Source organism: Schistocerca serialis, chromosome 5, assembly GCF_023864345.2.
Source record: "Schistocerca serialis cubense isolate TAMUIC-IGC-003099 chromosome 5, iqSchSeri2.2, whole genome shotgun sequence".
In the NCBI taxonomy this organism is placed as follows: domain Eukaryota; kingdom Metazoa; phylum Arthropoda; class Insecta; order Orthoptera; family Acrididae; genus Schistocerca; species Schistocerca serialis.
Window position 1 is genome coordinate 217,418,557 of NC_064642.1, and position 121,896 is coordinate 217,540,452.

At 41.2% G+C, this 121,896-nt stretch overlaps 1 protein-coding gene across 1 annotated transcript; it reads right to left on the bottom strand.

Annotated features, from left to right (window-relative positions):
* Window positions 1-57,668: 57,668 nt before the first annotated feature.
* LOC126481595 (selenoprotein F) lies at window positions 57,669-103,832 on the bottom strand. Its single transcript, XM_050105458.1, has 5 exons — window positions 103,642-103,832; window positions 102,651-102,769; window positions 76,822-76,937; window positions 72,910-73,019; window positions 57,669-58,129 (listed from the first exon to the last, which is right to left on the bottom strand). The coding sequence occupies exons 1-5, from the start codon at window positions 103,687-103,689 to the stop codon at window positions 58,019-58,021; spliced, it is 504 nt and encodes a 167-aa protein (XP_049961415.1). The 5' UTR covers window positions 103,690-103,832; the 3' UTR covers window positions 57,669-58,018.
* Between the last annotated feature and the right edge of the window lie 18,064 nt (window positions 103,833-121,896).

Genomic DNA, 121,896 nt, shown 5'->3' on the forward strand with positions numbered 1-121,896 from the left:
AGCAATTTGGAGGCAATTGCGATCGGGCAATCGACCAAATGTACGCGGTGTGAGAGAACTGCACCGATGCCGTGTGAAGAGGCATCAACAGCCAAAACCACAGGCCAGGAGGGATCAAAATGAACCAAACATATATCACTGAGCAACACAGATCCAAGCTGGCAGAAAGCAGTGTCACAATCCGGAGACCACACAAAAGGCACATTCTTACGCCGGAGGCGTTAGGAAAGAAGCGAATATAATAAGTAATTTTTCCCAACACAGAGTGGAGCTCCTTCAAGTTCATAGGCGCCGGCAAGTCTCTGATCACACATAGATGCGTCGGTGAGGGATGGTTACCCTGTCCATTAATCACATGGCCTAAGTATTCTATCTCAGTCCGAAAAAACTTGCACTTGTTCTTGTTACATTTGAGACCAGCCTGTGAAAGGACACTAAACAAAGTTTTCAAGTTCTGCAAATGTTTTTCAGGGGTGTGACCTGACACTACAATATCGTCCAGATAATTAGAGCACCCTGGAACCGTAGCACACAATTGCTGCCAATACGACTGAAAAATAGCTGGCGCCGAAGCACAACCGAAAGGAAGTCGGCGAAACCTGAACAGTTCCAAGTGAGTGTTTATGACAAATTAGCGCTGTGATGAGTTATCAAGCGGAATCTGGAAGTACGCCTCTCTCAAATCAGTCATAGAAAAATACTTTCCTGCACCCAACTTATCAAATATCTCCTCAGGGTGCAGCAAACGAAAAGTAGCAACAACAGTCTGGGGATTCACTGTGGGCTTAAAATCTGCACAAATGCGTAGTCGACCATTATGTTTCTTAACACACTATCGGTGATGCCCAGGGTGAGGCAGACACAGGTTCTAGGACCCCAACGTCTTTCAAATGCATGAGTTCTGCAGCTACTGCATCACGTTGCGCATGCGGGACCTTGCGAGCGTTGGTGGTACACAGGTATAGCATTGTCTCTAACTACAACATGCGCAGTGAAATTAGAAGCTCAGCCCAAGCTGTAGGAGAAAAGTTCACTACACGATGCACAAAGGAAGTCAACACTGTCATTATGGTCACTAGCTGAGACGGACAGGACATTGTCTTGCACCGAGCGGCCAAAAAGTTCAAATGCATCTAGTCCGAAAATGTTTGTAGCATCACGCAATTGAACGACGTGGAAAGTCACTGTTCTGGTAGTGGCACCATACATGGCCTGGACACTACACACACCAAGCACCGAAATTTCTTGTCCTGTGAAAGCAGTCAGCTTGGAAAGCGAGCGGCGGTGAGCCAAGCAATGCATATGTCCTGTGATTCAATAAAGAAACCGAAGCACCAGTATCCAATTGCAAACGCACAGCACATCCAGCAGTATGGAGAGTCATAAACAGTTTGTGTGCACCACGCTCAATGCGATTGAGAGTGTCTGAGGAAGTGTGGCTAGGCACCTGACTCGTGGGAGACACATATGGCATAGAAGCCCGTTTAAAAACAGCATTAACGTCCATAGGTTGTGTAAAGTTAGTTCCATGGCAAGAGCCATTGTGGCGATGCCGCTGCGAAATATGCGAACCTGACATGTGTGTGGGGTGAGAGTTCCATTTAGAACACACAGCTTGAACATGACCTGTTTTGTTACAGAGAAAACACTGTTCCCGACGGGAATGGCACTTGTCCCACGGATGAGCAATAAAACACTTACGGCAAGATTTGAGTTTAGGCGCGGAAGCATGGTGAGCAAATTGTTTATGTGCCTGCAAAGCGGAGTGTGCAGGCCTGTTGTGAGAAGCACTAACTACGCACATGCCTGGCGTATCGAACGCGGAAGTTGCCCTGTCCAACGTGTCCTGGCGATCCAGCAAATCCAACAGTTCTTGCAAAATAGGATTCTTAAATTTGAGCATCTGTTCCTGGAGGTGATGATCTGTCACATTTTGCGCGATAGCATCTCTGACCATGACATCTGAAAATAAGTAGGAGGCTGAGTTGATAGGAGCTGAAGGAGTCCAGGTTGCAATAATATGCGGTACGGCACCCTGTTAGAGAGAAGGATTATTATTCAAGAAACACATAGTACAATGAAAATTACTTATCTTCAGTAGTTTGTATGGCTGCAGCTCGAAACATGGAATACCAAGAACTAATACAACATATTCTCAGGGACTAAGCCTGATGGGCCCTCCTCAGAGAATCACTGTAAACAAAAAGGCTGAGGGCCGATTATGAAAGTGCGTCTGCCTAGGTTGAAATCTAACTAAGAAGTGGACGAGGCACACTCCAGTTCCGTCGAGCTGTACAATCCGCTAGAGTGCGCTGTGCTCGGCAGACGATGGGCTGCCAAACTTGTGTTGGTGCGGCGTTGTAGTAGTACCTGTGGCAATGATGCTACAAGGCTTCTGTGTGTCACCAAACCCCTGCCCTGTGGGATTCCTGCCTAACTCCACTCTCCAGAAAATTGGGTGCTTGTTGACTTCTTGTGTTGCTCCTGGGTGGCACCTGGACAAACCTTTTGCATGCTGCATAAGCAATCAGTCTCTTCCAACTTATATATGTAACATAGATCATTACATGTCGATTACTCACAAATAAATTCCTTAAAGGAGAATCAGATACACGCTTCCACAATTTCACTTATTCCTAGTTGTACATTATATTATTAAATTGGTGCACAAGTGAAAGCTTTTACTTCCTACACATAACAACACTTACAGTAAAATGTGATGTGGGAATAACTGCGTGTGGCATCAGCATCCAATAATGGTTAGACCTAACAATGATCTCTACTAGCCCAAAATGGGTCAAAATGACCACAGTCTGACATTCCAATAGCCTACCCATCACGGTTGAAGTATTAGTGCCTTCACCATGAATTTAAAAAATGTAGCTCCTCTGACCATTAAGCATGTCAATTTAGCCTAACATGCACAAAATCAGCTACACATAACACTAGTTGGGATCCCAATTACACATAAGCCTTGGTCCCTCTGCAAAAAAGATAAAGTGCACATACACACACACACACACACACACACACACACACACACACACACACAAAAATTAATTCCAGATGTCATAATTAGCCTCGAAGAGTCGTCTACATTCAACTCCTACCTATTATCCTTCACTGCATATTTACTGACTAAAGTGGACGTATCATGTGCCTCCGGTTTACTGTGATGTGGCTACCTCATTGAAGTGACCATTTGCAAATAAGTTGACGATCTCCTCGACATGGTTTCCCACTTTTTTTTCTCCTTGAAGCTCACAGAGCTATCATAACCAAATGCTTCACATTTCTAATTCAATGAGATAAAATACAGTGATCAGACATTACACGCATAACCATGTTCATTTGTGCAGAACAGTAAACGATGCTCCTTCCATGGGAACCTAACTGTTGTATTTCTCCTCTTGGTCCAGGTATTTCTTTGTCCTTTGTTTAGTGGAGTCAGAACTAATTGTGTGCCCTCCACTCAGTGTGCGATAAACAACATGCATAGTGAGAGAGAGAGAGAGAGGGAGAGAGAGGGAGAGAGAGGGGGAGAGAGAGAGAGAGAGAGAGAGAGAGAGAGAGAGAGAGAGAGAGAGAGAGAGAGAGAATGCCTTGAGCCTGTACTGAGATGTGGGGCATTCACAGACCTTTTACACATCAGCAAAAACTGAATCGGACCACTCTTCTTTGGGGTACCAAGCCCTTTAGGCTCACCTCGAGTACACGTGCTCCACAGTGGAGACACATCAAAACACCCATGAGAGGAAAAAGAACAGAGGCACACAGTGCCTCAGTGGCATGACCAAACACATTGTTACAAAATGAAAAACCAATCACACTATCAGCGAGAAACGACATAGTCTTGTCCTTTCATCTCATCTAGATTAATACACACATCTCTTGTGCAAGCACAACCAAAGACACCCATGGAAATGTAAAGCACAACACCTCAATGGAGTGCCCAAACACAACAACACACAAGGAACACGACGCTATCTCTCAGTGGAGAGACAACCAAGTTGTGGAATCTAAACAGTTTGGAACCAGGAGTGTGGATCAGGGCAAGAAATTCCCTTATGTAACACTCAATGTGAGTAGAATCTAATGTTCCAGAATTATTTCTCCAGAAAAGTAACAACAATGCCGCCTGGCTTTGATTTCTGTAGCCTTGTGGCAACCTCAGACAGCAGCACAGCAATTGCAGATGACACAGACAATGGGCTGACATTTGTCCATGCACATCCCTGGGCAAAAGTACCATTGGGTCGAAGCACAGCAACAATGCAGTGCCGATAGGCATGTGGGAGACATCAGTGTGAGCTAGCCACTGTTACTCGTCAAACGTCTGCATCGTTATGCAATCTTGTCAGCTGCAGTCCACATGAGTTGAGCATGATGCACGCTCCCCACCATTGCGTACGCAAATTGGACAGCCACATTCGCTCACTATGTTTCTCACTCCTGCAAATTAAATGGCATTCGTGAGACGAGAGAACATTCACATGCTCCACTGGACACTTGTCCATTGTCTTCTTCAGCCACAAGTATGTACTGTACACTCGATCACTGAGGAGTGTGTACACTCTGGGATAAGTGGTCGAGCTGTTCATGATGACCACAACATCGTCTACGCGGATATTTCCATTGTAATTATTATAACTTTTCAGTATACATATATTTCCATAAATAAATGTGTTGTGCGTTACCTTTGCTTACAGCTTGGACTTAAAGCGTGGGTGTGGCAGTAAGCTCGCCCACAGTATGACAGGTTTTAAAGCAGCAGAGACCAACGCATTGCCCGTTTCAGTGGTGACCCCAACGTTATTGCCTGTAGGCAAAACACGTAGTGATGGACTCGATCAGCATGAGCAACCAGGAATCAAAGAGTGGACTCACTTTCGAATGTTTCTATGTTTGCCTGTAGTCTCGCACAGACAATATTTGGGCCTCAAACATTTATTCTTTCTGTGTGTGTTTTCTTTGCTTATATCTTGGTACTTTTAGTGTGTCCCTTATGTGTGAGAACTCCAATGGCGAGTATGGAGGATCTTCAAAGGAAACTAGAAGAGATGTTTGCACTTAATCAATTGCTGGAAAGCAAGCTGCAGGCACAGCCCATAGGCACAGACTCGGCCCACCCTGAGCCAGCCCATGAAAATTCTCATGCGCAAAACAGTACCACACTGGCCCCCTCTGCTAATTCTAGAGCAGAGACTAGTGGTGGACATGTGTTGGTTAGGCTGCCCCCGTTTTGGCCCCATGACCAATTTGTGTGGATTAGCCAAGTGGATGCAGTTTTTCTTTGTAACAATATCACATGTGACCTTGTGAAATTTGGACATGTGGTGAGCCAGCTGAACCATAATTATGCAGCTGAACTATGCGACATAATTACCATCCTGCCTATGCAAATCTTCTACAAGTGGCTTAAGAATGAGTTGATGCACAGATTCCATCATCCAAGGAGCAGTGAGTAAAGCAACTGCTGCGCCAACAAGAATGCAGTGACCGAAGGCCTCTGCAGTTCCTGCGCCGCCTGTGAAGCCTTGTGCAGTCTGACACTGTGATAGATTCACTGTTGTACACTATCTGGATGTACAGCCTTCTCACCCAGATGCAAGCAGTGATAGCCACACAGATCTAAAATGAGCTAGACGCTGTAGTGGATCGGGCAGACAGGGTGCACAGTGCACCGACCCTCAGCACTTGCAGAACTTGGCCACCCAGATGGCAGCAATCAGCACACAGCTCAGTCAGTTGACTCATTCATGGCAAGAGGACAGCAGGCACTGAAGCAGCAGCAGCAGCAGACCAGGTTACAGGTGGTGCGGCTCACGTGGCTGGCACCACAGCAACAGCTTATTTAACAGTACCCCGCTGACATTAGAGCAGACTCCAAGTGCCATCTGCTGGTGTAACGCCCGTTTCAGCAGCGAAGCGACGAAGTGCTCCACCCCTTGCTCACACCCAAACACCAGCTGTGACCGGATCTAGATGCACCTGGCTACATTGCTATATCAAAGCATCTGTTTGTGGCAGAAAGGAGTGAGGGCCTGATGTACATGGTAGACAATGGGTCGGATTTATCGATTTTTCACAGAAACATGTTAAAAGACCACAGGCAGGCCAAATCACAGTGCCTCACCACAGCAAAACATTCTGCCATAAAAACATAAAGAATATAGAATAACATCTCTCATACTTGTTAAAAAATAATCTTCTCATTCAGCAGCTGCCCTATATTTCTTTCTCAACTTGGTTAATAAAGTCGAAATGCCAGGATCCATATCTTCAGAAATCATGATGGAATGTCCACTCTTCCCTGTCAATGACTTTCCCTGATTTTCAATTATCACTTTAAAATCAGTGGACAGATGATCTTTAATCAACAGAAAAATCTTTTCTTGAAAACTAATTTTTGAAACCTGGTATACCAGATGACCCTAAAATACAAATACAACTTAATATTCCATTTATTTTATCCTTTTTCTATATAGTATATATTTCACAATGCTGTAGACATTGATTAATATCTTATTTTGACACACTGAAATGGAAATTAATCACTTGTAATGACATTTAACTAGATTATTATTAATCTTTTTTTTTTTTTTTTTTTTTTTTTTTTTTTTTTTTTTTTTTTTTTTTGCCTAGTACAGTGTATATACTGGAATAAACTACACAAAACATTGGTTTGATAATCTTTTGTGTTATTATAAAAACAGAATTGTAAAATAATTTGAAATAAACAATCTCAAATTAATATTTTATTATTTAGCCTTTTAATTATTATTATTATTATTTATTTCTATTCTCAGACGTTATGTCTGGTCAAAAATGGAAACTGACGCAGACCTTGATCAAGCGTGACTTCCTTTTAACTGTACGGTATATGTTACATTGCATTTAGGAACTTTCGGGTAATTGAACATGTATCAACAATTACAGATTTCTATAGTTGTATATATAAGTTTGGATGTAGCTGTATTGCGTTGAGGTACTGGTGGAAATTGTGGAGTATGACTCCTGTAGTTGATAGTATAATCGGTATAATGTCAACTTTATCCTGATGCCACATGTCCTTGACTTCCTCAGCGAGTTGGATGTATTTTTCAATTTTTTCTCCTGTTTTCTTCTGTATATTTGTTGTATTGGGTATGGATATTTCGATTAGTTGTGTTAATTTCTTCTTTTTATTGGTGAGTATGACGTCAGGTTTGTTATGTGGTGTTGTTTTATCTGTTATAATGGTTCTGTTCCATTATAATTTGTATTCATCATGCTCCAGTACATTTTGTGGTGCATACTTGTATGTGGGAACGGGTTGTTTTATTAGTTTATGTTGTACGGCAAGCTGTTGATGTATTATTTTTGCTACATTGTCATGTCTTCTGGGGTATTCTGTATTTGCTAGTATTGTACACCCGCTTGTGATGTGATCTACTGTTTCTATTTGTTTGCAAAGTCTGCATTTATCTGTTGTGGTATTGGGATCTTCAATAATATGCTTGCTGTAATATCTGGTGTTTATTGTTTGATCCTGTATTGCAATCATGAATCCTTCCATCTCACTGTATATATTGCCTTTTCTTAGCCATGTGTTGGACGCGTCTTGATCGATGTTTGGCTGTGTTAGATGATACGGGTGCTTGCCATGTAGTGTTTTTTTTTCCAATTTACTTTCTTCATATCTGTTGATGTTATGTGATCTAAAGGGTTGTAGAAGTGGTTATGAAATTGCAGTGGTGTAGCCGATCTATTTATATGAGTGATTGCTTTGTGTATTTTGCTAGTTTCTGCTCGTTCTATAAAGAATTTTCTTAAATTGTCTACCTGTCCATAATGTGGGTTTTTTTATGTCGATAAATCCCCTTCCTCCTTCCTTTCTGCTTAATGTGAATCTTTCAGTTGCTGAATATATGTGATGTATTCTATATTTGTGGCATTGTGATCGTGTAAGTGTATTGAGTGCTTCTAGGTCTGTGTTACTCCATTTCACTACTCCAAATGAGTAGGCCAATATTGGTATAGCATAAGTATTTATAGCTTTTGTCTTGTTTCTGGCTGTCAATTCTGTTTTCAGTATTTTTGTTAGTCTTTGTCTATATTTTTCTTTTAGTTCTTCTTTAATATTTGTATTATCTATTCCTATTTTTTGTCTGTATCCTAGATATTTATAGGCATCTGTTTTTTCCATCACTTCTATGCAGTTGCTGTGGTTATCCAATATGTAATCTTCTCGTTTAGTGTGTTTTCCCTGGACTATGCTTTTTTTCTTACATTTGTCTGTTCCAAAAGCCATATTTATATCATTGCTGAATACTTCTGTTATCTTTAGTAACTGGTTGAGTTGTTGATTTGTTGCTGCCAGTAGTTTTAGATCATCCATGTATAGCAAATGTGTGATTTTGTGTGGGTATGTTCCAGTAATATTGTATCCATAGTTTGTATTATTTAGCACGTTGGATAGTGGGTTCAGAGCAAGGCAGAACCAGAAAGGACTTAATGAGTCTCCTTGGTATATTCCAAGCTTAATCTGTATTGGCTGTTATGTGATATTTGAATTTGTTTGGATATTAAATGTGGTTTTCCAATTTTTTATTACTATGTTTAGGAACTGTATCAATTTAGGATCTACTTTGTATATTTCCAATATTTGTAGTAACCATGAGTGGGGTACACTATCAAAAGCTTTTTGGTAATCAATGTATGCGTAGTGTAGCGACCTTTGTTTAGTTTTAGCTTGATATGTCACCTCTGCATCTATTATCAATTATTATTATTATTATTATTACATAATTAATTAAAACAGTTAACAAAATAAATGAATACAATATGTAATAGTAAATTGTAATTTAGCTTATGTATATGAAATAATATAATTATTTTAGAAAGAGTAGTATTTTTAAATTTTTAATATATTTTTATATTCAGTAATTATATTTTAATTGTATAATAGCTTACTGACAATTTTATAGGAATAAAAAATGTATGAATGTATGTACATGTGTTTTATTCATATTTTGGTAAAATAGATAATAGAAGATACTTAATGATAGAATGAAAAAGAGAGCGCAGTGTGTAATCTAAAACTTATCTCTCTTTTTCTGTGCTTGTTTCACAATTTTTTTGCCTGTATTCTAGTAAGAAGTTATTGAACAAAAACCAAATGTTATTTAATAATTAAACAACAAAATAAGTATTCCTAATTATGTACACACCTCCTGGAACAGCCTCCATTTTAAAAAATTTCTGTCCGATATCACTGAACATTTCATCTGAATGACGCAGTACTTTTCCAGTCCAGCTAGTGGCTCACAGATGAATGCCATGTTGGACCTGAAATTCAATGTTCAGAAGAAGCAGTCACTTGTAAGACTGAGATTCAATTGTATCATCATTACTCTAGCCAATCTATTAAACAAAACTTCTTAACTCCAAATTTTTCTTTACTTATGGCTGCTTTCTCGGGATTCTGGCCCACTCCATATCAGTATGTTCAGTGTAGTCTCTGTGCATGAACTGTTGAACCATATCATGGTCATCTGATGCCATTCTGTGGTATTGTTGTCCTGGAGGGCTGGTTCAGTTATTCGATCCAGACCATTACCTGATTGGTGTGCTAATCAATGATAAACATGTTGTTGCACCATTAAAGTAAATTGTATGGACCAGTGTAAGGTGGTCATAGTGGAGACCTTACACTATCATCATAGAGCCAGACATGTGATGAGGTGCATATAACCTCGTAGATGATAACAGGCTTCTCTCTATGGAGTTACAGTGATTTTGGTCAAAGTTAAGCCATTACGTGTTGTTCTAGGTTGAAGATTGCCATCATCTCTTAACTCAGGCGCTGTACTGGTTTCACAGAAAGGAGCTCTGCTGGTAACCTTAGCTGTTAGCCGTAAAGCAGTTGGGCTGCTGAACAATCTAGGTCATCCTTAATCACAATTTGTAGACTCAAGAGAACCAATGGTAATGCATCTGCCTATTTCTCCCTGTTGCACATTTAGGCTGCTTTAAGGGTTCTATGAAATCTTTCAACCATCCTGTTGCTGGGCAGATGGTAGCTGGTGTTTCTTAAATGTGTGCAGCCAAACACATGTAAAAGTCTTGAAAAAGCATTGATTCAATCTTCCTTCTGTGGTCTGTCATTATAACTTATGGCACACAAACTTCACATTCCAGCCTGCAAATAAGGCCCAGCTATTGTTTCCGCTGTCATGTCAGCTACTGGAAAGGCTTTGGCCAACGTGTGAATCTGTTGACCACCTCAGTACATAGTTATTTTACTCAGAGCCTGGAAGTGACCTAGGAAGGCCAATATGAATACACATGAAGCAAGCTGTTGACATATCAAGGTTCCCAAAGTTACTAACACATGATGACCAATTTTACTTTGTTGGCACCTTCTGAAGCTTATGCCCAATGGTGGCAATCCCTTTCTATTCCTGACAACATGACTTTCTTCATACCAAGTTCGATAGCAACTCGCATGCCGGGATGCACCAAGTTGTAAAAACTGTCAAAGCCTACGTACCGATATTTCTGTGGTATTAACAGCTAAGTCTTGAGTTACACCATAAAGGAGTTCTGAGTTCTTGCACATACACGGTGACAGACTGAGGCTGTGTGTAGTGTCTTCCTGCAGCCATTTCAAATCACTGTTCATTTCTAGTTCCACTGCAAGTTGTTGCCAAGGAATGGCTTTTATGCTGGCACAGCACTGGAACCACATTCCTGCTGACACTCAAATGTGCATCGACACTGAACACTGTAAAATGTTTCCTTTCTGCAGTCTTTGAAATGTAGCATGGTAGCATAAAGTTCCCTGTCAGTGCACTCCACTTCTGCTGCACTATTGCGAGTAACTGCAAAAAGAATGTCAACAGCTGCCACTCCCTAATGATTAACTGTTACAGTGTAGCACCAACAGCTAACTAGTTAGCATCCCCCATTAACATGTTCTGCACATCATGCTTGGGTTAGCAAAACTATACGAGTCATATATTTCTTTATCTTCTTGAAAATGTTCAGTAATTGTGGTGTCCATTTGACTTTTCTTCAGCACAATGTATACTTCCTTTCAATAGGTCCATCAATGAACTCTGAAGTTCAGCCACGTTTGGCAAATCTCTACAGTAGTAATAGATCATTCTAAAGAATCTTCACAGTTCTTTGAAGATTTGCAACACCCACTCATTCCGAAGAAAGTGTAATGCTCACAGCAGACCCAAAAAATTCATATTGTTCTTGTGTAAGAGGCACTTCTCTGGGTTTATGACAATGTTAAAGTGCCTAAATAATTGAAACAGTAGTTGGAGGTGCATTTTATGTTGGTCTTGGAACTCTGAGAACATCAAAATATTGTCCATATATTGGAAGTGGAAATCTAAACTGTGGAGAACTTGGTGAATAAAGCTTTGCCATGTCTTTTAAACTGAACAGCATGAAGTCGGAGTACCAATTGCCGCTTTTTTTATTTTTTTTATTTATTTATTTTTGCATCCATTAGAGCTAATGGTGTTTGAGAAGATGTCTGTTTGCAGTCAGTGACACTAAAAATCTGTGCTAAGGCAATAGTATAGTTAAAGTCTGCCACATGAAGAACTGGATATTTAGCTAGCACTGTATGGGTGTTAAGTACTATGTAGTTACCGCATAGGTGCTTCTTTAATACTGTGTGGATTGGCAAAGCCCACTGGTTATTGGAGGGTGCTACTACATCTTCTTGTATTTGTCTCTCAGTGTTTGTCTTTGACACCACAAATTTTCCAGGAGTTTGTCTTCTTGGTTTAGCAGTGGCCAACAGGCACACTGAGGTCTGAATTTGGTGCATAGTGTCATGTTTGCATTATCAAGTGGATGTTGTCTCCAATCAGCTCTCTGAAAACTCTTGAATGATGTGCTCAAAAGGCGAGTTATTTCCAAGAGACACAGGAGCCTTCCCTTGTAGAGGTCTGCAGCCACCCAAAAATGGTGTAGGAAATCAACTCCTATAAGAGGCTTGATGACATCTGCCACAATGAAATCCCACTGAAACAACATGTTCACACCAAGGTCCAATTCAAGACATTTTTTGCTATAAGCCTGAATGCATGAATAGTTGGTGGCTATCAACAATTGCTTGTTAGGTGAGCGGCCTCCTCTGAAGCAAAATCATGAGAGCACACTACAGTCAGACTCCATGTCTACCAGAAATGTGGTTTCTCACAGTTTGTCAGTCACAAACACACACCTTGAAATTGTTCCTTATGATGTTACAGGTAAATTCTTGGTAGTCAGTGGAAGAGATAATTTGCTTCTGTATGCTGTGTAGTTAAGGTAGATTGCTGTGGATTTTCTAGCTGGATTGTGGAGTCTGAGCTGGGGTTATTCAAGCTATCAGCTCAGATAGTGTTCACTGTTTGTGGTGTCACCAATATAGGATTTTATGGTAGCCAGGAATGCGAGAGATATTAATAAGTGAAATCCACACTGATCCAGGAAACACTTTTATTTTCCACGTAAAAATACTCTTAACAATGAACATATTACACAGGCAAAGTGCTCAAAAAAGAAAATACTAAATAAAGAAAGGTCAAACAAAAGATCAAACTCGTGTGTTAAATTATCTGTCCTTGTCTCACAGATTATCACTGAATTACATATGGCAAGACGAACGGAACAGGAAGAAACTGATTCAAACAAGAGAATGAATCACAAGACTCCTTCGATAAAACACCACAGTCTTAGATTACAAGGAACATCTACATCTACAAGCCACTGTGAAGTACATGACAGAGTGTATGTTCCACTGTACCAGACTACCAGTTACCAGGGCTTTTCCCATTCCATTCATGTATGGAATGCCGCAAGAATGATTACTTCAACTCCTCTGTGCATATTTTAAACAGTTTTACCTTGTTTTCAGGATCCCTATGGGACTGACCAAAGCGGGTAGTAATACACTCATAGATTCATTGCTCAAAACTGGTTTTAAAGACTTACTAAATAGGCTTTCACAGGAACAGCTATGTTCATGCATCTGCCATTTCAGTTTTTTCAGCATCCTCCTGGCAATCTCCCATGGGTCAAACAAACCTGTGATAACTTGTAGTGCCTTTTTTTTTATATCCCAGTATCCCCCATCAGGGCCACACATTTTAGCAATATTCTGGGATGGGTTGCATGAGTGTTTTGAGTGCAATTTACTTTGCATTTCCTTAGTATTCTATCAATGCCTATGACTGAGATTATATGAATGTTTCCCCTTCAAATTGTTACACACAGGCAGTGCTTGATTTGTAAAGAAAAAGACGTTCTGGTACTGCGATATTTCAGGTGTTGTTTTCTAAATTTAGACTACTCAAAATATTTTTAACACCTTTCTTGGCATTTTAAAAGTATGAAAACAACATTATCTTATATTGCTTCAACAGCAGCAAAAGCTATATTGTACCATATCTCAAAATCTGCAGTTCAGATTTTTCCCCATCAGCGGTACCAGTACAGCATAGGGCTGTGTAACATCGCATATCAAGCACTGCGCCCAGGTATCTGTGCAAGTTGACAGATTCCAACTGTGACTCACTAACATTGTAGTTATAGATTACGACATTTTTTTTTCATTTTGTAAAATACGTAATTTTACATTTCTGAACACTTAAGCGAGTTGTCTATCTCTGCACCGTTTTGAAGCATTATAAAGATTTGGCTAAACATCTGCACAGTTTTTTTTCAGTATTTCACTACAGATAATGGCATCATCTGCAAAAATTTGATATTGCTATTGTCTGCAAGGTCATTAATATACAACACTTCCTTGAGGCATGCCTGAAGTTAACTCTACATCTGTTGATGACTCTCCATCTAGGAAACATGCTGTGTCCTCCCTGCAAGAGAAAACCCCAATTACAAATCGTACCTGATACCCCATATGAAGCCTTACCATTATATATTCTATCTGAAACCTTCCAGTGTCTCCAGGCTTCTTCCATGTATACAGCCTTTTTTCATTATTCTTAAACCAAGTGTTAGCTATGATTAAGTTGTGCTCTGTGCAAAATTCTATCAAGTGGCTTCCTCTTTCATTTCTTACCCCCAGTCCATATTCCCTACTACTTTTCCTTCTCTTGCTTTCCTACTATCGAATTCCAGTCTCCCATGACTGTTAAATTTTCATCTCCCTTAACTATCTGAAGAATTTCTTTTATTGCATCATAGATTTCTTCAATCTCTTCATCATCTGTGGAGATAGTTGGCATATAAACTTGTACTACTGTGGTAGGCATGGGCTTTGTGCCTATCTTGGCTGCAATAATGCGTTCACTATGCTGTTCATAGTAGCTTATCTATGTTCTTATTTTTTAAAGTAATTATTAAACCTACTCCTGCATTACCATTGTTTGATTTTGCATTTATAATCCTGTATGCACCTCACCAGAAGTCTTGTTCCTCCTGCCAACGAACTTCACTAATGCCCACTATATCTAACTTTAACCTATCCATTTCTGTTTTTAATTTTTCTAACCTGTCTGCCCAATTAAGGAATCTGACATTCCACACTCCGATCTGTAGGACACCAGTTTTGTTTCTCCTGATAACATCATCATCCTGAGTAGTCCCCACCCAGAGATCGGAATGGGGGACTATTTTACCTCCGGAATTTTTTATCCAAGAGGACGCCATCATCATTTAACTATACAGTAAAGCAACATGCCCTTGGGAAAAATTATGGCTGTAGTTTCCCCTTCCTCTTAGCAGTTCGCAGTACCAGCATAGTAAGGCCATTTTGATTGATGTTACACAACCAGGTCAGTCAGTCATCAAGACTGTTGCCCCTGCAACTACTGAAAAGGTTGCCGCCCCTACTCAGGAACCACCTGTTTATCTGGCCTCTCAACAGATAACCCTCCATTGTGGTTGCACCTATGGTGTGGCTATCTGTATTGCAGAGGAATGCAAGCCTCCCCACCAACAGCAAGGTTCCTGGTGACAGAGATTTAGGTCCGAGGTGACAGAGATTTAGGTCCGAGGTTCTGAACTGTAGGACATTTCCAGGGCCAGATACTGTAAATTAAAACTGAAGAAACTGCAAAAAGGTAGGAATTTAAGGAGATGGGGTGTGGATAAACTGAAATAACCAGAGGTTGTAGAGTGTTTCAGAGAAAGCATTAGGGAATGGTTGACAAGAACTGGGGAAAGAAATACAGTAGAAGAAGAATGGGTAGCTTTGAGAGATGAAATAGTGAAGGTAGCAGAGGTCTGAGTAGGTAAAAAGATGAGGGCTAGTAGAAATCCTTGGGTAACAGAAGAGATACTGAATTTAATTGATGAAAGGAGAAAATAGAAAAATGCACTAAATGAAGCAGGCGCAAATGAATGCAAACATCTCAAAAATGAGATTGACAGGAAGAGCAAAATAGATAAGCAGGGATGGCTAGAGGACAAATGGAAGTCTGTAGAAGCATACATCACTAGGGGGAAGATAGAAACTGCCTACAGGAATATTAAAGAGACCTTTGGAGAAATGATAACAACCTGTATGAATATCAAGAGATCAGGTGGAAAACCAATCCTAAGCAAAGAAAGAAAGCAGAAATGTGGAAGGAGTAAACAGAGGGTCTTCAAAATGGTTCAAATGGCTCTGAGCACCGTGGGACTTAAAATCTGAGGTCATCAGTCCCCTAGAAATTAGAAATACTTAACCTAAGGACATCACACACATCCATGCCCGAAGCAGGATTCGAATCTGCGACCGTAGCAGTCGCGCGGTTCCAGACTGAAGCGCCTAGAAACGCTCGGCCACAGTGGCCGGCCACAGGGAGTCTATACAAGGGCTATATACATGAGGGCAATATTACGGAAATGGAAGAGGACATAGATGAAGATGAAATGGGAGATACAATGCTGCATAAAGAATTGTACAAAGCACTGAAAAACCTAAGTTGAAACAAAGCCCTGGAAGCAGACAACATTCTGTTGGATGTACTGATAGCCTTGGGAGAGCCAGCCATAAGAAAACTCTTCCATCCGGTGAGTAAGATGAACGAGACAGGTGAACTACCTTCAGATTTCAACAAGAACATAATAATTCCAATCCAAAGGAAAGCAAGTGTTGACAGGTGTGAAAATTTCCAAACTATCAGTTTAATAAGTCACAGCTGCAAAATATGGACAAGAATTCTCTACTGACGAATGGAAAAACTGGTAGAAGCCGACTTCAGGGAAGATCAGTTTGGATTCTGTAGAAATGTTGGAACACGAGAGGTAATACTGACCGTACAACTTATCTTAGAAGATAGGTTATGGAAAGACAAACCTACATTTCTATCATTTGTAGACTTAGAAAAAGCTTTTGACAGTGTTGACTGGTATACTCTCTTTCAAAGTCTGAAGATGGCACGAGTAAAATACAGGGACCGAAAGGCTATTTACAATTTGTACAGAAACCAGATGGCAGTTGTAAAAGTCGAGGGGCATGCAAGGAAAGCAGTGGTTGACAAGGGAGTGAGACAGGGTTATATCCTATCCCAGATATTATTCAATCTGTATATTGAGCAAGTAGAAAAAGGAAACAAAAGAAAAATTTGGAGAAAGAATTAAAATCCATGGAGAAGAAATAAAAACTTTGAGGTTTCTGTCAGAGACAATAAAGAACCTGGAAGAGCAGCTGATCGGAATGGACATTGTCTTGAAAGGAGGATGAACATCAACAAAAGCAAAACAAGGATAATGGAATGTAGTCAAATTAAATGAGGTGATGCTGAGAGAATTAGATTAGGAAATGAGACACTGAAAGTAGTAAACGAGTTTTGCTATTAGGGGAGCAAAATAACTGGTGATGGTCAAAGTAGAGAGGATATAAAATGTAGAGTGGCTATGGCAAGGAAAGCATTTCTGAAGAAGAGAAATTTGTTAAGATAGAGTATAAATTCAGGTGTCATGAAGCCTTTTCTGAAATTATTTGTACGGAGTGTAGCCATGTATGGAAGTGAAACATGGATGATAAACAGTGTAGACAAGAAGAGAATAGAAACTTTTCAAATGTGGTGCTACAAAAGAGTGCTGAAGATTAGATGGGTAGATCACTTAACTAATGAAGAGGTACTGAATAGAGTCGGGGAGAAGAGGAATTTGTGGCACAACTTGACTAGAAGAAGGGATTGGTTGGTAGGACATGTTCTGAGGCATCAAGGGATCACCAATTTAGTAGTTCTGCGGCATCAAGGGATCACCAATTTAGTATTGGAAGGAAGCGTGGAGGGTAAAAATCATAGAGGGAGACCATGAGATGAATACACTAAGCAGATTCAGAAGGCTGTAGGTTGCAGTGGTTATTCAGAGATGAAGACGCTTGCACAGAATAGAGTAGCACGGAGAGCTGCATCAAACCAGTCTGTGGACTGAAGACCACAACAACATCAACCCCATATGATCATACTTTCAGTAATAAACTTTGTTGTAGATGCCTTTTGGAAGCTAAGGAACACTGCATCTACCTGACTGCCTTGATCCCTATAATTATATTACTTATAATAAGCATATTATGGTACTGCGCCAATTGCCTTTTGAAAGACAGGAAATACTGCACCTATCTGATGGCCTTGGCCCTTTGCTTTCACAATGTTATGTGAGAAAAGTGTGAATTTTCGGAATGCATGCCAGTTGGCATGGAGGAGGTCATTCTGCTAGAAATACCTCAATACATTTGAGCTCAGAATTTTTTCTAAGATTCTACGGCAAATGGATGTTATGGATATTGGATGATAGTTTTGTGGATCATTTATGTTTTTCTCCTTGTAGATGTGTGTGAACTATGCTTTCTTCCAACTACTGCACACAGTTTTTTATTCGAGGGATTTTAGGTATATTACTCTTAAAAGAGAGGGCAAACTTATCTCAAAATTGGGTATAGAATCTGATAGGCATTCCATATGGTGCAAGAGCTTTGTCTGATTTCAAATGTTTAAGCTCTCTCTCATCATTCCAGAGGATTTTCTGGTGCCCTTAGTTACACTGTTCTTTCAAACACATTCTCCAGCAGAATGTACTTTTCAGGAAGTGTCTTCTCAGTTTTTAGTTTGAAAATAGTCAGGAAATCATTGAATTTTTCATTTACATCCATTCATGACCATACTTTAATATTTTGGGCCATGTCTAGCTGGTGATCTGTATCGAAAATTTGTTCCTTTTTGATATTCACTGACTGAAAAAGAGAGAGAGAGAGAGAGAGAGAGAGAGAGAGAGAGAGAGAGAGAGAGAGAGAGTGTGTGTGTGGGGTGGGGGGGGTGGGGGGGGGGGGGGGGGGGGAGAAACGAATTAAACACTTCGTGGATTGAAAGGGCAAGGGAATATGTTATTGCAGTGGTTACAAAATCAAGTTAAATTTACACAGAACTTCACAATATTTTACACAGAATTTTGCAGTATGAGCTCAGTTGTCAGAATTCATTGCACTCACTGTGGCCCAAACACATCCACTGATTAGTGATAGGCGATTATGACTAAGACTCAATTAATTGGCTTTCACTGTTCATGTTTTTTAATTGTATCTCAATAATCAACTAATTTCAATATTTTATAATGTAATGGGAATTTAGCTATTAGAGTACTTGCACAGTTGTGTTTTAGACATGAATGCTTCATTTTCAAGTGATTCATCATGTCTTTTGTATTACCCATACAATTCAAGGTGTTGGAAAAACAGCTCACATTTATTTACATAAACTTGGAATTAGTATTTTATTCATCTCATAACATACATTTCACAGATCATCTAATTGTGTTGTACAGGAGACATCAATTTTTGGTTTAATATACACATGGGTATGTAATTTTCCAAAACTTACTTTAGTAGCAAAGTTTTATGTCAAACACAATAATATTATTAAATTGTTTTTCTCATAATCGACTCATGCTTAGTGTGTAAAATTTGCAGGCATTATTTTATACATACAATGTTATACACAATACTGTTCAAACGATCATCTCATCACACATAAATTCTTCAACTGAGTAGAAGCATTTTTTCACTTTAGTGAACCTAGTTCCACACTCAGTACATCTCTACCTTTGAGTTTGTTATAGAATTTCATTCCATGTACTTGCTTATCTATTGTTTTAAGGAATCTGTTGGAAGCACGAAATTTTGTCTGTTGTACGTAAGTTTCAAGTGGTTTTCTTCAGTTAGCTTAGGGTTACTGTGTAAAAAAAATGATAGTCACAAATATGTACAATGCAGGAATAGGTAATATTTTTCTATTCTTGAACAGCAGGCAACAGGATTTTCTTGGAGGGGTGGTACACATTTTTATAACGATTCTTTTTTGAACTAGCAGGATTCATGGCACATAGCTTCAGTTCTCCCCAAAAATTGAACCATATCTAATTACAGATTCAAAGTAACTGTTGTACACCATTTTCCTGCTGTTTATGTCTGTTACACCCAATAGATAGGCTGTTTAATTTAGTTGCTAAAGAATCTACAGGGGCTGCCAGCTTAATTTTTGTTCAAATTTAGTCCCAAGAATTTGGTGACTGAACTTCTTTCATAACTTGATTTTTATGTACAATGCTGATGTCACTGAATTTTGATTGTTTGGTTTTAAACTGAATAAACAGGGTCTTTGAAATATTAACTTTAAGACCATTTTGCTGAAATCATGTATCTAGGTTGTTTAGAGTGTTTATTAATGCATGTGGGATTTCCTACACATTTTCCTTTTCCATAAGTGCTGATGTATCATTGGCAGACGTGACTGGTTGGGCAGTCATATTGAGAGGTAAATCATTCATGTAAAAAGAGAAACAAAATTGGCCCCAAGACTGAGCATTGAGGGACTCCTAGCAAAATTATCTCCCACTGAGATGAATAATTTATGGTATTAGATGTTATAATCACCCTTTGCATCCTGTTTGTCAGATAAGACCTGAGCCACTGTAGAGCATTTTATCTGATGCTGTAACTGTCTAGTTTGTAAAGCTACATGGAGTGATTTATAGAATTGAACATATTTTTAAGGTAGCAGAAGATACCTGCCACTTCATTGCTTTTGTCCAGTGATGTTTTTCAATGAACTCATTAATTGCACTCTTGGTGCTCTTACCTTTTTGGAACCGATATTGATTTTTGAGAATAACATCACGTATCATAACATTTGCTACCTGCACTGCAGCTATTTTTTTCAGATCTGTTGGATAACACTGGGAGGATAAAGATAGGACAGTAACTTCCCATATCCTGCCTTGATCCTTTTTTTTGTATTGGTTTCACCTCAGCATACTTGACTGTGATTATTAAAGACAGAGGGTGTGCTACTTTTATCATACACATGTGTAGTTACTTTGGTGGATACTTGATCCCCCCTGCAGTGTTTTTTTTAAAGGACAAAATAGCTTTTTTTTTACATCTTTGATTAATACTTTAATAAATGTCACATGGGGGTCACTAAACTGGCCCAGGCCTAAGAAATGTGCACATTTTGATAAGTAATAACATCCACATTAGATTTTGCCATATTTATGACAAATTTATTACAGCATTGAGATATTTGAACAAGGTTCAAAATAGTGTTTCATTTTTGAAATTTCCTGGTGATTAATTATGGTATCTAATTTGGATTTAATAACAGACCATACTGCCTTTTCTTCTGACCTAAAATGAATTTATAATTTGACATTCTTTTGGCAGTTTTGACAACACTTTTAAATACAACTTTGTAATGTCTCACATAGTTAATGAAGTCAGAATTTTTATTGTAGTTCACCTCTATGCAGCTCTCGTTTTCTTGCACTAAATATTTTTAAGCCTGGAGTAGTCCAGTTTGGTTTACTTTTTGGTGGCAGGTTCTTGGTAGGAATGATTCACTGAATACTTCTAGAAGACTTCTACAAAATTTATCAGTGTGTTCAGTACTTGACACACTATCTGTGGCCATTTTACTACATTTATCTCATAGCGTAACAGGTTCAAGTAATTTATAAAAAAAGTTTATTTTCATGAAACCTTTCTTGACATTTGGCTTACTTATTCCTGGTAGCTGAATACACAACGCAAAATGATTGGAAATTCCTAAGTCTAAACAGAACTTGTTTTCACTGTCAAACACATAATTTGTTAAGATATTGTCTGCACAAGTAGCTGAAAGGGCATTTTTCCCTAGTGAATTCACAAAAATTTAGTTTAAAATGTGAGTTCTAAAGTATGTCAAACTGGTTTGAGCTATGGTCATGACTTATCACATTTACATAAAAATCAGCTGCTATAATGATATTTTTATTCCTTTCTTTTTTAAGTTTATCAACACTACACTACACTAGAGTTTGGACAGGGAAGTTTTAGTTGTAGCAGTTCTTGGAATTCTGTAAACTGATGTGACTATTCTGTTCATCTGTTTTAGTTGAACACAACAGCTTTCAAAAGAGTACTCCTCATTTAAGTAATCAAACTGCCTTTATTTCACATGTTAGGTAGGTATCCAGAAGTACACACCGCCCTCCATGGGATCTCTCTCTCTTTCTCTCTCTCGCAAAAGCTGCTTGATGCATTGAAATATTCAAGTTTATTTAAAAATTTTACAGAGTCACTGGTTAATCAATGCTCATTTAAGCAGACAGCTTTGATATTCTTGCTTTCTTTGAGGATGATTTGTAGTTTTTCTACTTCAGTACTACCTGCCTTCAAACCATTTATATTCCAATGCATTAATTAACTTTTGTCAATGGTTGTTACCTGTCTATGTAGAACTTCTCATAGATTTCTTATATCAGCATTTCCTCTGAACCAGTTTCTATTAATCTTGTCTTCTTTCAGATGGCATGGTGGTGAAATTCTTCTCTTGTTAAGAGGAGATGCTCCCATTAGTTCTGCTGTTGTGTATGTTGCATTTTCTGTTATTACCTATGTTTCTGATGACAATGATTCTGCGGCAGTTGTGGTTTTGCTTTTAGCTGGGATGATGTTGCTTTTTCTGTTGAGCTGCTGCTTCTGATGGTATTAGTTCTGGTTTCACTGCTACTTGTGATGGTTCTGCTGAAATAGCTGATGCTCGTGGGTCTACTGCTGCAGTTGGCGATGGCTGCTGTGCTATTGTTTATGGTTAGCATGCTACAGTTGGTTCTGCAATCATTTAGATAAATGGTGGACTGCACATCACATAGATATAAACTGGCCAAAAAATAGTCTCCTTTAGGAGATATCCCACTAATGTTGTGTAACGTCACCTCTAGTCTTGATAATGGTCTCAATTTGGCGAGGAAGATTGTCCCCAAGTTTCATCAGGTGGGCCATATCCAGCTGAAGCCAGTCATTTATGATTTGATCCTATGGAGATACAGAGTGACCTACAGGAAACAGATGTTTTTATATTGACAAATACACTGCTGTCGGTGGTGGAAGGGAAATAGTGCACAAGTCAATTCATTTCAGGCTGTTCCCCATGATAGTAGTAATGGAATGTAGTCTTTTTGTGTACAATACCTTTGTCCTAAACACCAAATCTGCCACTGCAACAGGGCGAATACTCTGTCGCCATTTTAATCACCTAGTGCCAAGTCACCATACGGTCCTATGATGGATTACAATTTTCAGAACAATAGCAAATATTCTTAGGAAGAAGCCACCATGTCCAGATAAAAAAGTGAGGACAACTGAAAACTTCCCATTGTGAGAGACAATCAGACATCTGAGGCAATTATACATGAATATACATGCTCTTTACAAATGAGCCACAAGTCAATGAGAAAAAAATTATAATTGATGCCATACCTCAGGAACCGTTATCTCAGTTCTTACAATGAACAGACACTGCCTGGATCACTAATATTTTTATTATATCTACAGATCTAAGCCGGGAAAAAAAAATGAGATAACAAAATGAATATTACACTTGCATAATTTTTTTCCTTTTGCCAAACCTAGATCTGAAAACGATGTGCTGGTCAGATCGAAACCAATAATCATGAATAAAAGAAATAGTGACGCAGACAGTATTTTTTATGTGAGAAAAAGGTAACATTTGGTTTTAAAATTAAATCTGTGTAAAATGCTTGTAGTTCAACAGATCAAAGATACATACATCCATTTCCCATGGATCACCCAGTACAAAATTGCAAGGATGTTGGTTACTATGTTTCACCAACTGTTCCAAACAGTACCCAATTATTATTATTATTATTATTATCTTCTTTACTTTTTTTTTCTCAGACTTAAGTCTGGTTAAAAATGGAACGTGACGCGGACCTCGGTCAAGCGTGACTTCCTTGTAACTGTATGGTATATGTTATATTGCATTTAGGAACTTTCGGGTAATTGAACATGTATCAATAATTACAGATTTTTGTAGTTGTATATATATGTTTGGATGTAGCTGTATTGCATTGATGTACTGGTGGATATTGTGAGGTATGACTCCTGTAGTTGATAGTATAATTGGGATAATGTCGACTTTATCCTGATGCCACATGTCCTTGACTTCCTCAGCCAGTTGGATGTATTTTTCAATTTTTTCTCCTGTTTTCTTCTGTATATTTGTTGTGTTGGGTATGGATATTTCAATTAGTTGTGTTAATTTCTTCTTTTTATTGGTGAGTATGATGTCAGGCTTGTTATGTGGTGGTGTTTTATCTGTTATAATCGTTCTGTTCCAGTATAATTTGTATTCATCATTCTCCAGTACATTTTGTGGTGTATACTTGTATGTGGGAACGTGTTGTATTATTAGTTTATGTTTTATGCCAAGTTGTTGATGTATTATTTTTGCTACATTGTCATGTCTTCTGGGGTATTCTGTATTTGCTAGTATTGTACATCCGCTTGTGATGTGATCTACTGTTTCTATTTGTTGTTTGCAAAGTCTGCATTTATCTGTTGTGGTATTGGGATCTTTAATAATATGCTTGCTGTAATATCTGGTGTTTATTGTTTGATCCTGTATTGCGATCATGAATCCTTCCGTCTCACTGTATATATTGCCGTTTCTTAGCCATGTGTTGGATGCGTCTTGATCTATGTGTGGCTGTGTTAGATGATACGGGTGCTTGCCGTGTAGTGTTTTCTTTTTCCAATTTACTTTCTTTGTATCTGTTGATGTTATGTGATCTAAAGGGTTGTAGAAGTGGTTATGAAATTGCAATGGTGTAGCTGATGTATTTATATGAGTGATTGCTTTGTGTATTTTGCTAGTTTCTGCTCGTTCTAGAAAGAATTTTCTTAAATTGTCTACCTGTCCATAATGTAGGTTTTTTATATCTATAAATCCCCTTCCACCTTCCTTTCTGCTTAATGTGAATCTTTCTGTTGCTGAATGTATGTGATGTATTCTATATTTGTGGCATTGTGATCGTGTAAGTGTATTGAGTGCTTCTAGGTCTGTGTCACTCCATTTCACTACTCCAAATGAGTAGGTCAATACTGGTATAGCATAAGTATTTATAGCTTTTGTCTTGTTTCTTGCTGTCAATTCTGTTTTCAGTATTTTTGTTAGTCTTTGTCTATATTTTTCTTTTAGTTCTTCTTTAATATTTGTATGATCTATTCCTATTTTTTGTCTGTATCCTAGGTATTTATAGGCATCTGTTTTTTCCATCGCTTCTATGCCATCGCTGTGGTTATCCAATATGTAATCTTCTTGTTTAGTGTGTTTGCCCTTGACTATGTTATTTTTCTTACATTTGTCTGTTCCAAAAGCCATATTTATATCATTGCTGAATACTTCTGTTATCTTTAGTAATTGGTTGAGTTGTTGATTTGTTGCTGCCAGTAGTTTTAGATCATCCATGTATAGCAAATGTGTGATTTTGTGTGGGTATGTTCCAGTAATATTGTATCCATAATTTGTATTATTTAGCATGTTGGATAGTGGGTTCAGAGCATGACAGAACCAGAAAGGACTTAATGAGTCTCCTTGGTATATTCCACGCTTAATCTGTATTGGCTGTGATGTGATGTTATCTGAATTTGTTTGGATATTAAGTGTGGTTTTCCAGTTTTTCATTACTGTGTTTAGAAACTGTATCAATTTAGGATCTACTTTGTATATTTCCAATATCTGTAGTAACCATGAGTGGGGTACACTATCAAAGGCTTTCTGGTAATCAATGTATGCGTAGTGTAGCGACCTTTGTTTAGTTTTAGCTTGATATGTCACCTCTGTATCAATTATCAGTTGCTCTTTACATCCTCGTGCTCCTTTGTTCTTCATTTATAATTTTGTTCTGTGTTGTATGTGTCATTAATTTCTGTGTGATGACTGAAGTTAATATTTTGTATATTGTTGGTAGGCATGTTATGGGGCGATATTTAGCTGGGTTTGCTGTGTCTGCTTGATCTTTAGGTTTCAGATAGGTTATTCCATGTGCAAGTGTATCAGGGAATGTGTATGGGTCTGCAATGTAACTGTTAAATAACTTAGTTAGATGTGAATGTGTTGAGGTGAACTTCTTTAACCAGAAATTTGCTATTTTATCATTTCCAGGGGCTTTCCAATTGTGTGTAGAATTAATTGCTCGGGTGACTTCATGTTGCAAAATTATCACTTCAGGCATTTGTGGTATCATCTTGTATGTGTCTGTTTCTGCTTGTATCCACCGTGCATGCCTGTTATGTTGTACCGGGTTTGACCATATGCTGCTCCAGAAGTGTTCCATGTCTGTTATGTTTGGTGGATTGTCTATTTTAATGTGTGTGTTATCCATTGTTTGGTAAAATCTCTTTTGGTTTGTGTTGAATGTTTGGTTTTGTTTCCTTCTATTTTCACTTTTTTTGTATCTTCTAAGTCGTTTGGCCAATGCTTGCAATTTCTGCTTTTTTCATCTAATTGCTCTATTGCTTCTTGTTGTGAGATTTTACCTAACCTTTTTCGTTTTTTGTCTGATATTTCATTTCTTATAAATTGTGTTAGCTGTCCGATGTCTTTTCTCAGTTTTTCTATTCTGATCTGTAACCTGTGTTGCCATGCTGGTTTTGTGGGTTTCTTCTGTGTGTTGGTTTGTTCTGATCTCTGCCTAGTGTGTATATTTAGTGTAGTGAGTGCTCCTATATAAACCAGTAGTTGTAACTCTTCCATAGTTGTGTTTTCATTTATTTTGTTGTGTATGATTGTGTAGATAGTTTTTATTGTTGTTTCGACTTGTGGGTTATTTGGCGGTCTATGCAAGAATGGTCTAATGTCTGTATTTGTGTCTTTGTATTCTATATATGTCAGCTGAAATTTCTCTTCTATATCTAACACGTGTGTCTCTTCGTGTTCTATTTGTGCTTGTTCTGGTGGCTGTCTTAAGATTTCGTTTTCCTCTGATTGTTTAATTGATGCGTGTTGGTCTTTGTTTGTTTGCTCTGGGATGTTTGAGTCCATTACTGTGTTTTCTTCTTCTTCTGATTGCACATTATTTTGTTCCAGTATTTGTTGTAGTTGTTGTTTGATGTTTTCTAATTCTGACTGGGGTATCCTGTTATTTTTGATTATTACACGGATCTGATCAGCTAGTCGTTGTTCTGTTAAAAATTTTAATTCCGGGTATCTGGTAATAAATGTTGTGTATACTTGTGATCTGTATCCAGTTGTGTTGGTTCCTAGGTTTGTTGCTTGGTAATAACAGAACATGAGGTGTCGATTAACTTCATCTGACCATCTCATCCTCTGTCTTTATTTTCCTTCTAGGGTGGTTGCAGGAAGCATATCCTGCAAAACACCTCTATTCGGATTTAAATCATTTTCCAGTTGGCTAGCAGTGTCGTTACCATTGTGGGCGGGCATAGGGTTCAAGCATCGTCCCCGACCATGACGGCGCTTGTCCGAGGCTTCTTTAGTTCTGTCCTGAACCAAGTAATCACACTAAAAGGGGAGTTAGCCCTATTAGTGGTCTGTTCTTTTCGTCGCCTTTTACGACTGGCAGAACATACCGGAGGCCTATTCTTTTCCCGGGCCTCCACGGGAATTATTATATTATTATTATAATTATTATTATTATTATTATTATTATTATTACTACTTCCTATATAAGGTGATTTAGCAGGCCATTCAAGCTGGAATAGGATGATTGAGTGTTAATTAACACATTAATGTAAACATGCAGCCATGGAAGAGTCCAAGCATACTTATCATGAAGATGTAGAAGAAACGGCAATACTTAGTCAAATAGGAAGGTTGAAATATACGTACCGATTTATTTTCAAGGTAACTTGAATAAGTGGGCACAAGTCATTGTATGAGAAACGAACCCAAAACATCAGAGGACCACAACCTTCCCTTCCACCTCATTTTATGACACACTAGACATTTCTTCTTCCACTGCGTCATCAGTGATAAGTAGTTTTTCGGGCGCACAACTTCAATGGTCATTAGCGCCCAGACTACGTTAGGAATGCACCGCGAGGCACAAGTTTAAAACAGCAACTAAAAGGGAAAACACGATAATAGATTGACAGGCATAGGATTAAAAAAACAGCATAATCAAATGTCCTTAGACAAGTTTGTCAAGTTGATCAAACGAAGAACGCAAGCAGCTGCTCCTGGGTCATCCGCTAAAATGGCATCGAGAGTACATGGCAGGCCAAGATCAAGACGCACTGTAGTAAAATCCGGACAGGACGTTAAAATGTGGCGGCCCATCAGCAATTGCCCACATGGGCAGAACGGCGCTGGCGCAGCCGTCAGCAGATGGCTATGGCTGAACCGGCAGTGTCCAATCCGTAACCGGGCCAAAACTACCTCCTCCCGCCGAGAAGGGCGTGAGGAGGACGTCCAAGCCGCGGAAGAGGTTTCAAGGCCCGAAGCTTGTTGTCCGTAAGTGCAGCCCAATCGGCATGCCACAGCGAAAAAATGCGCCGGCAAATGACCCTGCTACAATCTGATGAAGGGACACAACAAGAAGCTGTCCGAGGCTGGAGGACCGCAGCCTTTGCCGCGGCATCTGCAGCTTCGTTCCCAGGGATACCGACATGGTCAGGAACCCACATAAAGCTAACCGGAGAACCGTCGTCCACCAGCTGCTGAAGAGAGCGTTGGATCCGGTGCACAAAAGGGTGAACCGGATACGGATCACTGAGGCTCTGGATGGCGCTCACGGAATCGGAGCAGATGACATAAGCAGAATGTCGGTGGCAGCAGATATAAAGAACAGCCTGGTAGAGGGCAAAGAGCTCAGCTGTGAAGACCGAACAATGGCCATGGAGCCGGTATTTGAAACTTTGTGCCCCGACAATAAAAGAACACCCGACCCCGTCATTGGTCTTAGAGCCATCTGTATAAATGAAGGTCATATTAATGAACTTCGAACGAAGTTCGAAAAAACGGGAGTGGTATACCGAACCGGGGGTAACCTCTTTTGGGAGCGAGCTGAGGTCAAGGTGAATGCAAACCTGAGCCTGGAACCAAGGTGGCGTGTGGCTCTCGCCCACTCTAAAGGTTGCAGGGAGTGAAAAATCAAGGTGTTGAAGGAGGCGACGAAAGCGAACTCCACGGGGTAGCAGGGCAGAGACATACAACCCGTATTGACGATCGAGAGAGTCGTCAAAAAAGGAACGATAAGACGGGTGGTCGGGCATTGACAGTAGCCGACAGGCATACCGACAAAGCAGTACATCGTGCCGGTAGGTCAGTGGCAATTCACCGGCTTCAGCATGAAGACTCTCGACGGGACTAGTATAAAACACTCCGATCGCAAGACGTAAACCCCGATGTTGTATGGAGTTGAGGCGGCGTAAGATGGATGGCTGTGCAGAGGAGTATACGAAGCTCCCATAATCCAGCTTTGAGCGGACGATCGACCAATATAGGCGAAGTAGGACGTTTCGATCCGCTCCCCACGACATACCACTGAGAACACGGAGGAAATTTAGAGAACGGGTACAACGGGCAGCCACATAAGACACATGTGGAGACCAGCTAAGTTTCCTGTCAAATGTAAGACATAAAAATTTTGTTGTCTCCACGAATGGGGGAGCAACGGGACCAAGTCATAAGGACGGTGGGAGTAACTCTTTGTAGCGCCAGAAGTTAATACAGACCGTCTTCTCGGCAGAAAAACGGAAGCCATTGGCGACACTCCAGGAGTAAAGATGGTCAAGAGAACGCCGAAGACAGCGCTCCAGGAAACATGTACGCTGCGTGCTGCAATAGATGGTAAAATCGTCCATGAAAAGGGAGCCTGATACATCAGCTGGGAGGCAATCCATTATTGGATTGATCGCTATGGCGAAGATTTTTTTTTTTTTTCTTTTTTTTTTTTTTGTGGTTTTAGGGCGCACAACTTCAATGGTCATTAGCGCCCTGACTACTCTAAGAATGCACCGCGAGGCACAAGTTGACCACAACAACTAAAAGGGAAAACACGATAAAAGACAGACTGACAGGCATAGGATTAAAAAACAGCATCATCAAATGTCCTTAGCGAGGTTTGTCAAATTGATAAAACGAAGAACACGAGCAGCTGCTCGTGGGTCATCCGCTAAAATGGCATCGAAAGTATTTGGCAGGTTAAGATCGAGGCGCAGTGTGTTAAGATCTGGACAGGACATTAAAATGTGTCTAACCGTCAGCAAGTGCCCACATGGGCAGAACGGCGCTGGCGCAGCCGTCAGCAGATGGCGATGGCTGAACCGGCAGTGTCCAATTCTTAACCGGGCTAAAGCGACCTCCTCCCGCCGAGAAGGGCGTGAGGAGGACGTCCAAGCCACGGGAAGAGGTTTTAAGGCCCGAAGCTTGTTGTCGGTAAGTGCAGCCCAATCGGCATGCCACAGCGATAAGATGCGCCGACAAATGACCCTGCTAAAATCGGACGAAGGGACACAACAAGAAGCTGTCCGAGGCTGGAGGACCGCAGCCTTGGCCGCGGCATCTGCAGCTTCGTTCCCAGGGATACCGACATGGCCAGGAACCCACATAAAGCTAACTGGAGAACCGACGTCCACCAGCTGCTGAAGAGAGCGTTGGATCCGGTGTACAAAAGAGTGAACCGGGTACGGATCACTGAGGCTCTGGATGGCGCTCAGGGAAACTGAGCAGATGACATAAGCAGAATGTCGGTGGTGGCAGATGTAAAGAACAGCCTGGTAGAGGGCAAAGAGCTCAGCTGTGAAGACCGAACAATGGCCATGGAGCCGGTATTTGAAACTTTGTGCCCCGACAATAAAGGAACACCCGACCCCGTCATTGGTCTTCGAGCCATCTGTATAGATGAAGGTCCTATTGATGAACTTTGATCGAAGTTCAACAAAACGGGAGTGGTAGACTGAACTGGGGGTAACCTCTTTTGGGAGCGAGCTGAGGTCAAGGTGAACGCTGACCTGAGCCTGGAGCCAAGGTGGCGTGTGGCTCTCGCCCACTCGAAAGGTTGCAGGGAGTGAAAAATTAAGGTGGTGAAGGAGGCGACGAAAGCGAACTCCAGGGGGTAGCAGGGCAGAGACATACAACCCGTATTGACGGTCGAGAGACTCGTCAAAAAAGGAGCGATAAGACGGGTGGTCGGGCATTGACAGTAGCCGGCAGGCATACCGACAAAGCAGTATATCGCGCCGGTAGGTGAGTGGCAATTCGCCAGCGTCAGCGTGAAGACTCTCTACGGGACTAGTATAAAATGCTCCAATCGCAAGTCGTAGACCCCGATGTTGTATGGAGTTGAGGCGGCGTAAGATGGATGGCCGTGCAGAGGAGTATACGAAGCTCCCATAATCCAGCTTGGAGCGGACGATCGACCGATATAGACGAAGCAGGACGGTTCGATCTGCTCCCCACGACATACCACTGAGAACACGGAGGACATTTAAAGAACGGGTACAACGGGCAGCCAAATATGACACATGTGGAGACCAGCTAAGTTTCCTGTCAAATGTAAGACCTAAAAATTTTGTTGTCTCCACGATTGGGAGAGCAACGGGACCGAGTCGTAAGGACGGTGGGAGAAACTCTTTGTAGCGCCAGAAGTTAATACAGACCGTCTTCTCGGCAGAAAAACGGAAGCCATTGGTGACACTCCAGGAGTAAAGACAGTCAAGAGAACGCTGAAGACAGCGCTCCAGGACAAGTGTACACTGCGCACTGCAATAGATGGTAAAATTGTCCACGAAAAGGGAGCCTGATACATCAGCTGGGAGGCAATCCATTATTGGATTGATCGCGATGGCGAAGAGAGCGACGCTCAAAACTGAGCCCTGTGGCACCCCATTCTCCTGGCGAAAAGTGTCTGACAGGACAGAACCCACACGTACCCTGAACTGTCGATCCATTAAAAAGGAACGAATAAAAAGAGGGAGGCGACCGCGAAGGCCCCATGTATGCATGGTGCGGAGAATGCCCGCCCTCCAACAGGTGTCGTAAGCCTTCTCCAAATCAAAGAACACAGCCGCAGTCGGGCGTTTCCGCAAGAAGTTATTCATAATGAAGGTCGACAAGGTAACCAGATGGTCAACAGCAGAGCAGCGCCTACGAAATCCACATTGTACAATGGTAAGTAGGCGTCGAGATTCGAGCATCCAAACCAAACGAGAGTTAACCATTCGCTCCATCACCTTACAGACACAGCTGGTAAGCGAGATGGGTCGATAACTGGAAAGCAAGTGTTTGTTCTTCCCCGGCTTAGGAATTGGTACAACAATAGACTCGCGCCAGCATGCGGGAACTTGTCCCTCAATCCAGATGCGATTATAAGGATGAAGAAGGAAACCTTTACCCACAGGAGAAAGGTTCTTCAGCATCCGAATATGAATAGAAACAGGCCCTGGAGCGGAGGACCGTGACCGGGCAAGTGCATTTTCGAGTTCCCGCATGGTGAAAGGGGCATTATAACTTTCACGATTCGAGGAGTGGAAGTTAGGTGGCCTAGCCTCCTCTGCCTGTTTTCAGGGGAGGAAGCCAGGGTGGTAATGAGCGGAGCTCGAAACCTCTACGAAAAAGCGGCCGAAGGCATTGGAGACATCCTCAGGGGCCACAAGGACGTCATTCGCGACCGTCAAGTCAGAAACTGGTGAGTGGACCTTAGTGCCAGATAGCCGGCGCAGGCTACCCCAGACAACAGAAGGAGGAATAAAACTGTTGAAGGTGCTTGTGAAAGCAGCCCAGCTGGCATTCTTGCTTTCTTTAATAATACGACAGCACTGCGCACGTAATCGTTTATAAGTGATACAATTCGCCACTGTAGGGCGGCGTTTAAAGGTGCGTAAAGCACGTCGACGAGCATGTAAAGCGTCTCTACATGCTGCGGTCCACCAGGGGACCGGCACGAGACGTGGAGAAGAAGTAGTGTGAGGGATGGAATATTCAGCAGCAGTGAGAATGACTTCCGTGAGGTGTGCGAACTGACTATCGCAGCTTGTGAAGGTTTGATCCTGAAAGGTCGCCCTGGAAGAGAAGAGCCCCCAGTCTGCTTTGGAGATGTTCCAACTAGTTGAGCACAGGAGAGGGAATATGATGCAGGAGATGGATGACACACGGGAAGTGGTCGCTCGAATATGTATCAGAAAGTGCATACCACTCAAACCGGCGTGCAAGTAGGGTAGTACATATAGAGAGGTCTAAATGGGAATAGGTGTGAGATGTGTCCGAAAGAAAAGTAGGGGCACCAGTATTGAGGCAGACAACATTGAGCTGGTTGAAAAGGTCTGCTAACAGGGAGCCCCTCGGGCAGGATGCTGGAGAGCCCCGAAGGGGATGGTGGGCATTGAAGTCTCCAGTTAACAAAAGTGGTTCAGGTAGCTGAGCAATAATTTGCATCATGTCTGCCCTGGTAACGGCAGACGACGATGGAGTGTAAACGGTACAAATGGAAAATGTAAAAGTGGGGAGAGTAATTCGGACGGCAACTGCCTGCAGGCCGGTGTGCAATGTGATGGGATCGTAGTAAATATCATCCCAGACCAGCAACATAACCCCTCCATGAGCCGGAATACCTAACACAGGGGGTAGGTCAAAATGCACAGAGGTGTAGTGTGCCAAGGCAATGTGATCGCATGGGCGTAGCTTCGTTTCCTGGAGGGCTACGATGAGCGGACGATGCAAGCGGAGCAGCAACTTCAAGTTCTCTCAGTTGGAGCAAAAGCTGCGAATATTCCAATGAATAAGTGCCATCATGAGAAGAAAAGGAAGATGAAAGAAGGGGTCACCTCAAAGGCCGCTGAGGGCCTGGCTTCGAGCGACCACTGCCGCCGCTATCAGTAGGCGGACAGTCATCGTCCATTGGTTCTATAGGTTCATCGGCCATCTCGTTAAGATGGCCGGGAGGAGGAGCTTCCTCCGCCGGTGGACGGCTACCAGCGGTGCGGCCAGGCGAAACAGATGACGGCCTGGGGCGGCAACTGCTGGGTGGCGCAGGAGAAGAAATGCGCCGTGGCGGAGAAGGAGAACTGTGCTTCCTATGAGCCTTCTTGGAAGGTCGTTTAGTGGAAGTACTGGTCGACGGCTGGGAGTTCGAGGTACGTAGGAAGTCTGCACGGGACGGTTCCTTCTTGAAGGCCCGTGCAGCTGACTTCTGGGTCTTCGTCTTGGCAGAAGCTGATGAAGGTGCTTGTGTCTGAGGGGTGACGGGAGGAAGAGGAGACGTCGACCGCGCGATCTTAGCACTGCCGAACGGACGACCGTGGTGCTGAAGGTCAGATCGCATGTGTGCGTCGCCACCTCTCTGATAGTCCGAGGAGAGGCGAGGACAGTACTGTATTTTCCCGCTGGGAGCAGCGTGGGCTTCCTACTAGCAAATAGCTTGCGAGCAGCCGAGGTGGACACTTTCTCTTTGACCCGAATTTCTTGGATACAGCGTTCTTCTTTGTAGATGGGACGGTCGCGGGAGGACGTTGCATGGTCACCCTTACAGTTCACACAACAAGGAGACGGAGGTGGACAGTCACCCTCATGGGCATCCCTGCCACAAGTGACAATTTAGCCGCATTGGAGCAAGACTGGCGAGTGTGATTAAAACGCTGATACTGGTAGCAGCACGTAGGTGTCGGGACATAGGGGCGAACAGAAATAACCTCGTAGCCCGCTTTGATATGCGATGGCAGCTGAACACTATCAAAGGTCAAGAAAAGTGTCCGGGTTGGTACAAGGTCATTGTTGACCTTTTTCATGACCCTATGGACAGCCGTCACACCCTGCTCAGCGAGGAAAGACTGAATCTTCTCGTCAGTCAATCCGTCGAGTGATCGAGTATATACCACACCACGAGACGCATTCAAAGTGCGGTGAGACTCCACCCGGACAGGGAACATGTACAGGAGTGTGGCCCAAAGCAGTTTTTGTGCCTGAAAGGCGCTCTCAGTTTCTAGTAACAAGGTACCATTACGCATCCTGGTACACGACTTGACAGATCCGGCTATGGCATCTACGCCCTTCTGGATAACGAAAGGGTTGACAGAGGAAAAATCCTTGCCGTCCTCAGATCGAGAAACTATGAGGAACTGTGGGGCAGGCGGTAGTACTTTTGTCACTGGTGGCTGGTCAAGTTTCCATTTATGGGCAGAAGTCGAGAGAGAAGAAGAAGAGAAATCCATTGCGGAGGAATCCCCCATGATTGCCAGCTTCTCCGATGGCGCGCTCCTTCCTTGGGGGGACCCTCTGAGGGGGCACTGCCGCCTTAGGTGAATGTTTACACCTCAGGTCACACCTCCCGAGAAACAGATGGAGGGACCAATCGGCATGGTCAGAAGGTATCAGCTCAGGCAATCACCTCTCCCTGGGCCTGGCCTTTACCAGGGGGTATGTGCATGCCTTACTTGTCTACCCAGGGCGGGGAATTATGCGTTACCCTGTCACTGGCTACGCGTGCGAACGCGTGGGTCGGGTCGGCCTTCAGGCGCGCACAGGGAGGAAGGAAGAAGAGGAAAAAGAAGGGAGAGAGAGGACAGACTGTCTCAAACGCCAAGGCGGAGACCAGAGAAGGCAAGGAGAAGCGGGCATGGGAAAGATTAAGGAAGACAGTGAGATGGAGAAGAACAAAGTAAGGAACTAACCAAAGGAGAGAAGAAACGAGAAGAAGTGAAAAACCAAAATGACCACAAATATAGGCCGTGGAACCGTCCGTCTCCGGACGCAGGCGCTAACTACCCCCTTGAGGGGGAGGGACTCCTTTTAGTCGCCTCTTACGACAGGCAGGAATACCTCGGGCCTATTCTAATCCCTGGACCCGCAGGAGGAGTGCATACAAGGTAATATGCACTATAAGGTAGAGAGAATAGTTGTTCATGGATGCAGAAATTACCTTCAGGTGGAATTGAGGTCTCACCTTCTGCCACTGCCTGAAGTGCAGTTCTTTACTTTCTATTACCATTTATTTTGCTGAATGTATTTGTGGCACTCAGAAAACTGAGCATTACAGCAAGGAACACTACTGGTGGCCCATTTCAATTTGTACTAAATTATGGCACTTGAGAGAACACTTGAGATGTTGAAATATTGGAATGCATCATTGGGACTTCAGGATTGTGACCTGTTGCAAAAGGACTTTCTTGTCACCAGCAAATGGATACTGATAAATGGAATGCTGGTGAAAGCAAAGAAGAGTCAACTAGTAACATTCACCAATAGCAGGAATACTTATCACAGGGTTCAAGGATAACAACACAGCAGGACAACAGTGCTCAATGCCTTGGGTATGCACATAGGTGAGATAGTACACAAAGCACTTGTGTGTCTTCACTTGCTAATGAAGGTACTGAAGGATGGAAGAGAGGGAACAGGTGTACTTCTTCCTAATAAGAACAGATGCTAGTTGCCCCCACAGAGAGATGTGCCAAAGCAGTTAAGAGTGTAACAGAAGGCAGTGAAATATGTAATGGAAAACTACATGTAAACGAGTAGTGTCAGAAATTATAAGGAAACTGGTCACAGAGGGGGCATATAAGGGAAGGAACAACTCATTATAAAGTATTATTAAAATCTGGAACAACAATGGGGTTGGGATCAGTGGATTAAAAGACAAGACTATTTTATCAGGGGATATCCTCACACATTTCCAAGAAAGCATCACCTGAACTAATTACCTTCTTCACAAATGTCAAAATGACTAAGACTATAGAAATTAAATTAATTTTTTTATTTAGTGAAAGTAATAAAATTAGTTATGCAGTATTATTGTGAGGTGTAAAATAATACAAAGGATACCCTTAAGTTATGCTATGGATATCTTGGCAATAACCATATTAACTAACACAAAATCAATCAAAAATTTTGGAGCCAAATGTTACACACATACTATAGCCACCATCTACTGCATTTTCTGGAGTGTCACATAGGCAAGTGAGCAAAACTGCCTCATCTGAACATCCATCATGAGGGACTTACACAAACACAGATGGCTACTCAGCTGACATCACAGCTGTTCTCAGCTGCTTCCTGCAACTCAGCAGCAAAATCTCATGCCTCAGGTACACAGGCTTTTGTCTGGTCTTAACGACAAAATACATAAGTCTACTGGCATTTTGTGTCATCAAATGAACGAGGTGGAACTGGGTGCCATTCTGGTTATGAAACCCAGAATTCTTTTACATTTACAATAGTAAGGAGATATGTTCCAGATTTTATTTTCAAAATAACAGTAATCCAAAATTATTCCACAGTTTGCTGCTGGCTTTAAGGATGTAAACAATCTTGGCTGCTTTGTGATTTATCTTATATTATTGTACAATTTACTGTGTGTGTCACAGAGGTATGTGTGATCTTGAGGGCAGTTGAACAGGAGAGAGGTATTCCAACCAGTAATGTCAGTTCCCTCAATGCACTTCACACCACAGCACACACTGGTTCACCTACAAAGACCATGAAAGGAGTTACATGAAATTTAGCATAATACACTCCTGGAAATGGAAAAAAGAACACATTGACACCGGTGTGTCAGACCCACCATACTTGCTCCGGACACTGCGAGAGGGCTGTACAAGCAATGATCACACGCACGGCACAGCGGACACACCAGGAACCGCGGTGTTGGCCGTCGAATGGCGCTAGCTGCGCAGCATTTGTGCACCGCCGCCGTCAGTGTCAGCCAGTTTGCCGTGGCATACGGAGCTCCATCGCAGTCTTTAACACTGGTAGCACGCCGCGACAGCGTGGACGTGAACCGTATGTGCAGTTGACGGACTTTGAGCGAGGGGGTATAGTGGGCATGCGGGAGGCCGGGTGGACGTACCGCCGAATTGCTCAACACGTGGGGCGTGAGATCTCCACAGTACATCGATGTTGTCGCCAATGGTCGGCGGAAGGTGCACGTGCCCGTCGACCTGGGACCGGACCGCAGCGACGCACGGATGCACGCCAAGACCGTAGGATCCTACGCAGTGCCGTAGGGGACCGCACCGCCACTTCCCAGCAAATTAGGGACACTGTTGCTCCTGGGGTATCGGCGAGGACCATTCGCAACTGTCTCCATGAAGCTGGGCTACGGTCCCGCACACCGGTAGGCCGTCTTCCGCTCACGCCCCAACATCGTGCAGCCCGCCTCCAGTGGTGTCGCGACAGGCGTGAATGGAGGGACGAATGGAGATGTGTCGTCTTCAGCGATGAGAGTCGCTTCTGCCTTGGTGTCAATGATGGTCGTATGCGTGTTTGGCGCCGTGCAGATGAGCGCCACAATCAGGACTGCATACGACCGAGGCACACAGGGCCAACACCCGGCATCATGGTGTGGGGAGCGATCTCCTACACTGGCCGTACACCACTGGTGATCGTCGAGAGGACACTGAATAGTGCACGGTACATCCAAACCGTCATCGAACCCATCGTTCTACCATTCCTAGACCGGCAAGGGAACTTGCTGTTCCAACAGGACAATGCACGTCCGCATGTATCCCGTGCCACCCAACGTGCTCTAGAAGGTGTAAGTCAACTACCCTGGCCAGCAAGATCTCCGGACCTGTCCCCCATTGAGCATGTTTGGGACTGGATGAAGCGTCGTCTCACGCGGTCTGCACGTCCAGCACGAACGCTGGTCCAACTGAGGCGCCAGGTGGAAATGGCATGGCAAGCCGTTCCACAGGACTACATCCAGCATCTCTACGATCGTCTCCATGGGAGAATAGCAGCCTGCATTGCTGCGAAAGGTGGATATACACTGTACTAGTGCCGACATTGTGCATGCTCTGTTGCCTGTGTCTATGTGCCTGTGGTTCTGTCAGTGTGATCATGTGATGTATCTGACCCCAGGAATGTGTCAATAAAGTTTCCCCTTCCTGGGACAATGAATTCACGGTGTTCTTATTTCAATTTCCAGGAGTGTACATTAGGCAGGTCAAAATGAGCGAGTGAGCAGTTTTTTAAATCACACAATGTGCTGTCCCCTGTATGCCCTGCTGTCCTTGTTGAGGCAAAGGCTAATATGCCAGGAAGCTAAGGACTAGAAGCTCTGGTCAGTGACACAGCTTCTTCCAGGCAACAAAGAGCAGCTAGTTTGTCTCCAGGTTGAGTACTGTTCTCTGCTGCATAAGCAGCCTAAGGCAAAAGATGCCTTAGTGTAAGACTATCTGTCCACCACACTTTGAAGACTACATAGTTTTCTAATGAGAGGCAACATAAAGTAACAAATATTCCATAAGTTCATATCCATTCATTTACACATTGTTCAAAAGAAAGACTTAGCTTGATCATCAAGTTGCTTTAACCAACCAATCCTTCCCTTTTCAACCATCTTTAGACATCTTTTTTCCTTCTACAGAATTTTCAGTAAGCCATTAATTTTATTGTTTTTTCTACTATGTTGGTGACAGAAACTTTGTAAGAAGATCCTGCCACAATGAGAAACACCATTGTTTTAGTGATGTCCACCCCCAAATCCTATATCATGACCATGACACTTTCTCCCCTATTTCTAGATAATATAAAACATGATGCCCTTCTTTGAACTTTTTTGATGTTCTCCATTAATCCTATCTGGTAAGGATCCCACACCGTGCAGCAGTACTCTTACCTCTAGTTCCTCTTTCCCACAACATTCGAATTTAAGTTGTTTGTAATCGTACTTCCTAGGTGTTTAGTTGAATTTACAGCCTTTACATTTGACTGATTTACCACACAACTGAGGTTCAACGAAATCATTTTAGCACTCAAGGGCATGACCTCAGACTTTTCATTATTTAGGGTCAATTGCCAATTGGCACCCCTTACAGATATTTTTTCTAAATCATTTTACAATTTGTTTTGATCTTCTGATGATTTTACTAGATGATAAACAACAGCATCATCTGCAAACAACTTAAGATGGCTGCTCAGACTGCCTCCTAAATCGTTTATGTGTGTAAGGAATAACAGAGGGCCTAAAACACCATCTGTTTTACTTGATGCCTTTCCATCAGTTACTACGAAATGTGGGCTCTGACAAGAAATCGTGAATCCAGTCACATAACTGAGACAATATTCCGTAAGCACGCAATTTGATTACAAGCTGCCTGTGAGGTACAGTGTGCAAATCTAGAAATATGGCATCAATTTGAAATCCCTTGTCGATAGCCCTCAACACTTCTTGCTAGTGTAGAGCTACTTGTGTTTCACAAGAACGATGTTTTCTAAATCAGTGTCGACCATGTGCCAATAGACCATTTTCTTCGAGGTAATTCATAATATTCAAACACAATATATGTTCCAAAATACGCTGCATATCGAAGTTAATGGCGCGGACCTGCAATTTTGTGGATTACTCCTATTGCCTTTCTTGAATATTGGTATGACGTGTGCAACTTTGCGGTCTTTGGTGGGTCAAGAGCAAATTTCTGCACTTCCTTGCATCCGGTTAAACACAACTACTCAAAACAACAAGTAATGCAATGAAAGGCAGAGCTTGGACAATATTAGCTGACAAAACAAAGACATGTCACAGTACATGTCCCACCAGAAAGTTTTGAAATATTCTTTGCACCCAGCTCTACAAAGCACTAGCTGCCAATTAGATTTAGTCCTCTTCCAGACACCTTGTCACAAGTTATGCTGGATGGTCATAGCCACTGTGCTCCAAACTGCAATGTCTCCACAGAATTTTATTAGGTGTTGTCTGCAACAACACATTCTACAACTTGGCAGTGCTGCCACATATAGGTAGAAGTCACTTCCTCTACACTTCATTATCACTTACCCTTTCTGCGAGAGCTACCTTACAATGTGCAACTGACAGCAGGGGAAGAGCACCCATCTAACAGCTCGCTTTTGCAGATGAACACTGCAGGAAAATACATTAAGAATTCTCAAGTTTTGTGGCATTCAAAGAAGAAAATGTTGCATCAATCCCCAACGCCACTGACAATATTTTGGTTGACTACAATGTTTCATCAAAAACTGTGCAAGATGCATTCTGTACTGGTAGGCTAAAAGAAATGCATCAAATCGACTTAAAGTATACTCTACTGGCATTTTCTACTGCTAGAAAAAGAAAGAAAATAAATCTTGTTTTTGACTATGCAAGTAAAACTATTCAAGTGACTTCCCAAAGCTTGTGAAAGCTCTGTGAAGACAAAAGCAAATTGTACAAACCACCACTGTACTGTCAGTGACTTGGGTACAATCAAGTCAATTGGGATTTGTCTTTTGTGTCCTTCCTCTCTTTGGACTATTCCTGGCTTGACATACCAAGGATTGTCAGTGACAAGCACTAGATACTTTGTGAATATACAATCCTCACAACTGTGTTAGTGTTGCAGGTACAGCAATCACTTTACATTGTTACAGAACACACTGGTCAGGCTGTATCATCAATGGGTCAGAAACTTATTTCTTGTGGCCATACTCATATAAGAAGGTACATTACATGCAGAACATGGTCACAGCCAGATGACTGGCTCTTTTGCACTGCTGCAGATACATGCCCCATTGTACCGAGCTCACCATATATGTTGCTCACGATATACTGGCATTGAGCAGTTTCTCAATGACTAGCAGGCACTTGGAAATCAGGTTTTTGTTTCTCTTGTACACTGTAAAATGGCTGCTCCAGGAAAAGGGGGAGGGGCTTGTCTCAGCAGCCAATGTGTCATGAGCTGATTACACACTTCCATTCCCAGCATCCTCTGCTGTCTGATCTGTAGGTAGTGCTTTGACAACAGCAATTGAGCATACTGATGAAGGACTTCTTTGGTTTTTCCAAGCGAAACTATTTGCTGTAAATTAAATATGTTTGTTGAGAGTTCCATTTTACAGATGTTACTATCTGTCAGTTCACTTACTGTTTATGAAGTGAGTATTTCAGTTGTGTCCACATGGGCATGCTGGGCAGTAACATGATAGAAAATGATTTTGTTTCTTTTTCAATTTTTATTTCATAAGAGGTCTTATGGAGTCTTTACAGCCAGGTTTGACTCTGCAGGTTGTCAAACATCTTGTCTGAGGAAACAAATGCTCCTTGGGCTAATGTAATTTACATTCCGCCCCCTGATTCAGCAGTTTCATGGATGATGATTCAGGTGATGAGGAAAGATGGGGTTACAGGGACCAAACTATGAAGTCATTGGTCCCTTAATCCTTGGTATGTCAAGCCAGGAATAGTCCAAAGAGAGGAAGGACACAAAAGACAAATCCCAATTGACTTGATTGTACCCAAGTCTGAGAACCAAGAAAACCAAGAGATAGAATCAAGTGGAAGTGAGAGAGGTTTAAAAGGGTGAAGGTGGGAGAAAGTATCTGGAGGTTCCCTGGGTACATTATGCGATCGGAGACACACCTTCTGCATCCGACCAGTGCCTTCATGCTCTTTCTTTACCATAAGAAAACTACCTACATGGACAAGATACAACTTCAGGAAAGAGAACAATGGCAACAAGTCTGTGAACCCTCAACAGATGTAAAAGACTAACAAGTTTTTAAAAGGTAGGAAGGGCAGGAGCCAGGCCTGACCACGAAGCAATGGCAGCCTTTGCTCGGTCAGAGCAAGTGAAAGGCCTCCCTCATGCATCCGATGAGGCTAATGTGCCCTGTGCAACAGAGAGGGCTATAACCCACTTTAACAAGTAAAACGTAAAATCAAATCACTTTCGCATAGTCCTCCAGCACCACAGGTGCTGTTTCAGCAAGTTTAAGGTTTCAACTTTAAAGTTGACCAAATTAGGGCAGTCAAGTAGGATATGGGCCACCATGAAGCAGGCACCACACCAACAATAGGTTGGACCCTTGTGTCAGAGGATGTGGCAATGCAAAGCTGATAGAGGACATGGATTCCCGGTGAGAAGCACAAAGGGAAGACTGCTACATGGTTGTGGTCTCCTTTATGGTTCACAGTTTATTTGGAGAAACCAGAGCACACCAATACACATTGCAAGCCTCAAACAATTGTCAGCATAGAGTCAACCAAAGATCCAGTTCTGGTACCCCCATCTCCAAAGTCAATATCCTGGTAGCCAACTTGGCTAATCAGTCAGCTTGTTCATTCCCTTGGATCCCAAAGTAACTAGGGGTCCATACAAAGACAACTGACTGTCCAGCATGATGGGGGTCATTCAGGCGATCTTGGATAGTCACAAGCAATGGGTGTAGAGGGTGGCACTGGCCGACAGCCTGAAAACTACTCAAGGAGTCACTGCTGATTAAGCACTTACTAGTGCAAGAACGAAGGTGGCTAAGGGCTCAGGCAATGGCCACAAATTCTGCAGTGAATATACTGCATCCATTTGGCAGGGAGAGTAGTTCACTGTATCTTGCATATATGTAGGCAACACCAATTCATCAGTTGACAATAGAGTCAACACTGTACACCACGTCTGAGACTAGAAATGCATCAAGGACGACCAGGAACAGACAGAGAAAAAAATGTAAGGTCTATTCACTCTCAGTCGAAAGGCAAGGTCGAGGCAGATCTGAGGACGAGACACACACCATGGGGGTGCACGCGATGTCTCCCTGACAATAGATGACATTGGGGAAAAGAGATTTCAGTGTGGAGACTCCACATGCAAACTGCGAACATGATTCCAGCTGTTAGCCTCTGTTGTGGGAGGTAGATCTCCCTACTAAAAAAAACTGACATCATAGTTCAGATGTTCATGGGAGCAGCAAAAGTGTAGCATGGTTGAGCAGCAATTGTTGTCACATGGTCTACATGGGAGGGACATCCACATCTGCGAGTAGTCTGTTCACAGACTGGTCCGAAAGGCACCTGTTGCAAGTCAGATCCCATAATGGTGTATAGAGCCCAGCATCAGTATTGCTGAAGGTGATGCTGAGCCATATGCCAGGCTCCCATAGTCAAGATGTGACATGGTCAGAGCTTTGCAGCACTGCAAAAATGTAGAGCGGTCTACACCCCAGGTTGCGTTACTGAGACAGCATAGTGTGTTAAGCTGTGACCAGCATGTTTGCTTAAGTTGGCGAAGATTGGGACCAAACCCACAAAATGATAAGTCTCCACCACACTGAGCATTTCATCCTCAAGGCAGAGTTCTGGTTAGGGATGGACAATATGACAGCAACAGATGTATACGACATGTATAGGTGGCAGATAACTGGAAGCCATGGGTGAGAGCCCAGGACTGCACCTGTCGTGTAACACCCTGAAGTCGGAGTTCAACAACAACCACAGTTGAGAAATAGTAGATGGAAAATTCGTCCGCATACAGAGAGGGCGAAACCGTAAACCCCACAGCTGAAGCTAGACCATTGACAGTCACTAGAAAAAGGGGCACATTCAATACAGAGCCGTAACGGCCCTCATTCTCTTGTACATGATGAGTACTGTGGGATGCACCCATCTGAACCTGTAAAGCATGGTGAGACAAGAAGTTCTGGACAAAAACTGAGAGTTAGTTCCAGGGACCCTACTCAAGGAGGGTAGCAAGGACGTGATGATTCCTTGTTGTGTCTTAAGCCCTAAGCAAGTCAAAGAAAACAGCAATAAGATGTTGATGCCGGGCAAAAGCTGACCGAATCGCAGACTACAGGCAGACCAAATTTTCAGCAGCAGAACAGCCTCGGCGAGACTCTTCTTGGACGGAGCCAAAAGACGCCAATGTACCAACACAGCTGTCAGCTCACTGTACATTCAAGCAATTTGCAAAAAACTTTAATAAGGCTAATTGGGCAATAGCTGTCCATCTTAAGGTGGTATTTATTGGTTTCAGTACTGAGACAACCATGCTTTCTCGCCTCTGAGATGGGAACTAACCCTTGCTCCAGATGCGGTTGAAAATGGCAAGGATGTGATGTTGACAATCAACTGATAAGTGTTTGAGCATTTGGCAGTGGATGCTGTCTGGCCCTGGAGCTGTGTCAGGGCAAAGGGCTAGCGCACTGAGGAATTCCCACTCACTGAATGGTGCATTGTAAGGTTCCAGGTGACGTGGAGTAAATAGTAAAGGGAGTCGCTCTGCCCACTGTTTGAGGACATGAAATGCAGACTGATAATTCTCACATGCAGAGGCTCAAGCTTAATGAAATCAAAATATTTGGCAAGAGTGTCTGGATTAGTGCAGACGTCTCCATTCACAGACCTACCAGGTACACCCAAAGGGTACTAGTATCCTCAGAGGTGTCAAACCTGCGAAGGTGCGGCACATGGTTAAATGGTAGCATCAAATCACTCCCAGCATTCTCATTTCTGTTGTTTTATGAGGTGGTTGACCTGGGCAAAGAGTCATTTAAAGGTAATGATGTGGTCCACTGTAGGATGTTGCTTATGGCATTAGCTTTCCTGTGGTCTCTAATGGCTATAGTGATTTTGGGGGTCCACCAAAGTACTATCTTCCAGTTGGGGAGGGGGGGGGGGGGGGTATTCAAGGACAACAAGATCACGGAGTCAATGTCAATTGCTGAAAGAATGGCTGCAGATGTGCCCTGGACAACTGCATCGATACCTCCATGTGGTGGGGTGCGAAGGACAACAGCAGCCCAATCAGCTTTGGAAAGGCAAGAGACAAATGAGGAAGGGTTGAAATAATTGGAAAATGATCCCTGTGACACAGGTTATTATGGACTCTCCTATGGAGGTACGGGAGAAGATATGGTGTGCAAATGGCAAGGTCAATCGCCAAATAAGACCTACATGCCACACTAAAAGTGTTTGGGAACATTAGTATTCAAGAGGCAAAGATCAAGCTCGTGAGCAAGTTTTTGACAGCTTTACTGCAACCAGTAGTCGTTGTTGCACTCCACAAAGTGTTGCGGGCATTGAAGTCAGTATTAGGAAGAGTGGAGGGAGCTGAGGAAATGGTCATTGGGAGGGAGATACATCTTACAGATGGTAACTTCCAGAGATGTCTTCACATGAACAGCTACAGCCTTCAAAGCTGTGTTGAGTGGCATGTGTTTGCTGTAGAAAGAACCCAGAATGTAGATGCAAACACTACCAAATGCTCTTTCATAGACTGTGTGATTCTTAAGACAGTTCCAATAGCCTGGTGGGTAGGCGTACACACTGCTGGGAAAGAAATGTCCTGGAGGGCAATGCTAAAAAGGGAAGCACACAAGAGATGTCATAGCACAGCCATGTGGCAGAAAAAAACCACTGCAATTCCACTGGAGGATCACACTGTCTTGGATACAGAGGCATGTGGGATCTGATGGCGTAAGAGTCTTCCTCTTTTTGGAGGCCTAGGACTACTACTACTACTACTACTACTACTACTACTACCACCACCACCACCTATCCTCCTTGTCCTTAAATGATTTAGACTTAAGTGAGGACTTGTCTGCTCCAGATTCTGGGGCAGAGGAAGAGAATATAGCCGTATAACATGCAACCTGTGGCTCCTTCAGTGACCGGCTGGCATCCAATTGCAGATCAGCAGAGTCGTAGAAAGGGAATGTCCTGAAAGACCCCATCTTCGTAAGGGATACCGGAGGAGGGCATTGATTTCTTCTGGTGGGGTTGGGGGCTGACATCCCAATCAGACAGGGAGTCGACACTCCCAAAGGGGATGTGGGGAAGCATGAGGAGTAGGACCCTCCACCACCAAGGGAGTGGGTGTTATCGTGCGGCCCTGAGGGCGAAACATAAAAGACCTGGAGGGCAGTGGAACCGTCACTAAAGACAATATTGTTGTAACAGTAGCATACGTCGTCGTCATATATGTAGGATGAAAGCTATCATGTTTCTTCTTGGCCTCTTGATATGTGAGGTGGTCAAGGGATTTGTAGTCCCGGATTTTCTTTCCTTGTTTGACAATGGTGCAGTCTGGCGAACACGGGGAATGGTGCTCACCACAGTTGACAGATGGGGAGAAGGGCAAAAGGAACATTCATGTGTAACTGATGGCCATAATCCCTACAAATGGGGCAATGTGAACGTATGACCAAATTGCACAAATTTGTAGCACGCATAGGAGGAGGAATATACGGCTTGACATCACAGTGATACATCACCACCTTGAAATTATGAGGCAATAAGTCACCTTCAGAGGTCAAAATGAAGGCTCCAGTATCAACTGTCTTGTCTTTCAGTCACCACTGGACACAACAGATAAAATGCACACCTCGTCACTTCAAATTGTCATCAGTCTGTAAAAAGAGATCTTGGTGGAAAAAGCAACCTTGTACCATATTCAGACTTTTATGGAGCATTATAGTGACAGGAGTATCACCCACCTTGTCGCAAGTGAGCATCACCCCCCCCCCCCCCCTCAATTATTGCAGTTTATAATACACACATTTGAAACAAGAAATGGTAATGGTCTTCACTTTGATTGACTTATCTGTACATAATGGAACATGAGCTAGGACTACCTCAGCTTGAATTTAGCATAGAATTTGTACAAGTTTACCTAAAGAGAAACGTATGAATCCTGTAAAAGGAGCAGGGAGGCCTTCTACCAGTCCTATAGGCACTTACAAATCACATGTTCCGAGTGATACCAAGATTCAATGATATAAAACACTACATCAAGAAAACTGAGAAAAAGATAAGGTGTGTAGGTTTATACTGCAAATAGAAGTCTTCAGCAGTTTACACAAAATATGGGAAATGTGATGTAGAATTGTGTGTAGAATGTTTTGAAGTATACCCTCTCAAAGTCAAATTACTGCAAATTAACTTCTGCCTGTTTGTTATAAAGGGGTTATTAAAAAGATTTTGTCCAGATTTTCCTTATTTACATTGAAATCTGCTCAACAACAACACCTGTAATTGAATTACAATGTCACAGAAAAAAAATTAAAATATGCAGATAAGTGTCAAGTATGTCCACATGGAAACATTTTACAGACCCACAAGACAGAGAAAAGTCAAATAATAGTTTGTATGCGTTACTGAGATGTAGAAAATGTCAGGAAACTAAAAATAAAGTAAAATATCCAATTCCAAAAAATTCAGGAAATTAAGGGATAAAGGACATCATATATAAGTTCTGTAATTGATAATACAGAACTGTTGCTTTTAAGTATCAAAATAATTATTAGTCATTTACATTTTATTGTAAAGAGCAACAGGACTGAATTGCTCATTAAGATGACATTCTGCTATACGTTTGTTAATATCTTCTTAGCATATTCGTGAGGTTCCCACCATTGTCTCAGATGTGTATGAAACACTTGTGCTTCATATTTGGAGCAGAGTATACTATGAAAATTGGATTTTTCCGAATTAGAAACATGGTGGGGTGCTAAATGCAGTATCATGAGACTGTGCTGAAGTTCTCAGGCGGGAACTCTCCTTGCAACATATCCTTCATTCCTGTAACACACTCTTCGCTATTCCTGTCCTCCACATGTCTCTATGTCCCTACCTACTCTCACTCCTGCCTCACGGGCATGGGTGCCTTCTATAAAACAACCCCCCCCCCATCCCCTCCTTGCACACCTGCATAGTCCTTTCCCTTGTCTGCTTCTCTTTCCCCAGCACACCAACCCTATTCTACTCCTGGCAGCTCACACCTTTCCCCACCATGTCCCTGTTCATTCAACTCTTCCATGGGTAGCACTAAACACCTTCCCCAATTGTGATCCGCTATGCCTTACCTCCCTCCCTAACCCATGTGCGCTCAGGTTTTGCTTGTCTGAATGTGTGCACCTGCTACTCAAGAGCCTACTATGTGTGGTGAGTAGCAATCTTATTTCATACTGTTGTCTAAAAGAAGTTTTCATATTGGCATTATGTCATAAAACAAAAACCGATTTCATCACTTTAATGAATGCTTTATTTGTTTTGATGTGTTCAGATAACCTGCTGTCAAGTTGGCAAAGAAGTCCACAACAATACACAAGTTTTTACAATGCTTTTCACTGCACTTACAGGCGTTCTGTCACAATCAGGTTAACTGATTATCTCGTGCTTTTATCTGTGTGGCCTATATAGCAAGAGAAGGTGTCTGACATTTGATACAACTGTGTACCAGATTTTCTGCAGAGAAAGTCACTAACAAGTGTGCAAACTTACCTTTAAGTTTTTATTTTCAAGCAACTTCACTGTAATATAAAATAAGCTATGTTAAGAAGTCAAAACAATGTACATTATTTAAACTTCCCGGCAGATCAAAACTTTGAGCTGGACCAGGTCTTGAACCTGGGACCTTTGTCTTTGTAGGCTTCTGCTTTATCGACTGAACTACCCAAGCACATCTCAACACCTGTTCTCACGGCAACACTTCCCTCATTACCTAATCTTCTACCTTCCAAACTTCACAGAAGTTCTCCAGCAAAACCCGCACATTAGCACTCTTGGAAGAAAGGACATGAAATACTGGTGAGAGGAAAGCTGTGACAATAGGTTCTGAATCGTGCTTGGGTACCACAGTTGGTAGAGCATTTACCTGCCAAAGGCAAACATCCTGGTCTCACGCAGGTTTGATCTGCCAGGTTTCATATCGGTGCACATTCCACTGCAGAGTGGGGGGAAAAAAACAAACACTACATGGGTAAGTGGAGTGGAATTACAATGCGAATGCCAGTTTTGATTTATTTTCCACAAAATTTTATGAAGGTTGTTCAATAAGTACCTGTTACAAAGACAAATCTCATTAGGAACACAAGTTGGCATTACCATCATGTGTCGCAATCTATAAGATGATGCTAGGACATAATTAACAGTGATTCATATGTAAGTTTGGATTTGGCAGCCCCTGTAGTACTATCAGTGAGCATGCTGTCCTTGTGTAGAAAGGGGAAGGTGCACGATTTATCTGAATTTGACAAGGGCAGATTGTGATGGCCTGGAGGCTCAGCAAGAGCATTTTTGAAACTGCACAACTTGTCAGATGTTTGAGGAGAGCTGTGGTGACTGTGTTCAACTGTGGCAAAACCATGTCCGGGCATCATGGGGATGGGTGGCCACCCCTCATTACAGATGTTGGACATCATAGGCTGGGCAGACTGGTAAAAGTGAACAGGTGATGAACTCTAGGGAAACTAACAACATCAGACTTTAATGCTGGGCAGAATGCAAGTGTGTGTGAACACACAGAGCACAGAACACTCCTAGCGATGGGCCTCCACAGTGGATGACCCCTGCATGTGCCAACGTTAACACCAAGACATCGTCATCTATGACTGAAATGGCCACATGACCAATGGCACTTGTTGGCACAGTCACAGAGTGTTGCATGGTCTGATGAATCCCAAAACCACCTTCATCAAGCCAATGGGAGGGCATGAATCCATCACCTTCCAGGGGGGCAGCTCCTTGACACCTGTATTGTGAGATGGAGACAAGGTGATGGCAGCTCCTTTATGCTCTGGGGAGTATTCACGTGGGCGTCAATGGGTCCAGTGGAGCTTCTGCAAGGCACCATGATGGCCAAGGAGTATCGTACACTGGTTGCAGACCACATATACCCCTTCATGACAATCACGTTTCCTGATGGCAGCGATATTTTTCAACAATATAACGCACCATGTCGCAAGGCCAGGAGTGTGATGGAGTGGTCCGAGAAACACATTGGCAAGTTCCAATTAATGTGCTACCCCCTCTCCCATGCCCCCTCCCAACTCGGCAGAGCTGAACCCGATCAAACACATCTGCGATGTGATTGAATGTGGTGTCAGCTTGTCGACCCCCTCCTTGGAATTTACGGGAATTACATGGCTTGGGTGTGCAGATGTGGTGCCAACTCCCTCCAGCGACCTACAAAGGCCACATTTCTTCCACGCCATGATGCGCTGCCACTATCATCTGTGCCAAAGATGGACATACCATATATTAGGTAGATGGCAACAGTGTTCTGGCTGATCAATGTATGATTTCTGCAGAGATGGGAAAGCCACTCTCATTCCATGACTCAGTTTTTGCTATTGGATAGGAAAACATAAGCTCAGATAAAAGCAATACTGGATGCTGTTTATGATTACTCTTCACTATCTATGACAAAAATTACATACTGATTCTAAAAATTTTGAAGTGACCAGCATCTGTTTTCTTTACAAGGACTACCCAAGCAGATGTGCTTACCAAAGAAATAAGTCAAAAAGGCCACAACATGATTCTCGCTAATTTTCAAACAAAGTACTACAAGCCATAGGTGAGTTACTGGAAATGAGAATTGATAAGTAGGTGATGAAAATACTTACGATGCAATGGATATCATGACTTGGAACTGGACAACAAGCAAGTGCTGTACTCACATTTGAAGCTGAGCTTGGAGCACTTTAAGCAAGATATAAATGATTTATTTTTTTTTGTCGTGCTGTCATTGTTAGTGAGACCAGTTTTCATAAATACACCCAGAAACCAAGCAACAATCCAAACAATGGAATGCTTCTGGTGAATCTACTTCAAAGAATGTAAAGACGGGTGCTGGAAAAATTATGGTACCCCATTTTGCCAAGAGCAAATGTCATTTCATGACAGCAATACACTGTCACATTCATTTAGAGTTATTGCTGCAGAATTGCAAAAATTACATTACATATTGTTGGCGTACTCCTTTGTTCACCCAACTGAATCCTGACTTGTCAGCAACAATGTGATTGTCAAGTGTCATGGTCCTTTGCTCAGATCCTGCTGGAGGATCGTCGGGAGTCATGCCGGTGATCTCAGCTGTGGCAGATGAATAATGCCGCCACCATAATAAAAGCACATTACAGTTAGAAACAGTTTTTATTAGATTTGATAACTAGTGTGGGAACGATTATTGTTGCATAATTGATGAAATAATTTGTTTTCGTTAAGTTTTGGGAGCTTTCAGCCATTTTTAAAGTAGAAAAATGTTGAATGATACAATTGTGAAAGCCATGGCAAGAAACCTTTCTTTATTAGGCACCCATACAGTTGACTGAGCAAATGGAACCTAAATACCATAGAGTGATTGGGTGACACGTAAAAATTTGCAAACGTGGCCTTCTAGTCAGACAAAGTGATGAGAGTGTTCAATTTTAGAGCCCTTGAAACTGCCTCTTGATCAAATCTACCACAAATGTTGCTATAAAGCTGGAGGGCATTTCTTCTCATTTCATGAACCTGGTGTTCATATAAGACCTTTATTTGGTAAATGGAACACATGTTGATCAGTTAGACAGTAGATTTGTAAGCCACCTGTGATTCTGTAGTAAGAAACCTCTCAGTGAAGTACCAAACTTAGTTGAATGGCTGTTTGGTTTTTTTTTAATATATATATATATATATAAACTCCCTAATTACTCATATTACCAGGGGATTCTTACAAGGCTATCATTACACCATATTGCTTGTTTGTAGAAACTGTGGTGGATAGTATCGATCTCATTTATGAAATGGTCTATACACAGTGTTTTGAAGTTTTATAGACGTATCCTTTCTACCAGCCTAATTTGCAAGGAAGGGAGGTTACAGTAATGTCATACTGTTGGTCTATGTCCTTACAGATGAAATACATGTTCAGACTAGACAAAAATTAAGAAAAAAATGGGCTATGGGCTTTCCAGGAAATATCTCAGCATTAGCTGGGAGTGAGATAGGAAGGTGAGAAAATCTAACTTGGGATGGCCAAGCAGGAATCTGAATCTCACTTCTTATGCTGACACGCTTAGCCTCTCAAGTCACTGTACCATACTGCTGTCTCAGACTGTCACTGTACTTGTCCTGCAGTCACCTTTATGAAAATAAAGGACACTGGAAGATTAAGGTTTCACGTCCCTTCAAAAAGAAAACTGTTAAGATGTGAAGCTGAAGCTCATATCATGGAAGGAATTCCAGTGTCCTATTCAACGGTGATGTCCAGAATTCACCTTAAGCAATTTACGAAAACTACAGAAAACCTGAATCTGTGGCTAGGCATGTAGCTGAACAGCTGCCCTCCCAAATGAGGAACCAATACACCTCAACCCCTGTGCCACCACTTCACTGTGTTTACAAAACTGATGTTTGACTCACTGAACCAAATCCAATTCACTAGTCTGCTAAGTATTTCACATATCAGATGCTCATCATTTCAGTTAAGGAGGTTTTAAGACAGTGTCAGAGAGAAGTTTCAAGAAGAGCGTGTACCTTATGTTTTGAAGTGAAAATAATTTTTTTGAAAATTTTAGTAATGTTATGCAATAGGGTATCAAGCGACCAGAAATTTATGCCTTAGTTGCTTTAGTGTCATAAACCAAGGCAGAGACAGGCAGGCAGTCCTGGCAACAAGCAAGAATCCTGTCCTTGTTGGAGAGGTAGCAAAGTTTCAGACAACATGTTACTTTAAGTAACTTAAAAGTACTTATAATGTTAAAATTAATACTGACAAAGAGGTGAAATGTAGAGACCAATTTAAAATTGTAAATATGACTTGTGAATTTTTTTTCTGAACCGACGGAAGTTACATATAAAGGGCAGTCAAATAGAAATTACACAGACTATATAACATGCATGGTGCAGATGTTGGTAACACAGGTAGGTATTTCTATAGAAGTGCCCTCTATTGGGAATCAGGAATGAACAGCACTAACATTCACTGGTGTGCTGTTTTTCTATCAGACGTGCTCAATATGAAGTCAGCAAGTCATGTATGCATGACTTCACTATGGAGGCTGGGAAAGACAAACAGCGAGGTATAATGCAGTTTATGACTGAGAAAGGAGTGTCAGGAGATTAAACTCATCCCCGAATGGTTGCTATGTGTGGCAAACATAGTATGTCGTGTGTGTGTGTGTGTGTGTGTGTGTGTGTGTGTGTGTGTGTGTTTTTCAAGAAGGTCAGGTGTCAGTCAGGAGAGACTGATCACCTCATTACCCTTTCATCTTTCATCTACATCTATATATACATTATTACTCTGCTATTCACAAGAAAGTGCCTGGAAGAGCATTCAATGAACCACCTTCCAGCTGTCTCTTTACCGTTCTACTCTCGAACGGCGCACAGGAGAAACGAGCACTTAAATTTTTCTGTACGAGCCCTGATTTCTCTTATTTTATCGTGATGATCATTTCTCCCCATGTAGATGGGTGCCAACAGAATGTTTCTGCAATCAGAAGAGAAAACTGGTAATTGAAATTTCATGACAATATCCTGTAATAAATAAAATTGCCTTTGTTTTAATGATTGCCACTCCAATTGATGTAACATATTTGTGGCACTATCTCCCCTATTTTGCAATAATACCAAACGAGCTGCCCTTCTTTGAACTTTTTCGATGTCACTCGTCAGTCCAACCTGATGCGGATCCCACACCGCACAGCAATACTTCAGGATAGGGCGGACAAGTGTGGTGTAAGCAGTCTCTTTCGTAGACGTTTTGCACCTTCTAAGTGTTCCTCCAATGAATCACAGTCTTTGGTTTGCTTGCTCTACCACAACATTATCTATTTGATCATTCCAAATTAGGTTATTTGTAATTGTAATCCCTAAGTATTTAGATGAATTTACAGCCTTCAGATTTGTGTGACTTATTGCGTAAGCAAAATTTAGCAGATTTCTTTTAGTACTCATGTGAATAACTTCACACTTTTCTTTATTCAGGGTCAACTGCCACTTTTCACACCATACAGATATGTTGCCTAAATAATTTTGCAATTTGGTTTGGTCATCTGACGACTTTACAAGACAGTAAATGGCAGCATCATCTGAAAACAATCTAAGAAGGCTACTCAGACTGTTTCCATGCCATTGCTGCAGTGGATGCTGTCATTAGAAATGACCAATGGCGGACAGTGGAAGACATTCGGCTCACATTGGACATCAGTCACATGGTGGAACATGTTCATCCAGAATAACATGTTTCACTTCTTCTTCGCAAGTAGATGAAAGATGTTCATGTAAAAATATTAAGTAGTTAGTATTTACAGAATTTCCCACCTTGCACGCACTTGGCTGACATACATACAAATCTGGAGAAAGACATGCAAGCACAGAACATTCCCAAGATGGCGCTGCAACTGAGTGTCTCCACCTGCTGCAGAGGGGTCACTTATGCTTTGGTGACATGGCTTGGTGGTATAAGAGACAACAATGGATGCACATGGACTCACCCCCACCAAAAAATCCAAAGCCAGGTATGACAGCTCTGAGAAAGTCAACAGGATCTTTTTCTTTGACAGCAAAGGGCTACTGTTCATTGAGTTTCGGCAACACGGTGCCACAATTGACACACAGCAGTACATGGACACTTTATAACACTTGAAGCATGCCATCAATTGCAAATGCCCAGTAGTGCTGCAGGATAATGCCTGCACACATGTAGCCCAAGTTCTTTTGCTGGGAAGCCCTTACACATCCTCCATACAATCCCTATCTCTCACCATGCGATTTCCATATTTTTGGAGCCTCTAAAAAAAGGCATTCTTGGCCATCGATTTGCTTCAGATGAAGAGGTGCATGTCTGGGTACATTCATGCTTCCACAGGCAACTGCAAACATTTTTCCATGAAGGCACTGACCATCTTGTCTCACAGTGGAACAAATGTATTAACAGTTATGGTGATTACTTTTGAAATAAACAGTTTACTTATTTTCCATCTGTCTCACCTACATTTGACTGCCCCTCATATGTTAAAGAGACAGCAGGCTGCAATAAGTAACCAATGGGACTGTCCCTTGGTGGGGAAGACTTAAAGGATGCGATGTTTCAATCATTGCTAATGACAGAACTGCTGGGGAGGCACAACGGACTGTTGACAGTGATAATGGACTGTTACAGGGCAAGCAACCAGGGGCGGCTGTATAGGCTTCGGAGGGCTGCCACCGTGCGCAGCCTTCTCCGGCAATGTGGTCCAGCAGGCAATCATCAGCCACTACCAATAGCAAAATGTCAGCTGTCAGTTTGGGAGACTGGCCAGGAACACGAGAGGATACTAGCTCATGGTATACAGGCTGTACAGGTCACAGCAATATGCAATATACTGTATCAAATTCCTGTCATTGGGAAAAGGGTAGTTTCCAGTCATTGCGAAAAGTGTAGTAACTCCAGAGACTTGCCGAGACATCAGCTCTTAGTTGCCAATAACAATGTAATGCATTGGTTCAGAACTGTTTAATTAATTAATGGGAAATATAGTGCTCAGAAATGGTTTCTTGAACTGATGACGTCTTTCATCAAAGCCTTAAATATCCTAACTAAGAACTTGAATGCTTTCCTGTGGAGTTCTCCTTGGAACACAAGGTAGGAGGAGGTAGGACAAAGCTTGAGGCTGCACCGTCAAGCCTAAAAAAGTAAGTGGACATTAACATTACCTATAACTGTAACCACATCCTTTCCCCGAGACGATTCTGTTTCTGACATGGCTTGTTCCTGGAGATGTCATTATGCAAATTAGGCTTTTTCTCAGTATTAGCAGTAGTGTAAGGGCCAGTAAAAGGTAGACTCTTGCTAGATAAGTTGGGCTTGACTTCTGTGGAGGCTAAATTGGTTTTCTGACATTGCTATTCTATCAACTGCATTCTGTGTTTGTGTTATGCACGAGAAGTGAGAGTTTTATATGAAAGAATTTACATGTCAAAGTTAGCAGAAACATGGGCACAGTGTTTTGACGCAATGAAAAAGGCAAGCGACTGGCGGGTATGAGCTGTGGGGTAGTGATTCCTGGCCCCCCCCTACCTTTTTTTTTTTTTTTCCTGGCAGGTTACAGCGGGCAAGCGAGATCTGTGCCGGTGTTTTCATTTGCAGAGATGGCTGCTGAGAGTCGCAATACAATAAATGAAAGCACTAGGATACGAACATAAACAGAGGTTTAAATGTCTCGAAAAACTTGGGAGTAAAACACCAAATTAATATGGATGATAGGATTCTTGTCAGCACATCACTGAGGACTTAGTAGGAGACAAAAAAAAAAACTACTAAGTTTCAGTGGATAAAGTAGTAGAACCCCAGCTTAACTAACAGAATGACAAAGACCTACAAGGTGTACAACTTTGCTTCCGCCGTTTGCCGATAGGTGGCGGCAACAGTAAGTAGCGGTCAAAAGAAACAGATCGCAGATGTCGGGGAGATAGCTTGGACCTCGGTCAACATAACCTCATTCAAACATTAGTCGATTTGTGTATGCATCATAAAGTTTTCTTGATTAAAAATTTCAGTTTACGAGCCTAATTCTCATCATTTGCAGGAGTTGTTACAGTTTTGTTTCAATATGAAGAAAACAGCAGGTGATTCTCCTCAAATGCTCATAAGTACGTGTGGTAAGGACGCTATTAGTGAAAGAACGTGTCTTAAGTGTTTTCAACGCTTTAAGAACAGTGATTTTAACGGTGTAGACCGACATATTGGTGGAAGAGAGAATGTTTTCAAAGATGCAAAATTGGAGACATTGCTGAGTGAATACTCGCGTCAAACTCAAGAAGATTTGGCACGATTAGTGGGAGTGACACAGCAAGCCATTTCAAAATGTCTCAAGGCTATGGGCATGATTCAGAAAGAAGGAACTCCAGTCCCGTGTGAGCTGAAACCAAGAGACATGAAACGGCATTTGTGAACAGTTGCTTCAGATGCGAAAATGGAAGGGATTTCTGCACCGCATTGTGACCGGGGATGAAAAATCGGTTCATTACAATAACCGTAAACGCAAAAAATCACGGGGATATCCCGGGCATGCTTCCACGTCGACAGCCAAATCGAATATTCACGGCTCCACAATAATGCTCTGCATTTGGTGGGACCGGCTGGGAGTCGTGTACTATGAGATGTTAAAACCAAGTGAAACACTCACAGGTGCTCGTTACTTAACACAATTAATGCATTTGAGCAGAGCATTAAAAGAAAAACGGCCGCAATACAGCGATAAGCACAATAAAGTGATTTAGCAGCACGACAATGCTTGACCCCACGTTGAAAAAGAGGTCAAAACGTACTTGGAAACGTTCAAATGGGAAGTCCTACTCCACCCACTGTATTCTCCAGACATTGCTCCCTCTGACTACCACCTGCTTAGATCAATGGCCCGCGGCCTGGCTGACCAACACTTCTGATCTCATGAAGAAGTCACAAATTGGATTGATTTGTGGATCGCTTCAAAAGATGAACAATTTTTTTTGAGGCAGAATTCATAAACGGCCCGAAAGTTGGGAGAAAGTAGTGGCCAGTGATGGAAAATACTTTTAATGATACATGTGTAACCAATTTGTTTCATTAAAGCCTCAAAAACTGGGGGAAAAAATGGTGGAAGCAAAATTGTACACCTTGTATACAACAAAAGGAAGCTGGGGGATCCATTGCAAGCACTGAATGAGTTGGTACAACACTTTAGCCTCAAAACAGCAAACTGGTGACCAACGGCAGGAAGGCTTCAGCTGGAAGTCTTCTGGATGCATTTTTTAAGAAACTGATTCAAATTATACAGGAAACCAAATTATTCTCAAAGGCATTTGAAAACTAAGGGGTAATGCTGGTAGAGGTAGCAAAACACTTTTCATTCATAAAGATCAAATGAAGAAATGACAAACCTTTCATTTTACCATTTTACTTTCTAATACAAAACCAAAATCATCACTACACATTCACTCCCACTTTAATTTTCTGTTAATTGTGATGACAATTTATTACACTTTGTAACAACTGAACACAAATATGACATTTGTTATGTAAATCACAGCCTCTATAAAACAAAAATTACTTATCTTTTTATTTAACATGTAAATACTTGTCTATGTGTCTTTTGTAGCTCACAAGTTTTACAGGTCCATTTCAGATTGAAAATCACAGGCCACAGCCAGACTTCCAAAGCTGATTATACACAGAATTATCTACTTACTACCTGTGTCCTATCTTACAAGCTCTTACTCTGGCACTTGTACAGTAACATAAAACTTTTGCACGTAAAAAACAGAACAGCAAGACGCATCAAACCATATTACTTTCCAAGTAGTCTCTAATTTCATCTTCTACAGATTCCAAATGCGTCTTCAAAAATTCTTCCACAGAATCGGTATTCCATTTATCAATTGCCAGTACCTGTAAAAAATTTGTAATACAATTGTGTGTTTGTAAGTTCTGTACAGTGATAAGATAACATAGAAAGAACATGAAAAATATTAAAACTTTGACTTCACTATTTCAACATCTAGGAACATGTGAGATAATACTGGCCGTATGACTTGTCTTAAGAGATAGTCAAAACTTACATTTGTAGATTTGGTACATGCTTTTAACAACACTGACTCAAATGCTTGCTTTAAAATTCTGATGGCTGCAGAGATAAAATACTCCGAGCTAAATGCTATTCACAATTTTGTACAAAAGGCAGACTTCAGTTGTAAGAGTCAATGGATAAGAAAGAGAATCAGTAGTCGAGGAGGCAGAGAGAGTTGTAGCCTCTTGATGTTATTCAATCTGCACACTATGCAAGAAGTAAAGAAAATGAAGGAAATACTCAGAAAAATGCATGAAAGCTCAGAGAGAAGAAATAAAAACTGAGGTTTGCAAAAAATATTAAAATTCTGTCAGAGGCAGCAAGGTACTTGGAATAGCCACTGAATGGAATGGATCATGCCTTGGAAGGAACTTGCAAGATTAACACCAACAAATATAAAACAAAGCTAATTGAATGTAGTTGAATTAATTGAAGTGGTGCACATAGAGTTAGATTCAGAAATGAGACAATAAAAGCAGTAGATACGTTTTGTTATTTGGACAGCAAATTAACCAATGATGGCCAAAGTCGGGAGGATAAAAAATGCAAAATGGCAATAGCAAGAAAACATTCTACAGGTATCTGTATGGAATTCAGCCTTGTGAAGAAGTGAAACATTGATGATAAGAAGTTTAAAATACATGGAAATTCATTATCACTCATTTTCAAAAACAACGTAATGCATTGGAAATCGAAATGGTGGATAATAATATCGAAAATGCATTGTTTCAAAAGTAATCAATAATTTTTAATAAGGTCCTTGCACTGGGATTGGTTAATCCAGTACTTGTGGAAATTTGTTAAACATATTTGTTTAAAAAATTTTAGTTTTCAAAAATTTTACAGTCATGCGACAACACATTAGACCTGAGATACAGGGAAGATGGGCAGTGTCTCCCAGACGACCGAGAGTAAATGTTCACACATAGTAAGACATTTATTACTGACTACTGGACAATAATCATAGTGAGCCATCTGGCTCTTTTCTGTGTGGTGTTGTCATTGTGTGTGTTTGTTGAGTGTGTTTGTACACACTTACACACAAATTAACACACAGAGTTGCAAACATCCTAACGAGACAGGGTTTCCAAATAGCATATAAGACTGGGCAAACCCTCCAATCACACATAAGCCAACTAGCTACCAAGAGGGATAAATTCCAATGATCATACATAAACTTTAACGTCAAAGTTGTGATGCAGTATATATATAGGCATGACATGCAGAAATTTTAAAACATGATACAAAGAACATATCAGCTGTTGGAAGTACGAAACAAACCATTCCACATTTGCAGAACATTTAATACACCATAACCACCATCCTAAAACATGGAACAAGAAATGAAAATAATGAGAATAAGCAACCATGACAAACATATTACACAAATGCAAGAGAACTTCCACATTCAGAAAGCCATTGCTGAAAAGAAATGTGTGATAAATGAACAAACACACATCAGTACAGGCTCCCTACTACACTTAATAAAAGAAATGATAAGATAAAAAAAACCTGCCCCGCCCGCAAGCGCGCGCCAGCGCGCCCCTTACAAGACTGTGACAAACAATTACCCCAGCTTTCATCTTGGTCAGCCCAGCAGATGCTTTAATATAAAAAATTGTGAACACAAGGATGCTTTTAGACTAAAAAGTTTAAGTAAATCTGCAATCGCCATTCATATGGCTCAACATTGATACACTGTTTCTAACATTAAAGGTATTTTATACCACCAACAAAGGCAATAAAATAAAACTCCTAGAAGAATTTGAAATTTGCAAACACACAATTTCCTCCACTGTGGTCTAAATGAGTAACTTGAGCTATCGAAAAAAAAATTTCTATCCGAGCTCCTTGGGCTGTTCATTAAATTAGACAGAGACTTCCAACAGATAGAAGTCTGAAAAAGAATATCCCTGATGGAACAGACAACACACCTTCACTACCTAGCATCATAACTACAATACAAGAGGAAGAGCACAGACCAAAACCACCACACTTAAGTAGGCACTCGTAGTACCTCAATAACAAATATTTTTAATTGTTTACATTTCCTAAAACATGTCATAACTATAACCTGCATATTTTTATATTTGAAATAACCTGTTTTTGACATCAGTATAATATTTAGCAACAGTGTAACATCCTCCCACCCTTCACCTTTTTAATTTTATTCCTTCAATTAACTTACAAACTGTGATTTGTGTCTGTGTGTGTCTATGTAGTTAAGTTTTAGTATGCAGTCTGACGGCTTTGTAATGTTTCATTAAGTTTCCACTGGCACCAGTTATTAAAAAAACTGAAAACAATTTGTCCTATAGTTCTTGAATAATAAGTTAATTCTTAGAGCAAAAGCATATTTCTATTAGTCACATGTTGCACTTTTCACATATTCTGTGTTTCTTTTATATCTGTGTTTGATAGCTTAGCGTAGGGAACTACCTGCAATGATTTTTATGCATAACACAACTGGTACACACTATAGTGAGAAGTTATCGTCATCAGCCATCATCTGCTGTATTTGTTTCATTTGCCAATGGAAATTGTGTGTGCCATCACAGATGATGTTGCAGTGAAAAGTCACTGAATGCAATGTTCACTGTTCTGATAAATAACATTATTGTTCTACATAATTCAGTGAGTAGATAATTTACACAAAGTAACAGGCTTGGAAGATACACATCTAACAAAGTCTAACAGTCCCAATCACAGCTCTACTGACAACTGGTAACCCTAACATGATCCAAGCCTAAAGAACTACACAAGGAGATGATTACAAGAGGCAAAGAGACTCCCGAGTATTGCGATTAGCAGTACATTTGCCACCATTCTGGCCACACAATCCCACACTATGGTTCCCTTAAGTGCAGGCAAGTTTTAATTATGCAGGAATTACCATGGATTAAATGATGTTTACCTTGGTATTGAGCCAACTAGGCCATTAATATGTTGATGAAGTTCAAAATGATATAACTGCATTGCCAGTGGAATAATCTTACAGGACACTAAAAACTGAGCTCATCTGAAGAGTAGCTGCTTCACAAGAAGTCCACATCTGAGAATTGGTCATGCAAGAAGACAAAATAGCATGATCACATCGCCTGTTTGTTAGTGACAGGAGGTCTAGACTGAAATATTCAGTAGATACAGGTTCTGATTCGAGCACACTGCCACAGACCTCTGTACATCACTCCCAGAAATCAACCACATTCTGTTTGTTGGTTACTAATAACTCCACAATATCAACATATTTAACTCTACACACAAAATTTGATTTGAGACTACACCAAGCATTGATCCAGAACTTAACTGTCATCAATGTCTCAGAGCCAATTAATGGCATGGATTTCCTGGCATATTAACAGCTGATGCTGAATGTTATGAATTCTTGACTTGTAGACAGTTTGACTGGCCTGACTGCAATCAGGTTCGACAGCAGCATGACCACACACACACACACACACCACTAAATTGATGCAATCGAAGGACTGTAATAGCATTTTTATGAAAACAACAAACAGCCCTCTAGTATATGTAGGTTGGGTCACTCCACGTAAAATCATGCAGATTTTCATGAAATTTTGCACATTTACTTATACTTGTGGCATTAGAACTTGTGCAAAATCGTTTTGTTCCCAGAGTAATAAAACTTTTTTTTATATCAAATTTTAAATGTAGTGATATTCTGATAACAGGGCTCTGCAAGAATGCCAACTCAAAATGGTACTTATCTACATAAATGGCCATAGCTCAGATGTTTATGGAGCTTTTCATTTGGATTTTTTTTATAAGTTAACAGAAGCACATACTTAAAAAGACATGTAATTATTTAAGCAGCAAAGTTACAAAGAACAATACAAAAAAATTAATGTGTGTCACTTTCCAGTTTCCAGAAAAAGTACAGACACGTTGACAAATGCTTATATCACATTTCTCCAACATGGTGGTAACTTATAATTGGTCTTAAATAATTCCCAAGACAGTACACACTGCAATAAAATAAAATTGTTAATAGGTTTTCTAGAAATGGACACACAAAGAAATCTGAAATCACAAAACTTTGTGTTGTGACGAAAAAAAATCATTCTAAGTAAGATCATCCACATCTGACACCCACTGCTTCAGATTTTCATGAAAATTTTTCTACTTGTTACTTTCTGCATGGCAATGTCAACGCAAAATTTTAAATAAGATTTGAACTCCTCATGGCAGATGTGCTTACTCCCCGCATAAATGGGGTAAAATACCATCCCCTCAGTGTGACTGTGGAGAAAATCAGACCATCAGCCACATTGTTGAAGAGTGTTCCAGAAGAGCCTATAATGGTAGCCCCGCCGACTTCCTGCTCGCAACTCCCGAGTCGATACATTATATTAATAGACTATGTTTGTTTGTAATCCTTAAAATTTGTTATATTAGTGATGTTTGTTTGCAATTATTAACGTTTGTTATAGTAGTGATTTGCCTGTTCTGTCTTATGTGTCTGTATTGCCATACAATAAATAAATAAAATTCTCCTGATACTTCATGTAGTTGAGGGGAAAAAATGGAAATTTTTTACAAACATAAATGCTGCAACTAAACTTTGTCATTTGGATTGCGTTACTTCAGACAAAAATAGTAATAATAATAATAATAATAATAATAATAATAATAATAATAATAATAGAAAGTATCTTATTTTCAACACATTGTCATATTTCCCCAGATGTCACTGAAGGGATGTATCTTTATTGGAAAAATAATAACTATTCTTGACTTCTGGGAATATAGAAAATCAACTTAAGCTGATACAAGACTTATTTTTATTGAAACTCTGATATTATTATTATTATTATTATTATTATTATTATTATTATTATTATTATTATTTTTTTTTTTTTTAAGGGTACCCTGAGTTTTGATGGATATTGGATGTTCATTTAACATATATCAAATTATTTTCAGAAGATTATTCAAATCACATTCTGTAAACTGACAACCTATAGTAAGGCTTCCTGATAGAAGTACAGAGCCAAAAGTTATAAATTTAATTGAAACATTTTCATTACATGTGTTAACTATATTTAGTATCTTTAAACAACAATTATCCTAGCCACACTAATGTTAATTTCGAATGTACATGTTCAGCAGTGAAGATCCATGAAACTATCAATGAAACTTCTTAAGAGAATTTCTGTTTTAATCTACTGTAACAAATTATAATCTGTTAACTTCATATTTTTTTTTTATTAAAATAATACATTATGCCTAATTGTGTTGATTTAGGCACACCAACAGCACGTTAAATGTTTTCCAAAGGCACAAAACAAGAGTCTTCCTTCTCAGGCAGAAAGGATGACACTGCTGGTACAAGTGGGCGGAGAAAAAGTAGTTCAAAGTCTGCTCCTCCTCCACAGGCATTACCGATGAAGGCAAGTACCACCTGTCATCTTGTACAACTGCTACAAAAGAATTTTGTTGAGGACAAGTGCATGTCCACTGTGGGACATCTTCATTGAATGAAAATATCAAGGAAGGCTTTTCAGAAGAAGTTACTTTTCTAATCTCTAAAGAAACACGAGAAAGTGGTGTGTAATGGTGAAAGTTCCTGGCACCAGGTATTGTGCGGTTTGTCAAAAATCTCTTCTCAGGGTTCTTGAGTAAGAAATCTACATTGATTTTCTCTAAGAAGTGAAAAAAACATTTGTCAATATTAGCTTTGCAGAAAATGTAAGCACTAGATACAGTTGTTATTTGTGTATCATCCACCAGTTGAAGACTAGCTCTTCTCAATGTATGTTTTATAGTTCTCCCAAACCATTGCACACAGAGTTACCACAGCTAGTGGCAAAAAAGGAGTGCTCAGCCTCAACAGAAAAATCTGTTTTTGTGCTCACAAAATGATTTAAAGCTTTTTCTATTCTTATATTGAGCAGCACATCCATCAGTGAAATAATGCACTTTCTTCACTTGTGGGTAATGCTCTGTCAGCCACTTAACCATTTCTTTCTGGACGGCATCAACAAATCCTACATCATGTTCCATATCATCACTTTTAAAGCTGTGGTTCACAGTTACCAATTTACTTTCTTCATTTACCACATAGACACACAGGAGATGGATTGTCCAGTGGCAACCCTGAATTTCACTCTGGATTACTGAACTGTAGCTTTCGGTGTAGTCCATTAAAAGAATTGCTTTTTCCAGGGTTAGATTTTCTTTCACTTTTTTCAGTTATTTTGACTGACACTTAGATACAGTAGTAGTAGTAGTATGGTATTCTGCCTTACGGCAGGTCTTGTCATGGGTTAAGCCTCTTCCACTTTTGTCTGTCCACATCAAGTCTTTTCATTTCTGAACATTTGTCTCCTTTGATATTTTCCAGCATTCGATATCTTCTTTTTGATATCTTCTTCCCCTTTTCCCTCCACCATTCCTTCCTTCAATAAACAGTCCCTCTTCAAACAATGTCTATTCCAGTTCAGTTTTCTCTTTCTGATGACTTTCAGCATGTTTCTTTCTTCTCTAACTCTTCTTAATACTGCTTCATTTCTTATTCAGTCTTCCTATTTCACTTTTTCTATTCTTCTCCATATCCACATCTCTAGTGCCTCCAGTCTTCTTTCATCTTCCTTCCTCAATGTCCAGGTCTCCACACCATATAGTGCAACACTCCAGATGCAACATTTGGCAAGTCTTTTCCTCAGATCTTTGTTTCGTGGTCCACAAAGTAATTTGTTTCCTCTTGAATCCTTCTTTTGCCATTGCAATTCTTTTCCTAATTTCTGTTGAGCAATACATATCATCCCTTATTACACTTCCCAAGTAATTGAAGTTATTCACTTGCTCTATTTCCTCTCCCCCTATTTTCTTATGGCATTTTCTCCCCTTTCCTCCAATTACCATGCTTTTCGTCGCTCTCTGACACCCTGTACAAACTACTCTCCTTCCATCAAAACTTTCACTAATAATTTCCTCGAGATATACAGGGTGATTCAAAAAGAATACCACAACTTTAAAAATGTGTATTTAATGAAAGAAACATAATATAACCTTCTGTTATACATCATTACAAAGAGTATTTAAAAAGGTTTTTTTTTTCACTCAAAAACAAGTTCAGAGATGTTCAATATGGCCCCCACCAGACACACAAGCAATATCAACCCGATACTCCAACTCATTCCACACTCTCTGTAGCATATCAGACGTAACAGTTTGGATAGCTGATGTTATTTCTCGTTTCAAATCATCAATGGTGGCTGGGAGAGGTGGCCGAAACACCATATCCTTAACATACCCCCATAAGAAAAAAATCGCAGGGGGTAAGATCAGGGCTTCTTGGAGGCCAGTGATGAAGTGCTCTGTCACGGGCTGCCTGGCGGCCGATCCATCGCCTCGGGTAGTTGACGTTCAGGTAGTTACGGACAGATAAGTGCCAATGTGGTGGCGCTCCATCCTGCTCAAATATGAATTATTGTGCTTCTTGTTCGAGCTGAGGGAACAGCCAATTCTCTAACATCTCCAGATACTGTAGTCCAGTTACAGTAGCACCTTCGAAGAAAAAGGGACCAAAAACTTTATTGGCTGAAATGGCACAGAAAACTTTCACCTTAGGCGAGTCACGTTCATACTGAGTTGTTTCCCGCGGATTCTCAGTGCCCCATATACAGACATTGTGACGGTTGACTTTCCCGTTAGTGTGGAAAGTTGCTTCATCACTAAACACAATCTTTGAAACGAAAGATTCATCTGTTTCCATTTGAGCAAGGATAAAATCACAGAAATCGATTCTTTTAATCTTATCAGCTGCAGACAGTGCTTGAACCAATTTCAGACGATAAGGTTTCATAACTAACCTTTTTTGTAGGACTCTCCATACAGCTGATTGTGGAATTTGCAGCTCTCTGCTAGCTCTGCGAGTCGATTTTCCTGGGCTGCGAACAAATGCTTGCTGGATGCGTGCTACATTTTCATCACTCGTTCTCGGCCGTCCAGAACTTTTCCCTTTGCACAAACACCCATTCTCTGTAAACTGTTTATACCAACGTTTAATACACCACCTATCAGGAGGTTTAACACCATACTTCGTTCGAAATGCACGCTGAACAACTGTCGTCGATTCACTTCTGCCGTACTCAATAACACAAAAAGCTTTCTGTTGAGCGGTCGCCATCTTAGCATCAACTGACGCTGACGCCTAGTCAACAGCGCCTCAAGCGAACAAATGTACAACTAAATGAAACTTTATAGCTCCCTTAATTCGCCGACAGATAGTGCTTAGCTCTGCCTTTTGTCGTTGCAGAGTTTTAAATTCCTAAAGTTGTGGTATTCTTTTTGAATCACCCTGTATATTGAACAGTGTTGGTGATAAGCAACAACCTTGTCTTACTCCTCTTCCCAGTTCCATTTCTTCACTCATCACACCACCTATTCCTACTCTTTCTCTCTGGTTCAAATATAAATTTCTAATTAGCCATCTATCCCTCCAGTCAACTCCATGTTTTCTTAGGATTTCCATCAGTTTGCCCCATCTGACAGAGTCAAAAGCCTTCTCAAGATCAATAAACACAATATACACCTTCCTTTTCTTCTCCATGTACCTCTCTCCTATCACTCTCAGGAGCCCAATGGCATCTCTAGTTCCCATTCCTTACCTGAAACCAAAGTGTTCATCTCCTATTACACAATTCAGCTTTCCGTATAGCCTTCTGTTGAGTGTCCTCAGCAAGACTTTGGCTGCATGCGATATCAGGCTCACTGTTCTATGTTCCTCACACTTTTTGCTGTTCTTTCTCTTTTCTATAGGTATTAAGATGCATTCTGAGAAGTCCTTTGGCCATTTTCCTGTCAAGTATATTTGATTACACAATTCAATCAGCTCCCTTTTGCCATCTTTCTCCAATGATTAACAGTTCTGCAGGAATCTCTTCAATTCCCACTGCCTTTCCATTTTTCATTTCCTTCATAGATTTTTAAATCTCACTAGTCAGTATTGCATTTCCTTTGTCATCATCTGCAACTTTATCTTCTTCTTCTATCCCAAGATCATCTTCACTTGGTTGGCTGTCTGCAGCGTATAGCCATTATATATATTCTTCCCATCTTATCATTATTTCTTGGGGTTCATGCACCATTTTACCGTCTGCTGCCTCTACTTCCTTTAGTCCTTTGTTGTTTCTCTTTTCAACAAAAGATATCAAATTGATTACATAGTGATACAACAAAGATACCAAAATTCCCTAAAGAGTGTCAAAAGCTATCTAGGAGGAGATATTTATTCAGATCATATATTAGTAATAGCTGAGGTTCTAGTTAAATTGAAAAGAACCTGGAAAGGACAAAAGAGAGAGCACATTAACTTTGAGAAACTGAAAGACAAAGGCAATTGTGAAAAATTAGATAATGCATATTGTAAAATCATTATGAAAGGACAGGAAACAGAATGCACAGAAGGAAGATGGGATCGTTTTAAAAATTGGATCAGAAAGGCAGCTAAGGAAATGCTTGTAGTCAAGGAGAAGAAAAAAGTAAAGAAAGAATGCTTAACACCAGGTATGATAACCAAGATGGATGATTGCAGGACATGGAAAACTGTAAACACAGAAGAAGGGAAGTGCAACAACAAGAGGTTAAATAATGAATTAAGAAGGAAGACAGAAAAAGAAAAGGAGAAATGGCTGACAGAAAAGTTTGACAAGATAGAGAAATTAGAGAAAGAAGGAAAATATGATTTGATGTACAAAGAAACAATGGATTTGACCTTCAGGGAAAAGAGACTTAGATATAAACGAGTGTGCTTTAAGTGCTTGTAATTTTGTTACCAACAAGTCTATGTATTCAACAACAGTTTTAGACTGCTTTACCAATTCCACCCTATGATCTGTGTTTATCCACTGGCTGAACTCACTTTCATCATCAGCATATTTGTAAGCTCATTTCGTTTTCAAAACATGATTCACTTTTCTAGCTTCTTTTTGCCATCTGAAGCCTTGCTACGATTTGGAATCGAGTGAAGTTTTAAAGGAGAGCACACCAAATCACGTAAAGTTTTATTTGCATCCTCAATACTTTGATTTTTTAGTAATGACTCATGAAATGTCACCTCTGGATCATCTGCATCACTTTCATTTCTATCACTGATGTCAGTTTCCTGTTCACAAATCTTACAACATGTTGTCCACAGTTTTTGGCCTGGTTTTACAGATTCTTTTAGCACTTCTTGTTTTAGGCAAAGACTACCGAACTGATCTCAAAGAAAAAAAGCTGTGTGTGTTTTTTTTAGAGGATCACAACAAGTTCTTTGATGAGTTTCAAAAACTTTTAAGCAATACCACCTGTGGTGTCCACATACAGTAGCACTTTCTAGATCTTGTGGAAAGCTTATATTGGATCACAGAAATATCAAATCTTGTTGGTCTTCACTTAGCTCTTATTTTTTTTAGAGTTCTTACTAAGGTACACACTGTCAAATGACATGGTGTTTTTAGTAATTTTCCAACAGTGCACGAATTCTCATTTTATACCGCAATTAACTGAGAACCAATTAACTTAAAACATACTTTATACAAGTGGAATGATAGGGTCGCATCACAAAGATATGACCTGTCTCACAGAAAGACAAAGAGCAACTGAGGCCAAATAGGCTAACTGCTGCATGCCAATTAATCTCAATAATGAATTTCATAAATTTTTGCATTTTTTCCATGCCCATAAAGGTTTCAAACAAGCTACTGCTGATTAAAAACACTTTTTTATCACTGAACAGCTGACAGGCTGAACACACAACTCATATATTATAGTCTTCGAAAAATTAATGAATTAGTCAAATGAAAGGAAATAAATTTTCACACTTAAAGTTAACTTGACTGCCTAGAATGAGTTATACTTAAATATACTAATTTGATATCCTTGCATCTGAGGCAGTGAAACAGTGACTGAATGAACTTACTTAAAATGACCCTTTTCCATCACAGCCAAAAGTATTTTGATTTCAGATGTGTGTGCCAAAAAGCAGAAGACCCATTAAAATTTTTTTCTTTATTACAAAGATTGCAATCTAGGGGCTTAAGACCAAAATCAGGTTCCTAGAAGGTTGGAGAAATGTGATATAAGCATTTTTCGACATCCTTGCAATTTTTCCGAAATTTGAAATTGACGTACATTAACATTAAAAAAAAATTCTTTGTAACTTTACTGCTTCAATAACTCGATTCGTGTTAACTATATGGCTTACTTAACTTCTGAAAGAAATTCCAAATCAAAAGCTTCATAACACCTGAGTTATGGGTGTTTATGTAGACAAGTTCCATTTTGCATTGACATTCTTGCAGAGCCCAGATATCACAGTATCAACACATTTAAAACTCGATATAAAATAAAGTTTTAGTCTGAGGCAAAAGGGATTTTACTGAAGTTCATATGTTATAAATATAAGCAAATGTGAAAAGTTTTGTGAAAATCTGAGATAGGGTTACAAATCCTTGTATTATTGCACGTTTTGATGTGGAATGACCCAGCCTACATGTTTGGATCCATATTACCTGGCATTAGCTAAGGGCGAGTTTGCTACCATGTTAAAAGAAGGTAATATCCCACCAAGTGATCCACAGTTGTCTCCGCTGCACCTGGTTCCTAAGAAGAGTGAAGTATGGTATCCATGTGCCGATTATAGAGTGCTTAATGCAAGGATCGTCCCAGACCATTACCCAGTTTCATTGCTGCAAGATTATCATGTAACAATCTTTAGTGTACTGGTGGCAGAAGACACACCAAAACCAGCAATTATTACACCATTCTGGGGTTGTTCGACAGCATGTTTATGACCTCTGATTTACACAATGCAGCTCAAACCTGGCAAAGATTGATTGAGGCCTTGTGTACCTTGAAGGTATCTTTATCTTTTCGACCATTGAAGGATGTCAACAACACCTCTTTGAGATGTTCAAAATGTTGGAATAGTACGGTGTATCTTATCATAGTTTACTATATATCCAGGAAACCTGAAGTCTATTTTCTCGATTGTCAAACATTATCTTCTGGCTCCCTTCCCCTACTGGAAAACGATGAAGCTATTCTATGAATACAGAAGCCAAGCACTACCAAGGAGATACGTCAATTACTCACGATGCTAAATTTTTATCATCATCATCTCCCATGGAGCAGCACATAGCTACATGAACCGTTAACTGCAGCACTTTCTGGCTGTGGGATCAAAGGAAACTCTCTGGTGCAGTGGATTGAGGAAATGAGCTCCGTCTTTGACCCTACAAAACATCACATGGTGAAAGCTCCACTTCTGGTGCATCTTAAGCTTGATGCACCCTTAGTGACTGTGGCTCATGCAAACCCAACGGCTGTACATACCATATTACAATAACAGCTGGAACAGCTAGCCTTTTATTCTCAAACTGTCACCACTGCAAAAAAGTGGAGTGCTTATGACTGAGGACTTCTCACTGTGTATGAAGCTATCATACACTTCTGACCACAGATAGAAATGAGATTTCACCATCTATACGAACCATAAACTGTTAACAATTATATTCAGACAGTCCTAGTTGCAGATGCACTGACAACACCAACCCTAGTGGTGCTTTATGGACCGACTGAGGGACTGCTAGAATGACTGCAAAATTATGTTGTTACTAAATAGATGGCCAAATATCTAAACCACACTCCACAAATCACCGCATGATTGGCTATGGAGGGTACTTTGGTACCACTATTATTTCACCACAATCCTGTTTACATTGTGAGCACTTTGTTGTGGCAAGAACACTTGTCGGCAAACCTTCATACGAATGCTGATTTTTCTTCATTTATCCAGGAATGATAATTTTGTGAGCTGTATGTTGTCAGAAACAATACACTGCCCAACTTTTCTCACAACATACACTCATAATTTCAACAGTAAACACCTTTGTGATGCACAACACATCTTGCAGCACCTACCACTGGAGTTTGACAAGTACCTTTGTAGCACTCTCATATTCACTAAACAAACCAATGACAACACACACTGCTCTTCTTTATATCATCTCCATCTATGTGTCCGTGAACCACGTGCATCCCTTTCCATATTTGGCAGGAGTGACTTTCCCTCCTTTACAAGCTTCCTCTGAAATCTATCTTTTTTGCCCAAGGAAGGAACACAGAGAACTGAGTACTTTTCTTTCTTTCTACTTTTAAAAATTTGTATTGGCAGTGCTTGAAATTTTGACTCCTGAAGGGAAGCGATGACCAGTCATCCATCTACTTAAAATTTTACAGTTTTCTGAAATTAATTTTGCTGTTGGTGTACTTGCTAGAATGAATCACTTACTTGGAGATGCCAATGAGCTCAATGACCAAAAGGAGTCAAGATACCTTGTGCTGCCACTGGAGACTAAATTTAATGAGACAAAATTAAATAACCATACCAGACTCATATTTATTTGCACAGAAAACTGTTAAAGGTTACACATAAATTAACATCTTGGAACATGGACCAATCCCACAACCCAGCACAAAGCCTATGTTCATTTTCCAATACAATGGGGCCTAACCTGAAGTGTAACTTGACATTTTTATGAAATGACATGTCTCATGTTCAGGCTTCCATGATGATGATAGATGTTAATGACATTTTGCAGTAAGAGCCAGAATATCCCATTGTGCAAAATATAGTTACAATATGTGCAGATAGGAGAACATATAGAACCCATCACATCTACAAGGCAGAACAGCAATTCAGCACCTCCACCTGCTGTGTGGGGCTGCTTGTTCCTTGGCATCATGGTTTGAAGGTATGGCTTTGTTGCTGCAAGAGATTTTTCTTCATTTCTGAACTGGTCAAATTGTGTACCTCCAATTCTTCTTGCCTCTTTCTCATGCCACAGCATGGCAAAAAGATGGGATCACTGTGTGATTGTAGATCCCTGCATTGGAATCTTGCTTTCTTCCAAACGAGACACCTATGTTGCTCCACCTTCGGTATGGGTGAAATAGATCCATTTCACTGCAGACTGCCCATCCTAATGCCATTCATTCAGGTCAGAGGATATCCTCACGTACACCGTCAGCCATAGCAAAGGATACCTGCCATGGCAGCAGTTTCCTGGGGTCCTGGTGCCCAGGACCAGACAAATTCCTACTCATTGACATATGCTAAGGATTTGTCACTCAGAGTCCAACAGTGAGCAGCAAAACACACTGTATCACTAAAGAGGTATCTGCCTCCAGAAGTTTTCATTTTGCATATTTCCAGAAGAGTCAGCAGCTATTACTATATGTGATTTATTTGTACATAGTTTAACTGCTAAATAAAATGTGTGTTTATGAATAAGCAAATGCATAACAGTGTTTTGCTGATTCTTTTCTACATATACGATAATTATCCACTATACTTTTGTTTTACCAAGTAGTCATTATAGCATGAAATGTGACAGTTTCCTGCACTGGAAATAATTTTCTATTACCTGTGACTGATTTTCTCCAGTAACAGAATAGGTTTACAATATCTTCTACAATTAACTTTAAATGGATAATTACAATATGTGAGAATTTGTTGAAATATATGCACATTACAATTGCACAGATTTGATTACAATTTAGTATAACAGATATAACACAATTAGAAACCTACCTCTTTCACGTTTCCATCTTTATCCATTAGTTTTATTATGGGATCTAAGCCTCGAACATACTTTATCTGCAAATTCGGAAATTTTGACGGTCTCTCACTTTTGACAAAAGCTAAAATGAAAGCAAACGATGTGTGTTATATTAGTACACAATAATTCAATAAATGTTGTAAATTAAAGTTGTACATTTCTAAAACTAAATTTTGTATTGAACAACATTAAAATTATAATTTGCTCTTTCATAAACAATATGAACAAAGGGGAACAATAAAGAAGAACGAAGCCACTGTCATATTCTTTCACGTTAGTCTGAAAATTAGAAGTCATTACTGTAATCCACTGAATAGCTTAAAATGGGGAAAAAAGGGAGAAATGAAAATTCAAATGTTGGAAATAAATTGTAGGATTTCATTCACTGTTGAGTATTACAGGAGGAAAAAATAGTTCAACTGTGAATACTCTCTCAAGTCAGTTACGCACCTATATGGGGAACTACTGTGAATAAACAGGAACAAAGGTGAGAAAAGTGCAGGTGTGTGCACTGTTATGAATTGCAGTGACCACCTGGCGGAAGGCCTCTGCCAATTATCTGACTACTCCACCAATAAACTCTGCCGGAGTGATTCCCTCCCCACAAGTCGAACATAACCTCCAATCCCTGCTTAAAGCCTTAGGCCCTTTCCAGAACCTCTCCCCTGCATCAGTTTCCCTCCTCACTAGTATGACACACCTCATACCCACTTTCTACCTGTTCCCCAAAATCCACAAACCCAATAACCCTGTACACCCCACTGCAGCTGGTTATTTCACCCCCACTAAAAGAATTTCAGCCCTCAATGACCAACACCTCCAACCTATGGACCATAACCTAGCCTCCCATGTCAAAGATACCAACCACTTTTTTCACTAACACACTAACGTCCCCACCCATTTACCTCCTGGATCCCCACTCATCATTGTTGACACCACCTCCCTATACACCAACATCCATCATGCCCATGGTCTTACCACTACTTAACACTGTTTCTCAATGACCTTCACACTTAAAATTCACTACATCATTCCTCATACACATCATTAAATTTATCCTAACTCAAGGTGAAGGTATATGAACAAATCCGCGGCACAGCCATGGGTACCCGCACGGCACCCCCTACGCCAATCTGTTTATGGGCCATGAGAGGAGACCTTCCTAGCCCAAAATACCAAACCACTTCTGGTTCAGATTCATTGATTATACCTTCATGATCCTGACTCTGGGCCAAGGTGCCCTATCTTCATTACTTCACAACCTCAACGCTTTCCCTCCCGTCCATTTCACCTGGTCCTCCTCAAGCCAGTATGCCACCTTCCTGGGCGTTTACTTCCTCCTTTCTGATGGCCCCATACACACCTCTGTCCACATTAAACCCACCAATAGTACCTGCATTTCCACAGCTGTCATCCCTCCCACATCAAAAACTCCCTCCTAAATAGTCTGGCCACTTGGGGAATAGTTTATCTGCAGTGACAAGAACTCCCAGATTTCCCATGCCATTTCCCAACACACCCTCCTCAACCCCACCATCCATAAGAACCTGCTACAAAGTAGTGCCCCCTTCATAACCTAATACCAACCTGGACTGGAACAACTGAACCACATCCTTCATCAGGGCTTTGATTACGTATCATCAAACCCTGAAACACGGGGCATCCTACTCATGATCCTTCCCGTTGTTTTGTTGTTGTTGTTGTTGTTGTTGTTGTGGTCTTCAGTCCTGAAACTGGTTTGATGCAGCTCTCCACGCTACCCTATACTGTGCAAGCTTCTTCGTCTCCCAGTTCTTACTGCAACCTACATCCTGTTGAATGTATTCATCTCTTGGTCTCCCTCTACGATTTTTACCCTCCACACTGCCCTCCAATGCTAAATTCGTGATCCCTTGATGCCTCAGAATATGTCCTACCAACCGGTCCCTTCTTCTTGTCAAGTTGTGCCACAAACTCCTCTTCTTCCCAATTCTATTCAATACCTCCTCATTAGTTATGTGATCTAACCATCTAATGTGATCCTCCCCACCCATCCTAAAATGGTGTTCTATTGCCCACCCAACCTCCATAACATCCCTAGTCCATCATATGCCATTCCCAATCCCAATCCCTTGCCACAGGAATCATAATCCTGTGCAAGACCTGCCCAATTCATTCACCCAGCTCTTCCTTTTCCAGTCCTGTCACAGGCTTATCAGAGGCCGAGGCATCTGTGAAAGCAGCCATGTCATACAGCAGCTGTCCATCAGGATGAACAGCCACTGTATACTTGGCCACAAGCAAAGGAGACCACCCTATGGTGCATCATGCAGCTGAACATAATATGCTCGATTTCAGTAGCTACTTCACTACCCGAGCAATCTGGATACTTTCCTCCACCACCCTCTTTTCTGACTTGCACAGATCGGAGCTACCCTTACACCGCATTCTCAGTCTATGGCAACTTTTTGTCCCCACACCTTCCACTCAATACTTTCCACCCTATTCTTATCCCCTCACCCTCTGTGTGCCCCCCCCCCCCCCCCTCAATCAACTCAACTGTGTGTCTTTTCCCTTCCATGCCTTTCTCCTTTATCGACCCCCCCCCCCCCCCCTCCACCTCTGCACCTCCCTGCTCCGCAACCTCCCAGCACTGCATCTACTGGCAGTCTAGCCCCCTGAAGCCCCACCAGGCAGCACTTTTCTCTTCCCCAATCCGTATCCTGCTACTCCTTCCCTTCCCACTAGCCCCCACCAAATTGCTGCTTCTGTTTTCTGTTCTTTGTGACAGTTGCATTCTGGTCTGAGCTTTCTGAGAAAAACTCGGGTCGAAAGCTAATGCCTAAGTGTCTTTTGTTGTGCCTGTCTGCAACTCAACGTATCATCTTTATGGCAAGTGTGAATCCATCTTTTCCTATCTTTGTTAACGTTCATCTTACACCGTTGTTTCGAGACACTATCTTTTTTTTTCCTTCTTCACTAACCTAGTAAGCGCTTGGTGTTTCTTACAAAATTACAAACAAATCTTAACGTTTTTATTTTTTCTCCCTAAACTTTAATTCCTTTTGAAAATTTCTCCTTTGCTCCTTTTACTGTTTGCTTTGTGTAGAAATTGAATAACATGGAAGCTATGCTACAACCCTGTCTTCTCTCTTCTCAATTACTGCATCCCTTTGTATATTTCACTTTGTAATTGCCATCTAGTTTATGGTTGATTCCCAGCTTAGAACATTCAATGTGCACGAGTTGATAATTTTGGTACTGGCATATGTAGTGTATGGCTGCAGCAGGAAACCAGCACACATGCCAAACCAAACCATACCATACCATACCATACCATACCCTAGCCGTAACGACCTCTGCTCCATGTGTGGTCAACAGATGGGATAATTGGCTCAAGGTATACAACAGAAGCAACACACTTAAACCAACTCAAGCATAAGATAATTTTATTGCAACAGCTCAATGATAATTTAACAACATAGAATACATGAAATGCAAACAGTGTTCTCCAACTTTAAGGAAGTGCTGTGGAATTTGAGGAAGATAATGCACCAATAACATTTAGAAAGAACAAGCAAACCTGCATATTACACTCACAACTAAGAAGCAACAACTGGAGCAGTGAGGGTATACAGATAAATTTACAACGTATCCCTGTTAAGTTTTAAACAATTCTCATCCCTCAATGTTCTCTAGTAGTACTTAAAAATGTCTACTGCAAGCATGCTGCAAATATTCTTTATGTTCTTTTTCTTACCTTAATTTTGAGAAAATAATGTCTCTTGCACTATTTATCATAGTGCTACCTCATTTCAGCAATTAACCTAACTATAGTATTGAAATATTGTTATATCAATATTGTTAAGCAGGGCAAAAATCAAATGAAAGCATCACAAACATACCTGCAATCTGGGGATATGCACCAAACTTACAAGTGCAGACTTCTAATCGTGCTTGGGCATAACGTTTTACTTCGTATGTGTTCTCATCCTTCTGGCAGCACTGTGTGCAGTGTTCTCTGGAAATATGGCACAAGCTGTTTAGACACATCAAGTAAATACAAAACTGGAAATTTGATTGTTGGTTAGTTGGCTGGCTATGGGTTAAGAGACTAAGCAGCAGGGTCATCAATCACACAGTCAAGAGGTAGTTCACACGGTGTTAGTGACATCTGCCAGAAATTTTAACCAATGATTGGAGTCATAAAAACTGATGCACTGAAGGTTACACTGTTGTCAGAATGAGAAATAATTTATGGAGAAGTATTTGTATATGTACTAGGCTGGTATGTACAGCAGTATACACGAGGGGCTGTGTTTGACCCCTCAGCAACCTAATTAAACGTGAAAAGAACTGCAGAGTAAAGATCATCATCTAACCGGAAGACACACAACAGTGACAACGAGAATGCTAGAACTGCATTGAGCATATGTTGGATCATAAGTATTAAAGGGTCTCTCTCTCTCTCTCTCTCTCTCTCTCTCTCTCTCTCTCTCTCTGTGTGTGTATGTGTGTGTGTGTGTGTGTGTGTGTGTGTGTGTGTGTGTTTCCTGCTTCAGAAGTAGTAGGCCCTTTGTGTGAAAGCTAAAATGTAAAACATTCTTTCCATTCTGCCTGTCTGCGACTCAACGTCTCCTTAGTATGGCGAGTAGCAATCTGTCCTTTTCATAATATTGTTATTCCATTCTGGACTCTCCGCTGTTTGTTTAAATTTGCACTAATCATCCAAGTTAACACATTTGTTTTGCATACAAGGGGGCACTTACCCGACACCTGTTACCAGTTGGAATGCGTTTTGAGACCCACTGTCACGTAACCTCCTGAGAATGTACTCCCCATATTTTCCTGGACACCCTGCCTTGATTTGATTATTACCCAGACCTAGAATTAAGATCGATCTATTTCAAGGTCCTAAGGTTCCTTTCTCGTATGACCTTTTGGCATCTGTTCCTTTCAGTTCCTCAGGAGTATCAGGGTACTACTATAATTTACACTCACAGCTCTAAAACCCTGTATAGGACAGGATATGGTTTTATGGCAGAGCAGACAACCATTACGTACGTTTTATTAAGCAGCCCTCACTCGACCATGTTTTATTTTGTAGTGACTCAACGAGCAGTGTCTAGGCTATTGACTGAAGTTACTCTCGTCACCCTGAGATATCTGCTATCCATGATCTCCTGTCTGACTTTAGTCATTCCGCTTGCTTAGTTATCTTTCTCTGGGTCGCAAGTAATGTGGCTGACCGTTTGCCTAGAAGAACGAATACGTGTCCAACATTTGCTTTGATGAGCCCAGATTTCCATTTCCACTGAGAAGGTGGTTTTTATTCTCAGACATAATGTTTTTAAACTACTTTTGAGGTGGGGTTGGGGTGCTTGACGTTGGGATGTCTTCTGCCACATGTTAGATCTGGGTGATCTTCGACCCTAAATCCTTTGCCAGTTACTTCAGTCATCCCTCTTTCACTCAGTTTTATTTGCTTTTAGATGTGGCTAGCCCATTCCTGCCACATCTTGTGTTCTGTTTTAGGGTTAGCACTCTGATGAATAGTGGGTGTTGGTCCTCTCTTAACTGCTTCGACGGTAACGGGTCAGGGGTGGAAAGTCTCCTGTCACATGCAGAGGCCCAGGGGCACTAGCATGGCCCCACCCATCTGCTGACCTGATTTCTCTCACTTTATGTTAGGGTCATTCCATGTAAATGAGGAATCATTAACAAAAAATTAATTTTTCTGTGGGAATATTTTCCCGTTACATATGTAGGTTGGGCTTTGAATTTTGTTGGCAAGATTGATTTTCCCCTCCAAAACCTATTGTTTACTTGTGGGAGCCATTGTTTTGAAGAGTATATTGTTGAGTTTGTTCATGCAGAAGATTTGATCAATTTTGAGATAAGAAAAAAATCATGAAATTCATAATAATTTTTTATGGTTTACACATCTCTTTAAAGTGCATAACTTCTTCATTTTGATATATTTTTAGAAGCAAACAATTTAAGCATGATAAATACAAAAACATTTATATAACCTAACCCAAAATGTGTATTATGAGTTACCAAATGTCAATTTTTCAAAGATTTTCGCAAAATACATTAAAGTATAGAAATTTATACGCCATGCTGTCCTTTGCATAAGTTTACCTTATAATTTGGTGTCTCAAATTTCCTCCTGGAAGCCTTCTCCTGATATAGGATATTTAATTCACATAAAGTGAGCTACCTTTATTTATGTAATGTGAGTTACCATAATTTTTGTAGAAATTTTGAGCAGTCAGATTGGTTCTGAATTATATACAACACAACTAACAATATATTTCAAAATATTTAATATATATTAATCTCCCTATGCCACATAAAATCCCATAGGGAATAGCTATTTCTACTTAACAACAATTTACAATTTTTGCAAAATGTCTTTAAGTGCAGCTGAAACGATGAGAAGAAGAAGGCAGAAATTCAAAGATGAAGGCAGATATGAAGAGTATAAAATCAAACACATGGAAACTATGAAAACATTCAGGAAAAATGTTTGAGTAAAAGGGAAGAAGAAAGGATTGCTGCAGACAGGAAACGGAATGTTAGAGAAAGAGTTGCCAAGTACAGGAGGCGGCTAAAGAAAGCATCTTCAGCTACACCAAGTAGTTCTGCCTCTCCGCCATATAAAAATAGGTGTTCATTGGGAAAAGCCATATCAAAAGTGAAACGTGTACTTCCAGCATCACCCAGAAAACAAAAATGTGTTATTAGAAGGTTGTATCATACATTTGTTGAACCTTAAGAAGTAGAAGGAATCTCTAGACAAAAGATATGTGATGAAATAATAAGTGCAGTGAGCAAATTATATGAAAGGGATGACATTAGCAGACAGGCCCCTGGACGCAATGACATTGTGACTGTAAAAGATGAGAAAGGTAAGAGTAAGTTGCAAGTATGACATTTGATGTTTTCTCTGAAAGACGTCCATGTAATGTGGAGAAAGTGGCAAAGTGATTAGTAAAAGTAAATTCGCAGAATTAAGACCCAAACATGTCATGCCTGCCAATAAACTTCCACACAACCTGCGTGTCTGCAGGTATTACGAGAATTTCGTCAGTGTTATTAACTCTCTTCATAGCATAGTATTTCAAATACCTAAGTACAGAATTTTTTTTATCTGCAAAGCCTAAAGCCGATTGTTTGCTGGGAAAGTGTATGAAATGTAAAGATTTATTGGCAGTTAAACTTCTTGATTTATGTAGTGGTGTAGAAGACTACAGCATGAAATTGTATGTGTGGCAGGAGAGTGATGGCAGAATTTTGAAAGTAGAGGAAGAAAATACATTACAGAATCTTCTTGGTCATATTTTTACCAAGAGACCTAAATTTTTATAGCACTGCTACTTTGAGAGAGAACAATCAAAGAACTATCAGAGTGATAAGGAATCACTGCCTTCTGCGATGCTAACTGCCATGATGCAAATACATTTTTCTGAAAATTTTAGATGTGTAAGTCAAGATGAAATTTAAAGTGCACATTGGCAGCAGAATCAAATTAGTATTTTTACTGCCATGATTTGACATTCAGGTACTTCTCACCCGTACGTGTTGGTATCTGAAATCTGGACCACACACACAAAAAAAAGTCATTCCATATGTTGATAGACTTCTTGAACTACCAAAACATATTAGAGAAGTTACAATCTGGTCAGATGGTCCTGCTTCCCAGTTTAAAAACATATACTGCACAGGCTATTGTTTTAAGTAAGAGTCATGCCAAAAGAATTACATGGAAGTACTTTGCAATGTCTCATGTGAAGGGGCCAACAGATGGAATTGGTAGGGCTGTCAAATGCCAAGTTTGGTCTTGTGTGAAAAGCAGGGAATGTGTTGTAAACAATGCAACAGATTTTGTAAAAGCATTGTTGAATTCTTCTTCTAATGTGACGGCAGTTCTTAAGGGTGAATAAGACTTTAGCCAAAGAAGCAAAAAGCTACATCTCTTGGCCGTAGTCAAGAACTGCAAACCAAAGAACATTTCTAAAATTCATCACTTGAAACTCTATAATAATGAAGTTGTAGGACACACCACTTCATCAGCTGCAGAGGAAAAAACTAACAGAACAGAAAAATCACTAGATATACAAGTAGATGACTGGTTGGTGGTAAAATATGACAATTCATATTTTCCTGGTAATGTTACTAAAATTGAAAATGGTGAGTTTAAAGTTGATGTTATGATGAAAGATGGTAAGTTTTGGAAGTGGCCTGAAATTAAAGATGAGATATACTACACTAAAGACAGGCTTGTCAGAAAAGTGAACCCTCAAAGTGTTGTAAATTTGCGTGGTTATTTCAAGTTTGACTGAAGTTTTGGAAGTGGCCTGAAATTAAAGATGAGATATACTACACTAAAGACAGGCTTGTCAGAAAAGTGAACCCTCCAAGTGTTGTAAATTTGCGTGGTTATTTCAAGTTTGACTGTGATCCGTGACAATGTAACATGAGTTACCATATGTTGTAACATGGCTTACCTGTTCTTTATGTTTTAATATTTATTTCTGGAATGCTTTCTGCAATGTCTCCTGTCACTAAGATTTTGTCACCACTGGAATGAACATTATTGTAGGTATAAAAATTAGTTTCAGAGTTTAATGCTTTTCCGTGAATTTATGGCAGTTACAAATCTGCTAAGAAACTTACTAAAACTTTCAGATTCCTCAGATTCAGAAGGACATGCCTTCTTGAAATATGACTGTAGTGTTACACATGTTGTCTTAGAACTTATTTCCAGAACCTATGGAGGAGTTGACAAAGAATAATTGGTTGTCACTGTTCCTCTTTGCGAGTATCTCCATAATATCCTCAGTGCAACCACAATGGCATGTCATTTTCTTTGTAGAGCAGATAATGAGAAAAACACTGATTCCAATCCCAATGAACATATAAAGTGCAGAACGCAGCAAAACAGGACAACAACAGACAGAGTAACTGAACACAACACAAAGGCCAGAACTGTGAAACACTATACGCTTAAGCTCATAAATAGCACTCAGGCACCTGAATGGTGACATCCATACTCATCACCGCCGATCAGGGATTAGCAAGGATGCGCATGTTAGCTCATTAATAGCACTGAAGGAAAACCTAGATCTGCACTTATTCTCTTCAACAGCACTTGGATAGTAACACAGCATGCCGATTTAACTTGTCAACAGGAATTAAAAGGATAAAGGAAACAATCTACCAAAGACCACATGAATGCCTTGGTCACAATATAAGCCATAACCAATTACTTTTAAACATTCTAGCAGGAGCATTACAAGGAAAGACAGCATGAGGAAGACCTCGATCAGCATTTTTAAAACAAGCCACAAATAATGAGGAACTCAGCAAGTATGCAAAAGTGAATAACAATAAATCCAGGTGGAGAGCTGTCAACATACTGAAAGATTTGTGAGGAAGAAAAAGAAGCAGACTCGTGAGCATGAATTATTACTGCTTATAAAGCACTAGGAATCGAGTTTAACTTCTATCAAACAAGGGTACCATGTCAACATCCGCAAGAGCCACTGCACAAGAAATCAGTCACAGTTTGCAAGAGTGACTTCCACTGCTACATTCCTCAGTCTGTATTAACTGCATATTCAGAAAAATGGTAGAAACCATTCATTTTTAAGCCACACACAAAAAAGGGGTAAAAGAAAACTGGCCTAGGATAGCCATAAGAGGTTTTTGAACAAATTATTAAAAGAGTCAGAGGATAAAGGTAAAAGGTAGGGTACATGTCAGCAGGGTGTGACTGGAGGCTCACCACAGCTTATCATGTGGTGGAAGGTGCACCCATGCACTCAAACAGGCTCCAAACCCACTACACCAGGTCAACAGAGTTGACAAGTTTATTATCTATGAGGAGGAGCATTAAAACACATTTTATTTTGAAAAGTGATTAAAGCTCCAGATCTGATTAAAAACTGTTGTTTATGGGGGCAACTAAGTTAATTTGTCAAACGCCAGTAGTAAGAAGTGATGTAAAGTTCGAGTCAAATTTGGTAGCAACAAATTGGAAGTTGTGCATATAAGCTCAGCAAACTTCATATTGGAACTATTGTAGCTGTAGAATCAACATACCAGAATGGGGAGACTACATCTTACATTGCCCCTGTGAGTCTGTCGATAACCATTAAGAAGAGTGTCACACTCAGGATTGCTTAGAGAGGTACTTCTGAATGAAGGTCAGGAGGGTGTCACAGAAGCCCCATCATGTAAGGTGGTGAGGAAATGGTGGTGCCATGTCATGTCACAGACATGATAACGAGTAAAAACCATTCTGATGAGGAACATCATGCAGAGTAGTGAGCACTGACAGATCAGCCTTCCCAACATCCGCACTGTGAGTTAGACAAGAGGACCTGCCAGTTGAGAATACAGCACAACTCTCAGCTTACCATGTGTCTGAAACACTTGCAAAGGACATAGGGAAGACAGACTGGTCTGTAGCTATGCATTTCCTGTGGAAACTTGCCTCCTTGTTTCAAAACTGTAATACTTGTACTTTCTTCCCCACATTGGGGAAAACGAAGAGGGAGGAGAACTCACCGTCAAGCCATATTCAGTTAGAAACAGCAAGAATATGGTGCTTCCCCTTTTTTAGGTAGATAGAGTAACAGTTGAATAATTTTGTATTCAGTAAGAGCCTGCAGCTGTATTTCGGCATGCTGTAAGAGTACTGACAATATCGCACTTAGAAGGAGGGGTGTTTTAGGATTCCAAACATTGTGTGCTGAAAGGTGGTGACCCTCTCTGCTTGACTTTTGTGAAGACAGAGGATTGGGGGAAGGGGGTGGGTGTCAATTGTCAATCACTAACGCTCAGGTAGCGCTTCACCAGATAGCCAACAATAGCAGCAGGGTTAGATTTCACTACAACACCCTTACAGATGCCTGGGATGTCAGTCGCTTTTTGTTGACTACAAATGCACAGTAATTTGGCCCACATCTTTGGGGGGGGGGGGGGGGGGGCAGGAGGAGGAGAGAGAAAATTGATGGCAGATACAAAACTTTTCCAGCATTCCTTCTTTTTTGTAAGGTAGCCAGCTCTGTCTTGGATACATTTAGAGATGATAAAAGCATGTTCCAGCACATGGCACTTACACTGTTGAACTCTTCTGTGACATGTAACAGCCATAGAGATTTCCTGCAAACCACGATGGGACTGTCTTCCAACATGTGAATATTAAGGAAAATGATACCTTAGTTCTGCTGATTTTTTTTTTTTAGGGCGCAAAACTTCTATGGTCATTAGCGCCCAGCCCATGACGTAGAAAACAGGAAAAAACGAAATTTAAAATCAGCAGCAATGGAAACAAAGTCAGAAAATTTGAGAAACTAAAGGCAGAAGGAATGCTTAAAAGTCCACTATAGAAAGGGGTTGGTTGTCCCCCCAAAAAAAACTTCAAATGACTGACGTCATTTCACTGTCACTAATAAACTGTAGAACGCGGTCAGCTGAGCGCGTGTCATCTGCTAAAATCGACGATAGATCAGGCGATAGCTGTAGACGGGAGCGTAACGGATTAAAATAGGGGCATTCAATTAAAAGGTGTCTGACCGTCCACAGCTGAGAGCAGTGGGGACAGAGTGGGGGAGGATCACCGCTTAAAAGATGTCGATGACTAAAAAGACAGTGCCCTATCCGGAGTCGAGCTAAAATTACCTCCTCCCGACGACGCGTTCGGGAGGAAGAGGTCCAAGCGCAAGGAAGGGCTTTCACTTCCCGCAATTTATTGTGAGGAAGTGTTGACCAATGCGCATGCCATAAATGAGTAACTTGGCGACATAAACCGCTCCGTAGATCGGTAAACGGAAGAGACTGAAGAGCTGGCCGAGGAAGAGAGACTGCAGCCTTGGCCGCTATATCGGCTGCCTCATTTCCACAGATACCAGCGTGACCCGGGAGCCAGAGGAACGCCACTGAGACGCCCCCAGGTGGAGCAAGCGCAGACGGTCCTGAATCCGGTGGACCAGAGGGTGCACAGGGTAAAGAGCTTGGAGACTTAGGAGAGAGCTGAGAGAATCTGAGCAGATTACGTACTGTATCCGCTGATGGCGGCGGATGTAGTGGACAGCCTGGAGAACAGCGTAAAGCTCCGCAGTATAAACCGAACACTGGTCGGGAAGCCGAAAGTGATTTGGGGTGTCGCCAACAATATAGGCACTCCCTACACCTAACGATGTTTTCGAGCCATCGGTGTAAATAAATGTGGCTTCCGTCATTTGTGCACATAGAGCAGCAAATGCCCGACGGTAAACAAGTGTAGGGGTACCATCCTTGGGAAATTGACATAGGTCTCTGAGCAAGTCGATCTGGGGACAGAGCCAAGGCGGTGCTGTACCCCAAGTTGTCAAGAAGGTTTTAGGAAAGCGGAAGGAAAGCGAATGGAGCAGTTGACGGAAGCGGACTCCCGGGGGTAGTAGGGAGGAGGAGCGGCCTGCATACCCGACATCAAAGGAGGCGTCGAAAAAAAGGTTATGGGCTGGATTAGCAGGCATGGAAGACAGATGGCTAGCATAACGACTCAGAAGGACTGCCCGCCGATTGGACAGCGGAGGTTCAGCAGTCTCAGCATAAAGGCTTTCCACAGGGCTGGTGTAAAAAGCTCCAGACACTAAACGTAATCCACGGTGGTGGATAGAGTCGAGATGCCGAAGAATAGACGGCCGAGCAGAGGAGTAGACTATGCTTCCATAATCCAATTTCGAGCGCACTAAGGCGCGATAGAGGCGGAGAAGGACCACTCGGTCCGCTCCCCAAGAGGTACCATTCAGGACACGGAGGGTGTTAAGGGAACGCAGACAGCGAGCCGAAAGATAGGAAACGTGGGAGGACCAGCACAGTTTTCTGTCAAACATAAGACCCAAGAATTTAGCGACGTCGGAAAACGGAAGGTTGACAGGACCTAGATGTAAGGAGGGCGGAAGAAACTCCTTACATCGCCAAAAATTAACACAAACGGTCTTACTGGGTGAGAAACGGAAGCCGGTTTCGATGCTCCACGAGTGGAGGCGATCGAGACATCCTTGAAGACGTCTTTCAAGAAGGCTGGTCCGTTGAGAGCTGTAGTAGATCGCAAAATCGTCCACAAAGAGGGAGCCCGAGACATCCGGAAGGAGACAATCCATAATTGGATTAATGGCGATGGCAAACAGTACAACACTCAGCACGGAGCCCTGGGGTACCCCGTTTTCTTGGGAGAAAGTACGGGAGAGAGTAGTGTTCACCCGCACCCTAAATGTGCGCTCTGCCATAAATTCGCGAAGAAAAAGGGGCAGCCGGCCTCTAAAGCCCCAAGAGAACAGTGTGCGGAGGATGCCTGTCCTCCAACAGGTATCGTACGCTCTCTCCAGATCAAAAAATATTGCTACCGTTTGGCGTTTCCGGAGAAAATTGTTCATGATATAAGTGGAGAGAGCAACAAGATGGTCAACGGCAGAACGATGCTTTCGGAATCCGCATTGGGCTGGTGTTAAAAGACTGCGGGACTCCAGCCACCAAGCTAAACGGTAATTCACCATTCGCTCCAAAACCTTACAGACACTACTCGTGAGAGAAATGGGGCGATAGCTAGAGGGGAGATGTTTGTCCTTTCCAGGTTTCGGAACGGGAACGACAATAGCTTCCCGCCATCGCCTGGGAAAGGTACTGTCGGTCCAAATTCGATTATAAAGGCGAAGGAGGTAACGCAGGCTATGGGTTGATAAATGCAGCAACATTTGGACATGGATACCATCCGGTCCTGGGGCGGAGGAGCGAGAAGAAGAGAGTGCATGTTGGAGTTCGCGCATGGAGAAAACAGTATTGTAGCTTTCGCGATTTTGAGAGGAGAAAGCAAGATGTCGCACTTCCGCTGCACGTTTCTTCGGGAGAAACGCTGGCGGGTAATTTGAAGAGCTCGAAATCTCAGCAAAGTGCTGACCCAATGAGTTAGAAATTGCGATGGGGTCCACTAAGGTATCATGCGCGACAGTGAGCCCAGAGACCGGGGAGAAACTAGGTGCGCCTGAGAACCGTCGAAGCCGACTCCAAACTTCCGAGGAGGGAGTGAAGTTGTTAAATGAGCTAGTAAAGAATTTCCAGCTTGCCTTCTTGCTATCGCGGATGACGCGACGGCATCACGCACGGAGCTGCTTATATCGGATACAGTTGGACAAAGTTGGATGGTGACGGAAAATGCGAAGAGCACGTCGCCGCTCACGTATTGCGTCACGGCATGCCTCGTTCCACCAAGGAACTGGAGGGCGCCGGGGCAATTCGGAGGTGCGTGGTATGGAACGTTCCGCAGCTGTGAGAATAACGTCGGTAAAATGTGTGACCTCATCGTTGACGCTGGGAAAGCGACGGTCATCGAATGTCGCTAGAGACGAAAAAAGTGTCCAATCGGCTTGGGCAAACTTCCAGCGTCGCGAGCGCATATATGGCAGTTGAGGCTGCAGTCGAAGAACACATGGAAAGTGGTCACTCGAGTGTGTATCATCAAGGGCGAACCATTCGAAGCGCCGAGCTAGCGGAACAGTACCGACCGCAAGGTCCAAATGGGATAAATTTGCCGTGGAGGCAGACAAAAATGTGGGGACCCCAGTGTTGAGGCAGACTAGATCTGCTTGGTGGAAGACGTCTAGCAATAGTGAGCCACGTGGACAAGGATGTGGAGATCCCCAAAGCGGGTGGTGGGCATTGAAGTCCCCAACCAGCAAATAGGGTGGTGGAAGCTGATCAAGAAGATGAAGGAGATCAGCTCGTGCCATTGGTGTAGACGATGGAATGTATACCGTACAAAGAGAGAACGTGTATCCAGAAAGTGAAAGACGGACGGCGACAGCTTGGAAGGAAGTGTTTAAGGGGATTGGGTGATAATGGAGAGTATCATGGAGCAGAATCATGAGTCCTCCATGGGCTGGAGTGCCTTCAACAGAGGGGAGGTCATATCGGACAGACTGAAAATGAGGGAGAACAAAGCGGTCATGGGGACGCAGCTTTGTTTCCTGAAGACAAAAGATGACCGGCGAGTAGGACCGTAAGAGGATCGACAATTCATCCCGATTGGCGCGAATGCCGCGGATATTCCAGTGGATAATGGACATAGGGTGAACAGAAAATGGAGAAACGTGACCAAGGGTGCTGTCAACTCAACGACTGCTCAGAGCTTGCGACCGACAGCGTGGAATGGCATTCAGTCGAAGGCAGAAGATCCTGATCCATAGGTTGGTCAGGAGCAGCTCCTGCCACCAACGATCGGCCAGTTGACCGGCCACCAGCAGTGCGCCTCGGCGACACAGAAGATGGCCGAGGGCGATTTCCGCCAGGTGGTGCTGTAGATGGGACACGCCTTGGCGGAGAAGGAGAGGAACTGTGTTTCTTCGTAGCCTTCTTGGAGGTATGATGTTTAGATGAAGGAGGAACTGATGGTTGTGAAGTTGCAATACGTAAAAACTCTTCACGAGAATGCTCTTTTTTCGAAGACTTGGCGTCTGACTTTTGGGCTCGAGATTTAGCAGAACCCGACAAAGGGTGAGCCATAGAGTGGGCAGGCGAAAGTGGTGAGGTTGAACGGGCGATCTTTGCGCTGGCCGATCTGACGACCGTGGTACTAAATGTGAGGTCGCAAGTCTGCGTGGCCGACTCCTTTGTTGGCCGAGGAGAAGCAAGGACAGTGCTGTATTTTCCTTTCTGAGGCACGGTGGGCTGTCGACGAGTGAGTAACTGTCGAGCAGCAAAGGTCGACACCTTTTCCTTCACTCTTATTTCCTGGATCAGCTTTTCGTCCTTAAAAACGGGGCAATCTCGAGAGGAAGCAGCGTGGTCACCCATACAGTTGATGCAGTGAGGGGATGGAGGTGGACAAGCACCCTCATGGGCATCCTTGCCACACGTAACACATTTGGCCGGATTGGAACAGGACTGGCTGGTGTGATTGAACCGCTGACATCGATAGCAACGCGTAGGGTTTGGGACATAAGGGCGAACGGAAATGATCTCATAGCCTGCTTTGATTTTTGATGGGAGTTGAACTTTGTCAAATGTCAAGAAGACAGTGCGGGTCGGAATGATGTTCGAGTCAACCCTTTTCATAACCCGGTGAACAGCGGTGACGTCCTGGTCAGATAGGTAGTGCTGAATGTCTTCGTCAGACAATCCATCGAGGGAGCGTGTATAAACAACTCCACGCGAGGAATTTAAGGTACGGTGCGGTTCCACCCGGACAGGGAAGGTGTGGAGCAGAGAAGTACGCAGCAATTTTTGAGCCTGGAGGGCACTGTGTGTTTCTAACAACAGGGTACCATTCCGTAATCTGGAACAAGACTTTACAGGACCCGCAATTGCGTCGACACCTTTCTGAATAATGAAAGGGTTGACCGTGGAAAAGTCGTGACCGTCGTCAGACCGAGAAACAACAAGGAACTGTGGCAACGATGGAAGAACCGTCTGTGGCTGAGACTCAGTGAACTTACGTTTGTGAGCAGACATAGTGGAAGGTGAGGAAACCATTGCAGAAGAATCCCCCATGATTACCGGCGTCTCCGATGGCGCGCTCCTCCCTTGTGGGGGCCCTCACCGAGGGCACACCCGCCTTAGGTGATTGTTCACACCTCAGGTCACACCTCCCGACAAACGGACGGAGGGACCAATCGGCACTTTCGGAAGGTATCAGCTCGGGTAATCACCCCTCCCTGGGCCTGGCCGTTACCAGGGGGTACGTACGTGTCCTACCTGTCTACCCGGGGCGGGGAATTACGCGTTACCCCGTCACCGGCTACGCATGGAAGTGCGTGGGTCGGCCTTCAGACACGCACAGGGAGGAAAAAAGAGAAAGGGAAAGGAAAGAAGAGGGGGTCTCAAACGCCGCAGCGGAGAAAAGGGCAAGGAGAAGAGGGAAGGAAAAGAGAAGGACAGAGGAAGGACGAGGACTTGTAAGTGTAGAAAGCAAGTAAGTTGGAAAAGTTTCGAGCGTCCGTCTCCGGACGTAGGCACAAACCATACTCCCAGAGGGGGAGAAAGGGAAGGAAAGAGCCAGAGGTGAGGGGGGGGGGGGGCGAAGATGGGGGACGGGGAGGGATGCGGAAAGGGAAGGGAAGGTATGCAGCCCGGAAAGGAAGGAGGGCCACATTAGCTCGGGGTCCCGTGCTCGCTACACACGTGTCCACAAAAGAGTTGTGGACCCCCTGGCGGGTAGTTCTGCTGAGTGTAACATTTTGGTGGTTGTGTCGCTGATTGACTCTTTAGTAGATGCGTGAGTAGACCCATGAGGAGGCGTATTGACAGTTTGGGAAGTGCTAAAAGTGAGCCAATCAGCATCTTAACCATCCAACATGCAAGGGACAGGAAAAATAATGTGTGTGAACACCTGTACTTACTTGAGAATGGTTTATTAATAAGGGGTTCAACCTCCATTTGCCCATAATACAGATGTGATTCGTCTTGGAATACTACCATATAATGACTGTATAGTCTCCAGTGGAATGTTAATGCCACTCTTCCATCAGAACCTCTTCTAATTGCTGTAGTGATGAGGGAGGCGGAAATCTGCTCCAGGTCTGTGCTCCAATACTGCCCACAAGGGAATGTGCTGACCAGGGAAGACGCTGCAGTTCAGTTCAGTTGCATGCTCCTCTTACAACGATTTGAAATATGGCATCACTGTTGGGGAACAACATTTGAATCATGGGGTGCACGTGATCACCTGAAATGTTAACATAATCATTGGCTGTAACATGGCCTTTGAAACTAATGATGGGACCAGCAGAGTACCATGATATGCTGCCCACACCATCACACTTCCACCTCCACGCTTAACTGTTGAAATCAAGCAATCACAATTGTAGGCTTCTTTGGCATTCTGAAGGTGGCAGGGGTAAAATACATGGAGTGAAAGGCTATTTACAATTTGTACAGAAAGCAGATGGCAGTTATAAGAGTCGAGGGACATGAAAGGGAAGCAGTGGTTGGAAAGGGAGTGAGACAGGGTTGTAGCCTCTCCCCGATGTTATTCAATCTGTATATTGAGCACGCAGTAAAGGAAACAAAAGAAAAGTTCGGAGTAGGTATTAAAATCCATAGAGAAGAAATAAAAACTTTGAGGTTCGCCGATGACATTGTAATTCTGTCAGAGACAGCAAAGGACTTGGAAGAGCAGTTGAACGGAATGGACAGTGTCTTGAAAGCAGGGTATAAGATGAACATCAACAAAAGCAAAAGGAGGACAATGGAATGTAGTCGAATTAAGTCGGGTGACGCTGAGGGAATTAGATAAGGAAATGAGACGCTTAAAGTAGTAAAGGAGTTTTGCTATTTGGGGAGCAAAATAACTGATGATGATCGAGGTAGAGAGGATATAAAATGTAGACTGCCAATGGCAAGGAAAGCGTTTCTGAAGAAAAATTTGTTAAGATCAAGTACTGATTTAAGTGTCAGGAAGTCGTTTCTGAAAGTATTTGTATGGAGTGTAGCCATGTATGGAAGTGAAACATGGACGATAAACAGTTTAGACAAGAAGAGAATAGAAGCTTTCGCAATGTGGTGCTACAGAAGAATGCTGAAAATTAGATGGGTAGATCACATAACTAATGAGGAGGTATTGAATAGAATTGGGTAGAAGAGGAGTGTGGAAAAACGTGACTAGAAGAAGGGATTGGTTGGTAGGACATGTTCTGAGGCATCAAGGGATCACCAATTTAGTACTGGAGGGCAGCGTGGAGCGTAAAAAATCGAAGAGTGAGACCAAGAGATGAATACACTAAGCAGATTCAGAAGGATGTAGGCTGCAGTAGGTACTGGGAGATGAAGCTTGCACAGGATAGAGTAGCATGGAGAGCTGTATCAAACCAGTCTCAGGACTGAAGACCACAACAACAACAACATTTGGCGTTCTCCAGCCGTAAACCCATCCAGATGTTGGAAATAACGAAAATGTTGACATGGACCATATGACATGTTTCCTCTGATCAGGTGTCGAGGATTTATGCCCCTGACACCAGGTTTTACGCTTCTTTGCGTTGGTTGTCATCCCTCGTGGTTTCGGTATAGTAGCTTGTCCATGAATATTTGCTTTATGGAGTTCTCGGTAGATATGGGGTCTCTAAGATGGCTTTTGAAATCTGCAGTCACATTAGCCACTATAGTCTTGTGCTGTTTTGGCACAATTCGTGTTAGCGTACAGTGATCTCTGTCATTTAGATTTGATTTGCGCCCACTATTACGTTTACATGATAATGTCTTTCTATGTTTTATGTAGGCTGTCATGACTGTTGCTCTTGAGGCATTCATTAAGTTAGTTGTCTTGGTTACTGATGCTCCAGCTACAGCTAATCAGGCCCCACAATCTGCCCTCTTTGGAACTCTGTTAGGTTTTTCACTGCACGTCAACCTTGGCCTCTGAATGCAAATACGTGATGTGCACTATTCATAAACAACCTGCACTGATGCCGAGTTCGTACTGAAGGTGCACAGTCCAGTGCAACACATGCCTTACCTGCATTGTTCACTGTCAAACATAACCATACCATTACTACCACTGTTCACATTATTTTGCCTATCCCTGTAGGTGGCATCCTGTTTAGTACTGGTGTGGGAGAAAGCAAATGACTGAGTAGTGATCATATCAAAGAGGTCAATGTGAGGTATACACTGAATAAAATAATAACAACTGGGCTACAGTTGATAAGATCGATGGGGGAATAGCACTGTAATACAATGCGCGGGGAGTCATTATTTAGTATGCAAAGGTCAAGGCATGCAAAGGTCATTAATGGTAATGGGCATTAAAAATATTGAGTAAAAGATAGGACAGGGACAATCAATTTGATGATTCCACAGCTCTACCAGTTTAGGGGGACGAACAGACGCTGCAAAGGATGAAGTCTATTCATTTGTATGCACCTGCCACCACTTCTTCGTGGTATAAAGTGCTACTTAGTCTTGAGAGGTGGCCTCTAGCATCAGTGAATGCACTCTACCAAAGGCTCTTTACAGTCAACTTTATTCTTACAGCAGGTTCAATACACGGAGGTGACAAATGTCATGGGATAGTGACACGCACATGTACAAATGGTGGCAGTATCATATACACAAGGTATAAAAGGGCAGTGCATTGACAGAGGTGTCATTTTTACTCATTTTCTGACATGATTACAGCTGCATGACTGGAATTAACACACTGAATGTGGAATGGTAGTTGGAACTAGATGCACGGGGCATTCCATTTCAGAATTCAATTTCTGATATCCACAGTGTCAGGAGTGCTGAGAACACCAAGTTTTGGGCATTACCTCTCATCATAGACAACACAGTGGCCAACAGCCTTTACTTAACAATCGAGAGCAGTGGTGTTTGCATAGAGCTGTCAGTGCTAACAGACAAGCAACACTGTGAAATAAACACAGAAATCAATATGGGATGTACGACGAACGTATTAGGACAGTGGGGCGAAATTTGGCGTTAATGGGCTGTGGCAGCAGACGACTGATGCGAGTGTCTTTGGTAGCAGTGAGACATCGCCTGCGGCGCCTCTCCTGGGCTTGTGACCGTATCGTTTGGATCTTAGATGACAGGAAAACCATGGCCTGGTCAGATGAGTCCTGATTTCAGTTTGTAAGTCAAGAGCTGATGGTACGATTTGAGTATGGCGCAGAACAAAGCGATGGACCCAAGTTATCAACAAGACACCATCCAAGCTGGTGGAGGCTCCACAATGGTATGGACAGTGTTTACATGGAATGGACTGGGTCCGTTCATCCAAATGAACTGATCATTGATTGGAAATGGTTATGTTCAACTCCTTGGAGAGCATTTGCAGCCATTCTTGGACTTCAAGTCCCAAACAACGATGGAATTATGATGAATAATAAGAAGCCATGAAATCAGGCTGCTGGTCTGAAGAAAATTCTGGTCAATTCGAATGATTTTTGCCATCCACATCACCTGATGTGAATTCTGTCAAACATTTATCGGACATAATCAAGAGGTAAGTTTGTGCTCAAAATCCTGCAGTGGCCACACTTTCGTAATTACGGGCAGTTACAGAGGCAGCAAGGCTCATTATTTCTGCAGGGGACATCCAACAATTTACTTAGTCCTTGCCACATCAAGTTGCTGCACTATGCCAGGCAAAAGGACGTTAGACACAATATTAGGAGATATCCAACAACTTTTGTCACCCGAGTGTATACAGTTATGAAAAATGGGTAGATATTACATTTCATTTATCCATAGACTATCTTACAATACTGGATTTGTCATCATAATACAATGAAAATAAAGTGCTCAAAAATATACATACACGTAGAATATATAAGTGTGCTTTATGAGGATAGGGCAGGTTGTCAGTCATGGCCTCGAAGGGACCATCCAAGCCTCTGGTTGGTTGGTTGGTTGGCTGGTTTAAAGGCGGGAGAAGGAACCAAACTACGAGGTCATTGGTCCCTTGTTCCTAATAAAACAATGCCGCAAGTATGAGAATAAAATGCACACATTTAACACAAAATGGAATAAGAGGAAAAGCAACAAGAACGAAGGGAAGGCAACGAACACTAAAAGGAACGAAAGAGGACAAGAAAACAACAGAGATGGTAGAAACAGAAGAAAGTCAAACATGAAAGCAGATTACAGTGGCTGGCCAACCACAAGAATAAAAAGGGAATGGAAGCCACTCTGCAAAACATTAAAACCTCCACCCTACAAGCACTAGGGTGGAGGACACAGAGGGGCAAAGGACATGCGCTAAAATCTAGATAGAAGTATAAAACCCACTCTCACAGACAAAACGTAAAGCTAAAGCTGCTGTGGAGGCATTGTCGCCTAACACCGAAGGCAGGGTGCTGGGAAAGTTAAAAGTCTGCCTCAGAGCGGCTTAAAATGGGCAGTCCAGCAAGAGGTGGGTCCTTGTGACGGACTAGGTAACCATGCATTAGCCATGTATGGCCAATGCGGAGCCGGCAGAGGACAACTGATAACCTGCGAGAGGCCTACATGGAAGACTTCCACAAATTCATAGTCTCCTTAATGACACACAGTTTGTTGTGCATGCTGTTATGCCATTCCGTCTCCCAAAGCCGTTAGGCCAGCCTGTCAGCAAGTTTGTTGCCGGAGATTCTGACATGTCCAGGGGTACACACAAATATCACAGAATAGCGAGACTGTTCCAAGGCACAGATGGACTCCTGAATGGAAGCTACCAGAGGGCGAGGGTAGCACTGGTCGATAGCTTGTAGGCTGCTCAATGAGTCAGTACACAGGAGAAATGACTTGCCAGGGCACAAGTGGATGTACTCAAGAGCACAATATATGGCCGCCAGATCTGCAGTGAAAACACTGCACCAAACTGGCAAGGAGTGCTGCTCAATATCTCCTTCATGAACATAGGCGAAGCCTACATGACCATCAGCCATTGAGCCGTCGGTGTGAACCACTTCAGAGCCCTGGAACATGTCAAGAATCAAGAGGAAGTGACAGCGGAGAGTGGCGGGGTTAACGGAGTCCTTAGGGCTATGAAAAAGGTCCAGACGAAGCTGCGGCTGAAGCAGTGTACACCATGGAGACGTACGTGAATGGACCGCAAGTAGAGAAGGTAAAGGGAAGGACTCCAGTTCGGAGATAAGGGACCGCACGTGAACCACAATCATTAGCCCCGATCTGGGCCGCCGATGCGAGGGATGGAAAGCCGCGGGTGGGAAAAGGAGACAGTAATTCAGATGCGCAGGGGAACTATGAATGTGTGCTGCATAACTAGCGAGCAATTGCGCACATCTGATCTACAGTGAAGGGACACCAGCCTCCACCAGAACGCTGGTCACCGGACTTGTCCTAAAGGGTCCTGTCGCTAATCGAGCCCACAGTGGTGCACAGGGTCGAGTAAATGCAATGCTGAAGGCGCTGCCGAACCATAAACCACACTCTCATAGTCAATTCGGGATTGGACAAGGGCTCTGTAAAGCTGCAGCAGCATAGAGCGACCTGCACCCCAATTGGTGTTGCTCAGGCAACAGATGGCACTGAGATGTTGCCAGCACTTCTGCTTAAGCTGACGAAGATGAGGGAGCCAAGTCAATCGAGCATCGAAAACCTGTCCTAGGAATTGATACGTCTCCACTACAGTGAGTGGGTCAACATTTAGGTAAAGTGCTGGTTCCGGATGAACAGTACGACGCCGACAGAAGTGCAAGACTCAAGACTCTGCGACTGAAAACTGGAAGCCGTGGGCTGGAGCCCATGATTGCGCCTTGTGGGTGGCTCCCTGGAGGCACCGCTCAGCAACAACAGTACTGGAGCAGCAGTACAAAATGCAGAAGTCATCTCCATACAGAGAAGGTGAGACAGAGGGCCTGACAGCTGCTACTAGACCGTTAATGGCCACTAAAAATAGAGAGATAGTCAATACAGAGCCCTGCAGGACTCCATTCTCCTGGAAATGGATGGAACTACGGGAGTCACCAACTTCAACACGTAAAGTACGGAGCAACAGGAAGTTTCGGATAAAAAACTGAAGCAGTCCCCGGAAACCCCACTCATACAATGTAGCTAGACAGCAGAGATGAAAGTTCCCCACCCTCCTAGCTCAAAGCCCACTTGGGCAGGCGTCCATGTGCCCGATGCTGGGGCAGTGACAGGAAGATGGGGAAGTGGTCACTACCACACAGGTCGTCATGTGCTCTGCAGTGGATAGATGGGAGAAGTCCTGGGCTGCAAATTGACAAATCAATCGACAAGTAACTACCATGAGCAACACATATGTGTGGCAGCCTCAGTATTTAAGAGGCAGAGGTCGAATAGCGACAGTAAAGTTTCGACACCTCTCCCTCTGCCAGTAAGCATGGTATCACCCCACAAGGGGTTATGGGCATTAAAATCTCCCACAAGTAGGAAAGGTTTAGGGAGTTGATTGATCAGTGCAGCTAATACATTCAGGGATACTGCACCATCTGGAGGAAGATAAACATTGGAGACAGTTATTTCCAGCGTCATCCTTATTCTGACAGCCATAGTTCAAGAGGGGTTTGAAGGGGCACATGTTCACTACGACCGAGTTTAGAACATAAACGCAAACTCCACCTGACACTCTATTATAGTCGCTACGGTTCCTGTAATATCCCGTATAGCTGCGGAGGGTAGAGGTCTGCATTGCTGGGAACCAGGTTTCCTGGAGGGCAATGCAGATAGCAGGTGTAAAGCTTAACAGCTGCCGTAGCTCAGCCAGGCGGTGGAAAAAACCGCCGCAATTCCACAACCAAGCCTCTGCCTGAAATGACTGCGGAAAATCACAGGAAACCTAAACCAGTATGTCCGAACACAGAAGAAACTCCATCCTGAATGTAAGGATAGTGTTAACTGCACTGCCTTATTCGGCTGGTCCCTATTCTAAGAGGTGTGGGTACAAAATAATGGGATTACTACTGCAAAACGTTTTATTTTAAAAACAAACATCTTCAGTTACTGTTACCCTCAACATACTCCCCTCCTCTACGCCTACAATGCTCCATGCAAATTTTCCATTGATGGAAACAGTGATGGAAGTCATCTTCTGTGGGTGCATTGATAACATGGGCTTTCACTGCTTCAATGGACTTATTTTGTTCCTTTTAATGCAGAGTTGACCTTGGGTAATAGATAAAAGTCACATGGTGTTAGACCACATGAATAAAGTGGTTGTCTAACACTGGGATGCAGTACATCAGTAGAAACCTCTTAACAGATTTGTGGTGCAGCCGGTGCACTGTCTTAATGCAGAACCATGAGTTGTTGTTCTGCAATTAGGGTCTTCTTTTCTTATTTTTTCAGATCATTTTCAGTGATATTCAAAGTGTTTACACAAACATGTTCATGTGTTTCTGTTTGTTCAATCGTGAGAATTTTCGGTACAAGTTTCGTGCATGCTTTTCTCATGTTAAATTGGTTACATAATTTGACTTATGCATTCTTTGTCAATTCCTACACTTTCAGCAAGCGATCAAATACTCAAAAGACAGTCAAACCAAATTAAATTACCTACTTTTTCAATAGTTTCGTCCATTTTTGATGGTAAAGTGGGTCTTAGGCACAAGTCACCTTCCACATCATCTCGGCCATCTTGGAAGCACTTTAACAACTCACAAACTTGCGTATGTGATAAAGTCTTCACCATACACTCCTTTTAGTAAAAGATAGCCTTCAGTAGCAGGATTTCCAAGTTTTACTTGACAATTCATAATAATTCATTGCTCTATTATTACGCTTATCTTTTTCCAGCACTACAAAACAACAGCTCTTACACATGAAGGCCACAGCCACAATGATTTGTCTACAGACACCAGATGATGCATTCAACTGAGAAGGCTTCTTGCTTCACAGCTACTGGTCAATCATCTTCGGGCATCCTCTGTCACAGCATCAGTTCCGTTAATTTTGTAGCCACAACTTGCAAAATGTTCTTTTGTTCATACAAAATTTGCATAAGGTAAGTTGTAATATGAAAAATTGTTTTGCACTATTTCTTCCCATTGCTCTAGGCTGTTACTGCACACGCTATGGATACTCGCTGGTGACTCCAAGACCACAAATTTTATGTAGTCTTGGTGTCTCTGTAGAGGTGGACCATAGAAGCAAGAAGAGGATGTCGTTTGGTGGCCCCATATCAACTTTCTACAACACAGGCTGTATGCATACATTAACTGTGTTCTTTATTCATAAGAACGCAAAGTTTACTCAACTCAAGATATTTGTTGTGGTACAAGTTCTTCTGTATAGTCCACGTTAGCTTCACTGCTGGTGAAGTACAAAGTCCGCTATGTATACATTTTTTGGTTGCTATGTGCTGCCTGTCTCTTGTGTTAGCAGCAGAACTAACTGCTATTGTGATTCCCACTGGGCTGCGACTAATGACACTGGGACTTCCTTGGTGTGACAGTCTCAGACTCTCCCTCCGGTCCACGGAGACCGTCTTAAGTACTGATAGCCAAGAGGGCACTGGCAGCATGTTTCATGCTAGTCTGTTGTTAGCCTCTTTCGATCTCCTCGCAACCTCTTTGCCACATGGTGTGCTGAAGCCAGCTTATTCCAGCACAACGAACATGCTGCTATGCCCTATGCACTACTTCAGTCTGTTCAGAAAACAGACTCCTAGGCCAAAAAAATGCTGTCATGCATGCCGCCTATAATGTGACAAGGGTTTGTAGCTACACCCTTTCATTACCGACCACTACTCTGAATCCTCTACGTAGGATCTAATTTTGTAGTACGTATTAGTTATGAAGAATGCTTATATTGTGTGGAATCCGATTTCCTGAACTATGAAAGTCAATGACTACTGCGAGAGCAAGTGTCAGTTCAGTTCAGCAAGATGCTAAAGATAGCCACCAAAACGGCATTCGGTTATGACTGTGTCCAATGGCAGTGTGAAAAGAATAGATCATGTAATCACATTTCTGTTTGGGCTATTGCCACCAGTTGGTTGTCACCTAATTGCCTGATATCGGTAATGGTAGAGGGGAGACCCAAGGTAGTTTGGAATACTGGGTCCACCTTTGCCCTTTTTTTCCTTTCCTCCTCTTTTGAGATTTAGATTCAGTAGAAGGAGTGTCCAGGCAAGAGTCTGGTACAGATGAGTAGTTGGTTGTCCTGTAGCCAAATGTCTGCAGGTTGTGGTATATGTAAGTCTATTATGAGTCCCTAATACACATGAAACAAGAGGAGGGTAAAGGAGGAGGACGGGGAGGGAAGCAGGAGTCCCTTCCCTTACACGGATGGATGAACTAAGGTGGCCACAAGGGCCCTGGAAAAACAGGAGAGGGAATATTCCTCCTCATTGCAGATGATCCATCACATTAGAGTTGTGAGCTTCTACCATCCGGAAATGTAAAGGCAATTTTACTTTTTCCCTTCTTCCAGATATGTTAAATTATCAAAGACCTTGAACTCTTGTATCTTACATTCCCTTCTATAAATGTAACCGGTTGGTGAACAGGGACTGAGGGTGGAGGTGGGGGGAGGGACGGGGGTTAAGAAGTGAGCCACAACTGGTGCAATAAGGCATAGCACACAAGGGACATCACCATGTACTAGATGTACACAATCTCCATAGATAGGTTAATTTGACAGACTAGATGACATGTGGATGCACTTCAGATATTCTGAAACATCTCACATCACACTGGTTATTTATAATCTTAACTTTACTCAGTAATAAGTCACCTTCAAAACGGGATCTGGGATGTTGCCAAGTTTGCTGCAGCTGAACAGTGGCCGTGACTGAGTGGGGGGACACTATTCTAATCAGTATGTTTCACATTTTGTTTACTGAAGTGTCACTGCCAAACTTGTTTTCTATTTCATCAATGAAAAAATTATTGCTTATTATCTGAGAATGATCCATTATCAGTCCTGATGTAGACCAGGAATTGAGATATTTATCTCTCTCTGTCTTGTCCCACCCTGCCCCCCCTCCCCCATCTGACATTAGTTTTCATTTCATTTCAATTTGTATTTAAAAAAGGTAAAACAATGGAGTTAAACCCTTCTGCAATAAACTAAGCCAGCTCCTCTGATGAGACTGCTGTGCAATTCTCTCTGTGAAATTACTCTGGAATGGTGTCACCAACTGACCACAGAAGGACTATGCATAGGCACTGACCCGTATAAGTAACAGTGACCTGGCACTGCAGTCATCGCCCAGATTATCAGTGTCCCAAATATTACACACACACACACACACACACACACACACACACACACACACATTCCTGGACATTCATAGGGAGGGTAACACTGCGGACACCAACACTATGTCCCTTTGCAGTAAGGAAGCTATCACATAAGTGTACATGATGACCTCCCACTTCGTTTGACTACCACACTAAGTATTGTACGACATTCACCATGCACCGCAAACCACTGAAAATTTTTGAAGATAAAAGTGGAGGTCAAACCAGACAATGGTGGCCATCTGTAAATATACTGAAACAGATGTAGGATTTAATGAAAAAAGAAATATTGAGCAACTGCAACAAGAAACCAGACATATGGTTGAGTTGACAGGGCATTCGCTGGAGGTTAACTCAAAGGAAAATACAGAATGTAACTCTTCCAGAGAAAAGATGAATGCCACAATGGCTCGTGGACTCAAGCTTTCCACACATGTTCTCACAAGAGTTGAGCGCCATGGGGACGGGGGATGAGAGGAATCATCCACACTTATTTAACAGTAATAAATATGTTTAAATGTGGAATATTAACTAGTCTCGCAATACATTTATTCTATTATAAGATTTCTTGTCGACAATCCATTGCAAGTTTTGGGGGTGCAAAGAGATATTCACATATACTACACTGGAAAGAATATTAATCTTTACTTCCATCTAGTGAACTTACTTAGTTTGGCAGAGAAAAAGAGTTAAATATATCACTATAAAACTCTGCAACCCGCCCATGAAAATAAAACATCGGACAGACAGCAGAAGTATTTTCACATGTAGACTAAAGTAGTTTTTCCTTAAAATCTCCATCTTTATAACAGACAAATTACTGAATAGAGGTAAATAGTCAATTATAAATATGTTGTGCAATCTTTCGATCAATTCACTCATGCCACACAACAACATGTACTGCACGATCTTTTTTTGGGAGAATTCTAAGAATGAGAGGTTCACCTGTAAAGGAGACCACATAAGATGATTGTGTGGCCTATTCTTGAGTGTTTGGGATCCGCACCCGGTCAGATTGAAGGAAAACGTCTAAGTAATTCGGAGGCGGGCCGCTAAATTTGTTACTGGTAAGTTCGAACAACTTGTTACAGAGATGCTCCAGTAACTCAGATGGGAATCCCTGGAGGGAAGATGATATTCTTTTTGAGAAACACTACTGAAAGTTTAGAGAACTGGCATTTGAAGCTGACTGTCAAATGATTCTACTGCCATCAACATACCTTGCACGTAAGGGGCATGAAGATAAGAGATGAGAAATTAGGATTCATAAGGAGGCATACAGCCAGTCATTTTTCCATTGTTCTATTTGCGAATGGAACAGGAAAGAAAATGACAAGTAGTGGCACGGTGTATCCTCTGCCATGCACTGTAGCATGGCTTGAAGAATGTCTATGTATAAAATAGAATTAAGTAATCTGACCTGTACAAGTGGGTACTCGCCCCTGCTACACTGTCTCCATTCCCAGAATGCCTGTCTCTGTTTTCATAATTCCTCAGCCCTCAGTACCTCTTAATTCCTCACCATCTACCTCTACCTACTGACTGGCACTAACCTGAAACTCCTGCATTTGTTTTCAGTTCCACCCTGGCTTACTTAATTCTTACCCTCGACCTTTTACCTGGCCCTGTACTAGTTTCTATGTATTTCTCCCAGCAGCTAAAAACACTGAGCAGCTGCCAGCACCCCATCCCATACCAGTACAGTCTTATCCAAACTCTTACCCAACATCTCTCACCTCTCTCTCCCTCAGCCATCACATTCTCACATATTCTTCACACACCTGAGCCAACATCACCATTTGCCATAGTCAGGCTGTAAAAACAAAAGTGTGTTTTTAGTGTAGTGCTAGTAAATATTGCCATAGAGATGTGATATGAGCTGAAAAGTGTTACTTCACAAATTTTTTAATAGTTGCAGCCCTAAAACATTTCCATGACACGGGGGCGGCAAATTTATGTTACTTTACCATCTAACAAATTTCGCTTAAGACACAAAATGCTGTGAATTTCTCAATACTCCAAAAATTACCTACTTGATAAGATCCAGATCGAAAGATTTCAGCTGGTCGCATGACGAACACAGCAAATTGGCTTTGTTGAAGCCCAACGCCCAGCAATCCTCAGTTGTGTATTCCGCCAAAGAACAGACAACCTTGGTATAAGAAAATAAGTGCAATTGGTCACTATAAAATAAAGTTACATTGAACAAAACGCAAAACTACTGTCATGCACTTCAGTGTGAAGATAGGAAATGACATTAATTTTGACTGAAAAAATAATTAATTATTCAAAATAGTTTTTAGGCTCATTGTAATGTTATGCATCTTGTAATTATTGCACTAAACGTTCTTCCATAACCACGAACAGGTTCAAGACCGAACTTGCCTTTACCAAGCAAGAATAAAGAAAAAAAATTCAAAACAACACTTCCTCCCAGGAAATAAAACTATACAACAAGTAACCCCTTTTGCATAATGAGATTACCGAAGTAAATTTATTTAAAATGAGTGCTTTAAACAACAAACTATGTACAATGAAACATAACTTGCATAACATGCAGATAGGGAGTGGTAACAAGTAAACAATAATGAATTGTCCTTTCACAACCCACTTTTACATTATAATTGTTTTTGATTTCTGGAAACCATTACACCAGAACTCTATATGGTGTAATACTAACATTTTATCCTCTTTCCGAGCTCAACATCTCATGTCACTCGTTTTTTCACGCAGTCCTGTGGGGAGTTCGCGTGTAAACCAAACGTTGTAGCGTCCTGCTGTGCATGTGTTATATGAATTGTACCGAAATGCGAGAGTGTAACATTCGCTTTTTACATTATGAAATTTCTTTGAATGAATGTATAATCAAAATCGTGTTGTACTCTGTGTACGAAGTCTTGCTGTTAATAATAACCTGGTCGTGAGGTTAGAATCATTCAGCCGATTTTCGTTCTTAAGCTTTGAAATGTCAAATATCCTTGTCAACGTGATCTATGAATGAATAAAATTAAATTGAAAACTCACCAAATTTGTGAAGAGATAAAAAGCAAATGCTCCTGAAATAAACTGCATCTTGAAACAATGTAACACTCTTCCCTATGACCACTCTTTCACCCACGTTATACTGACACTGACGTACAACAGAACAACAAGACATCTCGCACAGACACACCAGTCCACACGTAACAATCTCCTCCGCGAACCTCCTTGCCCGCAAGGCCTTCAAATGGATGTGGTATCTTCTGTGACCTACGTCACTTCCCTTGTTTCGTTGTCGCTAGAGTCTAGTGAGCTGGGAACATATATCCCTACACTCGAATTGGCGCTCGAAGTTAGTGAGACATTATGACCCATCAACCACAGAAGGGTTAATAACCAGCAGAATAATAAACAACTGCTCAACGAAAAGGCAAACGAATGTAATTGTGCAGTTTCTCGTGTTCTGCTAACAAAAAGCGAGTGGCACCTCGTATAAACAAACGAATTGGAAATTTAACTATTTCTGAAATATTTGTTCCTCGTTAAGAGTTTATTACAGCCTCAATATAACGTATTCATGACTTACGTGCTGTTTTCTGCGCAGGGGACAACTATAGAAGACTACAAGTCGGTGAACAATTATCAGAAATTATGCATTCCTCTCAGGGCGGTGGAAGTAAATAGGCACTTCACGTGTACTGCAGTCTTAGAAATAAGTGACACATCGTCTGTGATAAGACAGAGGAGGTATGTATATTAACATTTTAAAGAACAATGCAAATCCTAGCACTGAAAAATTAGGTCTGCAAGGACGGGATTTTCACTCTGCAGCAGAGTGTGAGCTGTTATGAAACTTACTGGCAGAGTGAAACTGTGTGCCGGACCGAGACTCGAACTAGGGACCTTTGCCTTTCACGGCAAAGCGCTCTACTTTTTTTTTCATTGTGTTCGGTATTGTTTAGTGCGTTTGGTCTGGGTGGACGTCATGAGACATCCGTTCAAGTTGATTGTTGATTCCTTTACTCAGCTTTTTATTGCAGAGGGCGAGCAGCTCTCTGACCGAATACGTTGAGCTACCATGCCGGCACCATCAGAGCTACCATAGCATGACTCACACCCCGTCCTCACAGCCGTACTTCTGACAGTACCTCGTCTCCTACCTTCCAAACTTCACGAAAGCTCTCCTGTGAACTTTGCAGAAGTAGCCCTCCTGGAAGGAAGGATGGTAGAGCACTTGTCTGCGAAAGGCAAAGGTCCCGAGTTCGAGTGTCGGTCTGGCACACAGTTTTAATCTGCCAGGAAATTTCAAATCAGCGCCCACTCCACTGCAGAGTGAAAATCTCATTCTGAAAATCTTCTTGGTTTACATTTTTCAACAAGATACCGGCCAAAGCATATGGCTCTAAATACAAGGCTGTGGCTCCTGTACAATACTCCAAAACAACTAAACACCCCTCCTCAGTGACCAGACATTAATCCTATTGAACACCTTTGGAAAGTACTGGAAGATAGCATCAGGAGAAGTCGCATTTCTGACAAGTCCAGTGTGCGACTTTTGCTTTTACCAGTGGGGGGGGATGTCTTAGTGGGTTAGTATAATTATGTATGTTACTAGCTTGGACCGCGGTGTTACCCATGGTTAAACAGTTGTTTATAAATAGATGTTAATGCCGAAACCCACTATTCACGCGTATGCACTATCAGAAAAGCCATCTCTTGTTATATCTTTAAAAGTACATTATAGGTAAAGCTTATTTACAAAATCATCTACATACAAGTATACGAGGGGAATTCAAAAAGTAAAGGCTCATTTGTGAAAAGCTGTACTTGTTCTGATGATAGAAAACTGAAACATGCGCTATTTTTCTTCGTAACCTCCCTGGACTTCAATGCAGTTTTCCCGACATTGTACGAGTTTTTTTTTTATTTCATCACAAAATATGTTTTCAGTTGCATCTGTAACCAATCTTGCACGGCAGCAATGACGTCTTCATCACTTTAAAATCTTCTTTCCTGTAGTGCTTCCGTTAAGGGTCCAAACATGTGAAAAGTGCTTGGAGCCAGGTCTGGACTGTATGGTGGATGTTCCAGCTCCTCGAATCTCAACTCCTTTATTGCGTCGGCTGTCCGTTTGGCAGAATGTGGGCGAGCGTTATCTTGCTGCAGAATGACACCTCTTCACAGTTTTCCACGACGTTTGGGTCTGATTGCAGGTTTTAGTTTCACATCCACCATATAATACAGACCTGGCTCTAAAGCCTCGTTTACGCTGGGTCGACGTCTTCCAACATTGTGGCATGCTAGGGAAATGTGGCGTGCGTCGTCTTGTAGCATGCTACAACAGGCAACATCTTACGGCGTATGTTGCATGCGGCAGGTTAATTTATACCAAAGATACAGAATTTGTGCCACACGTGTGTCGGTCTTGCAGTATAATGGATGATAAAGTGATCACAGCGGCGGCCTAATTGGTACTTGCACGTGCAGCTAACAACGGAAATGAAAACTAAAGGAAAAGAAAACGATGGTGGAAGAGAAGAGTATTTAAAGAAGGTCCACGAAATAGTATCATAGGAACTAGAAGCAGACGATGATGTGTTATTTAGTAATTTTACGAGAATGTCGACGAAGACATTAATTACTTACTGCAGTTAACTACACCTCTTATTGTAAAGAAAGATAACAACTGCCAAGACAGTATTCACCAAGAATTCGATGGGCCATCACATTACGATTTTTAGCCACTGGCGATTCATACAAGTCACTAATGTACTTATTTAAAGTATCATATTCTGCTATTTCCCTCATAGTGCCAGAAGTATGTGAAGCTGTTCCATTGGTGTTGAAGAATTACATAAAGGTAAGCACGCAACATTCAATACTGATTTCATTTAAGTTATGTTTTATTGGCGTTTTTAAGCAAATTGAAATGGATATTAAAGAACTGTTAAAAATACTTATTTCTAAAATCGTATTAATTCCGGCTCCTCTGTTTCTGTTTGAACAAATTCGTCACAATTATTATTGCCCACATACATAATTTCACAGCTGTGTTTTGCAACCAATGTTTCGATGCTTGGAGTTTGCTGTTCATACTCCCTGTAATATTATTGGGATTTCCGTAGTATGAAAGCTGTGAGTACCCTTGGAAAGGCATTCACCTATCTTTATATTAAATGATCAACTTATGAGATGAGATATATTCTTTGAAAGACATTTGTTTTATATAATTTACATAACTATAAAGATGCGCATCGAGCGCGGACGCTAATACATGGATTGCGCAGTCAAAGAAACATTTTAACAGAAGCTGAACTGACGTTCCGCTTCGATCTAAATAAAAGATGACAGTAACAAACTTTTGTAGATCTTCAGATTTTAATGTACTTCTGCTTGTAATGTGAAAGTGTAAAGAAGGTCGACTTTAAGCCATAAAAGTGAGCGGTCTCGCCAGTGTGCAGACAACATTATTAATTAATAAAATTCGAGTAATTTATGTTCGATACTGTAAACCGGCAAGTTATTGTTATGAAGGTGTTGAACGGTGCAAAAATTGTCTTGAAGGAAGGAGTAAAGTAATGACTGTAATTTGTGACAAAAACGTGAACCAAGGAGCAAACACAGGACAGGCTGAAATCTAATCGCACCATACAGTTAGAAAAGTTACACTGCTTATAAATAAGCCCTAATTGCTTGTGAGAATTGTTTGAATATATTTAGTGTTTACCAGATTTCTTATTCCATTCTTTTCCTTTATGTATATTTTTTTTACCTCCATGCCATATTATTTTTATAAATGTCAAGCAGCCTTTACTACAGCAGAGAATACTGCGGCATCCTGATCGTAGACAGAAGGCCGCTCCTTGTCTTCTATACAACTCATAGCTGCCCCATTTATTCATGATTTCACTTGCAAATGCAATTTTTTTATTGTTAATTGTTAAAGGTCCCTTAGGTGATTATAAAATTCATACTGATTACGTAAAGGAATCCGGGTTGTTCTTTTCATATAAGAGAAGCCTTTGATTAATCAAAAACTAGCCTCCTCCTGACAACAATCAGGGGCCGACCAGAAGACGGACGTCTTCGACTGCTTTCGTGTCTCCTGTGGCAAAGCTGTGCCAAACTGGGAACACGACATTCTAGTATGAAATGCAGATTTAAATTGAAAGAACTGAAATATATTTAACCTAATTTTTTTATCACATTAAAAAGAACATTTGAAAATATGTGCTTGACCTATGTGGGAGGTACATGTTCTTCAAGAGATACATCGCAGTCATCTTTTGATAGTGTGTCCTCTGTGTCATCAGTCTGAAAAAATAAGGAAAGTAATGAGTATGTTTTACTTTTCAGATTCCAAAGGATACAGAAGAATGGCAGAAGGTAGCAAGAAATTTCGAAGTGAAGTGGAATTTCCCTCACTGCATAGGACCCATATATGGCAAACATGTGCAAATTATGTGTCCTCCGAATACTGGAAGTGAATACATCAACTACAAAAAAAACATTCATCATTGTCCTTATGGCAATTGTAGACACAAATTATTGCTTTCAATATGTAAATGTTGGATGTCACAGGGACAGAAAGAGAGTGGAGGAGGAGATTGGCTTAGAGGGGGAGAGAAATTTACCTTAGCGAAGGGGAGAGTGACAGAGGGGGTAGGAGGTGATAGAGGAGAAAAGCAGATGCACAGAGAGATGGGCAGGAGGAAATGGGGAGTGGGAAAAGAAGGGTGTGGACATAAGGGAACGTAGACATCCGGACAATGCCGAGTTTGTTTACCTTATTTATAAAGTTAATAATACTTCATATGTTGTTAATTAACAACTTTGTAAATGATTCATGTAATATACGATACTCAAACTATTCTAAAATATGAGATGAATAAAATGTAAAATTAAAATTTTTGTTTTGTTTTGTGCTTAATTTTAACACTCTGAAATTATAAGTGAAAGTTAGTTTGTTAAATCATCGTATTATGACAAAGCTACAGCATAGTGTGGCCGGTTCAGCTAGTACTACAGTGTATAATTGTCATTTTAGCTTACAGAGTTTAGTTGAAGGGACGAGATGAATGAGACTGCTCCTCAAGATTTGAGGGTTTGTCTGTTGGTCTGTCAAGGGCGCTATGGTGCTGAGACTTGATCCACCTTGCTGCAGATTCTTCTGCAGCGAAGCAATGCAGTGGAGGTCCATTTATTGAAATGAAAAGTAGATTTGAAAGTGTCGGACTTTGTAAGTGATTTCTCTGATCAGTCAGTGTTAAATTCATGGCACTAAATCCGCGTTCACATTCAGCCGTATATATAGGTATAACTTCGACTGCTTTCACAAGTCCCTTCACAGAATTGGGCATGTGTTGAGGATTTTCTTTATAGATTCGAAAATCTTTAACTAGTGATGCACACGTGCTTTCACGTAATTTAAAATCAACCTTATTACACAAGCGAGAAATTGACATGTCACTATAAAACACACATTCATAAGAATCTGAAGGCCATGTATCTGAATTTAATACGGCTACACCCGTAAAGAAATCCAGGTCCTCAAAGCGGTTTTTTATATTGTCTACCAAAGACTGAAAAAATTTGTTCCGAAATGTTTGAAATCTGTTATATTCATCACAAGATGGTTCTTTAATTAATACCCCTTTGAATGTGCGCTTTTCCTCCAACTCTTGTACTATCATCCTAATTCGTGGCGAGTCATTTGTTTTCAATGTTTCAAGAGTTCTTATAGCCACGTCAATTTGCTGTTTTGTTTAAGGACTGAACAATTTCTGTTCTGCATAAAGAATGATAATACTTGTAGAACTTCTAGGGCCTCATAAAGCATAACTCATTCCATTACAAGCAACCACTTTGTGAGATGTTTTAGTAAACCTTCAAATTTAGATCGCTCCTGAGTTGATCAGGAACCATCATGTCTCAGTTTTTCAAAAAGATGGACAAGAGAACTGTGACATTCAAGAAAAGCTCGAACAGCATTAAATGAGGTAGCAACCCAACGTACGCGAACGAGAAAACACAGAATATAAGGGATCTAAAAAAACCTGTATATGGTATACAACTGCTACATCATTCATAACATTGTGGACAGCTAATTCCATTTTGTGGTTCATACAATGAACGACAGTTAAATCCTTATGTAAATGACTACGCTGTAGAGCGGCTACGCCTTTGTAAGCAGCAAGTATTGTTGAGGCGCCATCTGTTGCGATACCTACAAGGTGTACTAAAACGTCATTTGTAATGCCATACTTTTCAAGAGCTACTAACAGTGTGCTGAAAATGCATTCTCCTGTCCCACTTTCTAATTCAACAATGTCAAAAAAATAATTGCAAGCAACTCCCTCAAGGGACAAACGTAAATGTGCTATTAAAAAAAGTTTTATTGGAAACCGTTGTACCATCATCCATCATGATACTAAAGTTTGTACCCGATTCTGCAAGGAGGTGAGCAAGATTCTTTTTCATTTCTTCTTAAAATGATATTTCGGCATGCATGATCAGAATGAAGCATATTATCGACTCATAAACCATTAAGCTTTTGTAGTTCGATTACTGCAGGATGATGATTGAGTTGAGTGCATCTGGGCCTGTAAGAACTACAGAATTTCAGGATGTCATTCAAACAAAGCAAAATTTCTGATTTCCTTAAGAGCAGCGCATTACCTGATACGTGTACAAACTCTGACAGTCAGGATACTAACAGTGGTGCTAAAAGAGTTAAATTTCTGTGATAATGGTAATTTCTGTTTAGCTATTACATATGCAGATCTGAACAACCAAGCAGTTGTGATTACTTTTTCATGATGCTGCTTTACCCACAACTTTTCACTTTCACTCACGCATTTTTCTAAACTTTTCTTTTTTTTATACTCAACATTTTTACGCACTTCATGTGTGATTTGCACTTTGCATGATCCCCGATTTTATCATTTAGTTTTTTGGTATTATTAGCAGAAACACCAGCTAAAAACGCGTTATCAATACGCATACGTTCACTGCTTTCCACCTTAAGTTCACGAACTTGTGAACACACTGTGCATATTACTAAGTTTTTTTTTTCATTTACGGACAGCCACGGCTTAGTATTTTGCCAGTTTTGAAAACGTAATAAGGCAACACAATTTCCTACTATAATCTCAAGAGTACTGTTACTCCCATTCCTACCTTGAGAAGCGTCACAATTTTCAGTTACCAGAGATTCAGTGGCTTCCCCTGTATCAGCACCATCATTACCGTTTTCTTTTTTACATTCACTGTCTATTTTAACTCTTTTAGCACCACTGTTAGTATCCTGACTGTCAGAATTTGTACACGTATCAGGTAATGCACTGCTCTTAAGGAAATCAGAAATTTTGCTTCGTTTGAATGAGATATTGAAATTCCGTTGTTCTTACAGGCCCGGACGCACTCAACTCACTAATGAAGCTACTGAAGCGGGAACGTGTGAAGATCGCCGTGTGTTTGGCGGACGCGAGGCAACGAACACGCGGCACCAATTAATTTGGAGTACGCTATGCTGGGGAGCCTGTGTTAAGCTCCACCCACATGGTTCGCGGCTAGTGAAGTCAGACTGTCCGATTCCGTCTGACCAGTACCGTTACTCACTTCGCGCTACTTTGTGCTTTCGTCCCAGGCGCGTTAGTCTGCGCCATACCGTTGCCAAAAGGTGGCCGACCAGTAAATGTTCGCACAGGTACCGGGTCACCACCCTGTGTCAGGTCCCGGGTGGGAATTTCAGCCACCAACTAACCCAACTCTGCGGTACGACTGCTGCGGTATGACTGTCACACTACTTCCCTCGCAAGCTCGCATGTAATTTGCTATGGATGTATTTATTTCCTTGTTCATCACCAAAAATACTTATCAAGGTTCGTTGTATTTTATGTTCCCTTCCTTTCAAGTGACATATACTTCGTTTTTAAAAAAATTACAACTACACGGATACTTTTTGGACTCTCTGTAAGTTCTTAATTTCTTCTTTTACACAGGAAAAATAAGTAAGGTTATGTTTTCATGGAATGCAAAAAAATTACATAGTACACACAGTGTCTCATGCAACAACAGTTGATTTTATTAAGTTCATTTCAGCAGACATCATTTGATCCTGCAATAAGTAGAATGCACTGGGTTCCTAGATCATTGATGTGGTAGTTCTTTACTATTTGTCCCATGGGATCCCCTTGTTTCACAGAATAAACATTTTACTCATACGACAGAGTTTCAGCAACTGTTCTTTCATGGCTACCTGCATGTACAGTTCTGTCGTAACTACTTTTGCTTTCTTTATTTTTGCACTTTTATTTAATTTCTCGAAGTTTTGGCCTGTTTTCCTCTTGTTATTTCTGTTCTATGTTACCCATTTCACACTACAATCAGTTTGTACAAATATTTTATTCTTTTTGACTGGATATTTTCTAACACTTTTTCTAAATTCGCTGTTCATTTTGACTTTGGACCTACACAATAGTCTGAATTTTTGCACTCATATGTATTCTCAGTAGGCCTCTGGGTTGCTTGGGTTAAATTGGAATTTCTGCCTGTTCTCTCTCCTATGATAAATAGATTTTTTTTACTTTTGACTTCCACATTTAAACATTGGTTATTGTTCATGATCATATTCGACTTTTAAGCTTTGTATCTCATTGTTGTCATTCACTTTCGAGGGAAGCTCATAATCATAGCAAACAAAATGTCTTCGTTTCCAGCTTGTCTACAGAAAATAATGTGTACTTGCATTTGCATTACTACTAGCAAATAACTAGAAGTAAACTGTCACCTTCAAAATCAACATTACAGTTTTATTTTGAAATGAGCCTATCTGTAAATTATCTATGCATGTGAGTGCCATACTATCTGTGTGAGAAGTAAAGGCTTATTTAAAAAATCATGCCTTCTGGCACAGGAGCTGAGAAATTGTTTACTAAATTTAGAAGCTATGTATTAGCAATGGGGACAACTACACAATATGCAGAGTGACAGACAACATTTCATAAGTGAAAATAAACAACACCTTTTTTCCAAAATCTTTACAATTAAAAAGTAACCAGTTTTTGATCAGTCATCAGCTGAAAGTGGCCCAAAGATTCATGCATTTATTTATTTATTCTTTGCCCATGGACTACAGCTGAAAATCCAGATGAGAGTGTTGGGTGTGTCATACAATAGGCTATTAACATCAAACTTGATTTCATTACATATAAATGAAACAGATAATTAAACAGAAATAGTTTATAAGCATACAAAGGTATTACATGTTTCACATTATATATACACACAGATCCAAACAACATACAGAAATGATAATTTTTAAAGGTACATTTCAGTAATGTTCATATTTAAACACCATCTTAGTATTCACTCAAACTGTATATACATTTCTCTGTGAGATATAGTTTCAAATGATTTTTAAAACATTTTAGGTCTGTTCCTTTTTTAATGATTTTTGGGAGTTTATTAAAAAACCTTTTGCCTGCTTCTTCAGGGGCAGTCATAGACAGTTTTAGATTTCTGTTTATCATGTAATAAATTTCATTTCCTCTTGTACCGTGTTTGTTTACATCTTTATTTAGGAGGTGTTTATCGCTTGACCTTATCGCCATTATGCTTTGGTATATTATAGTGTACAAAAGCTTGCCTACATGGCTGTGTTGGTGGTATTTTTGCAATGCATCTCATTGCCCTTTTCTGAATTGTGAATATTCTTTTTACATAGCCAGCTTGTGCACTTCCCCAAATATGAACTGGATAAGACAAATGTGGGAAGACAAGTCCATAATACATTGATCCGAGCTGTTTTATGCATGATGAAGATCTGTTTGTTTATCTTTTTATACAGTGCATTTATGTGCTCCCTCTATGCCAAACGTTTGTCTATTATAGTTCCTAGAAAGTTTGTGCTGGTTACTTCTTTAATAGTCTTTCCATTTAAATTAACATTTATATTATAATTTTCGCTATTCTTGGTCTGAAATACTACATTCATTGTTATAGACTGATTCATAAACAGGTTGTTTTGTGTTAAATTTTTATTTGCATTTTTGATGTTCAGGAGCGCTTCCTTCTCAAGCTCCTCCTTTGTGTCAGCTGTGCAAATGATTGTTATGTCATGAGTATACATTATAATGTTTCTGATTTATATAGCTACGGAGTAGGTTTAATAATGAATAGGAAATGCAGGTAAGCTACTACAAACAGCATAGTGAACGCACTATTGTGGTCAAGATAGATACGAAGCCCACACCTACTACAGTAGTACAAGTTTATATGCCAACTAGCTCTGCAGATGACGAAGAAATTGAAGAAATGTATGATGAAATAAAAGAAATTATTCAGATTGTGAAGGGAGACGAAAATTTAATAGTCATTGGTGACTGGAATTCGAGTGTAGGAAAAGGGAGAGAAGGAAACATAGTAGGTGGATATGGATTGGGGCTAAGAAATGAAAGAGGAAGCCGCCTGGTAGAATTTTGCACAGAGCACAACATAATCATAACTAACACTTGGTTAAAGAATCATGAAAGAAGGTTATATACATGGAAAACCCTGGAGATACTAAAAGGTATCAGATAGATTATATAATGGTACGACAGAGATTTAGGAACCAGGTTTTAAATTGTAAGACATTTCCAGGGGCAGATGTGGACTCTGACCACAATCTATTCGTTATGACCTGTGGATTAAAACTGAAGAAACTGCAAAAAGGTGGGAATTTAAGGAGATGGGACCTGGATAAACTGAAAGAACCAGAGGTTGTACAGAGTTTCAGGGAGAGCATAAGGGAACAATTGACAGGAATGGGGGAAAGAAGTACAGTAGAAGAAGAATGGGTAGCTTTGAGGGATGAAGTAGCGAAGGCAGCAGAGGATCAAGTAGGTAAAAAGACGAGGGCTAGTAGAAATCCTTGGGTAACAGAAGAAATATTGAATTTAATTGATGAAAGGAGAAAATGTAAAAATGAAGTAAATGAAGCAGGCAAAAATGAATACAAACGTCTCAAAAATGAGATCGACAGGAAGTGCAACATGGCTAAGCAGGGATGGTTAGAGGACAAATGTAAGGATGTAGAGGCCTATCTCACTAGGGGTAAGATAGATACTGCCTACAGGAAAATTAAAGAGACCTTTGGAGATAACAGAACGACTTGTATGAATATCAAGAGCTCAGATGGAAACCCAGTTCTAAGCAAACAGGGGAAAGCAGAAAGGTGGAAGGAGTATATAGAGGGTCTATACAAGGGCGATGTACTTGAGGACAATATTATGGAAATGGAAGAGGATGTAGATGAAGATGAAATGGGAGATATGATACTGCACAAAGAGTTTGACAGAGCACTGAAAGACCTGAGTCAAAACAAGGCCCCCGGAGTAGACAACATTCCATTGGAACTACTGACGGCCTTGGGAGAGCCAGTCCTGACAAACCTCTACCATCTGGTGAGCAAGATGTATGAAACAGGCGAAATACCCTCAGACTTCAAGAAGAATATAATAATTCCAATCCCAAAGAAAGCAGGTGTTGACAGATGTGAAAATTACCGAACTATCAGTTTAATAAGTCACAGCTGCAAAATACTAACACGAATTCTTTACAGACGAATGGAAAAACTAGTAGAAGCCAACCTCGGGGAAGATCAGTTTGGATTCCATAGAAACACTGGAACACGTGAGGCAGTACTGACCTTACGACTTATCTTAGAAGAAAGATTAAGGAAAGGCAAACCTACGTTTCTAGCATTTGTAGACTTAGAGAAAGCTTTTGACAATGTTGACTGGAATACTCTCTTTCAAATTCTAAAGGTGGCAGGGGTAAAATACAGTGAGCGAATGGCTATTTACAATTTGTACAGAAACCAGATGGCAGTTATAAGAGTCGAGGGACACGAAAGAGAAGCAGTGGTTGGGAAGGGAGTAAGACAGGGTTGTAGCCTCTCCCCGATATTGTTCAATCTGTATATTGAGCAAGCAGTAAAGGAAACAAAAGAAAAATTCGGAGTAGGTATTAAAATTCATGGAGAAGAAATAAAAACTTTGAGGTTCGCCGATGACATTGTAATTCTGTCAGAGACAGCAAAGGACTTGGAAGAGCAGTTGAATGGAATGGGCAGTGTCTTGAAAGGAGGATATAAGATGAACATCAACAAAAGCAACACGAGGATAATGGAATATAGTCGAATTAAGTCGGGTGATACTGAGGGAATTAGATTAGGAAATGAGACACTTAAAGTAGTAAAGGAGTTTTGCTATTTGAGGAGCAAAATAACTGATGATGGTCGAAGTAGAGAGGATATAAAATGTAGACTGGCAATGGCAAGGAAAGCGTTTCTCAAGAAGAGAAATTTGTTATCATCGAGTATAGATTTAAGTGTCAGGAAGTCATTTTTGAACATATTTGTATGGAGTGTAGCCATGTATGGAAGTGAAACATGGACGATAAATAGTTTGGACAAGAAGAGAATAGAAGCTTTCGAAATGTGGTGCTACAGAAGAATGTTGAAGATTAGATCACATAACTAATGAGGAAGTATTGAATAGGATTGGGGAGAAGAGAAGTTTGTGGCACAACTTGAGTAGAAGAAGGGATCGGTTGGTAGGACATGTTCTGAGGCATCAAGGGATCACCAATTTAGAATTGGAGGGCACCGTAGAGGGTAAAAATCGTAGAGGGAGACCAAGAGATGAATACACTAAGCAGATTCAGAAGGATGTAGGTTGCAGTAGGTACTGGGAAATGGAAAAGCTTGCACAGGATAGAGTAGCATGGAGAGCTGCATCAAACCAGTCTCAGGACTGAAGACCACAACAACAACAACAACAACATAGCTAGGGAAGTTATTTACGTAGAGTATAAATAGTATTGGCCCAAGCACTGACCCTTGTGGCACACCATGTTTAACTGTTTGCATTTCCTATCTGTAGCTTGTTATATTTTCCCCACTAGTATGTCTGATTTCCATGCATTGTTTCCTATTTGTAATGTATGATTTAAGTATGTCATAGCATTTTCCTCTAATTCCATACTGATATAATATCATAAATTTTGAGTGGTTCACACAATCAAATGCCTTGGATAAGTCCATAAAAATCTCACAAGTCTTTTGTTGCCTATCAACTAAATTAAGAATGTGCTCAATTGTATCTATTGATGCTGTTTTTGTTGACTTCCCTTCTTTGAAATCATGTTGTGATGAATGCAGTATACTGTACTTTGTTATAAAACTTACAATTCTATTCTTTATTATCATTTCATAGATTTTAGCAAATGTTGAGATCAATCATATTGGCCTGGAATTTCCTAATTCATCCCTGTTCCCTTTCTTACTTACTTTCAGTGAATCAGGAAATATACCTTCTTCTATTGCAGCATTCAGCATGTGTGTCAATGGTTTTAATATACATTCTCTTCATTCCTTTATGAGATGTGATGTGACACCAACCAAGCCAGATGAATGTTTAATTTTAAGTTAGGTTTGACACTTCTGTATCTGTTGTAGGTATGAAAAACACAGTATGATTTGTATGTGGGGTTTAACAGTTTACTTACTGCATTTGTTTTATTTTGTCTTATTAATTCATCTGCTACAGTAATATAATATCTGTTAAAAGTATTGGCTATTTCTAGAGGGTTTGTGTTGCTTCTCCCACTCATCAGTGAGCAGATGTCCTCTGTCCGATTTGTTACTTTTCCTCTCTCTTCGTTAATGAAAGACCATAAACCTTTTGAATAGTTCTTTACCTTATTTATAGATATCCTGAAGAATGATGCTTTAGTTTCTCTGATAAAACTACAGTACTCTTTCTTTTTTATTTTATACAGTGTGTTGTAGGCCTCGGTATTTTTTGGTTTGGAGAGGTCATAATACACTCTCAGATTATTTATGGCTTGGATTACTTCTTCAGTCACCCAGCTTTTCTTTTTTGTTTGCTTTTTGACAAGCCTTTTACTAACAGAACATGTAACATTATAATATAATTGAATAAAGAAAAAAACTGCTTCCGTTTGGTGTTTGCATCTTAGCTGCATATGTTGTTTCCCAGTTTTTTGCCTCTAACATCTTTTTTAGCAGATTTGTGTTATGTAGGTAGTTCTGTCTTCTCATCTCCCATGTCTTCTGCACTGAATCACTAGTCTTTATATTTATGTCTATCATGATTGCAAAATGGTCTGCTAATGTGGAGTTTATTACCTGTGTGTCACAACAGCATGTAGGAATATTTGTTATTACATGATCAATTATAGTTTCATTATGCTTTGTTACTCTGGTTGGTTTATCTACTTTTATTTTTAGATTGTATATGCCCAGCAAGTCCAGTAGGGTCTCAGTATTGTCTGTATTTTTACTTGTGTCTATTTTCAGATCTCCTATAATGATCAAATAAGCATATGTTTTTGAGAGGTGTTGGATTATATCTTCCAGCTGTTCAAAGAAGATTTTAATTACACCGTTTGGTGATCGATACAAACCTAATACACAACATAAATTCGCAGCAATTTTAGTTTCCAGTGCTGTAGCTTCAAAGCTCAATTCTATAGTATATTTTTTTATATTTATGGCTTCATTTGATTCATAATTAGAAAAATGGCAACCCCACCACCTTTATATGAAGTTCTCCAAAAACTGGCTACTTTCACATAAGTCTTCAAGTTGTACATTCCTATGTGATTTTCTTTTAGCCCACGTTCTGTAACTACTAGAATGTTTGGCCTATATTCCTGTAATATTACCTCTAGTTCCTCTGTTTTATTATTTATGTATTGAACATTTTGGTGAAGTATTCTAACAGTTGGCTTTAAATTTAGTAGTTCCCCTTCCTGTAATATACAAAGCACATCACTTGCTCCCTTTGCTTCTGGTACTATGCAGTGATTTTTTTCAGTTTGTGTCATTAAACCTGGGTGATATGTTTGTCCTATGTTTATATTCCTCTCACTATTGTCACACTGGTATTTAATATGGACAGTTTTACTTACATCTTTTTCCATGTTCTCTTTCTGCTTACTCGATACCATAAAAAATCCTCACTTAGTGCAGCAGGTCTCCTAGTTCTCAGGCATCTGTCTTGATTGGAAGCTGCTTCTGCTGTTGATCTCCCAGGCCTCAGGTACCTCTTCTGTGTGGTTGCTGTTGCTGGTGGCTCCTGTGCTCTCTGACTTGCCTTGAGATAGTATTATGGGGCCTGCTGTTGCTGATGACGACAGCTCTGCTGATGATTGTGGTGATTCTGCTGCTAGAGGTTTATCTGACACTGCTGCTGAGAATATCAGAGCTTTTGCTGTTGCTACTGGTGTTTGTTGTAGCTCTCCTGCAGATAATGATGGTTCCACTGTTACAGACAACTCTTGTTTTGGCGGAATTCGGATTGCAGATCCTTCCATTACAGATGACTCATTAATAAATTTAAGTATTTCGGCACTAATAATCTTTTTCCCTTTTACGCTCATGTGGAGACCATGTCTTGTGAAGTCTGTGAACACTGTTTATCACTACAAAAGTCGTACACTGGAAACCTCTACATATTTTCTCAAATTGCCTGTTTGCTGTAACAATCTCGATGTTTACACGCGAGTTTTCCATCAGATCGTGTCTCCTGGGGATACTAACAATGTAGAAATGCACTCAAGGCATCCTTTTGATTGTTTCCTTTAGGATTCTCGTTGCACGCCATGTTTCATTACAGTAAACGTCATTTGCGCCTCCTATTATGATGCAGCTGTTGCCAGTCGTCAATATGTTGTCACTGTTTTTCAAAATTTCGCGTAGTGGCGCGCCTGGTTTGATGACGACTATAACATTAAGGTCTGGGTGATTTCTTCTCATAATTTCTGTAACTCCTCTCCCATGACTATCTGCAAAAATATGTCTGTTGCTTGCATCCTTGCTTATGCATAACGTGGTTGTTTTCTTTTCTTTCTTTATGAATATTTACCTTGTGTTTTTCTTCGTTTAATCCATTTGCATCTTTATGTGTGGATAGTTTGTTCATATTTTTATCCATAGACGCACTATTAACACTTTATTTTCTTGCGTTTGATTCACTTGTGTCTTTTTGAGTGATCAGTTCGTTCATATCTCTAGTTACAGTCGTACTGTTTACACTTTGCATATTTGGTTGTGCAGACCTACGAATTTTATGGCTAGCATTAATGAGATCTTGTTGCCTTGACGATTCAGACAGTTCCCGTTTGGTTAGTGCCACATTTTCCATTGTTTTAAAATATATATATATATATATATATATATATATATATTATAATGTCAAGTTCTTTTTTAAGTTCGTCGTGCACGCTGTCTTCTAATCCCGAGTAGCACTTTTCACTCGCAATATCGCGGCCGTTACACTCGATGTCACATTTACACTGTATTTGTAAATCTTCCTGAACAAAGCAGTGTGAATGGCAGCATTTATGTTTAAACACGCATAGTCTAATTCCATTTAGCACTGTTTCGTCACATACAATACACTTGATTGAAATTAAGTTAACAGAAACTGCAGATCGGTTTAAAGTTACGTGTACACTTGCCGCCATTTGGCATGGAATTAGTCATCAGTTAATTCAGAAAGAAAACTTCTAAGCGAACACAAGCAGCCATCAACAGATGAGAGGGAAACTAATATGAAACTCAACAATGCACTAAATACATATTTATGTACTTTAAATATAAATTTGACACACAAATGCACTTGTAAATAACAAAAAAAAAGGTTCACGACTAGCTCAATGCTGTTGATTTTATGTATATTTCGAACACGTAATTTAATACAGGACAGGACACGAAAGAGTTGTCCACAAAACTCCTGCTGAATGGATTTCTAGTTAAATCCTTAGTTTTTGTCACTTTTAGAGATGTGTGTGTTTTGACTGAAAGTATTTTGGAAAAAGATCTCTTGTATTTACCGTGCAAGCATAAGAAATGACATGATTATATTGATAGTTTTTAAATTGACTATGGATTCTCTACTCAAAGAACTATCTCACGGACTATTGCAGTGTTACGTGGCTTTATGGTTAATTACAGACTTACTATTTTATCAGTTGAATTGTTTTCACCACGTAACGCCCGCTGTTTACGTCCTCCTTCGTTGTTGAGCGATGTATCACTTTTCGTTCTGACGCCGCAACTCTTCCTTTCCTATGTCTGATTACTTTTTTATCTATATAAATGATGAACTATTGTTTTTAATAACTGTGGAAGTATTAAGCCCGGTCCACACGCAACGATCTGTCTGCGCAGACATCGGCGCAGATGTCTGTACATGCAAAAGATCGCTGCAAATGTGATGTGTTCACACGACACAAACCCCAATCTATTACTCGCCCGCCATCTGTCGGTGTAGAAACGAAATATCAGTGGCAAGCGACTACGCTCCCAGTAAACGTCAAAAATTTAATTCCGTTATTTTGAAATATAGAAATGGAGGAAGTTCTGTCGTGGTCTGTGTTCGCAACTTGTGTTGCAAAAAACATTCAGACCAACCGCAGGAAACAGAGAAAGTGGTCAAAAGGTATAGACAGTGGCTGCTAAAGCGAAAGCAGTTTTCTCACGTAAATTTACTGCGAGAGTTGCAGGGCGAACCTAACGACTGGCGAAATTATTTGCTTATGAGAAAAAATACTTGTATAGAGAAGGGCAATTTCTCCTCATGAACGCCTGGCGGTAACATTAAGATTCCTAGCAACAGGAAGGAGCTACAAGGATTTGGAATTTTCAACTGCAATATCGAAACAAGAGTTCAGTGAAATAATACCCGCAATTTTTCAATTAGAGCATTGTATGCTGCTGTCTTTTTGTCTCAGTCACTATATTCTTTACTTTGATCTTCCACAGACATGGGTGGTTTCTATATATTTCAATGAATTCACTTACAAACTCCCGAGAAGACTGACGAGTATCAGCCATTTTAATGCCCTGTGCGCACAAATACAAACACTAGACTGAGCAAACAGCTGTTTCGCGCCAGATTTGCGGCGATCTCCTGTCCACACGCTCCAACTTGTCTGCGCAGATGTGGTTTGAACCCACAGATTTGAGAGGTTTCGCTCAAACCTCCAACTCCAACTTCCAGGTTTGCACACACCTGAGGTTGGTGCAAATCTTCTGTCCACACGCAACGATCTGTCTGCGCAGATGTGATGTGCGAAGACATTTGCGCAGACAGATCGTTGCGTGTGGACGGGCCTTTACAGGCATGGGGTCCCACCTATACGTTTTACATGAACCTTTCAACACTCGATCGATCTGTTTACTAAGAGAAAGCAGAATATCTCTTCCTTTGACGTTGTCCAACA

What these genes read in the sequence shown, in the direction of transcription:
- LOC126481595 (XM_050105458.1), bottom strand. Translation starts at nt 103,689, where the DNA reads ATGCAGTTTATTTCAGGAGCATTTGCTTTTTATCTCTTCACAAATTTG. An exon ending in TTCGATCTGGATCTTATCAA is followed by an intron (nt 76,938 to 102,650) that starts GTAGGTAATTTT and finishes CCATATTTCCAG; the next exon opens with AGAACACTGCACACAGTGCT. An exon ending in AAGATGGAAACGTGAAAGAG is followed by an intron (nt 58,130 to 72,909) that starts GTAGGTTTCTAA and finishes AATTTTTTACAG; the next exon opens with GTACTGGCAATTGATAAATG.